We start from the raw sequence: 144,179 nt of genomic DNA on the forward strand, positions 1-144,179 counted from the left end.
CTAGTGCCCTTCCGTCTGGGTGACAAGGCTGGTGGTGGAGGTTGGAATGACGACCGCTGCAGTGTCCGCTGCTGCCCCTGTGGCTGCTGCCACTGTTGCTGCGAGGGTTCCTGATCCATGTCAGGAACTGCACTGTGAAACAACAAAGTTCCATTATCTCCAGGGGTTTTTTCAAGCTGCCATAAGGGAAGCGCAACATTACTGGAAGTGACATCAGAAGATTTCCAGCAGACGTTGCATTGTTTTCCCGGAACTCAGCCACCATGCCAGAGCCGCGTGTTCTCCATCACAAAACGTAAGTTACCGGAGTTAACCACCGGCATGTACTACCAAAGGAAAAGGAAAAGAAGGAAAAAAGGAAAAAAAAAGGAATAGAAAAATCCTGATGTAAAACCAAGAACCCCTAGCCAACTTCACTGTGGCAGTGCTTCAGCACTTCTGGGTCTGGGTCTAGAACAAACCGTAGCAAACCTTACACGGGTTAGATAATTATCCCATATAAGCAAAAGAGAAGTCTTACCAGTCTTCAATGGGCGTGATAGTGTCCCTTTTAAGTTGCTAGGCAGACTGACATTCGCCATTCGGCCATGGCTCCTAGGCGATGGGGCTGCCAATTCTCGAAAGACAGCATTATTACAATTCTTAATAGGATTATAATACCAATTCTTAGGGAATTGGTTGTGGTATAACCACCATGGACCAACGCAAGGGTTTGAATAGGGCAGTTAGCATTCATTGCGTATTAATAAATAACACCATGTACCCTTTTTGGGAAATTTGACCTAAAAATAGGTAAAATTCGTTTTTTTTTAAGTTTTTCATCATATGTGGGTGTGAATATTTCCACAAATACATATGCTTTGACTGTGATATTGCAGCAATGCAAAGTCATGAAGATGTTTGTTGTACAGGGTAAAGCACCAGTTCCTATTGGTTTTTGGTCTTGAGTTATATATGGGCAAAGTTTGGCATAAATTTTATGCGAGGCGTTTTGCAAGCTACTTTGACACAAAATTGCGGCCGAAATATTGTTTTGTCATAGCCGGTAATAATTTTATTGCGTTTAGCAGCAAAAGTTGAGCTAGTATGCCAAATTTCAGCATCATAGCCAGTATAGAACTCTAATGGCTATGTGCCAAAGTTTGCAAAATCCTCTTAGCTGAAGCCGCAGGCTTGGGGGGGGCCTCCAGTGAAAGGTCAACAGTGCCCAATATATTTGAGATCTGGCCCTAAAAATTTACAGAACCTCTTTTCAAACATACATGTACATCCTTATAAATTTTCAGCAAAATCGGAGAACGTCGAGTGGGGACCACTGGTCCACTTGACACGGAATGACCCTAATCTATTTGTATACCTTAACCAGTGGCTAATTTTCTAGTAGATTTCCTGTCCAAATTGAGAGGCGGACCTATCTCTCTGGTGGCAATGTCGTGGCAAAGGGAAAAAATTAAAGTATAACTGCAAGTACTGGAGATGACTTCTCTCGTTACACACAGTCCAGTATTTTGAATACCGTATTTTTCGTTTTATAAGACGCACCCCATATTTGGAGGAAAAAAAAAAAAAAAAAAAAGTGAAAAAAATATCGGATCCGTTGTATAATCTGGTGGTGTCTTACCAAGGAGAGGGGGCAGCAGCGGAGCGTGAGTCACAGAAGGTAGGGGCGGTAGTGGAGTATGGTGATGCTGGCAATGCTACAGAGGGAGGCCCAGATACCCACCGTGGTCTCTGCTCCGTGCGGGCCCGGTGACGCCGCTCTGCTCCGTGTGTGGCCGGTGACGCCGCTCTGCTCCGTGCGGGAGGGGGGGGGGGCGGTGAGTCAGAATAGCCGCTCACCGAGCCGAGCAGCCGCGCACAGAGCCAAGCAGAACAGAGCAGGCGCGCGCAGAGTTGAACAGAATGGTGTCGCCTGATGCACACAACAGCGCCGTACTGACCAGCGCCAGCAGCATCCGCTAAGCTACATTCGGATTTTAAGACATACCCCTCATGTTCCTCACAAATTCTTGGGAGGAAACGTGAGTCTTATAAATCGAAAAAATACGGTATATTTAATTCTTGTCATATTTCCATTCTGTACCCATCCACTTGCACAATGTAAATGACAGTTACTCCTCAGGTATCCTTTTTTTTAGTGTGATTTTCTACATCAATACATATTTTGAAATTTTATCAGGCTTTTTTCCCCTCGAGTTTCTGTGTTATGTCACATCTTCCATTTTAGTTTTTATGTTTCCACTCTGTTCATGATGCAAAAATTATTTGGAGGGTGTGTGAAAGTCTTCCAGACATACACTGTTGCCAAGTCCAATTCTTCTATTAATACTTCTCTTGCCAATCATGCCTTGATAAACTAATATGCGACAATGTGGATTTCTTCTGCTCTCACTTTTCAGGCATTCAATTAATGTGTGAATTTGGTCACTTATTTTTGTGTATCCTCATATTATAGCTCAATTTGCATACATACACCCCGCCAGAGTAGGCAAAACAAAAAGTCATCAAATGAGCTATATGAGCATCTATCAACCAAAGTTGCAAGTACAAGATTTATTTGAAACATTTTCAATATATTTTAACCCAGGGATGTATTAAAATTTACAGAGTTATGAAGGATATTGATACGATTTATATATTCAGATAGACCAGACAGATTAACATTGCAAAATAGACCTGGGAGGAAAAAAAAAAAATCTATATAAAATTATAGCTACATAAAGACTGTCAGCCACATTCATACCCACACACAGGACAAAAAAATAAATAAATAAAAGTGACATCACAAACCATTCTAAGCTGGCATTTTTAATATTTTACCTCTAATTTGCAAGAGGAAATTCCAACAACATGCTTGTTCCAGCTGCATAGAAGTCTGATTAACAGAAACCCCCCCCTTTTAATCTGTAAATGAACTTATACATTAAATATGGAGAGGAAAGTTTGTTCAGTATTTGACTTACAGATTTTTATTAGTGACTAGAGTTATATTAAAATGCAAAATGAGCCAAACACTATACAGTCCCTGAAATGTTCTGTTGCTTATCCATGTTTTGTAAATTAAAGCTTATCACCTGACTTTAAATTCATCCATTGGTTTTATAAATTACTCTTTTGAAAGCGGAAACCCTCCCAAATATGGTTTAGGTTATGAAAACAATATTTCAGCTTTGCAGCAATTTTAATCATTTAATGAACACAGAAAAGTCAGATTGTGGCAAGACAAAAGTGGTGTCGTCCAGAGAAAGTAACGTTAAATTCAAACAAATAATTAACTTCTAATACAAATATATGTTGCATAACATTGGTGAATGAAGTTATGGCGCTATTGGAGCCATATTTAATATTTTGTGTGACTTCCATGAGCTTGAAGGACTGCATCCATGCGGTTCAACAATGATTCATACAATTTATTGATTAAGTCATCAAGAATAGCAATGAATGCAGTTGTACATGCCTCCCAGAGTTAATCTAGATTCTTTGGTTTTGTCTTCCAAGCTTCCTCTTTCATCCTACCCCAAACATGCTCAGTGATGTGCATGTCTGGTGACTGGGCTGGCCAGTCCTTGAGCACCTTTATCTTCTTTGCCAGGAGGAACTTTGTTGTAGAAATGTATGTATAAGATGGAACACCATCCTGCTGCAGAATTTGACCCCTTTTATGATTGGGTCTGTAAGAGGTAGCTAATACTTCTTGATATTTTAGGCTATTGATATTGCCTTCCACCTTGCAAATGTTTTGCACACCCTCATACTTAATCTAACACCAGACCATGATCTTTCCACTACCAAACTTAGCTGTTTTCTGGATCCATACGGGCTCCAGTAGGTCTCCTGCAAGATTTGCAGCGGCTGTGGTGTAATTCAACTGAAGATTCAGAGAAATACACCTTTTGCCATTTTCCAGCGTTCATCTGTTTAACAGGCTGTGGGACTTGACAAATGCCACATGGTTTTTTAATTGCCTTTTATTTAGTGCTGGCTTCTGGGCACTGATTCGACCATGGAGGCCAATTCGAGTCAGAATCCTAAAAACTGTTCTAGTTGACTTGACTACAGGGACTTGAGGTGACCAGGCCTTTTGGAGCTCCGCTGCAGTGGAAGAAGGGCTGGCTTTAGATTTTCTAACCAACAAACGTTCCTCCTGAGCAGTTGTCTTGCGGTGTCTGCCGGAACTGGGCTTGTCAAAAACATCTCCAGTCTCTTCAAATCTTTTTTTAATGCTTTGTACTTGAGGCTGAGACACATTAAAAGGTGCCAGCCACCTCTGCAGTGGATCTGGTCTTTAGCCTCCTGATAATCAAGGCTTTGGTCGCAGGGTGGATTTTTGGCATATCAGAGGGCAAGTTGCAGTTCAAGTGAAGGTCTGGGGTGCTGGGTTTCTTTTTATACACACCCACTAATTAACCATTTAGTGAGCACAGGTGAGGATGTAAACTAGGATTGGGTGCATTATATGACAAGGCGAGAAAACTTTTGACTTGCCAAAATCTGACATGTGTTCATTAAATGATCAATATTTCAGCTTTGCAGCAACTTTATTTTCATAACCTAACCAAATCTGGGAGGGTTTCCGCTTTCAAGAGTAATTTATGAAAACAATGGATGAATTTGAAGTCAGGTTATAAGCTTTTATTTACATAACATGGATAAGTGACAGAACTTTTGTCAGGGACTGTAAAAAGATAATATCAACCAAGAGAAAACAGCATTAGCATTCTCAAAAAAAAAAACCAAAAAAAAAAAAACAGCAAAAATTATTAAAAACAAGAAACACCAATACTTACCTTTTTCCCACTAAAAAGGGTGAGATGCAAGTTGTCCTCCTGGTCTTGGTTTCCACCAACCAATATGTGGATACCGCATTGACTAAATGCACACACAACCGCTCGGCCTCACTGCCGGCACCAGAGAATCCTCGAAGCACGTGCTGTGTGTATATGTGAAGATTTACACTTCTTAAGTCAGAGTGAATGCAGATGTTCGTGATAAGCATGAACAATCCCTTTAATATATGAAATTACATACATTGGAACATATTAGACCAACTATATCCAATGGGCAACAGTCAAACTAGCAGTACATTTCCAGGCCATATTGATCACCTTTCTTGCACAGAAAAGTAATAATCTAAGACAAATTTCTGATTGGACCCAGCATTTACATTATTTATAACACAAAAGTTAAAATATTTTGATGGTGGGGTTGGGCGAGATGGGATTCAAGGAAACTTGAATTGCTCAAATTAGCCAAAGGTTTTATTGAAACCCCACTGCAAAATATTTTTCGGACAAAAAAAAGAGAATTTTGTTTACTTACCGTAAATTCTTTTTCTTATAGTTCCAACATGGGAGACCCAGACCATGGGTGTATAGCTTCTGCCTCCGGAGGACACACAAAGTACTACACTAAAAAGTGTAGCTCCTCCCTCCTAGCATATACACCCCCTGGATGACCAAATCTAGCCAGTTTAGTGCAAAAGCTGAAGGACATCCACCCACAAGTAGAGACAGAGCAAAACCCGGAACAACCGGAACCTCTGACTACAACAGCCGGTGAAAACACACGGAACAAGAAAACTGCCAACAGGCAACAGGGAGGGTGCTGGGTCTCCCATGTCGGAACTATAAGAAAAAGAATTTACGGTAAGTAAACAAAATTCTCTTTTTCTTCATCGTTCCTTATGGGAGACCCAGACCATGGGACGTTCTAAAGCAGTCCATGGGTGGGAATAAACAGAAAACTGAGAAGTAGGCGAAACCTAACTTCACAAGTGGGCGACAGCCGCCTGAAGGATGCGCCTGCCCAAGCTCGCATCTGCCGAAGCATGAGCATGCACTTGGTAGTGCTTCGAAAAGGTATGCAGACTGGACCAAGTGGCAGCCTGACAGACCTGCTGAGCCGTAGCCTGGTGCCTGAAAGCCCAAGAGGCACCGACAGCTCTGGTCGAATGTGCCTTGATCCCCGGCGGGGAAGGCACTTGAGAACACTGGTAGGCATTGGAAATGGCCAACCTAATCCAGCGAGCCAGGGTCGGCTTAGAAGCCGAGAGGCCCTTACGCTGACCAGTGGTCAGCACAAAGAGAGAGGTGCACCGCCTAAGAGCAGCGGTGCGAGACATAGATCCGGAGCGCCCGTACCAGATCCAGAGTATGCAACGCTTTTTCAAAGCGATGAACAGGAGCCGGACAAAAGGAAGGCAGGGAAATATCCTGGTTAAGGTGGAAAGGAGATACCACCTTAGGAAGAAAGTCTGGAGACGGACGAAGAACCACCTTATCTTGGTGAAAAACCAAAAAAGGTGACTCAGAGGAGAGCGCAGCCAAATCAGAGACTCTCCTGAGGGAAGTTATGGCCACTAGAAAGACCACTTTCTGTGAAAGAAGAGACAAAGAAACCTCCCTAAGTGGCTCAAAAGGGGGTTTCTGCAAGGCCGTGAGGACCAGATTAAGGTCCCAGGGATCCAGAGGTCGCCGGTAAGGCAGAATGATGTGAGATGCGCCCTGCATGAAGGTGCGCACCTGAGCCAGCCGGGCGATACGCCGCTGGAACACTGATAGGGCCGAGACCTGTCCCTTGAGGGAATTGAGGGATAGTCCTAGCCGCAGACCAGACTGTAGGAAGGACAGAAGGGTCGGCAGGGCAAAAGGCCAAGGGGCGTGGCCGGAAGAACGACACCAGGACAGGAAAATTCTCCAAGTCCTGTGGTAGATTTTTGCCGAGGAAGACTTCCGAGCCTGAGTCATAGTGGAGATGACTTCGGGAGGAATGCCGGAAGCTGTCAGGATCCAGGACTCAAGAGCCACGCTGTCAATCTGAGAGCCGCAGAATTCTGGCGGAAAAACGGACCTTGTGAGAGAAGGTCTGGACGGTCCGAGAGATGCCACGGCACCTCTACGGACAGACGGAGCAGGTCTGGGTACCAAGCTCGCCTGGGCCAGTCTGGAGCAATGAGTATGACCCGACGACCCGACATTCTGATCTTGCGCAGGACTCTGGGCAAGAGAACCAGAGGGGGAAACACGTAAGACAGACGGAACTGGGACCAATCCTGAACCAGCGCGTCCGCTGCAAAGGCCTGAGGATCGTGGGAGCGAGCCACGTAAACCGGGACCTTGTTGTTGTGCCGGGATGCCATTAGATCCACTTCCGGAGTTCCCCACTTGCGGCAGATGGACCGGAACACTGCCGGATGCAGAGCCCACTCGCCGTTGTCCACGGTTTGACGGCTGAGATAATCTGCCTCCCAGTTTTCTACGCCTGGGATGTGGACTGCGGATATGGTGGACTTGGAGTCCTCCGTCCACTGAAGGATGCGTTGAACCTCCAACATTGCCAGGCGGCTGCGAGTCCCGCCCTGGTGATTGATGTAGGCAACTGCTGTCGCGTTGTCTGACTGAACTCGAATGTGCTTGCCCGCCAACAGGTGGTGAAAGGCTACGAGAGCTAAGAGCACAGCTCTGATTACCAGCACATTGATCGAGAGAGCTGATTCGGACGGAGTCCAAGTGCCCTGTGCTCGGTGGTGGAGAAATACTGCTCCCCAGCCGGTTAGACTGGCATCCGTGGTGAGGGTCACCCAGGACAGGGCCAGAAAGGAGCGTCCCTGAGACAGAGAGGGGCCGAAGCCACCACTGAAGAGAGCTCCTGGTCTGTGGCGACAGAGCCACCAACCTGTGCAAGGAAGAAGGCCGCTTGTCCCAACAGCGGAGAATGTCCAGCTGCAGAGGACGCAGATGGAACTGGGCAAAGGGAACCGCTTCCATTGACGCCACCATCTGACCCAGCACCTGCATGAGGTGCCTGATGGAATGACGGCGGGGCCTCAACAGAGAGCGCACCGCCAGATGGAGGGACTGCTGTTTGACTAAGGGCAGCTTGACAAGTGCCGGCAGAGTCTCGAATTGCATCCCCAGGTACGTGAGTTCTTGGGTCGGGGTCAAAGTGGACTTGGGCAGATTGACAAGCCACCCGAATTGGACAAGAGTGGCGAGAGTGAGCGAGACACTCCGCTGACAGTCTGCGCTGGATGAAGCCTTGACAAGAAGGTCGTCCAGGTAAGGAGTCACTGCCAACCCCTGGAGGTGCAGAACCGCAACCACTGCTGCCATGACCTTGGTAAATACTCGAGGAGCCGTGGCTAACCCGAAGGGGAGAGCCACGAATTGGAAATGTTCCTCTCCGACTGCAAACGTAGCCAACGCTGGTGTGAAACTGCAATTGGCACATGCAGATAGGCATCTCTGATGTCGATGGATGCCAGGAAATCTCCTTGGGTCATTGAGGCAATGACTGATCGCAGAGATTCCATGCGAAAGTGCCACACCTGAACATGCTTGTTGAGAAGCTTGAGATCCAGGATGGGCCGGAAGGAACCGTCCTTTTTGGGGACTAGGAAGAGATTTGAGTAAAAACCTCTGAACCGTTCCCTGGCGGGAACCGGTACAATCACTCCGCTGGCCTGCAAGGATGCCACGGCCTGAGAGAAGGCGGCGGCCTTGGAGCAGGGGGCGGCCTTGGAGCAGGGGGGAGTTGACAGAAAAAATCTGTTTGGCGGGCTGGAAGAAAATTCTATCCTGTAGCCGTGGGAGATGATATCCCGCACCCACTGATCGGAGATGTGTTGAAACCACACGTCGCCAAAGTGGGAGAGCCTGCCACCGACCAAGGACGTTGCTGGCTCGGCCAGATAGTCAAGAGGAGGCTGCCTTGGTGGCAGCAGCTCCTGCGGACTTTTGTGGACGCGGCTTCTTGCGCCAGGAGGGCTTCTGGTCCTTGGCTGAGTTAGTGGACGAGGCCGAGGGCTTAGAGGACGACTAGTTAGAGGAACGAAAGGAACGAAACCTCGACTGGTTCCTGCCCTGGACAGGTTTCCTGGTTTTAGTCTGCGGCAAGGAAGTACTCTTCCCGCCAGTAGCCTCCTTAATTATTTCATCCAGTTGTTCACCGAACAGCCTGGACCCAGCAAATGGGAGCCCAGCAAGGTACTTCTTTGAGGAAGCATCTGCCCTCCACTGTCGAAGGCACAAGATCCTGCGGATAGCGAGGGAATTAGCGGAGGCCACCGCAGTGCGGTGAGAGGCCTCCAGCATGGCAGACATGGCGTAGGCTGAAAAGGCTGAAGCCTGGGAAGTTAAGGCAACCAATTCAGGCATAGAGTCCCTAGTGAGGGAATGCATCTCCTCTAGGGAAGCAGAGATGGCTTTGAGAGCCCACACTGCTGCAAAGGATGGGGAGAACGAGGCCCCTGCCACCTCATAGACAGACTTGGCCAGGAGGTCAACCTGGCGGTCAGTGGGATCCTTAAGTGAGGTGCCATCAGCCACAGATACAACTGTCCGGGCTGAGAGTCTAGACACCGGAGGGTCTACCTTTGGTGAGTGAGCCCACTCCTTGACCACCTCTGGTGGAAAAGGATAACGGTCGTCAGAACCACGCTTTGGAAAGAGTTTGTCAGGACAGGCTCTGGGCTTGGACACAGTGGTTTGAAAACTGGAGTGGTTAAAGAACACACTCCTTGTTCTCTTAGGCAAGGTAAACTGGTGCTTTTCTGCCAGAGAGGGTTGCTCCTCTGATGCTGGCGGATTGAGGTCCAGTACAGAATTAATGGACGCAATCAAGTCACTCACATCTGCGTCACCCTCGGTCAGATCAATGGGGCACATGGAGGTAGCGTCCGAGCCCCCAGTAAAGATATCCTCCTTGTCCTGCGGGTCGACTCGTGAATCGGAGTCGCGGGACGAGGAAGGAGAGGGGTCCCTGCGTCGCCTCTTAGGAGGACGGGGTCTGGGAGCAGATGAAGAATCCTCTGTGAGCTCTGCAAAGCGAGCCGAAGCAGCAGAGGCTCCCTGAGAAGGGGGCTGATGCATGGTCAGCAGAGTCCGGGACAGCTGTCCCATGGAGTCGGCGAAGGACTGGGAGAAATATTTAGAAAACACTTCAACCCAAGCCGGGGGTTCAGCCACCGGGGCCGGAGAAGCCGGAGGGACCACTGGGGAGACTCCAGGCTGAGGCACCACCATGTTAGAGCAGGCATCACAATGAGGGTATGTGCTCGGTTCAGGCAGTACGAGCTTACATGCAGTGCATATTGAGTACAGCCTTGCAGCCTTGCTCCTAGTGTGAGACATGCTGCTGAGGTGGAGGCTCTGCAGTAAAGAATACACTCCTTCAGAATGACCCCCAGAGAGTGTATAATAAAGTCCACAACCAGAGGTTGTGGCTTACCAGACCGTTTTATGTGCCCTCCGGATTCCACAGCTCGGACCCCCAGACAAATTGCAGAGATGCAGCAGCCAGCGCCGATCAGTGTGAGAACGCTGATAAAATGGCGCCGGAGTGAGGAGGGGGGGCGGGACATAGCCCAAGAGCGGGAACCGGAGGGCCAAGGGGATATACAGGGGAGGGAAACATCTCCTCAGAGAGGAGTGTCCTCCCCTGAGCTGAACGGCCGGTGGGCGGCGCCGCACTGTCCCTCTGCATGACTGACATGCAGGGGCAGTGAAAACGAAACTAGGCCGCAGCCGAAGCCGGGGCCTAAATTTTAGAACGCGGCCGGCGCTCAGGCACCCTCGGCGCGGTTCTCTGGTGAAAACCGGAGAACCGGACGGAAATGTCACAAATAGTACAAAACACACTCTCCCCAACATTAAAGTACAAGGGACCCCCCTGACAATAACGTCTCAATACTTAGCTTGTGAGACGCAGGGCCAGGTCCCTGAGGGATGAGTGCTCCATCCGGCAGGGTCCTGAAAGGGCTGCGGATGGAGACCGTGCTGGCTCCCACTTCAAGCCAGAGCCCGAGGGATGGTGAAGGAGCGCGGCATGTAAAGGCTCCAGCCTTGAAATCAACCTTAACAGCACCGCCGACACAGTGGGGTGAGAAGGGACATGCCGGGGGTCCAGGCTTGGACCCGCTTTTCTTCAAACTCTTTAAAATGAAAATCAGATGAGAATGCATGAATGTGGATGTGTGCCTCCTGAACACAAAGCATTGAACTGGCTAGATTTGGTCATCCAGGGGGTGTATATGCTAGGAGGGAGGAGCTACACTTTTTAGTGTAGTACTTTGTGTGTCCTCCGGAGGCAGAAGCTATACACCCATGGTCTGGGTCTCCCATAAGGAACGATGAAGAAAATAGATGTATATAACAAATGTCCTTAAAGACATCCAAATACTTTAAGGTCAACTGCACATCTTGTATAAGTAGTTAGATTGAGTGCAATTGCCTGAATACAATACATCTAACATACACGACAAGTTAAACCGTCTTACGTCTTAAAGCACCTTAATCCCAAACTTATTGCAGAACTTTATTAAAAAGGTGTTGTCTGGGATTATACATGTATATATGCATGTCAGGGTTGCCAACTTGGACTTTATTTGTTCTGGATAGCTTATCAAGAAGTCATGGACAGACTTTCACAGACATCTTGGAAAACCATAATAAATCATTGTGATTTTAAATAATTCAGGTATACAACCCCTAATTCTGATCAGACATCATCATCTGCATTCACTGCAAAATAATGAATTCCAGTCAAATTAATCTATAGGAGCTGCTTCAGCCTCAAATCAAAAGACTAATTTTTTTTCTACGGACAGGGAAATAAAAAAAAAAAAAAAAAAAGTGATGGACGCTTGGCAACCCATGTGTGTGTACAGCAAGTTTTATTTAAGTGTGGAAAAATTCTGCAGAATAAGAATAGTCCTCTAACAAAACACAAATCTATATCTTCAAATATTCTGTGTCGTCAGCCTTTGACTCCAACACATCATCAATTCAAGTATTCGAGCGTGCAGTTTTTGAAGAAACTCAGCAGAGGGTTCCAAACAAGGAGACTGAACCAGTTATTCTGTGGATGTAGGCTTTCACAAATACTTCTGTCTCTTTATATATTTCCACAGACTATCATGGCTATGTGGGGACCAAATCATCACTTCCAGAAGTTTGTACTTCTTTAGACTGAAGATAGCTCTTAACATTTGTTGTTATTGGGGTCATTGACCTGCATCAGAATAAGGGTACCTTCACACTTTAGCGACGCAGCAGCGATCCCACCAGCGATCTGACCTGGTCCGGATCGCTGCTGCGTCGCTACATGGTCGCTGGTGAGCTGTCAAACAGGCAGATCTCACCAGCGACCAGTGACCAGCCCCCAACCAGCAGCGACGTGCAAGCGACGCTGCGCTTGCACGGAGCCGCCGTCTGGAAGCTGCGGACACTGGTAACTAAGGTAAACATCGGGTATGGTTACCCGATGTTTACCTTAGTTACCAGCGCACACCACTTCGCTTAGCAAGTGCAGGGAGCAGGAGCCGGCACTGGCAGCATGAGAGCTGCGGAGGCTGGTAACGAAGGTAAATATCGGGTAACCACCTTGGTTACCCGATGTTTACCTTGGTTACAGCTTACCGCAGGCGGTCAGACGCCGGCTCCTGCTCCCTGGACATTCAGGATTGTTGCTCTCTCACTGTCACACACAGCGATGTGTGCTTATCAGCGGGAGAGCAACAATAAAAAAACGAACCAGGTCTGTGTGTAACGAGCAGCGATCTCACAGCAGGGGCCAGATCGCTGCTCAGTGTCACACACAGCGAGATCGCTAATGAGGTCACAAAAAACGTGACTCAGGGGTACTTCACGCACAGCGAGATCGCTACTAAGAGTTGGAGCCATATCAGATGCCTCCTTGATTGTACTGCCTGATAGAGAAGTATCTGCCTGTATATATAAGCATTGAGGACACAAAGAAACGGCCAAGGTTTAGTAACTTGGATGCAGTGGTTGACCACAGAAACTTAAGTAAACACGATTTCTCTCTTCAAAAATGTAAAGATGTCCAGCAGTGCAATTGCATCAGAACTGGCAGCAACCTGAGGCAGCCAGCTATAACTACTGTTTGGAGAAGTCTGGACACAAGTGATCTTCATGGAAGATTTATAGATAAAAATTATACATTTGACATGGAAACAGGGCAAAGCAACTCACTCAACTATACACAAAAACATATCAACTGAGGTGCAGAAGGATGACAGCATGTGTTCTGAACTGAAGTCAAAATTTGAAATATTTGGCAGTAATAGTAGGCAGTTTGTTTGCAAAGGGCTGAAGAATGGTGCAATGAGTGTTTGCAAGAAACAGTCAAGCATGGCAGAGGTTCAATGTACGTTTGGGGCTGCATCTTCACCTACTACCGTTTTGGTCCTGCGGCGCCATATTGGGACAACTTTTGACTGTCCAGAAGTCAGAAATTACATCATAAGCTGTCAATGCAAGGCTATAAGAGCCAGAACAAGGATCTCATAGGCTTGCACTCAAGGCTGAGGAGCCAGGAGTCGTGGAGTCTGTGTTCATTTTGGTGGAGTCTGAGTCGGTATAAAATGGACAGATTAAGGGTATGTGCGCACGTTGCTTTTTACCTGCTTTTTACCTGCTTTTTTGCTGCTTTTTCTTCTGCGCTGTTTAATGCCAAAATGGATGTGTTCTTCTATTCAAGCAAAGTCTATGGGAATTTGGGTTTCTTGTTCACACTATGTTGTTCAAAATGCTGCCTTTTTGTGGCAGAACTTTGGTCAAAAACTCAGCAGCTTTGCAGTGCAAAACCCAAATGGCAAAAACAATTGACATGTTGCTTCTTTGAAAAGCTGAGTTTTTGACCAAAGTTCTGCCACAAAAAGGCAGCATTTTGAACAACATAGTGTGAACAAGAAACCCAAATTCCCATAGACTTTGCTTGAATAGAAGAACACATCCATTTTGGCATTAAACAGCGCAGAAGAAAAAGCAGCAAAAAAGCAGGTAAAAAGCAACGTGCGCACATACCCTTACTCCTAAAATATATAATAAATTGGGTAAAGTAGGTCAATGCAGAATGTGCTGAATATTTTTTCATAGGAATTTGGGAAAGTTATGAAATGTCCTATAAATGGCTGTTCTTATCCATTCCTTATCTAAGGCTACATTCACACACAGCGTTTTTGCGGCGTTTTTTGAGGATACGTTTTTCAGCTACAAAAGCAGATTTTTTTTAAAAAACTTGCATCATCTGAAAGGTTTTTGAGCTCATAGATAATGTTTTCAATAGCAAAAGCAGATTAGAAAAACACCACACACTGACATGCTCATGCTTTGTGAGGATCCTTTTTTGAGCCCAAAAACGGATCCTCACAAAACAATGTGTCTGAATGTCATATCTTGAAACCCATTGACTTTGCTGGGATACCCAGAGTCACTGCATTTCACTGCAAAAACGGATCCGCAAAAACACTGAATGTATGTAGCCTGAGGATCTAGGCTGTCTTAGCTGAGATAAGCCTGTACTACACTTTAACACCAGTGAAGCTCCTCCTCTACAGGCAAGGGTAAAAAGTAAAACACATTCAGAAAGGAGGAAGGCCTGCAATAGATGTGACCTAATATAAGATACCATACACAGGGTTATTTTCTTTGGATTTATTTAATTACATTTCTTTGTTCTAGATTGGGAAACCGGAGACTGATCAAAACAAATGAATAACGCATACTTATCGCACACATACATACATACATACATACATATCCCTTTTGGAGACTTTCAGATACTCACACACGTTCTTCCCCTAACATGCATATATGTGAGGAACACACCCTTTCACAGGTAATTACTGAATTTCCGCTCTGCCCTCATATCCATTTTTGTACTTCGCATATAAACCCAGTCTGTTGCTGAGCATAGGTTACTTATGAGGTTACTTATGATTAAGGACTCTGTTTTTATTATGAAGTCCGAAACACGTTAAGATTACCTATGACTTGAATCTTCCATCTGCAGTCTTCATATATGCCTTTTCTAATGTATTAATAAAAGGAAAAGGATTTTTTTTTTTTTACCCTATTTTGGAATTGGTGCTGGATCCAAACCTCTCCTCTTTTTCATGGTCTATTATATGCTGGCCAGGACTAGCCAGCTGATCTCGTGCACCCCTGGGATTATGCAGTTTTGGGTGACAGGCGAGCTGAATTTTTTCTTTGCATAAACATGCTCTTATAAGAGCTTCCAATCTAAAAAGACATTTATAACACTTCTATCCAGAAGTTTTCATAGCTGTGACTGAGAAAAATAACCGCAGCACCAAGAAACAAATGCCCAGCACTTCCTGCCAGACAAAGGTGGAGCAAAGAGCATCTCAAACATCACAAGATATTTTGTAAGTGATAAAGTTACTGTAACAATGACAGCAGATATGTTTAAAAGACAGCCCATTATCATTATTTGCATGACCAGCTTTTACAGCTCTTAATGGAGAAATGGCCTGCAAATTTGGTGTTTCTCTGGAAAGAGAAAATATTAGAAAATTAGTGATTGAAGAAAGCCGTTAAACAAAAAGAAAGCTCTTCAAAAAAGAGACTCAAAAGACGTGTCATGTTTCTTAAAATGGAAAACTGCACACATCACAGAGTTAACTATTTTGCCATCAATGTTCGATATGTTTGTGACAACAAAGAAATTATTACCAAGTCACTGGCTGTTAAAGATACTAAAGCTCATCACACCAACCAGTTTCTCCAGACCTTAGTGGAAAAAGTTCTGCAAAATTATGAACTCAAAAAAAGAACAGGCTCTTGCTATTGTAACAGACAATGCTTCAAACAGAAGTACAATTAAACTGATTAATAATGAGTGTAATGAATAAGAGCTAGAAGAAAATTTAGGATTCAGTATGTGTGAGATGGAGCCACAGTGCTGTTCATGTAACTGAGGAACAAACAGATATTACAACAGAAAAGCAAAGTGATACTTTAGGATTAGATGAGCTTGTTGAAACTGTGCAAGTGATGAATATGAAAGCGTTTTGAAGCAGTGTTGTGCACATGCTGCAGCTGGCAATAAGAGATAGTCTCCAAGAGGGACATGCTGGAAATCTGATGGGAAAAGTGAGGAAAGTGGTTATTGCCGCCAGAACCCCTAAAATGGATTTCATCTTGAAGAGACGTGCTGAGAAAGGGGCAATTGTCGATCAAGCCACTCGATGGGGCAGCACTTATTTAATGATTGAGCTATTGCTTGAACTAAAACAGTTTTATAGATATGGCGAACTCTCAGGTAACCTTAAATGAAGGTGAATAGACACAGGTGGCTGAATTGAAGGAATGACTTAATCACCCATTTACCGTGACAAAAAAAAAAAAAAAAATAATTACAAGCTGAGAATTTAACTCCTGGCATTTTCATAAGGGAGTGGAAGAACTTGCTATTTTGCCTGTCTCAAAGAGGTTTAATTGCAGATGGCATTTCTGCTTCAATGAAATGGAGAGACACACAGCTATTGGCAAATAAAATTATTCTGGCAGCTGTTTATGTGGACCCAAGTCATCGTATACTGCTTGATGATCAACAGCTTACTAAAAAGTAAAGAAGCTCTGACTGAGGTAGCAGTTAGGATGAGTGGCCTACAGGATTGCCAGGCTCAAGCAAGACTTGGGTCCTGACAGAGCTATTGCTGCCGTGTCTTCATCCTCATCAGATGAGGCATTTAACTTTGACAAGTATTTGTATGACATGGAGCAGGCAAAGCGTTGCCGCAAGGAAAAAGATTTCACTCCGTCTCCTATTGCAGCAGATTGATCATATTTCAGTAAAATGTTTCACTTGCTCTCAAAGAAATAGAAAAATCCAACAGTTAATCAAAACTGACTGCGCATGAGGCAATTCCTTTATACCCAGAAATTGTTACAGATGTTGCCCATGTGGTTACGGCTTTGCCTCCAGCCCAAGTTAGTGTAGAGAGGTTGTTCTCTAGCGTTAAAATTATTAGGCCAAATTTTAGGTAATCTATGAAGGAAGATCTGATTGAGGCAATTCTACTTCTTACAACAAATTCATAGACTGCACAAATGTTATTTAGTATGTAGGTTTTTGGCCACTTACATAGTGTATTACACACATTATATATATATATATATATATATATATATATATATATATATATATATATATATATATATATATATATATATATATATATATATATATATATGCGCCACACACACATACCATGTAATATAGAATACATACACATAGTGTATTACATATTTACAATTACAGTTTGTGTTCTAAAGTTATATTCCAATAAATATATTTTATGTTCTATCTAAATATCTTGATTATTGCATCATAAAAATGATTAAATGTCCGATGTTCACATTGTAATACAATACATTTCTCACTTAAATATAAGCAATATAGGTGGGAGTCTGAGTCATGGAGTCGGTCCAAGGAAAATTGAGGAGTCCGAGTCGCAGGTTTGGCTTACCAAATCCACAGCCCTGCTTGCACAGAGTGGTGATCTCCAGCTTGCTCCATGAAACATGAACAGCCGGCAAGAGACCAAACAGGAGCAGAGTTAATAAAAGATGACGGAGGGAGAGTATAGGACAGGGGACTTTGTTTAGAAGCACCACTCCACAGCTGAAATTAAAAAAAAAAAAAAAAATGCTGAGTGGTGCTTTCAAAACTCTCCAACATGTAGAAGGAGTTCAGGAAGTGATTATATGGTCCCCAGAGTCCTGATTAAAACAAAACCATATCTGTCTGGGATTACATTAAGAGAAGGATTTGCACAAGCGTACATCAGAACCAGAACAGAAGATCTGGAGTTAATTCTCCATGATTGGGACAACCTATCTGCTGACTAGTTATACATAGAAGAACTGATGCTTTTTTTTTTTAAAAAAAAACAAAACAAAAAAAAACAAGGGGAGGACCAACCAGCAGGATTTTGCTATGTGAGGTGCAGGTAGTGTTATATGGGCAGTAAGTTGCTGAATCCAGACATACCTGTTATAGAAAGATGTGGTTCTTGGTTGATTGACTGATTAAAGATATTTAAAGTTACAGAACAGCACTGCACTTTCATTTATGTATGCAACCTGGGCAGGTCTTTGCATTTACTCCTCTTCCTCCAACATACCCCCTCTTTTCTGTATTTGAACATCATGCCGTGCTGCAATTGCAGTTAGTGGCATGTGCGTATTGCCACAATACTCAGGTCTTCATTAAAATGGCACTAGAGTCAGCGCATGTGTGTGCCATGATATCCAGTATCATTTTATTGAACACAGTTACGAGTATAATTACTTCAACATTATAGCCACTATCTGAAGGGGTTTATTCAGTTGGCAAACTGAGCGTTTGGCTGCAAAAATTCTTACAAATGACCAGATGCTCAAAATTTGATTTAAAATTTTGAGACCACACAAAATAATAAAAATTCATACCAGATCAAAAACTTCCTATATGAATATAACCATCGTCACAGGCGTTTAGTCACTGACACCATTTTCAGGTATCTGACGACATGCATCACTGGATTTTAAAATCTACATTCACTGAAAGCAAAACAAGAAACCCTGCAAACTAAAAATACAGAAAAATATATGGGGTGGTAAGAATGATGGTTAAAAAAAAAAAAAAAAAAAAAAAAATATACACAAATGTATTAAACAAAATAAAAAATTAAAAACATTTCACACATGCACCATTATTTTGTAACAATAAGCATGCAAAAAAGAATGGTCTGGTCAACTCTATTCTTCATATATAATTTTTATGTAATATTACATGGCAGCCTGACATCACGCACACAAAATACAATTGTACATCAGAAAAAAAGGCTGAAAAATCGGAATACAAACAAAACACAGCTTGTAGTTCAGTCCTGTGAAATTTCTGGACAAGACCTTCAAACCACTTGTATCCAGGAATTGAGAGGTTTATTAACATTAAATGCAAGCACTGCATGCAGATCTAAAAACGTGAGCCCTAACAAAAACCTGAAAAGAGATGATTGGTGAAAGTTCTTTAATGTACATGTACCTGACTTAAACAGGTTAAATCCAATATAACAGAAGCATAAGAACAAAAGAAAATTAAAAAGTACAGAAAAATGTATATAAAACAGTAATTATACATGTAATCATAAAGGGCAAGAGTCATTTCGCATCCTAAAAAAAGAAAAAAAAACAAACAAAAAAAGGCCCAATGTGACAATACATACTGTATACACACACACATTTACAACGTGTTACAAACTATAGTGGTGGGCTCACGGAGCCAGGCTCTGCTTTGAGATTTACATGCAGGACTCTCCAGAGTCAATAAGTCACTTTAGAGATCTGCAGGATAGAAAAAACACTGTTGCAAATCTATGTACTTTGCTGAATGCACAAAAACATCATTTGAAAGACCTTTTTAGGGTGTAACACGAAAAGACTAAATGGATAATCTATTCATTGAATACCCCTCTGCTTTTCTTTGATTGCCCAAAAGAACAAAACAAGAAAGTACTGAAATAGCAATGGACAACTACACGGACGTTATTTTTGAGCAATAGGGGGAAAAAAAAAAAAAATAAATAGTCCAAGGCATTGCCGTAAAGGCTAAAAATGAAACATGGTAGAGAAAAAATGTATTCTAAAGAAAGCCACAAGGTTTTAGGCGAGTAACAGTTCAGCACTCGTGTGCATTCACAAGAGGCAAGGGCTAAAACTTAGCAGCAAAAGGGGACAAAGTAAAAACTCAAGAAGCATCATGACTATAGTCTCCTTTATATATAAAAAAAAAAAAAATAATATAAAAAAAAAAGAAGAGGAAGATTAACAGAGAACGTTATATTGGCGGACACATGCGGCTTTTCTGTATATACTTCACCCATGAGTAAAGTTTTGAAAGTTCCGTTTTCCGTGAACTATATAATGAGAAATGTCTAACTCTTCTCCAGTAAAGGTGGGCTCAAACATGTTGGGGAAGGCAGGAGAGACATTCAAGTCACACTGAATATAGAAAGTAAATTTCTTTAACACCTCAAAGGCTGCTTCACACATCTGTTATAATAGGCTCGAATCAAAATGCACAGACTGGCCGTGCGTCTCTGGGACGGAGCGCAACAGCTTTATAGAAATATAAGAAGTTTGTGCGTTGTTATCAGAGTTCGGACTGATAACAGCTTCATGAAACAGCCCTAATTGTGGACATATTTGGGAGGACTGGAATCTAAAAAGGTATGGGCACATGACTGCTTCCTTCCACCAGTGGAGGCGCCAAGATTTTCTGGGAGAAGACACTTCAAGAAAACGTTGGCTGTCTTTCCTGAAGCGGCATCTTTTTTCTAGCTCCCTAGTGGAAAAAGGGAGCATGTTACTTCATTTATCCACTTCAGTCTACAAACCATGAAGCAGTTAGAAGCGACATAAGATTGAACATGTGCACAGGAATGTCATTTTGACATTGTGCACCACAAAGTCCATTTCTTGGAGCTTTTTTCAGACAATATCCACGTCCCTAAGTCACCTTCGAAAAATGTTATACTATAATCAGGATGATTATTCAGTGTTGGTTACATACATTATACACTAGGCTGTCATTCAGAAAGTATACCGGGTAGGTGAAGACCATTACTTTGAAGGATTATACATTGGCACCAACACAATGTTTGTGTGTCATAAGATGGTCACGAGTAAGGAAAACTAAAGAATCTTATACATAGTGCTTTACCTTTCAAATGCTCAAAACAATGAATTTTGGGGGTAAACTTTACAGCTTATACTGACTCTAAAAATCATGATACAGAAAAAGAAAAAAAAAAAAATATATCTTCAAAAAAACAAAAAAACAACACAAGCTGTGCAAAACAAAGCAGAAATCATTTTAAAAAAAAAAGGCATCAGTAACAGAAGTACAGTTTTACATATAAACCAACTTTATAACACCTCTCTTATAGCAGAACAAATTCTAAACATTAGTGTAAGATTTATAGAAATGGCTAGAGAAATCAAAGGAGAAAAAAAAAGGATTTGAAAGAGTAGTTAATTTGCATGTAACAGAACATTGTGTTGAGATTTTTTTTCTTTTATTTTGCATACCAAGATTTATTTTTTATTTTATGGCTAAATTCAAGAAACTTACATGCTTGTCTCAGGCTGTAGATTGAAATTCTGTTTTAGGAGTGTGACAAAAATTGCAAATGGTAACTTGAGTAGTGCCATAGGTCTTAAGAGCCACTTGTTTTAGTTCAAAATTTTACATTTTTTTCTTTAAGGATCGCAGAATTTAAGAAAAAAAAAAAAAAAGGTCACAATAATCATAGCACTTGAAATACAAGTCAAACAGCAGCAAGTGACAAAGAAAAAAAAAAAGAAAAAAAGGAGGGTAGAAAAAAGTAAATAAAAAAAAAAAAAAAAAAAGAAAATTGTGGGAAGCAGTTGCACTTCTCACTCACAAGACAGACATAACACTGGAAATATACTTTCAACGCACTTGAACTTGATGCAGAATTGCCCCACGACCTAAGACACCATGTCCGGGGTAAAGCCAAAAGTTAGGAAAGATTATGTCTTTATTTTTGTATTAATACATTTTTCTCTCATATACACAGCTGCACTAGTGTTGCCATATTCGATGTGGAGTCTCAGGCCACTTATAGCCCATTGACATACCACAGATACTCAACTGAATTGTGCCAAGTTGTTGGCGAAATGTTGGTGCGAACCCCAAGTCAATACTTCACAGTGCAATGTTTTGCTGGGACTCGCAGCACAAGTATCAATTACCTCTACTGCCTTTAACAAAGACGCTGGAAGCTAAAATAATGGACACCTACTTTACGGAAGTTAGACATACCAAACAGTTCTCTGTAGAGTAAGGAATGGGTGCTTAAATACATTTGTCCCGATATTTCTCAATCTGCATGGCTGGTCTTATCTTTGTGTACGACACCTCCTGCTTTAAAAGAATTGTGTTCAAAAACGTAGTTTGCCCAAATCCAAACGTGTCAATTGAGAGTGGTTTGTTCCTTTGTAAGAGACGGGTAAGCAGGTTCTTTAGACAAAATGACTTTTCCCTTTCTTTTGAATGCAACACCAGGGATTGTGGGTTCGCAGGAATATCCGAGCACTTCTGTCATCAGAAAGAAATGAGAGTCTTTCTACAAATTTTACATATATTTAGATCCACAAGTTTGGCAAGGGTGTCCACAATCCCACTTAGGATGTCTTCACCAAATCGTAGACATAAATATGGAAATCGTCATCAAACTTTATGAAGTAAACAGAGGGTTTGGCCTCAACTTGATGAATAACCATGCCAGTCCTTTTTGAGCCATCTTCTTTGGCATATTCCACTTGCTTCCCCACCAAGCTGTCAACAACCTCGCCTGGTTCTCTTTCAGCTGGAGGAGAATCATCTATTGGTAAGAATAAATTAAAAAAAAATATAAAAATTAGTACAACATGATTCTTAGTCTTACCTAAACTTTACAATAATATAAATTAAAAACAGGGGTGCACAACCTTTTCTAGCCCGAGGGCCACAATGTAATATTCAATAATGTCTAAAAGGGGATAAAAAAACCCCCAAAAACCAAACTGATATTACTAATGATGAGCGAGCACCAAGATGCTCAAGTGATATGTCCTCGAGCAGGTCAGACACTCAGACAGGCTTCATCCAATTACAGAGTAGAATGGAAATCAATGGGAAGCGCAAGCATTTTTCTGGTAGAGTCTTCTGTAAAAATGCTAGTTTCCCATTGATTTTCATACTCTGATTTGAGCTGTCAGAGCTGCTTGTTTAGCGTACCAAGCACCAGAGCATCCTAGTGCTCGCCCGTCACTAGTTATTACCTTTTGAGAGGTTTATGGTATGTCAAAAGTATATGCCAAAAATGTCTAAGAAATGAAGGTTTCACTACTAGGACTCCCACATATCTAGACAATTGAGTGCTCTTTTACACCGATGTCACTGTAGAGAAGGAGACCCTGCACACGTCACTTTGTCCATTGAAGTCTACAGGTCTCTGCATTTAATAATTCCCATAAATTTTATTACGAGGCTGCTCTGCCATATGCACTTCTGTAGTGTTTAACAGGGGTCAAGGACCCTAGTCTCTTGATGTATGAGGGATACTAATATTGTCACAAAGTATTTGGGATTACCCATCCAGGTACCACCTCTTCCCTCCGGACACAAACTACTGTATACAGAGGTTTGGAGGGCTTCGTGAGCCGCATGTGACCTCGGGGCTATTTGTTGTGCACCCCTGATCTTCAAAATTATAAAAAGACCAAGATCCATTCTCTTTTCTAGAAAATATATGCCTAGAGCTTGAGAAGGACCAAAATAAAATAAAAAAAATTATATTATATTATAGATATAATTATATATTTGTTGGATTGACTATTGACTCGAAATACACAAAAATTAGACTCTAACGGAACAAAATTTAAACAGACTTTCATTAGTTAAGGAAGAATCAACTGAGACGGCAAGGAAGAGGTTAAAGCAAACAAATATCTATCTATCTATATATATATATTTTTTATTTATTTTTTTTTAGAAAATACCACACGTGTGTAAAAATAAGGGCAAATGTACCCCAAGCAGATTAGGGCCAAGAAGGCTGGAAGTAAAACCATTTACATATTGTAAGGTTGCATACACCTGAAGTGCATCATTTCTTATAATACATGAGTAGTAGTTTATGGCAAGAAAAAAAGGACTTTATATCACAGCAGCAAAGTGTTGTATATGGTGTCCTCCAATGATGTATGTTATATTGTAAGAAATATAAAATGGTCACCCAGCTTATCAACAGATGGGACACAGTTGACTCTGGGTGCATTTCTTAGTGTAGAACAAATACACAAAATATATCTTATAAGAGCCTTAATATTGTATAGAAAAGATTAAATGAACAAATTTAAAATGTATTACCTTTGTTATTCTTTGTCATGGATGAAGAATGTCCTAATAGGTATAACAATATAATTAATATAGAATTGTAAATGAGAACAATGAATAAAAGTGATTGTCATCCAGACATGGTGACATCGGAGACTGAAGGCAGGATGCAGTTTGCAGCTGCTTATTTATTTGCACCACTCATGTATTATACCAGGAATGAAAAGGATATCAAGTGACAAATGAAACGTCGGAAGGAGGAGGAAAAAAAAAAAAAAATTTGGATTATGAAATTTAGAGATTAATAGAAGTGATCTATTCACTTAATTAAAAAGACCCTGATTAATACTCATTATATACACACATACAGTTGAAACCACAATTTACATACACTACATAACCACACATGAATGTTTATCTCACTATCTGACATGAAATCGGAAAAAACATTTCCCGTTTTAGGACAAATTAGGAACCAAAATGATATTTGCCAAATGCCAGAATAAAGAGAGAGCGCATGTTTTAAAGGCATTTTTATTACTTTCGGCAAAGTCAATAGTTTACATACATTTCATTAGTATTTGGTACCACTGTCCTTAAACTGTATGACTTGGGTCACACATTTTGGATATCCTTCCACAAGCTTCTCACAATAGTTGGTAGGAATTTGGGCCCATTCCTCCTGACAGAATTGGTGTAACAGCCATGTTCGTAGGTCGCCTTGCTCACAACCTGCCTTTTCAGCTTTGCCCATAAATTTTCAATAGGATTTAGATCAGGGCTTTCTGATAGCCACTCCAAAACATTGACTGTTATCCTTAAGCCACTTTGTAATCAGTTTGGCAGTATGCTTCGGGTCATTGTTCATTTGGAAGACCCATTTCCGCCCAAGCTTTAAGTTCCTAGCTCATGTCTTGAGATGTTGCTTCAGTATTGCCACAATCTTTCCTCATGCCAACTATTTTGTGAAGATTACCAGTCCCATGCTGCCACCCCCATGTTTCACAGTTTGGATGGTGTTCTTAAGGCTTCAAAGCTTCTCCCTTTTTTCTCCAAACTTATCGATTGTCATTATGGCTAAACAGTTCCATTTTAGTTTCGTCACACCACAGAACAGGTTTCCAAAAATGAAGGTCTTTGTTCCGGTGTAGATTTGCAAACATTAATCTGGCTTTTTTATATATATATCTTTTGGAGTATTGGCTTCTTCCTGGCAGAATGGCCATTCAGCCCATGTTGACCGTATTAATTTCACGGTGGATAAATGACAAGCTTACTTACGCCAATATCTTCACAAGGTCATTTGCTTTTCTTCTTGGGTTGATATGCACATGTCTGATCAAAGCACATTCATCTCTGGTACACAGAACCCATCTCCTTCCTGAGCAGTATGATGGCTGGACATTCCCATCTGGTTTGTATTTGCGTATGATTGTTTGTACAAATGAACAAGGCACCTTCAGGTATTTGGAAATTGCACCTTAAGGATGAACCAGTTTTGTGAAAGTCCAGAATACTTTTCCTGAGATATTGGCAGATTTCTTTTGATTTTCCCATGATGCTACACAAAGCAGTGTGTTTCAGGTGTGCATTAAAATATATCCACAGGTGTGTTTCTAACTCCGATATTGCCAATAAACCTAACAGAAGCTTCCAAAGACATTATATCATCATATGCGCTGTCCCATATTTTGTAAAGGCATAGTACTCTGTGTATATTAACTTTTGACTTGGCAGAAAGTAATAAAAATGCCTTAAAACATTCTCTCATTCTGGCATTTGGCAAATATAAATAATGTTGGTCCTAATTGACCTAAAACAGGAAACGTTTATTCTAGTTTCATGTCAGATAGTGAGAAAAACCGGCATATATGTGTGTCTTTTTAGTGCATGTAAACTTCTAGCTTCAACAGTACTACATATTATAAATAAAAAAAAAAAAAAAAAAAAGCTGTCAAAAGGTGGTAATCCTTTTAACACTAAGGTGCTGTCTACAACACGTGCACTATAGAGTAAATTGCTGGCCTAAGTGGTCATGTGTTGCAGACTGAATTTCACAATTTCACAGCTGCGGTCCTGAAAGGGAACTTTGGGAAGCTGCAATTATGTTAAAGGTCAACTCATTTTTAATACTCATTTTTGTTATTTTCAAGCATCACCTTCCTGTGACCATCGGAGGCATGGTTTAAATTAGCCAAATAGACATGATAGGATGTTTAAATGGCTTTTAAGAGAGTCCTCTAAGCATGTTTTGTGCCCTATAAAGAGACATTAAATTTTTTGCAGGCCAATTTTTTGTATTGGTATTGCCAAAGATAGAGCTGTGCGCATCTTACTCAAGGGCTATTCAAAGCTTTATGAAGACTGTCCTATTATGAGCCTTTTTAAATTCCCACTCGAGAGTGCCAGAATAGTAAAAGTAAAGAAAAAAAAAAAGGTTAATATATTTCTGTACACCCCCAAAAAATTAAACAGAAAAATTACTTACTTGAATCAGGCATAATGCGAAGATCTCCTTCTTTGTAGTCATCTAAAAGTTGATACATGTATAAGACAGGGTCCTTTTCATAGGTTATATAAAACCATGTGTTCATTATGGGTGCTCGTGCCAAAACCATCCCTCTCCATTCATCCTTGGAGCCATCTTCTGTTTCAAACATATGCTCTACAGCTTTACCAATCATTGTGTCTGCTAAATGAGCATCGCTGATCCGTGATGACGCTTTAGTAGAGAAATACAAAAGTCATTTCACAGAGATGTTTTTGTCATAAGACCACAAGTAAAAATATAAAACCAGTTTAGAAATTCTAAAACCTCCATCCAGAAACAGAATATTTCAGTAACATCCCCTTCACCACAATGCTTTCATCAAACGTCTAGCCCTAGTTCTTCCAACTAGGAGACTCACACTCCCATCAGATACACAATACGCAATGCCTGGGAGAAATGAAACTAGTGAAACAATTTACAGTTTAGGCGATACAGGCAACCTCAAACTTTATACCTGCAAGCTAACACTGCTCCCTCTGCACTGTGAGACGTCCAGGCGACCACCTTAGCTATGTGCAAGTCTTCGGACTATAACCCTAATAATTTATGCTGACTTGTTTGTTGCCTTCTGCATAGAAATAGCCTGACACTGGTTAGTTGCATGTTAGCTTATCCATTATACTTTTTGGAGCATGTGTTGAAGGCTCATTACTTGTCAGTCATGACATGATCATAGTTTTATTGAGTCCTTTCCTTTTGGACTTCCCATCCCTTTGGTGATCCTGCCTGGGCTGTCTCACTAGCATGTGGGTTTTCACCCATTTCCCAGCACCATGACATTGTAATTGTAAAAGGATGCAGTTTATAACTTTTTCATATTAAATAAAGTTGTTATATTTTATATTCAGCCTTAAAACGCCTGTCTTCAATTTTTTTTCCTCTGCACAGGATACTACATCATGCCAGGCTAGCTAGTCAGTTGAAGTTGGGGATCCCATCAGTTAGGCTAAGTTCACACATCACTTTTTTCTTAATCAGGCACAATCCGGTTTGTGCCTGATGCAACAGATCAGTCTCAAATTGTGTAAAAACTGATGCGACGGATCCAGTTAAAAAAAATTCTTTTTTTTATGCTGAGAGAGAGACACACAGAGACCCCATCATCACCGCACAAACACCGGCACTACCGCCCCCATCATCCCGCACACACCCCGGCACTACCGCACACCCCTGCACTGCCGCACGCATCATCTCCGCACACGCAGGCACTACTGCACGCATCATCACCGCACACGCAGACATCCCAGCACTACCTCAGTGACGTCACCGCCGACAGCGCGATTCACTTCAGTTGCTGCATGGATCTGACACAGAGCGCTCATGTTCTACTGAGGCTCATTGTCAGCTTCATGTAGCAGTGGGACCTCTGTGGATTATGTCAGACCTGCAGGGGTATTTGGGGATTTTAATAAAATGGTGAAAGAGTGTGTATTTTTGTATTTTATTCCAAATAAAGTATTTTTTGGGTGCATGTGTTTATTTACTTTCACTTACAGGTTAATCATTGGGGGGGGGGGTCTCAGACACCTGCCATGATTAACTCCTTATTACCTCGATTGCCACCGCACCAGGGCCCGACTGAGCCGGGTAGAGTCCCGGGACTGTCACATCTAATGGATGCGGTAATTTCGGGCGGCTGCTGGCTGATATTTTTATCCCCATCCTGAGAATACCAGCCTTCAGCCATGTGGCTTTATCTTGGCTGGTATCAAAATTGGAGGGAACCGCACGTCGTTTTTTTTTAATTATTTATTTTTTTACTGCAAGATATAGACCCGCCCACCGGCGGCTGGTTGCAGTGAAACAGCTGTCACTCAGCTTGGGGGCGTTTGACTGCAACCAATCATAGGCGCCGGTGGGCGGGGAATGCAGTGAATACGAGATTGAATAATGGGAGGCCGGCATTTTCAAAAGAGGAAAAGCCGCCGGACCTTTGTGACAGCCGTGCAGCGCCGCGTCGGTGATCTGTGAGTGAGAGTTTGAGAGACAGAGTGAGTGAGTGATTTTCTGACGAGCAATGAATTTATATCACTTCTGGGCATGCTCAGAAGTAAAAACCGGATACGGTACATGCTTCCGGCGTTTGACGCCTGCCACCGTATCTAGCGCGCATAGACTTTCATTATGCACCATGCCCCACAGTGCCTCATACGGCGCTATGCAGTTTTTTGCCGCTGGCAAAAAACGTTCCTCTCTACGTCCTGTGCAGCCGCAAGAGTGACGATTTTTGCCGCATCCGGCAAAAAACAGATCAAACGCAAGTACATGCGGCACAATCGGGCGCTAATAAAAGTCTATGAGGAAAAACCGCACCTGGTGGCAAAAAAACCCCCCACGGATGCGTTTTTCCCACAAAGCGCCGGATTGTGCCACATAGCAAAAACCTGATGTGTGAACATTCCCTTAAACGGAACCCGTGAGGTCAGATAAAGCTAGTAAACTGCAGATATAAGGTTAATCTGCAGGTTAATAGTGTTAGAAAGGAGCCTGATGCCTGCCCTTCTGTACTAGAAGTGTGGTACCTAGGAGAAATTTTTACTCCTGCTGGGAGTGGGTGAAACAGTCAAACAGGTGTGTCGGTGTGGCTACAGTCACCACTCGCAGCACAGAGCAGTGGCTTGCAACCACTTCCCAGCCCTTTGACTCCAGAGCTGTCAGTGAAAGTGCCAGTGTGCGCTTTCAGCCACCATTCACAGTGCTATGGACAGTGACTGTAGTCAAGCCGGCATGACAAAGCTGGCAGCTCCCGACAAGAATAAAGTTTTCTTTCATGACGTTGTTAACCTGGAAAAAGGACATTTTTGTGTACTCACCGTAAAATGTCTGTCTTTCTTGGAGCCTTTCATTGGGGGGACACAGACAGTGGGTTATATGGTGTCTCCAGGGGAGGCATGACACTGGGTTTGAAAAAAAGTGTTAGCTCCTCCCCCCACATCATATACCCCAGCTAGGCGGGAACTAGCTCAGTTTGTTGTAAAAGCAGTAGGAGAAGGACAACCAAAACCACAAGGGCGGGAGCTGTGTCCCCCAATGAAAGGCTCCAAGAAAGACATTTTACGGTGAGTACACAAAAATGTCCTTTCCTTTCTCGCCTTTTCATTGGGGGACACAGACCGTGGGACGTCCCAAAGCAGTCCCTGGGTGGGAACTGAACTATTAACAGTGTAGAACATCAGACTAAGAGCTGACTAACAACTGCAATTGCAGTGAACACATATCAAACACTGTCAAAAAAACGAGCAGTGGCCACTTCTAAATGGACCACAGTCGCCTGAAGGATTTGTCTTGCAAGAGCAGCATCCGCGGATGCATGCGTATGCACAGTGTAGAATTTTGTAAACGTGTGCACACTGGACCAAGTAGCAGCCTTGCAAGTAGCAGCCAAGTTGGGCCGCCGAAGCCTGATGGCTGATAGAGTGGGCCCGCACAGATTGAGGGGGAACGACGCCTCGTGCTTTGTAAGTTTCACAGATGGCAGTCCTGATCCATCGAGAAATCGTGGATTTGGAAGCCCGGTCGCCCTTTTTGTGTCCTTCTGAGAGGACGAAAAGGGCATCGGACTTGCGCAACGGAGCTGTTCTGGAGATTTAGATCCGCAGAGCCCTGACAAGATCGAGAGTGTGAAGGGCTCTCTCAAAAGGAGTGGATCGGGGCCGGGCAGAATGACGGCAACACAATGTCCTCGTTCAGGTGGAAAGAGGATACGACCTTCAGAAGGAAGGCGGGGGAAGGCCGAAGGACCACCTTATGATGGAATATCAGGTAAGGTGAGCGACAGGACAGAGCTGCCAGTTCGGACACTCACCTGATAGAGGTAATAGCGACTAAAAAGGCAACTTTCCAAGACAGCAGTTGAAGAGAGATTTCTCTCAAGGGTTCGAAAGGAGGAAGTTGAAGAGCTCCGAGAACCAAATTCAGATCCCAGGGATCTAAGGGGCGACGATAAGGGGGGGACCAAATGCGCCACCCCTTGAAGAAAAGGTACAGACCTGAGTACGAGAAGCCAGCTGCTTCTGGAAAAAAAAAAATTGACAAGGCAGAAACTTGTCCTTTAAAGGGTATTGAGAGCAAGACCTGAGTCCATACAGTCTTTGAAAAAGGCAAGAACATTAGGGATTGAAAAGGTAAGGGGCGACCGATTATGACGGTCACACCAGGACAGATAGGTCTTCCAGGTCCTGTGATAAATGCTAGCGGAGGAAGGCTTGCGAGCATTAAGCATGGTATGAACTACCCTGGAAGAAGATGAGACTTTGCTAGAATCAAGAATTCAAGCGCCACACCGTCAAATGCAGCTGTGCTGTATTCTGGTGGAATATTGGACCTTGTGACAGAAGATCCGGGCGGTCGGGAAGACGCCAGGGAGTGTCGCCGAGAAGGTGGAGGAGCTCTGGAAACCAGGCTCTTCTGGGCCAGTCCGGGGCCACGAGGATCACCGGGATTCCCTCCGCTTTGATTTTCTTGATTTCTCTCGGAATGAGAGGGAACGGAAGGAAAACGTATGGCAGGCGAAACTGCGACCACGGGAGGACTAGAGCGTTGGAGCCAAGCGCTAGCGGGTCTCTCGACCGGGATACGAAGGGATGTACTTTGGCGTTTAGCCGAGACGCCATGAGGTCCACATCTGGGAGCCCCCAACGAAGAGTGATCTGATGGAACACCTCGTCGTGGAAGGACCATTCCCCTGCCGCTAGACCTTGCCTGCTGAGAAAGTCTGCGGCCCAGTTGTCTATCCCCGGAATATGGACAGCTGAAATAATGGGAATGTGCATCTCTGCCCAAAGAAGAATCCTGGAGACTTCTTTCATCGCTGCCCTGCTGCGAGTTCCTCCCTGACTGTTGACGTAAGCCACAGCCGTGGCATTGTCTGACTGGATCCGAACCGGGAGGCCCAGAAGCAAGGGGTTGAAAGGTCTGAAGGGCCAGAAATATGGCCCTGATCTCCAGAACGTTGATATGAAGGGATCGCTTGGGGTGAGACCAGCGTCCGTGAGCAGTGTGGTGGAGAAACACCGCCCCCCAGCCTAATAGGCTGGCATCTGTCGTGACTACGTGCCAGTGGACAGGGCGGAAGGTCTTCCCCCTGAGATAGGGATGAGACCTGAGTCCACCAGACGAGGGAGCTGAGGGCAGTCCGAGATAAGCGGACTGACCGGTCTAGAGGCTGGATTCTTGTCCCAAGAGGACAGAAGATCCAATTGCAGAGGGCGCAATTGGAATTGGGCAAACGACACGGCTTCCATGACTGCTACCATCTTGCCTAACACTCTCATCCCACTCCGGAGGGATGTGTAACGGCGGGAGCGGAGGGAGATTGGGCGGCCCGGATCAGGGAAGACCTAGTCTTCTGGAAGAAAAACCCCGGGCCTGAACAGTGTCTATCAGCATACCTAAAAAGGTGATGCGCTGATGAGGAATGAGCGATGACTTGTTGAAGTTGAGAAGCCACCCTAGCCTTGAGAGCCTGTCTGGGCAAATTTGCACGCTTTCTGAGCAAACTTGAAGAGAGCTCCCTTTGATAAGTAGGTCGTCCAAATAGGGAACGACCAGGACGCCTCTGTAAAATGGACATGACGGCTGCCATGACCTTTGTGAAGACCCGAGGCACAGTAGCTAGTCCAAAGGAAAGGGCCCTGAATTGGAAATGACTGTCCTACGGCAAAACGAAGGAACTGTTGATGCGATACACATATGGGAATGTGTAAATAAGCATCTTGAATGTCTATGGAAGCTAGGCATTCTCCCAGTTCCATAGCAGCTAGTACGGCTCACAATGATTCCATTCGAAAGGTCCGAATCCGTACGGACCTGTTTAGCCTTTTGAGGTCCAGGATAGGACGGACAGAGCCATCTTTTTTGGGGACGACAAAGCTTTGAATAGAAACCTTTGCCTCTCTGTTCCAGGTTCACTGGAATGATAACGCTTGCCTTCTGTAAAGAGGATATGGCCTGACATAAGGCCTGGCTTTACGTTGTGGACTTTGGAAGCAGAGAACGGAGAAACCTGTTGGCCGGTAGGGAATGGAAATCGATCTTGTAACCTGAGGTGACGATTTCTCGAACCCAAGAATCGAGAGTATGGTCTAGCCAAATATCCCGAAAAAGCAGAAGCCGCCCTCCAACAGGAGTCGGCTCTGAGGGGTACCCGGCGTCATGCTGAAGGGGCCTTCGTGGTGCGAGGTCCCTTGGATTTAGATTGCCTGGAGTGAGAACGCCAGGAAGAGTCCCTTGAGGGACCGGATCCCCGATCTGAGCGTTGCGACGACGCCTGTGATGGTTTTTGGGGGACGGGCCGAAAGGACTGCCTGCGCCAAGACGACTTTTTTAAAATTTTTGGATACAGGCCGCTTTTGTGGTAGAATGGTACTTTTACCACCCGTCGTCTCAGATATAAGCTTGTCCAGGGATTCTCCAAACAGACGAAGAAACTGGAAGGGGCGTGTGGACAGGGACTTCTTGGAGACACTGTCCGCGTTCCATATCTTTAGCCACAGGACTCTGCGGGCAAAAACAGCGTTGGCTGCAGTTAGGGCTGACAAACTAGCTGCATCTAGGGAGCCGTGAACAAAATAATTAGAGGCTAGAGAGAACAAATCAAGGATCTCAAGAGCCTCTGAAGGAATATTGCAAGAGCGAAGCAACTTGCGCAAGTTCCTACTCCACACAGTCATAGCACTCGCCACCCATGTCAAGGCAAACAGGGGGCGCAGAGAGGAGCCCGAAGCCTGGAAAATAGATGTGACCGCAGCATCAACTGCGCGGTCGGACGAGTCCTTGAGAGACGCGGTGTCTGAGACAGACATAACCGTGTGTTTAGCCAGCCTGGATACTGGTGGATCCACAACGGGGGGTACTGACCAGAGCTTAACCAGTTCCGATGGAAAGGGATAAGCGAATGAAGGAGGATTTTTTATTAAACCTATCAGGGTGATCCCACCGTTTTCGATATGATTTGATGAAAAATCGGATCCTGGGCAAAGGACTTAGAAGGCTTCTTGGCCCGCTTGATTGCCGACTGAGAAGTCGGGTCTGAAGGCTGATCAGAAATTGACAGAGTGATTGACAGCCGAAATTAATGTGTCTTCCATATGTCTAGACTCAGAAGGGACATCTGAACCAGAGTCAGAGTCTTGGGAATCGTGACCACTAAAGGTCACGGAGCCTGAGTCAGACTGATCATCGTCAGTCGGACGAGACGTAACGGTCGCAATGGCGCCTTTTGGAGACAGCCTTTTTACGTACTGGGAACGAGACACCAGACGAAGGCGGGCTCCCCTGGGGGAGCTGAGCCGGGGGGAGGCTGTGAGAGCCTGTGGAAGGCTGGGATATCTGAGCGGCCAGGTCATCTAACCTCTTAGACATTAGAAGAGCCCAGGCAGGAATAACGTCATCAGAGTGGGGTAGTGCCTGGCTAGTGGCCGCAGCCAAATCCACAGACTGCACGATCTCCTGGTCCGGCAGCGGAGGCTGTTGTGACACGGTAGTAGAGGCATCGCAGCCCCGGCATAGTGGATAGCTTCGGCCATTAGAAAACAAGCATCCACAGGTGGTACAAGCATAGTAGAGGTCTGTAGAGGACGCCTGGGAAGCTTTATCATCCTTGCGATTACGCATGTCAGCAACAGTTCCACAAAAAGTACAGTGAGCCTCTAGCAGTATTATAAAGGGACTGCTGTGGGTGAGGAGCTTCTAGCAGTATTATAAATGACTGCTATGCAGAGCCGGTATATACCGAGTAAAGTAGCACACCCTGTCAAACAGTCGGTATATACCTACAGGCACAGTTAGTATATACTGCTAAAAGCTGATATACACCGCCAGCCAGCAGACACATACCGCTAGAAAGACAGCGATATACCACTGAGCAGAGCGGTATATAGTGCTGCAGAATCGCAGAGCCAAGGAGGCGATCTCACCCGTGTCTGCTCCCCACATGTAATGGCGTCCAGTGTTCTCTGGCAGCATGGAGGGGAGAGACGGCCAACTTGAGGGAGCGGCTTCTAGAGCAGTGGAGGGGGCATTGCTAGAATACAGGCTGAAGCCGGGGGCTAAATTAATGATGCTCCCCGGGATCACGGCCTGCATTGCCCCACCGGCGCCTTTCCAGGCGGCGGTTTGGATGCAGGGGACAGATGACTCGTCGTCTCCCTACCTGCTCCTGGCTCCGTCTGAAGACGCGTCGGTGATGGATGCGGGGATCTCAGGGACGCATCTTCGGCTCAAGGCTGAAGCAGGTCCTCGGCTCTGCTAACCCTCTGGAGCTACCTTGGTGTGAGGTGCTTCCAGGGAGCCTGGAGGGGTACGCAGACCCGACCACTTGGGCGCGAAGGAAGACTGACGGCTTGCGCACGCCAGGTTTCCTCTGCCCGTACACGGGGGGGGGGAAACGGGGGTGGCAAGGCACCCTGGTATTGCCCCCATCAAAAATAGAATGAATAAGAAAAGAAAAACAAAATAAAAAAAGTAAAAATAAGCTGGCCTGAGGCACCTCTGGTGGAGCGCAGTCCAGACTTGTCAGCCTCCCTGCTGACACTAGGAAAAAAACTGAGCTAGTTCCCGCCTAGCTGGGGTATATGCTGTGGGGGGAGGATTTAACACTTTTTTCAAACCTAGTGTCACGCCTCCCATGGAGACACCATATAACCCACTGTCTGTGTCCCCCAATGAAAAGGTGAGAAAGGAATATCCCCAATCTGCAGGTTAGTAGCGTTCAACACCACATGTCCTTTCAACACCTATCATTCGGCACATTACTACAGATGTGGTATATGGAGCGGGTCCAGGTGATCAATTCACACCAACTCTATTCACCAGACATTTTACTGCACTTACCAACTCTATCTGGTAGAACTTCGAGAGCAGACACCCTTTCATCTTTGTGAAGCTCAAGTCCATACACACAATCAAATCCATCATATTTTATAAGATAAAGAGAAGGGTTGACCGGTACTTGATCCAAAACAGTCCCTTTCCATTGAGTGATTGGACCACTGCCCTCTTTCCAGCCATGTTGTATCCTGCATCCTACAATATTTCTTCTTGGTTGAGAAATTGGTTTACTTGGTCCCATATTGCTTCGATGTTTCCTAAAAAAATAGAAAAATATATATATTAGTATATGGTACTATAATTCTAAGAGGCAGCATGCAATTTAAAGTTTCTGCCATAGCCAATTTTTGTTTTGTTGCTGCCATTTTTTCTCATCTTCCAAGAGTTTTTATTTCTCCTGTGTAACACAGCCGTTCTATACTGTATATGAAGTACAGCTCCTAAGCCATACATATGTACGTGTAAATGTCAGAAAAATGTTAGGATATGTAAATAAGTCAGTATTATAATGCAGTTGACAATTTTTAGCTTATTCTGAGAACATACCGCTACAACAGCGATGTGATCCAGTTTTATTATAGGATCTTGTATTTGCAAAACTGCAGGAAGGATTCTACACTGAGCTCGGCTAAGCAACAGCAGCAACAAGCTATCAAAAGGAATTATCCACTATATGCACAAATCACCTTTTATATCAAGTAACCCTGGTAATAAGTTAAAAACAAACTCACCTCCTGCAGCGGTTCCATAAACCTGTCACCCCTTTTTTGGGCTATAAGCTGCAGCCACCACCAGTGGGCTCATATACAGCACGTTAGAATGCTGTATATATAAAAGCCCAGACCGCTGTGTAGAACATAAAAAACACTTTATAATACTTACCTAACGGTCGCGCAGCGGTGGATGAGGGCCTAATGGGCATCTCCGTTGTCCGGTGCCGGAGCCGTCTCTTTCGGCCATCTTTGTTCTCCTCTAGCTGCGGTGCATGACCGGTCTGACGTCATCCACACTCGCCGGCATTCCGGTCCTGAGCATGCGCACTTTAATCTGCCCTGAGCAGGGCAGATCAAAGTATTGTAGTGCGCCTGCGCAGGACCGGAGAGTGTGTATGACGTAACCGCGTCATGCACCCAGGCTTCAGAAAGAGGACGAAGATGGCCAAAAGGGGAGACGCCCATTAGGCACTCACTCACACTCAAAGTGTTTATGTAGTCACAGCGGCCTGGGCTCTTATATACAGTATTCTAACATGCTGTATACAAGAGCCCGGTGGCTGTGGCCGCAGCTTATAGTCCAAAAAAAAAAAAAAAAGTGGTGACCGATTCCCTTTAATGGTGCTGAGGAATTAGAATGTAGCGCCCCCTAGTGGGCAAAAATCACACGTGTCATCTGTATATGACAGATGACACCCTATCCTCTCTAATCAGCTTGTGAAGCGACTGGGGCAGATTAACCTTTTAAATGCCAATCGAAATAGTAGCATATAGGTGGATAAAATAGGGAGATGACTTGTTCAATACTATCAACGTCTCCCAATTATAGGCACAGATAGATGCCATGGAATATAAGCAGTCTAACAGGCTGTGTCACTACAGAACTGGCATGTCTCAGGCACTGCAGTATACAAGTACTGCAGTGCATGACACCAGGGATCAAAGTAAAAAATATTCATGTTCCACAGTGTGACAAAAGTAAAATGGTTAGGGGTGGGGGGGGGGGGGGGGGGGGGGGAATAAAAAAAAAAAAAAAAAAAAAATGTAACATTTATAGAAAATAGCTGTAGTACCCGGCGTTGCACGGGATAGTAACTGTCTCTCTGTCTCTCTCGAGTCTGTGTGTCGCTGTCAGTCTGTCTGTCTCGCTCTCCCTGTGTCTGTCCCTATGTGTGTGTCTGTCTGCTTCTCTTTGCCCGGGCGGTCTCTTTCCAGGTCTCTCTTTGGCAGTCTAGCTCTCGCTTTCCAGGGCTGTCTGTGTGTCTGTCTGCATCTCTCTCTATCAGTCTCTCCACCGACATCATATTATCTGACACATAATCTTATACTAAGGCTATGTGCGCACTAGAAATGTGAAGTTTCTCAAGAAAATTTCTTGAGAAACTTCTGGGAGTGAAAGATTTCCGGACCTCCGAAAAAAATCCGCACCAAATCCGCATGCGGATTTGACGCAGATTTGCCGTGGATTAGCCGCGGAATTGCCGCGATTTGCCCGCGGGTGGTTCCCTGCGGATTTTTGCAGGCTGTACTGCCGAAATCCGCAGGGTACCTGCGGAAATAATGGACATGTTCATTTTCTCAAGAAAGTTTCGAGAAATTCTTCAAGGAAATTTCTTGAGAAACATCCGCACCAGTGCGCACAGCTTTTTTTTTTTACCATAGAATTTGCTGGGAAATGTCTGCACAAAGATTGCAGACATTTCTCAAGAAATTTCCGCGGCAAATCCGCGGGTAAAACTGTCTAGTGCGCACAAAGCCTTACAGTTTTTTTGTTCCTATAGCAACCACTGACAGTTGCTATTTATAGCTTGCAGCTCTCACCTCCAGTTTAATAGAGGCAGGACTTTTAGAGAGTAAGTGTAAGGCTATGTGCCCACGGGGAAAGTGTCCTGCGGATATATCCGCACAACATTCCGCAGGAGCTCCCACACCACAACTTTTGTCTGTTTCCATGCTGTGGAATGTCGTGTGGATATGCTGCGGGCATTCTGCATTGAGGATACAGTACCATGGCTTCGGCACTGCATCCTCAATGCAGAACAAGTGCTGCCGTGATCGGGGAAGTTTATACTTACCTCAATCATGCAGCACCTCGCTTTCCGGCGGCCGGGTCACTGTCAGGCAGCGTCTGGTTTCACTGTGCTGGAGGTGGGCGGGCCTGAACTAGCTCCGGCTGTCACATGACCGGAGCTCGTGCAAGCTCCGCCCACCTCTTCCTTCCTGTACCTGGCTGGATCCACCGCGCTGCTGCCGCTACACCGCACGGAGAGGTGACTCGGGTCTCTATCAAGGCAGGTAAGTATATGGGACCCTGCGGAGAAATCCGCTACAATAATTGACATGCTGCAGATTTTTCCGCACGGAAATCCGCACGATTTCCGCTGCGGAAAAATCCGCAGTGTGGGCACAGCATTTCCCAAATGCCATAGAAATGGCTGGGGAGTAGCTGTGCTGCAGATTTTCGGAAAATCTGCGGCTTTTCCGCGAGAAATCCGCGGCAAAATCCGCAGCGTGGGCACATAGCCTTAGGCTATGTGCCCACGCTGCGGATTTTGCCGCGGATTTCTCACGGAAAAGCCGTGGATTTTCGGAAAATCCACAACACAGGCTATGTGCCCACGCTGCGGATTTTGCCGCGGATTTCTCGAGGAAAAGCCGCGGATTTTCCGAAAATCTGCAGCACAGCTACTCCCCAGCCATTTCTATGGCATTTGGGAAATGCTGTGCCCACACTGCGGATTTTTCCGCAGCGGAAATCGTGCGGATTTCCGTGCGGAAAAATCTGCAGCATGTCAATTATTGTAGTGGATTTCTCCGCAGGGTCCCATATACTTACTTGCCTTGATAGAGACCCGAGTCACCTCTCCGTCCGGTGTAGCGGCAGCAGCGCGGTGGATCCAGCCAGGTACAGGAAGGAAGAGGTGGGCGGAGCTTGCACGAGCTCCGGTCATGTGACAGCCGGAGCTCGTTCAGGCCCGCCCACCTCCAGCACAATGAAACCAGACGCTCACGCTGCCTGACAGTGACCCGGCCGCCGGAAAGCGAGGTGCTGCATGATGGAGGGAAGTATAAACTTCCCCGATCACGGCAGCACTTGTTCTGCATTGAGGATGCAGTGCCGAAGCCATGGCACTGTATCCTCAATGCAGAATGCCCGCAGCATATCCGCATGACATTCCGCAGCATGGAAACAGACAGAAGTTGTGGTGCTGTTTCCTGGGAGCACCTGCGGAATGTCATGCGGATATATCCGCTGGACACTTTCCCCGTGGGCACATAGACTGTTTGGGCGGGAAAATGTAACCCTGCGCTTTAGGCTATGACATTCCCTGAGTCACATGGCTTGTCTGTGCAAAATTTCGTGATTGTAAATGTGCCGGTGTGGATTCCTTTAGCACACACACACACACACACACACACACACACACACACACACACACACACACACACACACACACACACACACACACACACACCTCTTTATATATTAGATGTTGAAGTAACTGGCATGGCTATGTCAAACCCGAACTAAAAAATGATCATGTTCTTTATTCCGTATAGATAACACCATTAAAAAAAAAAAAAAACCATGCGACACTTTGTAAAATATTGTTTTTAGTGTGCTATAGTAGCAAAGGATAAACACACCGGATTTAAATCTGGTATCACAATAATAAGTACTGACACACATACCGTGTTTTTCCAAGAAAGAGACAGGGGCTTATATTTTTAGTTTACAAAAAGGGGCTAGGGCTCATTTTTGGGGGAGGCCTTTTATTTTTTTTTTTTCCCTTCCATGAACAACAATTACACATTTATGCTACAATTTACCTTGAAGGTGTATGGCCAGCTTTAGGGTTTGTAACCTTAACCCTAACTTTCATTCCCAAATTGATGGTGCAGCGTCAGTGTCTCTTATGGTAACCCTTACTGGCACGCTCATAACACTGTGTGGCAGTGGCACTCTTCTCTATGTGGCCAGGAGGGGGCAGAAGGCGGGAGTCTGGAGCAGACTCTGGAACGGTGAGTGTGACGTCACATGTGGCTGGATGAGCGGGAGCGAGTAGTGCCAGCCAGGAGGAGGGATCCAAGAGCAGCCCACACCATAGCACAGTAGTGGCCGAGATGACCCAAGAGGCAGCAGTCGGCAGGCAAGACTTGGGAATGGCAACCAAGCAAACAATATAGCGCAGTAGTGGCCAGGAGGCGGGAACCAAGTGGCAATACTTAGGAGGCGGGACTCTGGAGCAGGTGAGCAGATTTTACCCTACCATGGTGGGAGGAAGCGGCAGTACAATTTGGGAGCTACATTATGCCTATTCCAGAGCCTCCAGTGTTTGGTTATGTCTCCACTATGTTAGTGAGATACCATAACGTCACGTGACACTATAGCGCTTGAGGCGCTGACTAACCAGGGCTTATTTTTGGATTAGGGCTTATATTTAAAGTGTACTTAAAAATTTAAGATAACGATTATTTTTGGGAGAGGACTTCTTTTTGGAAAACAGGGTATATTATAGTCCTGGCCAACAGTGATAGCACCCTTTAAAATTGTTAAAATAAAGATACATTTCTCCCACAAAATTATTGTAATCACACACGTTACGTTATTACACATTTTCTTTATGGGTATTGGAACAAGAAAAAAAAAATTAAAAATAATGGCAAATTAGAAATTAATTTCACATAAAACTCCTTGGATGTGGACGGCAGAGAAATATTGATGAAATGTTCCAACGCAGGATAGTCCTGATGATGGATAAGCAGCCCCAATCAAGTGTCAAAGGAAATTTAGGCTGTCCTACAGGCGCAGGGGTGCATCAGTGTCTGCACAAACTATCAGTCGACATTTGAAGGAAATTAAACACTACAGCTGGAGACAAAGGAGGACCCCACTACTGACACAGACATAAGGTAGACTACAGCTTGCCAAAATGTAAATGAGTAAGCTAAAATCCTTCTGGGAATTGTCTTGTGGACAAAGGAGACCAAGATTGTATTTTTAGTAAAAAGCTCTTTCTACTATTAACAGAATGAGGCCTACAAAAAAAAGAACACAGTACCTACAGTGAAAAATGGTGGAGGTTCACAGTTTTTTTTTTGAGGCAGCTTTTCTGTCTCTGGCACTGGATGTCTTGACTGTGTACAAGGAATCATGAAATCTAAAGATTACCAAAATGATTTTGGCTCGCAGCTCGCCAGAGTCAGAAGTCTGGGTTTGCATCCTAAGTCCAACAGAACAATGACCCCAAACATACTTCAAGAAGCATCTAGAAATAGATGGAAACAAAAGTGCTGGAGAGTTCAGAAAATGCCAGCAGTGAGTCCAGATCTAAATCCCATTAAACACCTGTGGAGAGATCTTAAAATTGCTGTTGGGAGAAGGCACCTTCACATATTAAGAGACCTGGAGCAGTTTGCAAGAAATTAAAATAAAAGTGGTCCAAAATTCCAGTTGAGAGGAGTAAGAAGCTTGTTCATGATTATAGTAAGCAAATGATTGAAATAAATAACTAAAAGGGTGCGCAACTAAAATATTAAGTTGAATTGCCAACAATTTTATCCGCCATAATTTTGGAGTGGTGTGTAAAATTATGTCTAATTGGCCTTTTTTCCTACATCTTTTTAGTGTTGCTCCAATACATACAAACGAAACACATGTATAACAAAACATGTGTAATAGCAAAAAAATTTGAACAGGGTGCCCCAACCTTTCGGCCATGACTGTATAATATAATTGAGAAATATTATATATAAATAATTTTCTATTGTGCATCTGGAGATGTGAAAAAGGTAAATCAAAGGTTTATCATAAAATCATAAAATAGTAGGGGGGGGGGATAAATAAATAAAAATCTTCCACTCTTCTCACTTCAAATAGGAATAAAAAAATATATATATGTATATCTATACAGATACACACAGTACAGACCAAAAGTTTGGACACACCTTCTCATTCTAAGTCTTCTTTATTTTCATGATTCTGAAAATTGTAGATTCACATTGAAGGCATCAAAACTATGAATTAACACACGTGAAATGAAATACTTAAAAAAGGGTGAAACAACTGAAAATATATGTCTTATATTCTAGGTTCTTCAAAGTAGCCACCTTTTGCTTGGATTACTGCTTTGCACACTCTTGGCATTCTCTTGATGAGCTTCACTCTCCTTCTTAGTCAAATAGTAATGAAAATAAAGAAAACTCTTTGAATGAGGTGTGTCCAAACTTTTGGTCTGTACTGTACATACATACACCCCTGTTTTAAGTGAGAAGAGTGAAAGATTTTTTCAAATTTTTTCCCCCTACCATTTTATGGTATATAACAACTTTTGATTATTTTTTTTCACATCTACAGATGCACAATGGAAATTTTTTGAAAAATATATATTTCCTTGATATAAATCTGGTATCAGGGTAATCATACTGACCGGAAAAGTAAAGCAGCCTTATCACTAATACCGCACAAAAAAACCTTGTAAAAATTAATTATTGTACTGCTTTTTATTTCTTCAGTCCATGCTCTCCGCCGAGCACTTATGTCGGGGATTACATGTAAATCCCAAAAACACAATTAAGACAAAACCCCCCGATGGAACCACTCACTCTAATGAGGCAGATGGAGACACTTTGGACTTCATCTGGTCGCTGTTCCAGTGGTGTCCATGTTTTTAGCGCACAAGTGTGGATGACCACAGTTCTGTTGACGCCTAAATAGATGGAAACCATCGTAAGAGAGGCCAAACTAAGTCCAAAGTGTCTCCCTCTGCCTCATCAGGTGTTCCCACGATCCAGGTTTGCTGAGTTTTTGATGCTGTAGAAGCTCTGCGCCTTAGTTTTTTCCATTATGTTTGTGTACACTTTGACGGTGCAATTTTGGTTTTCGTTTGATGTGCCATACTTTAAACAAAGTTGGTTTGTTTTTTTAAACTTACTGTTATTGACAGAATTGGGTGCGGATTACATTTATTTTTGATCCATTTCCTACGTGGAAATGCACTAAAATGCATGTTTGTTTTTACCTGCAGATTTTCCAGCATCTAATACAAATCTATGAGGAATTCCGTATAATAAAAAAAAAAAAAAAAAAAAAATCTTGAAAAACTTTACATACCAGCAAGATAGATTGACATGCTGCGGCTTGGAAAAGCACAGTGGACATGAGATTTCTATAAATCCCATACACTTTACTTGTACAGTATAAGGCTGCGGTATGATGCAGAGAAAACACGTAGCATCAAAACTTGATTAAGGGTATGTGCGCACGTTGCTTTTTACCTGCTTTTTCTTCTGCGCTGTTTAATGCCAAAATGGATGTGTTCTTCTATTCAAGCAAAGTCTATGGGAATTTGGGTTTCTTGTTCACACTATGTTGTTCAAAATGCTGCCTTTTTGTGGCAGAACTTTGGTCAAAAACTCAGCTTTGCAGTGCAAAACCCAAATGGCAAAAACAATTGACATGTTGCTTCTTTGAAAAGCTGAGTTTTTGACCAAAGTTCTGCCTCAAAAAGGCAGCATTTTGAACAACATAGTGTGAACAAGAAACCCAAATTCCCATAGACTTTGCTTGAATAGAAGAACACATCCATTTTGGCATTAAACAGCGCAGAAGAAAAAGCAGCAAAAAAGCAGGTAAAAAGCAGGTAAAAAGCAACGTGCGCACATAGCCTAAGGGTGAGTTTTAGGGTATGTGCCCAAGGGACAATGTACCCCCACGGATTTTGCCGCGGAAAACCTGCGGATTTATCTGGATTTTCTAGATAAACCAGCAGGTTTCATCAAGTACAGACTCCCCATGTTATCCTATGGGACATTGGGAGTGTCTGTGTCCATGCTGCGGTATGTGCGGCTGTGGAATATGCTGCGGATGTCAATTATTCCTGTGGAAATACCAGCGGATTTCCCGCCTCTCCACTATGGAGATAGAGGCCGGAACGTCCACAGGTAAGCCACACGAATGTTTGCAGGTTTTCCGCAGATATTTCACTGGAATCCCGCAGCAATGGATAGCTGCGGATTCTGGGGAGCTGCTGCGGGAAACCTGCGGACGTAGAGGGGAAGGGGGTGGGGGGGGGGGGGGCAAAAAGAATGCAATACCAGCCTTATTATGAAAGTGATCACAAATATGTACTCCAAAATGTTACCAATAAAGAACCCTAACTTATCCCGCACAAACCAAGCTTCACCTCAGGTCCGTAATTAGAAATATAGGGGGTTTTCAAATTACTGGAGAAGGGGGGTGGGGGAGAAAAAAAAAAAAAAAAAAAAACAATACTTCTGGAAAAAGAGACATGGCTCACCCCCTCAAATATACCGTATTTTTAGGACCATAAGACGCACTTTTTCCCCCAAATGTTGGGGGAAAGTGGGGGTGCGTCTTATGGTCTGAATGTGGCTGTGGGGAATGTGGGTGCTGCGGGTCATCAGGGGCATGAGCAGGCTGTAGCAGCCTGCCGTGACCACGTGGACCCGCTCATTTAATATGCACGCCCATCATCTCTCAGCGCTGAAGCAGGCACTGACAGGTGGGCGGGATGATGGGTGGGGGTTTAACAGCCGGCCCGCATGATCACCCCTGGCAACTACGGCCTGGGAGTGATCATGTGCGGCTGTATTCACTGCTCCCCGTGCATCATCATCAGCGCAGGGGGCAGTGAATCAGTGTACAGTACTCACCGTTCCCCTGCAGCATCGCTCTTCCTCCAGTCTGTGTCAGCGGCAGCGCCGCTGAGTGGAGCCATCCCAGTTACCCTGCTGCATCGCAATCATCTTCTGTGTCTGTGCCAGCGGCTTGGTGGAGACTAGCGGGGCGCACAGCGATGACGTCATCGCTGTGCGCACGTGTCCACACGCAGCCGCCGGCACAGACAGAGGAGATGATTGCGATGCAGCAGGGTAACGGGGACGGCTCCACTCAGCGGCGCTGCCGCTGACACAGGCAAGGCAATAATTTCACTCAAACATCCTTGCAGAAAAAATTATGTCACTTATTAGGTTGCATTAGTTAAGCTGTAAACCTAAAGCTTTTGAAGTAAGAAAAATTCAAAAAAAAAAAAAATCCACACTTTTATACTCACTTGTGAGAGGTCCTTTTCTTCATCATATTTGCAGAAACGCCTGCATGTGCTGGCAGATAAGAAAAACACAGTTGAAGTTTTAAGAAATGTAAAATAAATAAGTACATTTGCAATTATCCATCAGTTCATCCTGGAACAAAACAGATCGTTAGTTTATTGCTTTTCTTTGTGTGCAACTAGCAACTCTCAAAGTTAAAAGGGTGTTTGTAAAATACAAAATAAAAAAAAAAAAAAAAAAAAAATGTATATTATATACAGTGGGTACGGAAAGTATTCAGACCCCTTTACATTTTTCACTGTTTAATTGCAGCCATTTAGTAAATTCAAAAAAGTTCATTTTTTTTCTCATTGATGTACACTCTGCACCCCATCTTGTCAGGACCCCCCCCCCCACCCCCTGAAATGTAGAGCGTTTTGCAAATTTATTAAACAAGAAAAACTGAAATATCACATGGTCATAAGTATTCAGACCCTTTGCTCAGACACTTATATTTAAGTCACATGCTGTCCATTTCCTTGAGATCCTCCTTGAGATGGTTCTCCTCCTTCACTGGAGTTCAGCTGTATTTAATTAAACTGATATGACTTAATTTGGAAAGGCCCACACCTGTCTATATAAGACCTCACAGCTGACAGTGCATGTCACACCAAATGAGAATCATGAGGTCAAAAGGAACTGCCCAAGGAGCTCAGACAGAATTGTGGCAAGGCACAGATCTGGCCAAGGTTACAAAAGAATTTCTGCAGTACTTAAGGTACTAAGAGCACAGTGGCCTCCATAATCTTTAAATGGAAGACGTTTCGGACCACCAGAACTCTTCCTAGACCTGGCTGTCCAGCTAAACTGAGCAATCATGGGAGAAGAGCCTTGGTGAGAGAGGTAACAAAGAGCCCCAAGATCCCTGTGGATGAGCTCCAGAGATGCAGTAGGGAGATGGTAGAAAGTTTCACAAAGTCAACTATCAATGCAGCCCTCCACCAGTCGGGCCTTTATGGCAGAGTGGCCAGACAGAAGACTCTCCCCAGTGCAAGACATATATAAACGCACACATGAAGGACTACCAGAGTACGAGAAATAAGATTCTCTGGTGTGATGAGACAAAGATAGAACTTTTTGGTGATAAATCTAAGCTGTGTGTGTAGAGAAAATCAGGCACTGCTGATCAACTGCCCAATACAATTCCAACAGTGAAACATGGTGGTGGTGGCAATAACATGCTATGGGGGTGTTTTTCAGCTACAGGGACAGGACAACTGGTTGCAATTGAAGGAAAGATGAATGTGGCTAAGTACAGAGATATCCTGGAAGAAAACCTCTTCCAGAGTGCTCTGGACCTCACACGTGGCCAAAGGTTCACCTTCCAACAAGACAATGACCCTAAGCACACAGCTAAAAACAACAAAAGGAGTGGCTTCAGAACAACTGAGCATTCTTGACTGGCCCAGCCAGAGCCCTGACCTAAACCCAAATGAGCATCCCTGGAGAGACCTGAAAATGGCTGTCCACCAACCTTCACCATCTAACCTGACTGAACTGGAGAGAATCTGCAAGGCAGAATGGCAAGGCAGAATGGCAGAGGATCCCCAAATCAAGGTCTGAAAAACTTGTTGCATCATTCCCAAGACTCATGGCTGTACTAGCTCAAAAGTGTGCTTCTACTCAATGCAAAAATAAAAAGAAATTAACAGATCACCAGAAAGCAGGGATACGGATGCGGTGCTTGGAAATCTGAACCGGCAAGCATGACCAGTCCATGTGCTTGAAACGCGTACCTGCGTGTCTACACATGGTTCCATGAAACCGTTTCATGTTTTTGTTTTTTCATTAAAATTTTAATTGCATTACATTTGACGGATGCTGGATTTTTCCACCAATTCTGCTTCTACTCAATAATGAGCAAAGTGTCTGAATAATTATGACCATGTGAGATTTCAGTTTGATTTTTTTTGTTTAATAAATTTGCAAAAATTTCTACATTTCTGGGTCAAGATAGGGTGCACAATACATTAAGCAAAAAAATATATATTTTTTTTAATTTACCAGTTGGCTGCAATGAAACAGTGAAAAAATTAAAGGGGTCTGAATACTTTCCGTACCCACTGTATACACATACATATCTAAAATAGATGTCATCAGCAAGGAAATGGCCAAACATAACCAAAGCAAGTAGATTAATACTGAACTAAATGTGCAATATGTAAAACATAATAAAAATATAAAAAAAAAAAAAAAAGAAAAGAAAAAACACATTATTTAAAAGAGGTTGCCCACACTAGGACAACCCATTTGAATCTCATTAAAATAAAAGCTTATCACCACCTGTGCTGACAACGGTCCAGCGGTGCCTCCGATCGCTCTCCTGAGGCTGATGTGAGGTTGTTGTGACGTCATGCCCAACCACGGTCTTCTTTCCTCTCCCAGTCTTAAAACGTATAGGTAATTAACAGGAAATGAGCGGCCAGCTGCAGTTCTCACTTCAGGTTAATTACTTCTACCTTTGAAGCAGAAACAGTGAGGCCGGTAGCTATTAGGCGCAGACCGCGTATGATGTCACAACCTCACGTCAGCCTCAGGAGAGCAAGCTTTTTTTGTTTTAATGAGGCAAACATGGGGTAAGAGAAGGAGATGACCAAGTAGATTGGACATGTACACAAATATATATATGTGTGTGTGGGTGTTATTTTTAATAAGGCAATGGGGGTTGATTTTAATTAGTGTTATTAATATTGCCCTTGAGGCTGCGATGGCATGTGGCGATGCATTGCTAGATATTGCAAAAATCAGTCTCCTGTGAAATAAACGCTGGCTTTCATAAGAGTATCGAAATTACAGGCCCAGGTGTCTTCAGCAGATCATGGGCGCGGCAAAGGGCAGGTGGAATTGAGTGCCCCTATTCCAGTGCGAGTTACAAAAATGAAGTCAGCCGTCATGTACGGTAATGGGAGAGATGCGGGCTTGAATCATAAAAAGAGGTTAATCCCTTTTATGGGAGGAGTGCAGTTTACCTTATGGTAAATTATATTTTAAAATTTTGATAGATGGGAATTCTATGAACGCAGTGATTCTAAATATGCCTATTGCTTTCAATTTCTTAACGTGGTGGTTTGAAACTAATATTTTAAGCCTCGGACAGGCGAGAGAGCACACTGTCAGTGCGTATTGTTAGGAGAGAACCTGAAAAGCAGGAAAAGCAGAGTGCAGCCTCGCAGAGATGCCACAAAAATGTTCACGTGCATTCCCTTTAGATGCAACTTAGATTGGCAGAGGCATTTAAAAGGGGGTAAAACAGAAGACACTGGAGATCACGCACTGAGACTCCATTCAAATGGGTAAAAAAAAGTGGTGGACTCAGCGGAGGATAGTTAGTAACTTCTTGATACCAGCATATCCATTTAATATGCTTCCCTATGTTAAGATTTATGTTCTTTATGGAGTACATTGTTCTCTAGAAATAACTGCAAAGCCTTGTAGTTGAGCTTCAAAAAAGGCACAAATGTTAAATAAGGGCCCTTTCGCCAAGCTTTAATAGTTGGAAAAGCCAATTATTACACCCAGCTGCCTTGTAGGACTTAGAACGTTCTAATACTACTACAGCTTCAAGGGAAGCCAAGGAGTGGGCTACCAAAACCGAATCTAGTCATCTGTTATGGTGCTCCAGGTAGCACTTGTAATCTTCAAACTTTTACCTGCATCAGCTCTTGATCGCTGAGCTGCGGCCTTTCCAAATGGAGTCTTCATTCATCTGTGTATGCAAGGGCAGCAACGCTGCCGAACTAGGGTGAAAATGAGTCACTCCAAGTCTGATGATGTAGTTCCAGTCTACATGAAAATGATACCCTTTCTCTCCACCTCGCACGCAAAGAGATTTTCCACCGTGAAGTGCCACCAAAAGGCAGGTTGTCTGCAAAACAAAACCAACATTTTCATAAGTTGACTGAATAGTGGGGGGCGGTGAGAAAAAAAAACAAACAAAAAAAAACCCCTCAAAACTTTAGGAAGAGTGAGGACATAATGGGACAACTAGCCACTTATTCAAGTAGGGTGCTATTATAAGTGTATTTCACCTTGATAGGTCTTTAGCGTGAACATTGTTCTGCCAGATAAAAATGGGATTAAATACCATACATATACAGTTAGGTCCAGAAATATTTGGACAGTGACACAATTTTCGTGAGTTGGGCTCTGCATGCCACCACATTGGATTTGAAATGAAACCTCTACAACAGAATTCAAGTGCAGATTGTAACGTTTAATTTGAAGGTTTGAACAAAAATATCTGATAGAAATTGTAGGAATTGTACACATTTCTTTACAAACACTTCACATTTTAGGAGGTCAAAAGTAATTGGACAAATAAACCAAACCCAAACAAAATATTTTTATTTTCAATATTTTGTTGCGAATCCTTTGGAGGCAATCACTGCCTTAAGTCTGGAACCCATGGACATCACCAAACGCTGGGTTTCCTCCTTCTTAATCCTTTGCCAGGCCTTTACAGCCGCAGCCTTCAGGTCTTGCTTGTTTGTGGGTCTTTCCGTCTTAAGTCTGGATTTGAGCAAGTGAAATGCATGCTCAATTGGGTTAAGATCTGGTGATGGACTTGGAAATTGCAGAATGTTCCACTTTTTTGCACTCATGAACTGCTGGGTAGCTTTGGCTGTATGCTTGGGGTCATTGTCCATCTGTACTATGAAGCGCCGTCCGATCAACTTTGCAGCATTTGGCTGAATCTGGGCTGAAAGTATATCCCGGTACACTTCAGAATTCATCCGGCTACTCTTGTCTGCTGTTATGTCATCAATAAACACAAGTGACCCAGTGCCATTGAAAGCCATGCATGCCCATGCCATCACGTTGCCTCCACCATGTTTTACAGAGGATGTGGTGTGCCTTGGATCATGTGCCGTTCCCTTTCTTCTCCAAACTTTTTTCTTCCCATCATTCTGGTACAGGTTGATCTTTGTCTCATCTGTCCATAGAATACTTTTCCAGAACTGAGCTGGCTTCATGAGGTGTTTTTCAGCAAATTTAACTCTGGCCTGTCTATTTTTGAAATTGATGAATGGTTTGCATCTAGATGTGAACCCTTTGTATTTACTTTCATGGAGTCTTCTCTTTACTGTTGACTTAAGAGACAGATACACCTACTTCACTGAGAGTGTTCTGGACTTCAGTTAATGTTGTGAACGGGTTCTTCTTCACCAAAGAAAGTATGCGGCGATCATCCACCACTGTTGTCATCCGTACACGCCCAGGCCTTTTTGAGTTCCCAAGCTCACCAGTCAATTCCTTTTTCTCAGAATGTACCCGACTGTTGATTTTGCTACTCCAAGCATGTCTGCTATCTCTCTGATGGATTTTTTCTTTTTTTTCAGCCTCAGGATGTTCTGCTTCACCTCAATTGAGAGTTCCCTAGACCGCATGTTGTCTGGTCACAGCAACAACTTCCAAATGCAAAACCACACACCTGTAATCAACCCCAGACCTTTTAACTACTTCATTGATTACAGGTTAACGAGGGAGACGCCTTCAGAGTTAATTGCAGCCCTTAGAGTCCCTTGTCCAATTACTTTTGGTCCCTTGAAAAAGAGGAGGCTATGCATTACAGAGCTATGATTCCTAAACCCTTTCTCCGATTTGGATGTGAAAACTCTCATATTGCAGCTGGGAGTGTCCACTTTCAGCCCATATTATATATACAAAAACATGTTCAGAAATACAATTATATATATATATAATATGGACTGAAAGTGCACACTCCCAGCTGCAATATGAGAGTTTTCACATCCAAATCGGAGAAAGGGTTTAGGAATCATAGCTCTGTAATGCATAGCCTCCTCTTTTTCAAGGGACCAAAAGTAATTGGACAAGGGACTCTAAGGGCTGCAATTAACTCTGAAGGCGTCTCCCTCGTTAACCTGTAATCAATGAAGTAGTTAAAAGGTCTGGGGTTGATTACAGGTGTGTGGTTTTGCATTTGGAAGTTGTTGCTGTGACCAGACAACATGCGGTCTAGGGAACTCTCAATTGAGGTGAAGCAGAACATCCTGAGGCTGAAAAAAAAGAAAAAAAATCCATCAGAGAGATAGCAGACATGCTTGGAGTAGCAAAATCAACAGTCGGGTACATTCTGAGAAAAAAGGAATTGACTGGTGAGCTTGGGAACTCAAAAAGGCCTGGGCGTCCACGGGTGACAACAGTGGTGGATGATCGCCGCATACTTTCTTTGGTGAAGAAGAACCCGTTCACAACATTAACTGAAGTCCAGAACACTCTCAGTGAAGTAGGTGTATCTGTCTCTAAGTCAACAGTAAAGAGAAGACTCCATGAAAGTAAATACAAAGGGTTTACATCTAGATGCAAACCATTCAATTCCAAAAATAGACAGGCCAGAGTTAAATTTGCTGAAAAACACCTCATGAAGCCAGCTCAGTTCTGGAAAAGTATTCTATGGACAGATGAGACAAAGATCAACCTGTACCAGAATGATGGGAAGAAAAAAGTTTGGAGAAGAAAGGGAACGGCACATGATCCAAGGCACACCACATCCTCTGTAAAACATGGTGGAGGCAACGTGATGGCATGGGCATGCATGGCTTTCAATGGCACTGGGTCACTTGTGTTTATTGATGACATAACAGCAGACAAGAGTAGCCGGATGAATTCTGAAGTGTACCGGGATATACTTTCAGCCCAGATTCAGCCAAATGCTGCAAAGTTGATCGGACGGCGCTTCATAGTACAGATGGACAATGACCCCAAGCATACAGCCAAAGCTACCCAGGAGTTCATGAGTGCAAAAAAGTGGAACATTCTGCAATGGCCAAGTCAATCACCAGATCTTAACCCAATTGAGCATGCATTTCACTTGCTCAAATCCAGACTTAAGACGGAAAGACCCACAAACAAGCAAGACGTGAAGGCTGCGGCTGTAAAGGCCTGGCAAAGCATTAAGAAGGAGGAAACCCAGCGTTTGGTGATGTCCATGGGTTCCAGACTTAAGGCAGTGATTGCCTCCAAAGGATTCGCAACAAAATATTGAAATTAAAAATATTTTGTTTGGGTTTGGTTTATTTGTCCAATTACTTTTGACCTCCTAAAATGTGGAGTGTTTGTAAAGAAATGTGTACAATTCCTACAATTTCTATCAGATATTTTTGTTCAAACCTTCAAATTAAACGTTACAATCTGCACTTGAATTCTGTTGTAGAGGTTTCATTTCAAATCCAATGTGGTGGCATGCAGAGCCCAACTCGCGAAAATTGTGTCACTGTCCAAATATTTCTGGACCTAACTATGTATGTATGTATGTATGTATGTATGTATGTATGTATGTATGTATGTATGTATGTATGTATGTATGTATGTATGTATGTATGTATGTGCTTTCGTTTGGGATTTTCTCTCATTCCTCAAGGCAAAACTGCTACAGCTCGTTCGATTTAGATTGCTAGCCATCAGCGAAAACAATCTTCAAGTCTAACCACAGATTCTCAAATTAAGGTCTGGGCTTTTATTGGGCCACCCCAATTCATTTACACATTTCTCCTTAAACCATGCAAGTGTTGCTTTAGCAGCATGATTTGGGTCATTATCTTGTTGAAAGGTGAACCTCTGTCCCAGTCTCAAATCACTGACAAAACAGGTTTTGCGCAAGAATATCCCTGTGTTTCACATCATTCATCTTCCCCTCGACTTGGACCATTTTCCCTGTCCTCCCTGCCAAAAAAAAAAAACATCCCCACTGCATGATGATGCCACCACCACCATGTTTCACTGTGGGGATGGTGTTCTTGGGGTCCAGAGATGTGTTTGTTTGGCAGTTGGCACCAGACATTGCATTTACCTTGCTGGCCAAAAACTTAAATTTTGGTCTCATCTGACCACAGCACCTTCCTCCGTACATTTGGGGAGTCTCTCAGACGTCTTTTGGCAAAATCAAAATGAGCTTCCCAATTTTTGTCTAAGTAAAGGCTTTTTTCAGGCCACTCTTCCAGAAAAGGGCAGCTCTATGGAGTGTATGGCTTAGGCTGAAGTCACTACAGTATGACTCACAGAAGCATCACATCCCGCTGACAGCTCTCATGACCAGAGTGTGTTAGCTGCAAAGAAAAACGCAAAGCTTTCGTACTTTGTTCAGGAGAGCAGATGGCCAGTCTGGGCAATGCGCGAGTCATACATTAGCGTGCCTCCAAACTTAGTGGTTTTATGGGCAGAAACTCCAGTCTCTGCTTGGGAACTCTGCAGCTTTTTTTTTTTTTTTAGAGGTTCTTTGTTCTCTGTGCGGCCTCACTGATTAATGCCCTCATTGCCCGGTCTGAGTTTTGGTAGGCGGCCCTCTCTTCGCAGATTTGTTAGGATACCACGTTTTTTCCCCATTTGATAGGATGGTGCTTCGGGAGATTAGATTAGGATTATTTTTTTTATTTATAAAAAGAACTTAACCATGACTCGTACTTAACTCCGTCTCTGACTAGTTTGGAGATCTCCTTGGTGTTTGGTTAGTGGCGCTTCTGCGCAGCCTCTGTGGCCTTTCAGAAAAGGTGTGTGTAAACTGACAGACCATGGGACACAGATTGCACACAGGTAGACTGTCACTAAGCATGTGACTTATGTTAACTGCCTGCACCAGAAATTTATAGGGGCTTCATAGCAAAAGGGGTGAATACATATGCAAATGGCAATTCTATTCCATAAATTAAAAGGTTTGCCTTCACTTCTTGCTCTGCTTGAGATTGGGGGGAAGAGTTATAGGGTTTAGAGAAAATCATCACAACATTCAATATTATTTTAGAACAAATGGCATGGTTAATGCTACCTTAAAGATATATTTTGGGGGGAGGGGGGAGGAATCAGTCTAGTTAACGTAAACTAAATTTTTTTTCCCCATAATGGTTGTTACAGCTGGTTCCAAATCCAAGTCACCATATGCCAACATGTACCAAAATAAAGGCATGAAAGCCCCTCCTTCCCATCTGCATCCCAGCTTCTATCTTTAACCACTTCTCTTGGCCTCTCACAGCTCTCATCCTCTGAGACACATGTAGATGGTAACACACTTGACCTGGTCTTTGTCCGCCTCTGCTCAGTCTCTCACTTTGAAAATTCACCTCTTCTCTGACCACAACATCCTCTCCTTCAAGCTCACAAACCCTCACCCAGCAGAGTCCCACCTAATCACACATTCAGAAACCTACAGGTCATCGACTCTCAGACACTTACAGACTCTACACTCATCACTGTCCCTCATCTCTCTTTTTCCTGTCCTGATCTGGCTGTAAATCACTACAATCACACAATCAGAAGAACCCTAGACCAAGTAGCGCACCTCACCCTCAGAACGTCCAAACACAGAGTAAAACAGCCATGGCTCACATTGAAAACTCGATTTCTCCAGTGATGCTCTAAGAGTCCTGAATGCCTATGGAGGAAAACCCGCACACCAGAAAACATGAATTTGTAGTGGTTGAAGTTAAGAACCTACAACACTGCCCTTCACCTCGCCAAACAGACCTACATCACCACCCTGATCTCACTATCAAACAATCCAAAAAAGCTCGACAGCTTTCACTCCCTTCCCCAAGCACAGACCTTCATGCCGATGACCTGGCCTCGTATTTCACAGAGAAAAATAGAAAACATTTTGCCAAGAGATCAGCTCCCAGCCACCAAGCTTCACGATTCCCATCCCTCCCCACATCCCATCCAGCTCACTTTCCACATTTGACCCAGTCACAGAGGAAGAAGTCTCTAGACTCCTCTCTTCTCATTCTACCACTTGCACCACTGATCCCTTCCCCTCACACCTACTCCAGTCACTCTACGGTCGTCACTACTTAACTAAACTCTTCAATCTCTCTCTTCTGGTAGCGTCCCCACCTCCCTCACTTTTTTTATTTTAATTTTTTTTTTTTTTAAATAAAACACCACCTTCTCTTGACCCATCGTGGGCAGACTACAGACAAGTCTCCAATCTCCTCTTCATCTCCAAACTCTGAGTGTCTGGTCTATTCCCACCTCACACGCCACCTATCCGCTCACTTTTTTAGATCCTTTACAGTCTGGCTTCCGCCCCCTACACTCAACAGAAACTGTCCTCGTCAAAGTAACCAATGACCCATTGACAGCAAAACGTAATGGAGACCACTGTTTATTCTTCTTGACCTCTCTGCAGCCTTCAACACGGATTCTCCTTCTCTCTATGTTCCATTCAGTTGGCCTAAAGGACACCATGCGCTCCTGGTTCTCTTCCAATCTTTCTGCATATCAATTGCTGGCTCCACATCTTCTCTTCCTCTCACTGTTAGGGTCTCTCAAGGTTCAGTCCTCAGCCCTCTTTTCCCTCTACACTGCCCCAATTGGACACACCATTAGTAGATTTGGCTTCCAGTACCATTTTTATGCTGATAAAACTATACACCTCATCCCCGGCGTACTACAGAACACTAGTGACTGACTGCAGTTTGCAACATCAGGTCTGCTCTCTGAAACTTAACTCTTACAAAACAACTTCTATTCCCTTCGTCTAACCTTCCTAAACCAGACATGTCCCTCTCTGTGTGGGCATCACGATAACTCCTAGGCAGCAGGCTCGCTGTCGGGGTGTTACTTGACACTGATCTCTCCTTCACCTCCTATATACAATCTTTTGCACCTCAAGAACTTTTCTAGAATCCGCCCCTTTCTCACCATTGAAACTACAAAAACCCCTCACCGTGGCCCTGATCAACTCCCGCCTTGACTACTGTAACTCTCTATTAATTGGTCTCCCCCTAACTAGACTCTCTACTCTACAGTCCATCCTTAATGCACCAGCCAGTGTCACCTATCTGGCTAACTGCTACTAGGATGCTTCTTCTCTACATTAGTCATTGCACTGGCTGCCCATTTATCACAGGATCAAAATCAAATTGCATGTTCTCACCCACAAAGCTCTCCACAGTGCGGCACCTACCCCTACATCTCCACCCTCCTCGTTCCTTACGCTCTGCAAATGACTTCCGACTAACATCCACACTAATCCGGACCTCCCACTCCCAGATCAAACACTTCTCCAGAGCTGCACCAATCCTCTGAAACGCTCTACACCAAGAGGCTAAGACGAATCACAACTTAGCTTCAGACGCTCCCTGAAAACACATTTTTAGGGTGGCCTATCACACTCCCTAACCAAATTAAATTCACATAGACCCTCCACGACCTATCAGAACATAACTCCATGTCAAACTCCACCGCACCCAAATGCTTCTCAAGGTTCTGGCTGACTAGTAAAGGCATCCTTTATTAATAATAATTGTATTCATTTATATAGCGCTATTAATTCCACAGCGCTTTACATACATTGGCAATACTGTCCCTGTAAGACTGCAGTGCTAACCTTCCCCCATTTCCTTGAGATGGCTGGATTGTCAATGTGAATAAGAACTTGCACCTTGTTTCCCCCCCCATATCTCATTGTAGAGTGTAAGCTCTCACGAGCAGGGTTGCCTTTTTATTTTCTTCATACTCTAATTATTGTATTTTGTATAACTGCTACTTGTTTATATATGATCCTCCTGAATTATAAAGCGCAGTGGAATATGTTGGCGCTATAGAAAGATTATTATTATTATTATGTGAAAAATGGGAGTTGCTCAGATATCCCATACGCAAAATAAAGAGATCATATTTTGTTTTAATGAGAAACCCTATACAGTGGAATATTGGATATATTTTTCTTTTTTTGCCATTGGGGAATATGGATTATTCTAAATCATTTACAACTACCAGTACCATCTGTGATAACTATTATGACAATGTTACAGCAGTACAAACAGATCCCCAAACTCACAGCTACAGAAGTACTGAGAACGCATAAAGCTATGACATATATTCATATCAATATGAATCTAATTTCCATTTCAAAATCCAAAATTTTATTTAAATAAATGAGTAAAACAATTGTCCACAGCAAAAAGATAAAAGATAATGTGGCTGCAGAAGGATAAACAACCCGATTCTTTGAGGTTTACAACCCCCTCCTAAGGATCACAAACTAGTCTAATTTTCCCTGGAGATCAGCAGTTTCAAGGTCAGAGTAAGGCTGGAGTCACACTTGGGAGAGACTCGCACGAGTCTCACATCACATCACCCAGCATGGCCACACACTCTGACAGGAGCGGGTCAGCTGCATGTATTTCTATGCAGCTGAGGTGCTCCTGTCAGGAGAGCTGCAAGCCATGTCGGGTGATGTGATGCAAGACTTGCACGAGTCTCTCACAAGTGTGACTCTGGCCTAACAGTTTGTCCAAGCAAGTCTGTGAATTTTACACCTTTGGCAACTACGGTAAGTATCCTGCAACCAAATTTCTAACCCGTTCTATTGTTTGACCTAAGAAACTGTCAAAGTGTAGCTAGTACTAGTGATGGGCGAGCCCCCAGATACTCAGGATCGGAAGGTCCAACCAATCGGAAGAAAAAAAAAAAATAAATAATTGACTATGGAAATTGCAATTATCAGATAATTACACAAACAAAAAGAACAAGTAATTATTAGCAGTGAACAAAAAATAATAAATAAAAAAAAACCCAAAAAAACCACTATACAAAAATATTTTTTTTTCTTTTTACCTAAGGCTTTGGATTCCGGTTTCTTTTCCCCTAGACTGACCTGTACCATTCCTTTCCTGTAGAGAAAATATTTGCACGTCAAAAACTCACTTAGCCCAGGGATTCTGTTCTCAGTTTGGGATGCGGGAGGCAGGAAAGTGGTATCTCTCACTGAAAGGCCTCCAAGCTATGTCAGGCTATGTGCCCACGTTGCGTTCTGTCCCTGCAGAAATTTCTGCAGCGATTTGAACAGCACACGTGCGCTTCAAGTCGCTGCAGAAACACTGCGTACTGAAAAGCCAATTTCATGCGCTCTGGATGCAGCCCCTCCCATAGACAGAGCAGGGGCTGCATCCAAAGTGCACGGAATAAGTGACATGTTGCATTTTAGAACGCAGCGATTTGGCAGCATGCAAATCGCTGCGTTCTAAAACGCAACGTACGCATAGATAATGCACAATCTTTATAGATTGTGCTGGGGACGCAGGACGCATGCAGTTACGCTGCGGTGCCGATCGCAGCATAACTGCATGCAATACGCAAATCGGATTAAAGGGTGTGTGTGTGTAAGAGAACCCGAAAAAAACAAAAACAAAACAACAACACCGCAGCATGCTGCAAATTCTAGAGTTTCTTGTGCAAGTCTCTCCAATGCAAGTCTGAGTGCGAGAAGAGAAAAAAAAAAAAAAACGGTCATGGAGGAATTAAATAGATTCTAAGAAGCCCGCAAGGGCACCCTCTATACCTGAAGAAAGACAGGCACAATCTCCAAGAGCAGGTTTCCCTATCGTAAAAACTATTAATCTGTGGCATAATTTACTTCAGGAGTGGATCACAGCAGGAACTCGTATATGATTTAAGAAGAAAACAATTATGTAAAATGTGGAGAGTTGTTTTACTAAGGCTACATGCGCACGCTGCATCTTTTTGTGTTCAAACTGCAACCAAACTGCAGCCAAAACTGCACCTCGTCAGAGAGCCTGGAAATGTCACAAAAAACGCATGTAATTTCAGGTGCGTTTTTGCTGCGTTTTCGGTGCGTTTCACACCATGCGTTTTTGTGACAAATGTTGACAAAAACGCAGGAAGAATGAACATGCTGCATTTTTTTTGTCACAAACCTTTGACAAATAAAACGCTTACAAATAAACTGCAATGTGCGCATAGAAAATCTGACTTCTCACACTTTGCTGGGAAGTCAAATGTCAGAAAGTTCTGACAAAACTGCAGCCAAAAGCAGCGTGCGCATGTAGCCTAAATGTTTATTGTAATGGATTGACACCTGAGATGAAGTGGAAAAGATTAGCTTTTATGTAGTGGACTGAATCATGTAGTTTGATTGTACATATACCCCATTTCCTTACAGGGAAACATTCACCAGTTTTTTCACTTTTAGGCTATGTGCGCACTGGGAAATGGAATTTTCTTGAGAAAATTCCGCATGCACCCGCGGCAAACCGCACCCGAAAACCGCATGCGGTTTGCCGCGGTTTTACCGCGGTTTTGCCGCGTGCGGGTTGGGATGTGCTTTATTGCATTCAATGCAATAAAGCACATTGAAAAAAAAAAAAAAAAGTCATTTAATTCTGAGATCGTAGATAGATAGACAGAAGAATAGATCGAGGGATAGATAGATAGATAGATAGATAGATAGACAGACAGACAGACAGACAGAGGGATAGACAGACAGATAGAGGACAGATCGCTACATTTCCCACGGTCGGCAGTGAGTTCACATTACCGGCCGTGGGAAATGACCGGTAATTACCTCTGCTGTCTGCTGCTTTAATTCAGCGCTGTGTCTGTCAGTCGCGGCTGGATGTAAGCAGCGCAGGACCTGCGGATTACGCCGGAGCTTTGGTGCGGGAGGGGTTAATAAAATGGTGAACGAGGCTTGTTTGTTTTATTTAAAATAAAGGATTTTTCGGTGTCTGTTTTTTTCACTTTACTTGCGGGTTGATCATGTCAGCTGTCACATAGACGCTGCCATGATCAAGCCTGGAGTTAATGGGGGTGATCCACCACCATTAACCCCTTGTATTACCTTGCTGCCACTGCTACACGGCAGCAAGAAGAGCTGGGGACACGCCGGTGCTGCCGCATAATGCATGCGACAGTGTTGGGGCAGCTGCGGCTGATATTCTCGGCTGTGGGAGGGGGAGTGAGGCGGGGGACATTAACCCTGCCCTTCTCCCTCCCCAGCCTGAGAATACCGGGCCGCCGCTGTGTGCCTACCTCGGCTGGACGGTAAATATACAGCGGAGCCCACGTTCTTTGTTTTCTATATTTCCGTTTTCTTTCTATGTGTGATCTATGTCTGTGATGTCTGTGTGTGTGTGATCTCTGTGTGTTTACTCTCTGCACGGCTTCCTCTTCCTGTAATGACATCACTTCCCTGCAAAACCGCAAGCAAGCGATGTACATTACCGGAGGTAAACCGCGAAATACCGCAGGGAATAACGCAGGAAAACGCAGTGAACCGCACAGAATTTGCTTCCTGCGTTATTCCCTGCGGGATTTCACGATTAACATTGGAGTCAATGGAGTGAAATCCCACAGCGACGTGCGGAAAAGAATTGACATGCAATTATTTTTACTGCGGGAATCCCGCAGCAAAACATGCAGCTGTCAAATTCCGCCTAGTGCGCACAGGATTTTTTTTGCCCATAGGTTTTGCTGGTGATTCACTGCAGAGATGTTATGAACATTTTCTGCAGCGAAACATGCAGCAAAACCGCAAAACATCCGCGGCAAAATCCGGTAAGTGCGCACATAGCCTTAAACTAAAGTATCACCTTCTGCAGGTCCTGGGCTGCATTCTATGAAGGTGCACCTTGTTCCCTGACTCCCCTTGCAGACCCCAAAAATAACTTTATAAAACATGACCGTTAGGTATGCTAATGACCTGTGTGGCTCAGATGGGCGTGCTCTTTCAGCTCCTGTCCCCCCTGCCACTGTTTGCCGTCCTCCTTTCTTCATTGACGTGATGACTCCTCAGTCATCATCCACATTGCTCTTTCAAATCTCGCGCCTGTGCACTCCCGTCCGCAGAGCAGAAAACATAGCTACCCTCGCGCACCGGTGAGCTATTTGCGCAGGCGCGAGATTATGATTGGCGCTGTGCATGGTGTCACTGCGTCATCCTCGTACCCGACCTAATCCTCGTGCCTGCGCATTTAGCTCACCGGCATGCGAAGACAGCTATGTTTTCTGCTCTGCCTGCGATATGGCAGAGCGAACTGCGCCTGCGCGAGCGGACATGACTAATGGGGGGCGTGATACCATGGAAATATGCAGACGTCCATAGGGCAAGGCGCCGCCCCTGTGACCACATTCCCTGCTATTTACATACGAAATATGAAGGTAATAAAACGTTTATTACTTTCATATTATACAATTTTATAACACAGATGGGTAGAGAAGTGTAATTAGGGCACACATGCGTCTGCTGGTAGGTCAGAACGCATATTCTAGGTGACAGGTTCCCTTTAACAAAGATACTCTTGTGACATCTCGTGAAAGCCTGTACAGTTCTGAGAAGAATGGTGCTTATTTTGTTTCTCTATTTTTTCTAGCCTGAGTTATCAGGAGAGATGTAAAGGCAGGCAACACCGAAATTTGCACTGTCCAAACATTGAAAATTTGAAAAAAAAAAAAAAATAATCTAGAATATTTTTTCTTTACATTTTGCATTCTCTGACACTTGCCAAATAACAAAATCTCAAAAGAATTAGAAATAGAGAGGTAAAAAAAAAAAAAAAAAAATATCATTGGTTCACGTGACATGGAATGACCCTATGCCTCGAAAAGAATTTCAGAATCAGAGATCCACTGAAGCATTCAAGAATTATAACCTCATAAAAATGACACTGGTCAGAATCGCAATAAAAATGGCCTGTCATAAGGACTAAGCCAATTTTGTCCCTAAAGGGGGTTAAAAGGGGTCTTATTTCAAAAACAGGGTCACTTGTGGGGGAGCTTCACTGCTTAGACACCTCAGGGGCTCTCTAAAATGAGACATGGTATCCAGTATCTATTCCAGACAATTCTGCACCCTAAAATTTTAATAGTGCTTCTTCCCGTCCGAGCCCTGCCATGCACACAAACAGATTTCAACCAAATGTGTGTTATCGGCGTACTCAGGAGAAATTGTAAAACAAATTGCTTGGTGGTGAAAATGCAAGCGTTTATTGCTAAAGTAACATTTTTGTGGGAAAAGTAAAAATTCTTCTTCCACATTGCTTTAGTTCCTGCGAAGGACCTAAAGGGTTAACTTCTTTTATGTGGTTTTGAGCAGTTTGAGGGGTGCAGTTTTTATAACGGTATCACGTTGGGGCATTTCCTGTAATGTAGATCGAGATCACAGCAGAGGGAGATTACTCCCCATCTCTGTGGAGCTCACAGCATATGATGTGTGCTGCACTTTCCCCATCACCCGCTGGGGCAAGTACCAGTGCCGGGCAGCGGTGATTGCATCATAACTGATCCTGGCGTGCTGCTCCCCACCCTGCCACTCACCACACCCCTCTCCCACCTCTGCTCACCTTGGGCCTCCGCTCCTAGAAGCTCCTCAATACTGTAATCGCTGATGGGAGGAACAGACACCAAGCTAACAGGACAGGCTGCCAGGGGCGGAGGTCTTAAGGAAGTGCAGGCAGCTGGGTGCGGTGATTGCAGTGCGACATCTGAAGTGCAGTGCCACTCAGGCTGCAGATCACCCCTCCTTGCCACATGTCACCATTTTCGATCCTGCTCGGCAGCACAGGACAGAGGGGCACTATGCAGCTGACACTTTAGACATTCAGATCACTTTGCGGTCACCAACAAAATGGCTCCCCACTGTGATCCTAAACTTCATTCTCTTATCCTTTAGGAAACACCCAGAACCCACTTTTACTGCAGCTGTAATGTGAGCTAGTTGTACAGTAGGATTTCAGCAGCTGCTCCCCCTATTGTTTTACAACACGTTCCCTTGAAAGATGGGGCTTGTCAAAAAGCCGATAAGATCTTACTCCTTAACAGATGTACCAATCTGAACGATTATAATGTGTAATATGCAAAAACCCCAATTAGCCATTACAAAATGAACACAATTAAATCCATTGGTATGGAGATAAAGTGTGAAAACACCACCCCAAAACAATACAATAAATACCAGGAGAAACATTTTTTTTTGTTTATTAACATCACAGTAGATACAGATCATTTTATTCAAACTGATTAAAAAAAAAAAAAAAAAAAAATTATCTGTCAATGCCCTGCTGCATGCATCTTCTGGTCACAACCCATCTACCACCCCGACGGGCCAATTCTTGAGGAGGAGGCAGATCTGCTCATCTGAGGCTGACTTTGAACTCCAGTCCGCAAACCTGAAGCAACGTTTTTCGTAACGTGGATATAGCAACCGCTCTATCAAGCGTGGGTACCTGAGGGCTAAGAATACCCCTAGGACAACTACTGAGATATGTTCCTAAAACTGATGGACCGGATCCTAACGTCAGGTTTATAGGAACATATCACGAGTGGGAGACAATGAGACGTATTCTTAGGCCAGAGTCACACTTGCTAGTAACTTGCATCGAATCACCTGGCACGGCCACACATTCTCCTGACAGGAGCGGGTCGGTTGCATGTATCTCTATGCAGCCGAGATGCTCCCCTCTGGAGAGTGTCCGGCCGTGCCGGGTGATGCGATGCGAGACTCGCGCGAGTTACTAGCAAGTGTGACTCTGGCCATAAGAAGCATTGGCCAGTACTTATGACTGACCCTATTCTGGCCAAAAGTTTGAGACATACCCCCACTCATGATGGCTAGATGTGCCAAAATGTAAATGACATTTTCACATGTAGCCATCATGTCCATCCCATCTCCAATCCTTTTGGAACGAGGTCCCCTACATGGTTGCTTTCAATGCGGTCACTGTTTAGCCTGCACCAACGTCCTTCACTGTACCACTTTCTACTTAACAAGTGGTTTATTTTATTATTTAATTAAATATCTTCACCTGCCATGAAACTCAAAACAGCACAGCATCAGATGAAAGAATGAAATATAATCTTTAATTACTTACTGAATATCTGTGTTTTTGGACCTGTCTTGCATGCCATTTATGTATATCTATTTATGTAAGGACTTTTATATGAGTGTTTTTAAAGTTTACATAATATGGCATCATTTGTCCATATGCATCTTTCTAATGGCATGGATGACTATCCTCTACCATCATACATGGACTGTTTTACCTTCCTTACCCCCATCTATTCATTCCCATCACTGTGCGCATGCCGCTCTTCCTGTATGCTGGTGCCTGGCCTGTCTCACACGGCCTGCGCATGCTTCGGAGCCTGGGTGACGTGTCCCCGCTCCCGCGCATGCCTGGTGCCGATTGACGGTCTGGTTGCCCGCCCACCCACCCATTCACCGGGTCTTTGCGACGTGCGGACGCGCCACCTACAGTGCTGGCTAAAAGTATTGGCACCCCTGCAATTCTGTCAAATAATACTCAGTTTCCTTTTCAATTCTTTGGTATTTTCCTCATTTAATTTGTCTTCAATGAAAAATATAATATATATATATATATATATATATATATATATATATAATTGTCATAAAGCCAAATTGGATATAATTCCACCCCAAACAAAAAAAAAGGGGTGGAAAAAAGTATTGCCACCGTTTGAAATGTGATGTGATGCTTCTCTAATTTGTGTAATTAACAGCACCTGTAACTTACCTGTGGCACCTAACAGGTTTTGGCAATAACTAAATCACACTTGCAGCCAGTTGACATGGATTAAAGTTGACTCAACCTCTGTCCTGTGTCCTTGTGTGTACCACATTGAGCATGGAGAAAAGAAAGAAGACCAAAGAACTGTCTGAGGACTTGAGAATCCAAATTGTGAGGAAGCATGAGCAATCTAAAGGCTACAAGTCCATCTCCAAAGACCTGAAAGTTCCTGTGTCTACGGTGCACATTGTCATCAAGAAGTGTAAAGCCCATGGCACTGTGGCTAACCTCCATAGATGTGGAAGGAAAAGAAAAATTGACGAGAGATTTTAACGCAAGATTGTACAGATGGTGGATAAAGAACCTCGACTAACATCCAAACAAGTTCAAGGTGCCCTGCAGTCCGAGGGTACAACAGTGTCAGGCCGTACTATCCGTCGGCGTCTGAATGAAAAGGGACTGTATGGTAGGATACCCAGGAAGACCCCACTTCTTACCCCGAGACATAAAAAAGCCAGGCTGGAGTTTGCCAAAACTTACCTGAGAGAGCCTAAAACATTTTGGAAGAATGTTCTCTGGTCAGATGAGACAAAAGTAGAGCTTTTTGTGAAAGAAAAGCCATACAGGAAAATTTAAAAAAAAAAAAAAAAAAAAAAAAAAAAAAAAAAAAAAAGGCATTCAAAGAAAAGAACACGGTCCCTACAGTCAAACATGGCGGAGGTTCCCTGATGTTTTGGGGTTGCTTTGCTGCCTCCGGCACTGGACTGCTTGACCGTGTGCATGGCATTATGAAGTCTGAAGACTACCAACAAATTTTGCAGCATAATGTAGGAGGGCCCAGTGTGAGAAAGCTGAGTCTTCCTCAGAGGTCATGGGTCTTCCAGCAGGACAATGACCCAAAAACACTTCAAAAAGCACTAGAAAATGGTTTGCTAGAAAGCGCTGGAGACTACTAAAGTGGCCAGCAATGAGTCCAGACCTGAATCAGATAGAACACCTGTGGAGAGATCTCAAAATGGCAGTTTGGAGAAGGCACCCTTCAAATCTCAGGGACCTGGAGCAGTTTGCCAAAGAAGAATGGTCTAAAATTCCAGCAGAGCATTGTAAGAAACTCCTTGATGGTTACCGGAAGCGGTTGTTCGCAGATATTTTGCCTAAAGGTTGTGCAACCAAGTATTAGGCTAAAGGGTGCCAATACTTTTGTCTGGTCCATTTTTGGCGTTTTGTATGAAATGATCAATGATTTGATTTTTGTTTCATTCTCTTTTGTTTTTCATTGCAAGCAAAATAAATGAAGATAATAATACCAAAGAATTTGTGATTGCAATAATTTTCAAGAAGAAACTGAGTATTATCTGAGAGAATTGCAGGGGTGCCAATACTTTTGGCTAGCACTGTATAGTGACAGGAGGAACTAATGATTTGGTTCCACAATTCCTGGGGGACTATAAAAACACACACTGTGTATCGATTTTGTATCTCGCCCTGATTAATCAACAACCACGGTGGTGAACGACTCCTTGCTGATAAAAAACGTACGTAGGGGCCTCTGACCGGCGTTGACAGCGTTCTCTACACATTACAGTTTGCTCTACATGGGTATGTAACCATTTATTTGGGCTTTAATGTTGCACTCCTGCCTATAATTTAACCTTGTAGTCACTTGTTCAATATATTGGCATGGGTCCTTGATACCTATTTTGGTGTACTTAACCCTGTAGTGACACTTATGATTTTTGCTGTCACACCTGTCTTATCTGAGTATGTTTTTAATATCACTTTCTCAAACTTATTTTTACCATATACTCCCGTTTGTCCTGGTATTTCCGGATATAATCTAGTGCAAGAAATTTGAGGACATAAACGTGGTTTATTGATTACAATAATAAGGTGTTATCCCTAAACAAGTGGCTGCAGCCTCTAGTTACGTATTTTAACTCAAATTCTTAAAGGGGTTGTCCGGCTTCTTTGACATTTTTTTTTTTTATTTCCCTATTGGGCTACATTGGGGCAGGTAAGTAGATAGAGACCACTTACCTGCCCTGCTGTCAGCCCCTCTCCCCCGGCTCAGAGTGGTCATGTGACCGCTCCTGCCGCGATTTTGCTGCTTCCGGTCATTTCATGTCAACATGGGCAGGGCCATGTTGACATGCAAATGTGGAACAGCATGTCACCTCACTGCTGGGTGTCTACAGTGTGATGAGCCCTGCCCCCTTCCCTGCACCCTCCCACACATTCCCCCGCACCTCTTACTCTCCAGTAACCTCCCCCTGCACTGCTGTGGGGTCCGTGACCCGGGGGGCGGGGCCTGGCGCCGGCTGCCGTGGTGTCAGCGCCAGCACCGGGCCCCCTGCTCAGGATCACACATTCAAATGTACCGGCATCACAGATACCGATGCCGGTACATTTGAAAGTGCTGATGAGAAGCAGCGCAACGCTGCTTCTCATCACTGTCCCTCCGGCTGTCTGTGCTCTCTTCAGCACAGCGGTGACGTCACTACTGAGCTGAAGAGAGCACAGACAGTGCACGAACGTGCAGGAGCAGCGGGGACCGAGGACAGGTGAGTATGTACCCCACAGGTGTTCCCGATGGGGATGGGGGGGGTTGCAGAGCCGTATGTGTGCGGTGCAGAGCCGTATGTGTGCGGTGCAGAGCCATATGTGTGCGTGTGCGGTACAGAGCCATATGTGTGCGTGTGCGGTACAGAGCCATATGTGTGCGTGTGCGGTACAGAGCCATATGTGTGCGTGTGCGGTACAGAGCCATATGTGTGCGTGTGCGGTACAGAGCCATATGTGTGCGTGTGCGGTACAGAGCCATATGTGTGCGGTACAGAGCCATATGTGTGCGGTGCAGAGCCATATGTGTGCGGTGCAGAGCCATATGTGTGCGGTGCAGAGCCATATGTGTGCGGTGCAGAGCCATATGTGTGCGGTGCAGAGCCATATGTGTGCGGTGCAGAGCCATATGTGTGCGGTGCAGAGCCATATGTGTGCGGTGCAGAGCCATATGTGTGCGGTGCAGAGCCATATGTGTGCGGTGCAGAGCCATATGTGTGCGGTGCAGAGCCATATGTGTGCGGTGCAGAGCCATATGTGTGCGGTGCAGAGCCATATGTGTGCGGTGCAGAGCCATATGTGTGCGGTGCAGAGCCATATGTGTGCGGTGCAGAGCCATATGTGTGCGGTGCAGAGCCATATGTGTGCGGTGCAGAGCCATATGTGTGCGGTGCAGAGCCATATGTGTGCGGTGCAGAGCCATATGTGTGCGGTGCAGAGCCATATGTGTGCGGTGCAGAGCCATATGTGTGCGGTGCAGAGCCATATGTGTGCGGTGCAGAGCCATATGTGTGCGGTGCAGAGCCATATGTGTGCGGTGCAGAGCCATATGTGTGCGGTGCAGAGCCATATGTGGGGCTGTTATTTGCAATGCTGTAGTGATACCAGGTCAGGTGCTGGGGAAGAATACTGACAGGGAATGTGTGTGCAGGGTGCGGGCAGAGGGTGGGGCTGGACACTGAGGCCTGGCGGTGCCAGCTCTGACTGAGGTTTTGCACAGGAAATTGTCATGTTTGCTAGATCTGAATGTAAACAAGGAGCTGCCGAGAATAAAGGGATAATTCAAGAGGAACAAAAGTTAGAAAACAAAAAATAATGTAGGTGTGATTTATATGACAATACAGCACAGATGAGCTTAACAAAAATTTTTGAGTTTATGTCGGACAACTCCTTTAGGCTATGTTCGCACGTTGCGTTTTTTTCCGCGTTTCTGCAGCGTTTTTAGCAGCAGCGTTTTTGCGCTAAAACGCATGCGTTTTTGATTGCCAGCAAAGTCTATGGGAAAAGCAGAAATCCTGTCTGCACTTTGCTTTTTTTTCTGCAGCGTTTAATTTGCATATTTGTGGTCAAAAACCATGCTGAAAAAGAAGCAGCATGTCAGTTGTTTTTGCCATTTCTGCAGCGTTTCCTTAACATTGGAGTCAATGAGAAATGGCAAAACGCAACCAAAATCACAATTCCTGCGTTTTTCATGCTTTTTACCTGCTTTTCCACTGCGTTTTTGGCTCCAAAAACGCATGCTTTTCTGGACAAAATTTAATGGGTTCTAATGTTCCTTTACACACACACAATAACCGAAAATTTAAAATGTTATAAAATTAGAAACTTCACCTATTTTTCTGATAAAATGTGCATAACCACTATTTTATCATTAAAAATGATAATTTCCCATATAGTTTTAATAAAAGTTAATTTTTATACTTTTTTTCTCTTTTTTCATTCTTTTTGACCAATTCAACTTTATTTCTCAGTGTCTTGATCTCAAAAACGCATCTGCAGAAACGCAGGTGAAAACGCAGGTAAAAAGCGCTAAAAGCGCACTAAAAACGCGGTAAAAACGCATGCGTTTTTAGCGCTAAAAAATGGCCAAAAGCCATTTGGTCAAAAACCAAGGGAAGGAAAACGTGCAGAATACACTGCAGGTACTCCGACGCAACGTGCGCACATAGCCTTAAACCTATACCCGAGAAAAATGTGCCCATTGACATATGCCTGAAGTTATTCATGGCACAATTAAAATGATAAAATATGGGAGCGGCAGACATCACGAACCAAATATTGCAACCTAGTATTGTCAGAAGAAACACAATGCCCAGTACAACATCTGGCAATCTTTAAGACGTCACACACACTTTAAAAGGCTCTTCTCAAACACAGAAATAAATCGGCTTTAGAAATCTTATGACTGCAAACCCTAAGCACACCTTGCCGAAGACAAATTCATGTAATAATGGAATTCTTTTTCGTTCCACAGGAGTAAGCGCTCATTGGAATTTTCTTGTTTATATAATGTTATTGCAACACATCACTAACCAAGCATGGAAAAATATAAAGCAAGAAAGGGAAGAATGAGGAGGAAAAGAGGCATGCCTAAAAGGGTTTCACAACGCTCCACATCCAGAAGAATGATTCACCTGTAGTGGCATGGATTGTGTGCTACTGGACAGGAGGACATGTCACAACTATCCAGAAAACCACACTGGACACTGCAAATTAAACATGGCACTGAAAATAAAAAGGGTAGTTTCAATTTCAAATGGTTCTCAAAACAGAGGCATTATCAATACCACCCTAAAAAGTGTAGGAAGGGCATACCAGACAGTACAATGCTCATTAACAGAAATGGATGCATAAGAAGTACCAGCTTCACAATGCAGTGGTATCCAGGTCTCACGAAAATAGCAACGAAAGTGCAGATCTTAGGCTATACGCACACGTCGGGGTTTTTTTGCGTTTTAAACTGCACTGTGTCAATGATGAACTGTATGCTTTTGCTTCCCAGCAAAGTTTGAGAAATCAGAATTTACATGCGCACGTTGCAGTTGTCATTTTTTTTTTTTTTTTTTTTAAATCTTTCACAAAAAAGAAAATATATATTTAATAAAAAATAGATAGATGGACTGAGAGATATACATATACATATATACACACACATATACACATATATATATATATATATATGTGTATATATGTATATGTATATCTCTCAGTCCATCTATCTCTATATCTATATACACACACACTTCTTGCATTTTTGTCACCCATTGAAATAAATGAGGTGTCAACATCCAAGAAAAACGTTAGCTGTGTGTTCGACCTGCGTTTTTCTTGACAAAAACGCAGTGCACGCACATTGTTCCAGGATAAATTTATTCTCTGTCTCTCCCCAAGCGCTTCATACTCACCGATCACTGGTGCAGCTGTCACACTGCTCGCGCTGCTTCTCCCACTGCCGAAGATGCTTATTAGGCTCATACGTATTCACTACTTCTCCCGACCATCGGCGTCAGTGATTGGTCAGACGTGCCCGCACGCTGAGTGACAGCTGTCTAACTGCAACCAATTACAGACGCTGGTGGGCGGGTCTATATCGTACAGTAAAATAAAAAAAAAAAAAAGCGTGCGGTTCCCCCAATTTTGATACCCAACCAAGATAAAGCCCCACATGCTTCACCTGCGTCCAAAACGCATTGTACAGCACAAGCATAGTGGATGAGATTTCTAGAAATACTGTGCCCACTGTGCTTGTTTTTCCTGCAGCATACACTAACCTGCGGTGCAACTTTCCGAGCGCAGCATGTAAATTGTTTGCTGCGGAGTCACAAGTGTCCTCCATAGGGACAACACAAATTAGACCGCAGCCGCCCGAACGCGGATCTTGGGCACGAGCAGCTGCAGTCTCCTGCGGAGGAGTCTCGCGGCCTCGCAGGTCAGGACCCGCTGAGTCCAGGACACAGCGAGTCCTGATCATTGCATGTACCCTTACACTTATTTCAGTCATGTCACCAGCTAAGGCCTCTTTTACACATCAGTTTTTTGCCATCAGTCGCAATCCATCATTTTGTGAAAAAAGCGGATCAAGCACTGGATCAGTTTTTTTTACTCATTGACTTCTATTAGCGACAGATGGCCTCACGTTACAGCCGTTGTACGACGGATCAGTCATAAAATGTTTGTCCGACCGACAGAGCCGACGTCCACATGTTTTTGTCTGCGTTGAAAAAACGGACAGCGTCAGAGCCATCGGCATCAGTCGTTTGTTATATCTACATATAGAGATATTTCCATTATAAGGCCAGTTTCACACGTCAGTGAAAAACAAACAGTGACGTTTTTCACTGGCGTGTAAAACACGCACATGTCCCTGCGTGTGCCGTGATTCACGGCACACGTGGGTTGTCTAAGTGCAATCCGGGCTCCGTTCTCCATGGTCCGTGATTGCACTTAGAAAACAACTCACCTGCTCCCGCTGTCCATGGTGCTGATCGCTCCCGCGGTGCAGCATCCGGCCGCCGCTGCCCCCCGCAGCAGCTGCTTCCGGGTCGGCTGTGTCGCGCATAATGAATATGCGCGACAATAATGAGCCGGCTCAGAAGCAGCAGGGAGGACGGGCTGCAGAGGACATTGCTGGACGCCGGGTGAGTAAAAATGATTTTTATTTTAAAAGCACGTTTTTTTCTGGCACGTGTTTCACGGACCACACCACTGCGTGGTCCGTGGAACATCACTGATGCCAGAAAAAAATGGACATGTCTCCGTGCAGCAATCACGCACACGCAGGTACGCTGCACGGAGACACGTGCAGTGAAAAATCACTGACGTGTGAGCAGACCCATTCATTATAATGGGTCTGCGTATGTCAGTGATTCTGGTACGTTTAAAAAAAAAAAAAAAAAAAAAAAAAAAAAAAAAGCAAAAAGCACAAACGTACCAGAATCACTGACGTGTGAAAGGGGCCTAAGAGAGGGGTCAAAAATTGTTTTTGAAAAAGAAACCACAATATTTAATAAAAAAAATATACTTTATTACATTAAGCTAAAATCACCCACAGACAAATACATTTAGTATCTCCACTGGGTTCATCCACATATAAAGGCAGATAAGTATTAGTACACAAATAGCGTTTCCTTCCACCAATCTCCTAATTCACCCAAGATGTTAACTCCTCCCTCGATGACCATAGATCCAGTATTTTAAAGAGATAAGGGAAACGGAAATTAATTTAAATACAATGCGCATTGTATTTAAATTAACAGTTCAGTTGATGGGTTGCGCCAAATGTGGTGTCTCTGTCCTGTTGGGAGTGACCTATTGGGCATTCCACTGTGTGCATAGACTAAAGAGGGTACTTCTGTATTTCTCCTGGCTCTGATCAGTTCCCACTGTTGATATTGACGTTTGAATAGCAGGCACTGAGGAAAATCAATAGGGGTTTCCAGAGGTAGCCTTCATATATCAGTTGTATTTATTGTTTCAGGTACTGCAAACCGGGTAAGTTGTTGGAGCTGGGCATTGAGACGACATTTGATTTTGTCTCTATAGTCAGCTCCTTAACGGGATTGGCAGTTGGTTATATACATGTCTGGATAAGAGAAATATTGCAATTATCAGTATTAATTCATTACAAATAACAAATACGTCTTCTATCATATACTTACGTCTGCTATCATATACTATCTCAATTTCCGTTTCCCGTGTCTCTTTGAAATACTGAATCTATGGTCATCGAGGGAGGAGTTAACATCTTGGGTGAATTAGGAGATTGGTGCAAGGAAACGCTATTTGTGTACTAATACTTCTGCCTTGATATGTGGATGAACCCAGTGGAGATACTAAATGTATTTATGTCTATGGGTGATTTTAGATTAATGTAATAAAGTATATTTTTTTTTATTAAATATTGGGGTTTCTTTTTCAAAAACACTTGTTATAATGGAAGCCTATGTGCACAGGATCTGTCGCAATCCGTCAAATGATTAATTCCAGCTCCAGGTTTTTTTTTTCTTTCAACAGAGCATGCTCAGATGAGATAATATTTCTGATCAGAAAAGAAAAAGTGGTACGACGGATCCGTTGCATCAGTCACAAAATGGATTGTAACTGATGGCAAAAAAACCGGTGTGTGAAAAAGAGGCCTTAGGCTACATGCGCACGCTGCTTTTTTGTCAGCAGAACTTTCTGACATTTGACTTCCCAGCAAAGTCTATGAGAAGTCAGATTTGTCATGCGCACATTGCAGTTTGTCAGCGGTTTTTTTTGTCAAAAGTTTGTGACAAAAAAAAAAATGCAGCATGTTCATTCTTCCTGCGTTTTTGTCAACATTTGTCACCCATTGAAATCAATGAGGGCATCAAAAACGCAGGAAAAAATGCATGCTAATCAAAAGTGATGCATTTTACCTGCGTTTTTGGTACCACAAACGCAGGTGATGTGTCAGGAAGTGAGGTCAGGCAAGTGGAAACCCCATTGTTCCATGCTAAATAGTGTAGGAGCAATACTTTGGAGTGCAGCAGAAGACATGACATGGTATCAACGTATGCAGATTAATGTAAGGAAGCTGATTGAATTGGTAAGTATATTTCCAAAATTTCCACTGATAGTCCCGTCCTCCACGTGTTCCCCGAAGTACCGCTGTTCCCAGCGTGCACGCACAGGGGAGATGATGTGGAGGACGTGACCATCAGCGGCGGCAGCAGCGAGAGGGGAAAATCAATGTTTTCAGCTGCCAGAGCCACCAAATGAGGTGAGCCGCGCGATCAGATGAGCTGTCACTGAGGTTACTCGTGGCCACCGCTGGATTCAGCGGTGGCCGCGGGTAACCTCAGTGACATCATCAGCTGATCGCGCGGCTGTCTTCATTTGCTGCGTGGAGGTGACAGGAGCGGAGGTGTCTGCTGCTGCTCCGGTCACCTCCATGCAGCAGAGCTGGAAGAGACGCTGGACCATCCTGGATTACATCGGACATGGAGGGCTTTGTCGGGCTTATTAAATGGGAGAACAAGGGAATTTGTTAGTGTTTTTTATTTCTAATAAAGGATTTTTTCAAGTGTGTGTTTATTTACTGTAACTTACAGATTAATCATGGAAGGTATCTCGGGGAGACGCCTGACGTGATTAATCTAGGATTTAGTGGCAGCTAGGGGCTCCCAATAACTCATTACCCCGATTTGCCAACGCACCAGGGAAAATCAGGAAGAGCCGGGTACTGTCCCAGAACAGCCGCATCTAATGGATGTGGCCATTCTGGGCGGCTGCTGACTGATATTGTTAGGCTGGGGGGCTCCCCATAACGTGGAGCTCCCCATCCGGAGAATACCAGCCTTCAGCCGTATGGCTTTATCTGGCTGGTATTAAAATTGGGGGGGACCGCACGCCTTTTTTTTATTTATTTATATGCGCCATAGTGACACGCCCACCGGCTGCTGTGATTGGGTGCAGTGAGACACCTGTCACTCAAAGGAGGGGGGGGGGCGTGTCTCACTGCAACCAATCATAGGCGCCGGTGGGCGGGGGAAGCAGGGAAAATGTGATGGAATAATGAGCAGCCGGCATTTTCAAAAGAGAAGCCGCCAGAGCAGTGTGACAACCGTGCAGCACCGCGCCCGTGATTGATGAGTATAAAGGAGGGAGGGAGAGACTGACCGACCGAGAGACTATTTACACACAGTCTGGGCATGCCCAAAAACGAAACCGGCGCCGGCTTCCGGCATATGATCCGGCGTCCATAGGCTATCATTATAAAACACCCCACCAGATCCGTATTTTTGCCGGGTACAAAAACGTTCCCCTCAACGTTCCATCCGGCCGCCGGACAAGCAAATTTTGCCGGATCAAGACAAGCATTATGGGCTTGTTTGAACTGAAAAATACATGAAACAATTGTTGACAAAACTGCAGCCAAAAACGCACCAAAAAAGCACCTACATTTTTTGTGACATTTCCAGGTTCTCTCTGACAAGGTGCAGTTTTGGCTGCAGTATGTGAACACGAAAAAGAAGCAGCGTGCGCATGTAGCCTAAGGAGGTATATAAGGATGTATTCATACATGCTACAGTCTTCGGATTTGGGATATTTAAACGGTGCAAGAGTTTCTTAAAGGGAACCTGTCAGCAGAAATGTCCCCTAAAACCTAACAGATTCCCCCTCTGCAGCTCCTGGGCTGCATTCTAGAAAGGTCCCTGTTATGATTGTGCCCACTTTCTGACCAAAAAAAAAAGTGTTTATAAAGTTGTACCTTTTTGGCTTCGGATTCGGTAAATCTGACACGGGGGCGGGCTGCCTGATGGCCGTTATTCTGCCCCCTGGTCCTGTATGCCGCCCCCATCGCTGATTTCCATACTTCTGGACGCCGCCCACTGCTCCAGCCATCCCCACGCATGCCCAGTGCCAGTCTCACGGGACTGAGCAGTGTGACCGCTGGTGACGTGTGCGCAGACAAGTGATTATGGACGGGACTGTGACTGTTCTCAGCAAGTACCCGCCCATAATCTCGTGAGCACGCAAACCTCTCCAGCGTCACACTGTGCTCAGTGTAGATGCTAGACTGTATGGGCTGCTTCCAGGGATGACGTCCCTTTGTCACGTGATAGGGGCGTGTTCAAAATACTATCACGTGACAAAGGGACGTCATCCCTGGAAGCAGCCCATACAGTCTAGCACTACACTGAGCACAGTGTGACCGCTGGAGAGGTTTGCGCGCTCACGAGATTATGGGCGGGTACTTGCTGATAACAGTCACAGTCCCGTCCATAATCACTTGTCTGCGCACACGGACTGGCACTGGGCATGCGCGGGGATGGCTGGAGCAGTGGGCGGCGTCCAGAAGTATGGAAATCAGCGATGGGGGCGGCATACAGGACCAGGGGGCAGAATAACGGCCATCAGGCAGCCCGCCCCCGTGTCAGATTTACCGAATCCGAAGCCAAAAAGGTACAACTTTATAAACACTTTTTTTTGGTCAGAAAGTGGGCACAATAATAACAGGGACCTTTCTAGAATGCAGCCCAGGAGCTGCAGAGGGGGAATGTTAGGTTTTAGGGGACATTTCTGCTGACAGGTTCCCTTTAAAGAACAAGTATGTATAGAGAAAGCAACCATGATAACCCCCTTTTAAATCTTACAGTATTGGAGTGATCTGGCTTATTTTGCTTTTTGTTTGTCTTTTTTTCTTCATTCCACTATTGAGTTACATAAGAGCATGTAGATAGATAGCAACTACCTACCTGCCCTGATGTCAGCCCCTCTCCCCAGACTCAAAGCGGTCATGTGTACAAACAGGGGGACCCACACGCTGTTGGGGTGGGGGGGTTCACAGTCCCCAGCCCACTATGATGTATGGGGCTGGTTAACTGTCTCCCCCTAACCTCTCTCTCTGCACTATGTGACGAGTGCAGCGTCCTGAGCTCCTGGCTGTTGACTACTGTGGGGAGCAGAGACCAGGGACGTCATCTGACACCAGCAGTCAGCTCAGCACTGATGTCTCATCGCTGGAACACTGCTCAGCTATAAGGATATGTGCCCACGGGGAAAGTGTCCTGTGGGTATAGCCGCAGGTGCTCCCAGAAAAGCGCAGCACAACTGTTTCAATGCTGCGGTTTTATTGCGGAATGTCCTGCGAATATACTGCGGGCATTCTGCATTGAGGATACAGTACCATGGCTTCGGCACTGCATCCTCAATGCAGAACAAGTGCTGGAGTGATCAGGAGTTCATACTTACCTCCATCACGCAGCACTTCACTCTGCGACCATGTCTATCTGCACATTGCCGGAGAAGGTGGGCGGCCCTGCACTAGCTCTGGCTGTGACATGACCGGAGCTCGTGCAGGCCCCGCCCACCTCCTCCTTCCTGCTCCTAGCTTTCCTGCACCGGAGGAAGTGACTCCAGTGTCTGCTATCAAGGCAGGCAAGTATGGGACCCTGCAGAGACATCTGCAGGAATAATTAACATGCTGCAGATTTTTCCGCAGGAAAATCCGCATTATTTCTGATGTGGAAAATAAAACGCAGCATGGGCACAGCAGTTCCAAAATGCCATAGAAATGGCTGGGGACTCGCTGTACTGCGGATTTTGGAAAAATCCGTGGAATTTCCGTGAAAAAAACTGCACCCAAAAACTGCGCAAAAAACGCAGTGTGCGCACATAACCTTATGCAGCGTATTTGGTGTCCAAAATACACATTTTACAGTACTAACAATCAATGTCTGACATTTCATATGCTGCAGGGAAAAATAGTGTATTTTGAGGCCTGCTGCATTTTTCCACAAGACGCAGCATGTCATTTCTTTCAGGGCTTTCACACGTGAATGGGTGAAAAATGGAAGTACAAACACAACAAAAACATGTTTTGTATGGACTGCTTTTCCTGGCTTTTGGTGCAATAATAAAAAACAAAAAAAAAAAAAAAACAAAAAACCCACACACTGGTGAACGTGTCCTTTGTAAAAGCCCTCATTCACATTAGATACGATTGTTCAGGCAACAGCCATCTCTTCAGACTCCCTGATAGAATCAGCCAGCTTCTTCTGGACAATCGACTTCTCCCTACAGAACAGAAGCATTGGCTGGTAAAATTCCAGCAAAATCTCATGTAGTCCCTTTAATATGAGAGCTTTGGCCAGAGACTACCTTGACCGAGCATGGTAGAATATGGTACCATCAATGAGATGATTTGTGCTACAAGTTTTTATTTTGTTTATATACACATTACTCAGAAAAAGTCAGGGATAATTGGATATTGGGTGATATTTCAGAACCATCCTAAGGCTATGTGCGCACTAGAAATGTGAAGTTTCTCAAGAAAATTTCTTGAGAAACTTCTGCCAGTGAAAGATTTCCGGACCTGCGGAAAAAATCCGCACCAAATCCGCATGCGGTTTTGCCGCAGGTTTGTCCCTGCAATAAATAATAAAGATAATCGATAGACAGATAATGGATAGAGGGATAGATAGATAGATAGATGAATAGATAGATAGATAGATGAGAAAAACCTATATAATGTTCCACCTCCCTGCATTTTCTAAGCTGGCACCCTTTAGTGACTTTCATGTGGCACTAAAGGGTGCTTAGCCTTGTATTTAGCCATAAAATAAATAATTAAAAAAAAACGACGTGAGGTCCCCCCATTTTTTGTAGCCAGCTAGGGTAAAGCAGACGGCTGCAGCCTGCAGACCACCGCTGGCAGCTTCACCTTGGCTGATAATCCAAAACAGTGGGCACCCCACACTGTTATTTTAAATTATATAAATAATTTAAAAACAAAAAACGTGCGGTCCCCCCCATATTGGATCACCAGCCAAGGTAAAGCGGACAGCTGGGGTCTGATATTCTCAGACTAGGGAGGTCCACTGTTATTGGACACTCCCCAGCCTAAAAATAGCAGGCCGCAGCCGCCCCAGAAGTGGCGCATCCATTAGATGCGCCAATCCTGGCGCTTTGCCCCAGCTCATCCCGCGCCCTGGTGCGTTGGCAAACGGGGTAATATATGGGGTTGATGCCAGATGTGTAATGTCACCTGGCATCAAGCCCTGGGGTTGGTGAGGTCAGGCGTCTATCAGATACCCGACATCACCAACCCAGTCAGTAATAATTAAAAAAAATAGACAAAAAAAAAAAAGTTTTATTTGAAAAAACACTCCCCAAAACATTCCCTCTTTAACCAATTTATTGAAAAGAGCACAATCAATTCCACGTCCGGCATAATCCAATAAGGGGGGGGGGGGGGGGGGGCACAGCGATCCATACCATAGTCGCTGTCCCAGTCAATGAAGAACAGAATGTTCCCCATTGGCTGGGAGAGCAATGCAGTGACCTGAGCTAACATCAATAGGTCAGCTCAGGTCACTGCAGGGGATGACGAGTGCTGCCATCAGGAGCATAGATGAGATCATTACCTTCTGTGATCATCTCCTGTACTGATGACGTCAGCGCTGTCACTGACTTCTATGCCCGCCGCGTTGTCAGACGTATCGCGAGAGCCCGTGACGTCACCGCTAGTGACGGTCTCGGGCCGCTCGCGAGACGGGCATAGACAGCGCTGACGTCAGGAGGCAGGAGATCGTCACAGCAGGTAATGATCTCACCTCCTGACAGCAGCGATAGTCATCCCCGCGGCTCCCAGCACTGCAGGATGTCAGTGTCTGCCTGCGCTGCCGCGTGACAGGCTGCTGACACTGCGGGCAGACACTGACACCCTGCAGTGCAGGCAGCCGCGAGGCCGGAGCAGGACACAGACTGCATGGGCACCTGGAGGTCGCACGGAAGTGCTTCTATGCGGCGTCCAGGGAGTGTGACGTGTGTTTACTCTGCTCCGCTTCCTCTTCCTGGCATAATGACATCGCTTCCTGCAAAACCGCAGGCAGCGATGAGCATTACCGCAGGTAATTCGCGGCTATTCCGGTGGTATACCGCACATCATTGCTACCTGCGGAATACCCCCGGAATACCGCAGGTACCTGCGGAAATTAATGGACATGCACATTTTCTCAAGAAAGTTTCTTGAGAAAAATCCGCACAGTGCGCACAACTATTTTTTTTTCTCATTGAATTTCATGGGAAATGTCTGCACAAAGATTGCAGACATTTCTCAAGAAATTTCCAGGGCAAATCCGCGGGAAAAACGCACTAGTGCGCACATAGCCTAAAAATGCACTCAAACCTTTTCAGGCGAACTTTGTGACTTGTTTAAAGTGCACCAATTACCCAGATTTTCGTATATAACCTAATGCCAGTGCTATACTGGCACTTTCATGCTGATACTATACATACCTGTAGTGGTCAGCTCGGATGTAGGTTTTGAAACACAGGCAAGTTTGTAAAACCAGCAGTTCTTGAGTGGCAGCAGCTGGCGATCAGCTGATAGCTGGGGTGTGAATTCATAGTGATTCCCGCCCCCGCCTGTCCATCCTCCCCCTGTTAGTAAAACTTTTCTATAATAGAATTAGCATAAATAAGTGACTAGAAGGACCTGTGCTGATGTCATACCCATGTGACTAGAAGGGGAGGGGGTTGCAGCTGACAGCTGATCACAAGAAACATTTTTCTGTTGGCTGAGGCCCTGCCCCTTCTGGTCACGTGGGTATGACATCATCACAGGTCCTTCTAGTCAGTAAAATGATTCTATAATAGAATTAGCATAAATAACGGGGCTGAATCACTATGAATACTTAACCCAGCTATCAAGCTGATCAGCAGCTGCTGCCATTCAAAAAGCTGCTCATTTTGCAAACTTTACTTGGATTTCAAAACCTATACATCCTAGCAGACAACTAAACAGGTATGTACAGAATCAGCCTGATCGCGCCAGTATAACACTGGCTTTAGGTTATATAGGAAAAACCTGGCGATTGGTGTACTTTAAACCTTTGAATACACATGTCCAACGTTTCAGTACTTTTTGCACAACCTGCTGGTCTATAACAAGGCGCTCAACGGCAAAATTCACAACGGGTGTTTGCTTCGTGAATCGTCCAATAAATGTTGGGGGTTCAATTAGAATTGGTATTTAAAAAACAGGCATAATAAGTTCCATAATTGGAGGAGTTTAAAATAAAAAAAATCCTGTGCTGAGATAGTCTTATAAACATGTCCCTGCTATGTACTGTGTAATGGCCGTCTCTGACCGTACAGGAACATGGTCTGATCATACTACAGCTCCTGGTCTGGGGAGGATGCAAAAGAGTATACATAAATTACAACATTGGATCATAAAAGTTTTGGGGGGGTTTTTTTTGTTTTTTTTATCAAAAAAAAAAAAACCCAAATCTAGTAATGTATATATAACTTTTCCACTTCCTCCCAGCCCTGGAGATGTCGTATAATCAAACCACGTCCCTGCACAGTCAGACATGGCCATTACGCAATACACAGTAGGGGCACATTTATAAGATCAAAGCACAGGAATTTGTTTTTTTTTTTTTTATTAAAAAAAAATAAAAAAATAATCTTATTGTGGAAAGTTATTATTATTCCAAGATTTATTGAATTAAAAACTTTAAAAATTAAATTTGTTTGTGGGAAAAACCCCTTCAACGTCTCCAACATCGTTGGTTATTTCTGCTCAGCGTGAATTAACTTTTGGCTGGAGTCACACTTGTGATTAACTCGCACGAGTGCAATGCGAGAAAATCTCGCATTGCACTCGGACCAATGATAACCAATGAGGCACGCTGCGTTGTGAGTTTCACGTGCGAGTCACTCCAATGAAAGTCTGTGGGTGAGTGAAAAGAAACGGATGTCACACGGACCATCCTAGTGACATGCATTTTTCTGAATACATTTATCGCATGTTGCAGAAAACACTGGAAATGAGTGAGGTCTGTCGATGTCGGTCAATCTCCGTCAGTCGGTCGGTCTCTCTCCTCTCTCTGTCGGTCTCTCCCACCTCCCCTCTTTTACTCACCAATCCCTGATCGCCAGCGCGGCGCTGCACAGCTGTCACAAAGCTCCGGCGGCATTTTCCCCTTTTGAAGAAGCCGGACGCTCATTATTCAATCTGGTATTCCCCGCCCACCGGCGCCTATGATTGATTGAAGTGAGAGAGCTGTCACTCAACGTGTGGGCGTGTGACTGCAACCAATCACAGCTGCCGGTGGGCGGGTCTATATCGTGCAGAAAAAAAAAAAAAAAACCACACCCTCTTTCAAGACTTATTCAAGTCCCCAAATATCCCTCCAGGTCCGACAATCCACAGAGGTCCCACGACACTCTTGGCTCAGCTGCATCAGAAGCTGACAGAGCGGCCAGACCACGACCGCTCTGTGAGCTCCCCGCAGCGACTGAAGTGAGTCGCGCTATCAGCGATGACGTCACTCAGGTTACCCGCGGCCACAGATCTCAGCGGGAGGACTTCTGCTGTGGTCGCGGGTAACCTCAGTGACGGCACCGCTGATCGTGCAGATCACTGTCACTCAGGGGATTTGCGGTCACCGGTGAGTCCTTCACCGGTGACCGAAAATCAGGCCATGACAGACCGCAGGATGACAATGAAGTCTGGTGAAGTTCATCCGACTTCATTCTGATCCCGCGGCTCCGTCTGTGTCTGCTGTCAGCGGCCATGTAGCAGAGCTGAATGGCAGATGACCTAGTTGATAATAAAAACGGATCCCATACGGATCACACATGGACTACAATCATGAGGGGAAAAAAAAATTAATCGCAGTGTGCAAAGCAACAGCAATGCAACACTCGGACAGAGCTCATGCTACTTTCTAGCATGAGACTCTGTCCAATTTTAAACTCGCAAGTGTGAATCCAGCCTTTATTAGTGAACAAAACTGAGGCCCACAGGACCCTCGGCCAACTAAGATTGCACATCTCAGCACAGGAAACAAATTTAAACCCATTTAAATTGTGGAACTTATTTCCAAGATCTATTGATAGCAATATACAGTTCTGGCCAAAAGTATTGGCACCCCTGCAATTCTGTCAGATAATACTCAGTTTCTTCTTAAAAATGATTGCAATCACAAATTCTTTGTTATTATTATCTTCATTTATTTTGCTTGCGATGAAAAACACGAGAGAATGAAACAAAAATCAAATCATTGATCATTTCACACAAAACTCCAAAAATGGGCCAGACAAAAGTATTGGCACCCTAAGCCTAATACTTGGTTGCACAACCTTTAGCCAAAATAACTGCGAACCGCTTCCGGTAACCATCAATGAGTTTCTTACCATGCTCTGCTGGAATTTTAGACTATTCTTCTTTGGCAAACTGCTCCGGCTTCCTGAGATTTGAAGGGTGCCTTCTCCAAACTGCCATTTTGAGATCTCTCCACAGGTGTTCTATGGGATTCAGGTCTGGACTCATTGCCGGCCACTTTAGTAGTCTCCAGTGCTTTTTATCAAACCATTTTCTAGTGCTTTTTGAAGTGTGTTTTGGGTCATTGTCCTGCCGATAGCTGGGTCTCCCTCAGAGGTCATGGGTCTTTATCACACTGGGCCCTACATTATGCTGCAAAATTTGTTGGTAGTCTTCAGACTTCATAATGCATGCACACGGTCAAGCAGTCCAGTGCCAGAAGCAGCAAACATCAGGGAACCTCCCCCATGTTTGACTGTAGGGACAGTGTTCTTTTCTTTGAATGCCTCTTTTTTTTTCTCCTGTAAACTCTATGTTGATGGCTTTTCCCAAAAAGCTCTCCTTTTGTGTCATCTGACCAGAGAACATTCTTCCAAAACATTTTAGGCTCTCTCAGGTAAGTTTTGGCAAACTCCAGCCTGACTTTATGTCTCGGGGTAAGAAGTGGGGTCTTCCTGGGTATCCTACCATACAGTCCCTTTTCATTCAGACGCCGACGGATAGTACGGGTTGACACTGTTGTACCCTCGGACTGCAGTGTAGCTTGAACTTGTTTGGATGTTAGTCGAGGTTCTTTATCCACCATCTGTACAATCTTGCGTTGAAATCTCTCGTCAATTTTTCTTTTCCTTCCACATCTAGGGAGGTTAGCCACAGTGCCATGGGCTTTACACTTCTTGATGACAATGTGCACCGTAGACACAGGAACTTTCAGGTCTTTGGAGATGGACTTGTAGCCTTGAGATTGCTCATGCTTCCTCACAATTTGGATTCTCAAGTCCTCAGACAGTTCTTTGGTCTTCTTTCTTTTCTCCATGCTCAATGTGGTGCACACAAGGACACAGGACAGAGGTTGAGTCAACTTTAATCCATGTCAACTGGCATACAAGTGTGATTTAGTTATTGCCAACACCTGTTAGGTGCCACAGGTAAGTTACAGGTGCTGTTCATTACACAAATTAGAGAAGCATCACATGATTTTTCAAACAGTGCCAATACTTTTGTCCACCCCCTTTATGTTTGGTGTGGAATTATATCTAATTTGGCTTTATGACTTTTTTTTTTCCATTGAAGACAAATTAAATGAAGATAATACCAAAGAATTTGTGACAGCAATCATTTTCAAGAAGAAACCGAGTATTATCTGACAGAGTTGCAGGGGTGCCAATAATTTTGGCCAGCACTGTGTATCTGTACGTGTATACACACACACACACACACACACACACACACACACAATTACAGAACGAACATGTCAACTTAATATACCGTATTTTTCGGACCATAAGACGCACTTTTTTCCCCCAAATGTTGGGGGAAAGTTGGGGGTGCGTCTTATGGTCTGACTATAGGGCTGCGGCCGGGAACGAGAGTGCTGCGGTGGAGCGGGTCATCGGGGGCATGAGCAGGCAGTAGCAGCGCCTGCCGTGACCACGTGGGCCCGCTCATTACATATGCATGCCCATCCTCCCGCCCATCTCTCAGCGCTGAAGCCGGCACTGACAGGTGGGCGGGAGGATGAGCGGTGACGCGCGCATAGTAAAGAGCCGGTCCGCATGATCACCCCTGGCAATTACAGCCTGGCGTGATCATGTGTGGCTGTATTCACTGCCCCCCACGCGTCATCATCAGCACGGGGTGCAGTGAAGCAGTACACTCACCCGTCCCCGTGTGTGGATCCGTCCCCCTGCTGCACGCGATGTCTTCCTGTCTGTGCCGGTCAGCTGATCTGTGCTGATCAGCTGATCGGCACAGACAGGAAGACATCGCGTGCTGCAGGGGGACGGCTCCACACACACAGATAATTGCCGCTGAGAGGAAGATGATGGGTGCTGCAGGGAGTGAGGAAAAGGTGAGTGTAAACGTTTATTTTTTTTCTCTGTGCTATAGGATACAGGCCATATACCAGGATGGTATATGAGCACGATGGGGGCATATAGCAGGATGGGGGGGGGGGGGTATATGAACACATGGGAGGGGGGGGTATATGAGCACGATGGGAGGGGGGGTATATGAGCACAATATGGGGCAGGGTATATGAGCACGATATGGGGCAGGGTATATGAGCACGATATGGGGCAGGGTATATGAGCACGATATGGGGCAGGGTATATGAGCACGATATGGGGCAGGGTATATGAGCACGATATGGGGCAGGGTATATGAGCACGATATGGGGCAGGGTATATGAGCACGATATGGGGCAGGGTATATGAGCACGATATGGGGCAGGGTATATGAGCACGATATGGGGCAGGGTATATGAGCACGATATGGGGCAGGGTATATGAGCACGATATGGGGCAGGGTATATGAGCACGATATGGGGCAGGGTATATGAGCACGATATGGGGCAGGGTATATGAGCACGATATGGGGCAGGGTATATGAGCACGATATGGGGCAGGGTATATGAGCACGATATGGGGCAGGGTATATGAGCACGATATGGGGCAGGGTATATGAGCACGATATGGGGCAGGGTATATGAGCACGATATGGGGCAGGGTATATGAGCACGATATGGGGCAGGGTATATGAGCACGATATGGGGCAGGGTATATGAGCACGATATGGGGCAGGGTATATGAGCACGATATGGGGCAGGGTATATGAGCACGATATGGGGCAGGGTATATGAGCACGATATGGGGCAGGGTATATGAGCACGATATGGGGCAGGGTATAGGAGCACGATGGGGGGAGGGTATAGGAGCACGATGGGGGGAGGGTATAGGAGCACGATGGGGGGAGGGTATAGGAGCACGATGGGGGGAGGGTATAGGAGCACGATGGGGGGAGGGTATAGGAGCACGATGGGGGGAGGGTATAGGAGCACGATGGGGGGAGGGTATAGGAGCACGATGGGGGGAGGGTATAGGAGCACGATGGGGGGAGGGTATATGAGCACGATGGGGGGAGGGTATATGAGCACGATGGGGGGAGGGTATATGAGCACGATGGGGGGAGGGTATATGAGCACGATGGGGGGAGGGTATATGAGCACGATGGGGGGAGGGTATATGAGCACGATGGGAGGGTATATGAGCACAATGGATGGGGGAAATATCAATAGGATGGATGGAGGGTATATCATTAGGATGGGGGTATATGAACAGGATGAGGGAATATGAGCAGGATACTGGTATATGAGCAGGATGGGGGTTTATAGCAGGATCATATACAAGGCAGGAGGATCATTACCAGGATGGGGTACCTTAGTAGAGAATTTGGGGACATTACCCCCATAACAGTGTCAGCAGCAGATCCTCGCTTCATAACAGTGTGTCATGACCACATTTTTTTGCTCAAATTTTTATTTTCCTATTTTCCTCCTCTAAAACCAGGGTGCGTCTTATAGTCCGAAAAATACGGTACTTATGAAAGGTATCCTCAGCATGGTTTGCAAAGCAAGGAAGTATGTCTCAGGTCATACAAGACCTTAGGACTTGCGGTAATGTCAGAGTGAACCATTTACAAAGTTAAGTCCAGACATTATCAGTATATTTTACAATCATGTCCCACTGGTGGTTCTATACATAACGTGAAAACTATAAAAAAAAAAATTCTGACAGGGTAAAAGCCCCATTACACAGACTAAGGTTTGCCAAACCTGCTGGCATTGACAGGTCCAGCAGACAGTCTAATGCAGGGGTCTCAAACTCGGCTGGGTGTATGGGCCGCACAGAAGAAAAAAAATAATTTGGGGGGCCGCATCCTTTGCGGGACAAAGTGACATTTTTATTGGTACTATATATATTTTTTTACACACCTTTGGATGACTGATTTTCAACATTTTTCACTTATTATAACAAATGTGCACATTCTTTGGTTAAATATAAAAAAAAAAAAAAAATTGATTGTAAAAAAAAAAAAAAAGTCATGCCTTATTTTGTTTTTTTTTTTACATTTTATCCCTTTCTTGTAACTAATAGTGTTACAATTATCACTATATAGAAATTTTGGCCAACATCTTTTAGTAATGTTCCCCATTCTATAGTAATGTGCCCACCTTGTCCCCATCCTATAGTAATGACCCCAGCCTTGTCCCTATTCTAATGTCCCCATCCAATAGTATTATGCCCATCCTTGTAATGTCCCCATCTTTTAGTAATGTGCCCACCTTGTCCCCATCCTATAGACATGTGCCCACCTTGTCCCCATCCTATAGACATGTGCCCACCTTGTCCCTATTCTATAGGTCATGTCCCCATCCTGTAGTAATGGGGGGGGGAGGGTTTGTAGTGGCGGCGGGTGAAAGGGGGCGCTATAATTTACCGATCGCTCTCGGCTTCCTTCCACCCACAGACGCCGGAGTGAAGGTGAGGGGGCGGTCTCCGGCCCCAGATCCACAGTGATTGGACAGATCGGTCACAAGGCCAGTCTCTCCAATCAGAGCTGGGGCGGGTGAAACTGAGGTCACCCAGCTCCAGCCAATGATCGGTGCTACAGCTGCACTGATCAGGGCTGGATTTCAATGTTACAGCCATTTTCAATCCTTCAGGTTCCCTCCTCCCCGAATCTAAGGTATTTGCTATTGGCAATGCAAACGGCGATCGCAGCCATCGGGGCCACGATCTCGCCATGACGTACTGGGTATGTCATGGGTCAGGGAGCCATGATATACTCAGTACGTCATAGGTCGCTAAGGGGTTAATGTGCCGTCCTTCACATACACAAAAAATAAAAAGACACCTTTCTTCTCACCTGTCCCGAGTTCCTTCGGCTCCTCACCTCTGCTTCTCGCTGTCTGCAGGCCGTGCCCCGGTGACTATCGCGGCCGGTGCAGGGACCGCAGCCCCTGGCAGCGATTTATGTCAGATCAGATGGTTGTTTTGCCGGCGCTGTGCGCGCACAGTCCTTGCCTCTGAGAGAGCAGCGCCAGCAATACAACCATCTAACAAAGTGCTGCGGCCCCTGCACCGGCCGCGATAGTGACCAGGGGCAGGGGCCTGGGGCCGCACGAAGCAGCCTGACGGGCCACTTGCGGCCCGCGTGTTTGAGACCCCTGGTCTAATGTGTATGAGGCCAGACAGTGTCGAGGAAGATCTGTATCTGGTATGTCGGATTTCGGACTACCAATCCTTTTGTTTTGGCAGCTGATCTCAGAACACAGTAGAGTTCAATAGAGCAAACACTTCTGTGGACAGTGGAGTGAGATACTGTAGCTGTCGGGTCAAACCATCACACGTCCGATAGATATCTAGAGTGTATGGGGGGGCTTAAAAGGGAATCTGTCATCAGTTTTTTGCTATGTAATCTGAAGACAGAGGCTGACAAACTTCAATGGTGTGTGATTTAGTGGAAAACCATAGAAAAACCCCCATAAAAAAACAAAAAAAAAAAAAAAAAAAAACACAAACACTTCATATCATTAAAGAGATCAAAGACAGCAAAAACCACAACAACAGAAATGGTAAATGCAGGGTGTATAATAAATGCTAGGTGGGAGAAGGGAGTAAGCTGGCCCTATTGAAGCCCTACTCAAACTCTCCCTATCTAGCAATGGAGGGTGTGACGCCCTAGGGTTATGGCCAGGGATATGGAGTCAGTAAGCCAAACCTTCGACTCAGACTCCTCAATTTCCCTTGCACTGACTCCACGACTCCCACATATATTGCTTATATTTAAGTGAAAAATGTATTGTAGTACAATGTGAACATCAGACATTTAATCATTTTTATGATAAAATATATCTAAGGATCTTGATTATTGTATGTTCTATTTATTGGATGACAACTTTAGAACACAAAAAACTGTAATAAAGTGTAAATAAATAAATAAATATATATATATTAGTGTTATATATAACACTATGTAATACACTAAGTGGCAAAAAACAGTTTTCAACAAAAGCATACTAAAACAACATTTGTGCAGTCTATGAATTTGTTCTAAGAAATAGAATTGCCTCCATCAGATCCTCCTTCATAGAGGACCTCAAATCTGACCTAATAATGTTAAGGCTAGAGAACAACCTCTCTACACTAACTTGGGTTGGAGGCAAAGCCGTAACCACATGGGCAACATCTGTAAGGCTAGGGCCCCACTTTGCATTCACCTACTTGCAGTTCTAAACGCACGTTTTGGGCTTAATTGATTTGACCAAAAGTTGCCTTTTTCAGAAATTTAGCACTAAAAACACATGCGTATTTACCGCGTTTTAGATGCGTTTTCAGCGCTTTTTACCTGCTTTTCCACCTGCGTTTTGATAGATGCTTTTTGAACATCATGACACTGCTAAATAAAGTTTAAATACTCAAACTCAATGAAAAAAAATTGGAAAAAAAGAAACAAATCATATTTTTGTGAAAAATAATGAAAATGGATTAATTTAATGAAATTATAGCGGTAATATGATAATTAGAAAATAGCAATAATTTATTAAAATTCTTATTTTTAATTGTCGGACTATGTGTGTGTGTAAAGGGACTTATGAAATCATTATTTTGATGTCCAAAAAGCATGTTTTCTGCACTGGAAAAGCGGGTAAAACGCGGGAATTTGCTGGAATCTTGGTTTTTGCCATTTCTCATAGACTTCAATGTTAGCAAAACGCACCCAAAATGGCAAAGACAATTGACATGCTGCTTCTTTGAATGCAAGGTTTTTGCCACAAAATATGCAAATTAAACGCAGCGTTTTAAAAAACGCAAAGTGGGGTCTAGAAATTCCCATTTCCCATAGACTTTGCTGGGAAATCAAAACGCATGCCTTTTGGCATGAAAAAGGTGCTTCTCAAAACGGACCTAAAAAGCACCAAAAACACAGGAGGAAATGAAAAGTGGGGCCCTAGCCTAAGGCTATGTGCGCACTTTGCTTTTTTACCTGCTTTTCCAACTGCGTTTTCATGCCAAAATGCTTGCATTATGCTTTTCAAGCAAAGTCAATGGGACATTGAGCTTACTTGTGCGTACTTTGCTGTTCAATACGCTGCGTTTAATTTGCATAAATTTGGGCAAAAACTCAGCGTTTAAAGAAGCAACACGTCAATTGTTTTTGCCATTTTGGCAGCGTTTCCCATCCATTCAATTTAATACAAAACCGCAGACTTTCTAAAAGCACCGGACAAGCACTAAAAAAAAAAAAAATCATGAAAACCGCAAGGTGCGCATAGGCTACTTTTTTTGCGTTTTACATGCATTTTTAAAGCCAAAAGCATTGTCCTTTCTGCCAGAGGATGCTTTTTAAACTGCAACTATCTCAACACAAAGCACATAGCCTAACAATTTCCAGGCATAAAGGAATTGCCTCATGCAGTCAGTTTTGATGAACGGTTGAATTTTTCTATTTCTTTGAGAGCAAGTGAAAAATTTTGCTGAAATCTGGTCAATCTGCTGCTATAGGAGACGGAGTGAAATCTTTTTCCTTGCGGCAACGCTTTGCCTGCTCCATGTCATCCAAATACTTGTCAAAGTTAAACTCCTCATCTGATGAGGATGAAGATGCGGCAGCAGTAGCACTGTCGGGACCCAAGTCCTCTTGCGCCTGGCAGTCTTGTAGCCACTCATCCTAACTGCTACCTCAGTCAGACCTTCTTTTCCTTTAGTAAGCTGTTGATCATCAAGCAGTATACGATGACTTGGGTCCACATAAACAGCTGCCAGAAGAATTTTATTTTCCAATAGCTGTCTCTCTCCATTTTATTGAAACAGAAATGCCATCTGCGATTAAACCTCCTCTTTGGGAGGCAAAATAGCAAGTTCTTCCACTCCCTTATGAAAATGCCAGGAGTTAAATCCTCAGCTTCTAAATTTTTAGTCAAGGTAAATGGGCGATTAAGCAATTCCTTCAATTTAGCCACCTGTGTCCATTGACGTTCATTTAAGGTTACTTGAGGGTTCACCATATCTATAAGAAATGATTTTAGTTCAAGCAATCGCTCAGTCATTAAATAAGTGCTGCCTCACAGAGTGGCTTGATCAACAATTGCCCCTTTCCCAGCACGTCTTTTCAAGATGGAATCAATTTTAGGGGTTCTGGCGGCAATAACCAACTTACTCACTTTTCCAAATCAGATTTCCAGCATGTCCGCTCAGTTTCACACATCCGGCTTTTCGCCGGTTTGGCGGATGTGGCGCACGCCAGTACAGTACGATACAGTACAGTGGCAGCGCCACAACTTCCAGGTTACATGCTCCGGTTACATGAAAGCATGTGACCGTCGTTTGTCGCACTGCCACTGTACTGTATACACACACTGTACTGGAGTGCGCCGCATCCGCAAAACCGGCGAAAAACCGGATGTGTGAAACCGGGGACATAATCATCATCCTTGTTGCATTTTCAAATCTCGCGCCTGTGCAGTTATGTCGGCTCGCGGAGGTGCAGTTCGCTCTGCCATATCGCGGGCAGATCAGAAAACATAGCTGCATGCGCCGATGAGCTAAATGTGCAGGCGCGAGATTATGGTCGGGTACGAGGATGACGCTGGCGAGGTCATGCACAGCGCCGACCATAATCTCGCGCATTTAGCTCACCAGCGCGAACAAGGGCAGCTATGTTTTCTGCTCTTCCCGCGATATGGCAGAGCGCACTGCACCTTCTCGAGCCAACCGAACTGCACAGGCACGAGATTTGAAAATGCAACAAGGATGATGAGGGAGGCATCATCACGTCAATCAAGAAAGGAGCACGCCTATCTGAGCCACACAGTTAAATAGCATACGTAATGGTTATGTTTTATACAGTTATTTTTGGGGTCCGGAAAGGGAGTCAGGGCACAAGGTGCACCTTCATAGAATGCAGCCCAGGAGCTGCAGAAGATGACACTTAGTTTAATAGTGAAAAATCTGGTGACAAGTTCCCTTTAATTTGAGGGTTTTATTGTCCAGATTAAACTAGTCCGACTACACACCCTCTGATTAGGAGCTGTCTATAGACTTTGTATACAGAGTGCCTGGTGTTGGAGAGCTTTCTGAGCTCTGCTGCTTTGCTAAATATAGCAATCATTGAAGGGAGGAAGGGGTAGAAACAAATCCAGTACTGATGTCCATAAAAAAAAAAAAAAAAAAAAAAAAAAAAGATGCACCCAGTAAACCAAATGATACATAGTTAGCTACAAGAATCTCCTTATCTACATCAAGATGCTCTTTGATGAAGTAGCAAAAACCTGCTGACAGATTCCATTTTTAAGTCCTCGTTCACAACACACAGACCTACAGATAACTAGAAAGGCTTGCATGATATTTTTTGACATTGGCACAAAAAGTTACGTGTAAGCCCTGGGTCGGCCAAACATACTTGTGTATTGGCACTAGCAAGCAAGAATAGGCTTTGCTGAAATCCATCCGTGAGTCCTCATTTGCTTGACATAAGTCAGTGAACATTCGAAGTGACTAAGGCATCTTGGATTCCCCACCAATTTCACTTAAATTCAACCATTTGAAATTAGTTTTCTGGGATAATATTTTAGGTTTGTAGCGGTGTAAAATAAAAAGCAGAGCTGTGTCTCTCCCTCCTTGGCTCCAGTGACGTCTCTCCACCGCTGCTCTAGTCCCCCCCAGCTGCAGAAGTCACATGCGCTTGTTGATGTGACGTTATCATTACAAGATTGAAGCACTGGAGCTTTCAAGGGCAAGTCACAGCTGTTCATTTAATAAACCTACATGCCATTGGTTAACCGGACAACCCATAAAACCCCTTAGTGACCACCAATACGACTTAAAACTGAAGAAGGCTATGTGCAGAAGGTGCATTTTGTCATGCACTTTGAGAAATCTACATGTCTATCCTGAAGTCATAAGAAAAAAAAAAAATATATCTCTATATCTCTCATTTGAATATGTTAAAAACATTGCAGAATTACTGCCACAAAGTGACATGCCAGGTTTGAATTATTTGACCTGGTCACTCGGACAGGCTCGACTTGTGTACCGACGATAATGGAAGTCAATTAGCATTTTCCAACAGATGTTCCCCCATTGACTTCCATTATTCTCAGTACACTAGTGGAGTGTCAAGCTGATGGCTGTGTACATTAAAGATGGTTAGTGAAACCCCCATGACTGTACATTATCTTGAGATGTCGAAGAAACAAGCATCATGGAATGGATTTTTAGCAAAACCCAGTAATCGCTCCATTTTTGATCATTTACATCAACAAATCTTTGGGGAACTAAAAGTTTATAATGGATACGGTTTCTAAAATTAAAAAGCATAGGGAGAGGGAGGAGACATAGAATGTGACTCCATATTGCTTGTCACTTATAAAATTATCCCTTCTTATTGATTGGGCCTGCTGTCAGAAAAAAAAAGTTTACTATCAGTTTCTCACCGGAAGAATGAAAGGTGTCAATATGGCTGAACATCCTGCAGTCACTTTACAGAACAGGAAATTCAGTTAAAGAGAACCAACCATCAGGATTAAAGTAAAGCCAGTGTTATACTGGTTGTAGGATGCTGAATGTAAGCATACCTTTTGTTCTGAGATTGGAGGTTTTATTTCAGAAATGTGTGCAAGTAACGTTACAGCAATGTGCCTGCCTGGCCTTCCTTCCACTGTCGCCGTCACAGACCAATTCTGGCACCTGCTCATTCGCATTTATCAGTATTGCAGCACACTCTTCACCAAATGGCATCAAAGTCAGCACCTTCGCATAGTGCCATCTTTGTGAATACTCTGTCTTTTCATTGGACTGATGGATGCACAATGCCAGCGCGGCACATGCACCCTCACATCTTCAGCTCTCGTTGTGGCCATGGGAGTGCACGCGATCACAACCGAAGTGGAGACTGGCCCCAAAAAAAAAAAAATCAACTCACTGGTCTCCTGTAAAGTGTGCCTCTTGTCTTCTGGGTGCGGTCTGCGATCGTGTGCGGGGAACGGATCTTGAGGGGTGGCCAGTGTCCACTTCTGTTGTGACCACGCGTACTCCCGCGGTAACGAGAGCCGAGGATGCGAGGGCGCTTGCGCCACCCTCGCATCACTCATTAGTCCAATGAAGGCAGAGTCTTCACAACGATGGTCCTGGAGGTGCCGCCTATGCATAGGCGGCGACTCAATCTTAGTGATGAGTTTGCTGTAATACTGATAAATGCTAATGAGCATGGGCTGGAATAAAAGTCTATGAAGGCGACAGGGGGAAGGCAGGGGCGGGGATAGATAGCAAGACCTGACCTTCCATTTTCACGCCCCTGTTGCACCTGTCAAACAGCAGTGCATTGCGGAAACTTTACTTGCACACATTCCTGTAATAAATCATCTAATCTCAGGCTGAAGGTATGCCTAATGCCTGGATTTAGCATCCTAGTATTAGTATAGCACTGGCATTACGTTAGACATGAAAATCCTGCTGGTTGGTTCTCTTTAAATCTTAGTACATAAAACAGATTCAACTGCTGCACTAATTTCGGGTCAATATCTCAAACACAAAAAAAAAAAAAAAAAGCAGCAAACAGAAAGTGCACATCAAGCTAGCAACCGTAAGAGCACATCCAACAATACTCGCTGCTATTATAGTAACCAACCTGTCCAATTACCACCACATAAATACAGCAGTAACACAATGTAACAAAGCCATCAATCTGACTCAAGCAGATTAAACTTTAAAACACAGGAAGTTACCATAATGGACAAAACCAAATTAATACTTAGTCAATGAGACCTTAATGGATATGGATTTGTAATATATGAGAACTTAGTTAATCGTTACAACCCCAAGTTAGATTCAATTCTCAAGGTGTGCCTTGAGCAGGACACCACCCTGCAGTCTCCTTACTTCCTTACTGATGGGGGAGAGTACTGCTCCCTGAGTAACAGTTCTAATCTAACTTTACCTGCTACTGTGACACTAATGTTCTGAAGTCTATTCTCAGTATATTTACATATGACAATGCCACAGAACAACCACAAGGCTCTGAGAAAAATTGAAGGAGTGAATAGAACTGTTCTGGATAATGCATATAGTGGAGCTTGGAATTTAGATTTTTTTTAGGACCGATAGCTGCTGTCCTGTTAGTTAACTGCTCTATAGAAATCAATGGTCTGGAGAAAGCCGACTGGCATCTCAGGATTTCTCCTCTCCTGAAGCTTAATTACTGTGCATACTTCATGAGGCTCCGGTGGTCGATCTCTTTGGCAACAAGCTGTACACTATGCAAGATAAAAGCTTTCATAGCCTGAGAATGACCGCAGATAGAATAAGCAAGTCAAATACAATTTTTAATATTTTAATGCCAACTAAAGCAATTTAAATAACATGAAAATAAGGTTGGATGTGGTTTACTGAAAAAGCCTGTTGCAAAAAATACAACACAATAATTACTTAATACTTTAAATAAGAACCTCTAGAGAACTAGGATATTACTTAAAACTGTATTAATTATTTTTAAAAAGGATTTTTCCCTACTAGGACATTTCTGGATATCAAAAGATCCTTATAGAGAGTGGTATTCCTATAGATATGACATACCGTATTTTTCGCTTTATAAGACGCACCCCCAAATTTGGTGAAGGAAAAGAGATTTTTTTTTTTAATGTTAAATGGGGTCCATCTTATAATGCCAGTGTCCGTCTAACAAATCATATAGGGTATATGTCCCTCATCGCCCCCCCATCCTAAAATTAGCCCCCTTAATCTGGATATGGCCCCCTATGGATGGCACACGTTCCCCTGTGTTCGATATCGCCCCCATGCTGCTGCCCATTGTAAAATAAAACACTCTTTCCTTACCTCCTCCAGCGCTGATCTCCCTCCGGGCTTCTGTTCCTCCACTTCCTGGATCTTGGTGTCGATCATGTGATCGGCACAGCAGAGGGACTTCATCTCTGCGTGCCTGATCACAGTGGAAGCAGGAGATCGGGGAGACATGCTGGAGGTGGCAAGTAAAGCTTTCTTTTATTTTAGGATGAGCAGCAGCATGGGGGCCATATGTAACACAGGGGGGGGCATGTGCCAGCACAGTGGGACGCAGGCTCATATAATATGCATCGCTGTCCCAGCCCGTCACTGCGGTGCGGTGAGAGTGAGTGAGTGAGTGAGTAAGTGAGAGAAACCTTAGGACGCAGTCGCACTTGCAAGTAACTCGCGCAAGAATCGAGTCGCATCACCCAGCACAACCTGCTGCTCTATGGACATGAGAGTGCTGCTGCATAGAAATACATGCAGCTCCATGCTCCTGTCCAGAGAGCGGCAGGCTGTGCCGGGTGATGCGACTCGATACACGCAAGTGTGACTCCGGTCTTAAAAGGGAAACAAACTTTATCCCATTAATCCGAGGGTGAAGCACTAAGTTTCGACCAATGCCCGAAGTGTTTGCTTCTCAGTTGCACCTGTGATACCACATAGACAGTGCTGCAGGCAATGAGCTCAGCCCCCTGTGCCATCCACATCACTACTGCATCTAAAGACTGGGGCAATGGTTGTGACAGAGCTGGACCCAGAGAGCAAGTAAAGCTCTATTATGTTTGTATATTTATTTATAGGTTAGCTTATGGACTAACAAATGGGGCAATCCCTTTACCTACCATTATTTAGAGGGAACCTGTCAGTGCAGTATGCACCCAGAACCATGAGCAGTTCTGGGTGCATATTTCTATTCCCTGCCTAACTGTCCCTTTATCTAGCAGCATAAATAAAGAGATATTTAGAAAACGTATTTCTAAAGATCCTTTATGATATGCTAATGAGCGCAGGGACTAGTCCCAAGGGCATTAGTTCCTGCGCTCATTCCACCCTCTTAGCATGGTAGCATGCTCAAAGGGGCGTGCCAACATGCTATTGAATGCAGAATCACCAGCGGTGACACACGAACCTATGTCCACTAATCTGAATGCCCGGCACTTCCGGTCATGCACAGTATGAAGACCGTTTTATGCGTCCCGGCTTAAGACGTCTAGTGTGCATGACTGGAAGTGCCTGGACCCCTGATCAGCAGTCACAGGTACGTGCATCACCACTGGTGATGCTGCATTGAATAGCATGTTACCACACCCCTGTGGGCATGCTACCATGTTAAAAGGGCAGAATGAGCGCAGGAACTAACGCCCTTGCGACTAGTCCCTGCTTTTATTAGCATATCATAAAAGATCTTTAAAGAAGTTGTCCAGTTACCAAAACTGATTTTTTTTTTCTGATAAATCTTGCTAATATGTGCCCCTCAACACATCTATTATGTTTTTTCAGCAAAATTACCTTTCATTGTGCACTAGCAGCACATGCTCATTGCTGGCTCCAGCTCTGATGGGGTTAATCTCTCCTCTGACTTCCTGTGTTCAGTTCCTACAAGTCCCAGAATTCTTTGTGGCTCTAGGGCGGTGTCTAGCTTATGTAACACACCCACTGTGTCTAATACACCCACTCTGCTCCCACCCAAACCCTCCTCCCTGCCTCTTCCCAGTGGATGTGCACTGAGATCAATTACACAGAGACAGCAGCAGCTCTACACAGCCAGGGAAAGAAAGTGTGCGCGCGTATATACAGTATTTGTATGTGTGTGTATATACAGTGTGTGTGCGTATATATCTTTTTCTATATTTTTGGTTCCCAGCCGGGTACAAATAGGCAGCTGGGGGTTGGGGGCAGCCCGTACCTGCCTGCTGTACCCGGCTAGCATACAAAAATATGGCGAAGCCCATGTCATTTTTTTTTTTCTTTTTGGGTAAAAAAACTGCATAGTCCTGGATGGAGGATGCTGAGCCTTGTAGTCCTGCACCTGCTGTCTGCTCTCCTGCATACACTAGTGAATGGAGGATGCTGAGCCTTGTAGTTCTGCAGCTGCTGTCTGCTCTCCTGCATACACTAGTGAATGGATGATGCTGAGCCTTGTAGTTCTGCAGCTGCTGTCTGCTCTCCTGCATACAATGAACATTTTGAATAAGGAAATGACATCAGACCTTTTTTTTTTTTTCATCAACAATCTTTAATGGCATTGTGCACCGATTAAAAACGCAGTGAACAAAAACGCAGCAAAAAAAATCGCACCAAATCGCAGCAAAAACGTGACATGCAGCACCGCAGGTGACAGAGCAGAGCAAGTTGGTGACATGCTGTGCCCTGACACATAGTGTGCTGCATGTCACTGTATCCACTCTGGGACTTGTTGTGCAAGTGAACGGATGATACATGTCACTAACTGTCTCCACTGTGGTACTTGTTCTGCAGGTGAGAGTGTATACAGTTGGTACTATGCAGCAGACATCACAGAGTGGAGACAGATAGTGACATTTAGCATCCGGTCACCTGCACAAGTCCCAGAGTGGATACAGTTAGTGACATGTAGCATCCGGTCACCTGCACAACAAGTCCCAGAGGGGAGACAGATAGTGACATGCAGCACACTATGTGTCAGAGCAGATCATGTCACTGTCTCCACTCAGGGACTTGTTGTGCAGGTGACCGGATGCTACATGTCACTGCCTCCACTCTGGGACTTGTTGTGCAGGTGACCGGATGATACATGTCACTAACTGCACCACTCTGATTTCTGCTGCATAAAATAAATGAAAAATATGATATGTACTTGACTGGACTTTTTAATTATACCTGTGTATGAAAATATTAACTGTTTTAATCAATGTCAACTAAAAAAAAAAATATTATTAGATAAACAGATAACATTATTAACAGTTAAAGGGGTATTCCCATGTCCAAGATCCACTACTACTATGTAGTAGATGTAATAATAAGAATATTAGCAAATATATCGCATTATAAATGTAGTGTAGCTCTCGTGATAAGCCATGTCACTTACCTCATGGGCAGGGGCATTCCAACGGCCTAGGCATCAATGGCAACGAACAGTATCAACTTTCACTATATGATTGGTTGTAACCATGGATACCTTAGAGTTAATCACTTCCACATCAGGTAAGATACATGGCTAATCACGAGATGTATACTACGTTTCAAATTGCATATATTTGCTAATATTATTATTATAACACCTCATACATATTGAGATAGGATCTTGGTGATGGGAATACCCCAAAACTAAAACAAAGGAAAACAGAAATGCTGGACAAGCCAATAGTCACTTAATTTGACTACGTACTTGTCTGTCCTCACAGCACTCACAATACACCAAGTGAGTATTTGACGTTACAGTAATGAACCTGTTATGCTACTGCAAGTCTTCTTTTTTCTAAGTTTCATCCACATTATGAATACACTATATCTGGCCACAAACTACATTTTGATAGAGCGTGGACCGCTAAAGTGAAGTGACCACATGATTGCATGTATGCAAATTGCATATTTTTAATAACACCCTCTCCTCTCCCAACAACGGAAAATCCTCTGAGCAACCAGAGCACGCAATGTGAGGATTTTTAAGTCTGCAGTAACATAGTGGAACATAGTACCAGGTGACTTGGATTTCAAGACCACACAACCACTTTAACTACAAACATTACCATGCTCTATCCAGGACTGTATGCTGGAGGGAGAGGCAGGGGGAGCAGAACTACAAGGCTCAGCATCCTCCATTCACTAGTGTATGCATGAGAGCAGACAGCAGCTGCAGAACTACAAGGCTCAGCATCCTCCATTCACTAGTGTATGCAGGAGAGCAGACAGCAGCTGCAGAACTACAAGGCTCAGCATCCTCCATTCACTAGTGTAAGCAGGAGAGAAGACAGCAGCTGCAGAACTACAAAGCTCAGCATACTCCATCCCGGACTGTATGCAGTTTTTTGCCAAAAAAAAAAATAAAAAAATGACGTGGGCTTCGCCATATTTTGTATGCTAGCCGGGTACAGCAGGCAGGTACGGGCTGCCCCCAACCCCCAGCTGCCTATTTGTACCCGGCTGGGAACCAAAAATATAGAGAAGCCCTTTTTTTTTTTTTTAATTATTTCATGAATTTCATGAAATAATTTAAAAAAAAAAAAAATGACGTGAGCTTCGCCTAATTTTGGTGTCCAGCCGGGTACAACTAGGCAGCTGGGGATTGGAATCCACAGTGAAGGGTGCCCAAGCTTTCTGGGCACCCCCACTGCGAATTGCAGTCCGCAGCCACCCCAGAAAATGGCGCTTTCATAGAAGCGCCATCTTCTGGCGCTGTATCCAACTCTTCCAGCTGCCCTGATGCCGGGTGGCTAGCCGGGTAATAATGGAGTTAGGGATAGCTGTATATTATCAGCTAGCCCTAAGCCCGAAATTCATGGTGTCACGCCAATATTAGACATGGCCACCATGAATTTCTAGTAATGATAAAAAAAAAAAAAAAAAAAAAAAAACACACAACACAGAGAAAAATATTTTTATTAGAAATAAAACACAACACAATTAGTGACTCCATCTTTATTGAAATAAACCCCCCTCCGCAGTAATCCTGGGTTAGGGTCCCGCGCCGTCCAATCCGGATCCAATATCATCTGATCGGTTTGCTGGAAGGCAAAGCGATCAGATGATTGTCAGGATCAAGTGCTTGAATCACATCACACATCAGCTGATTGTGTATAAAAGCCGGTTATACAATCAGCTGATGCATCAGTGCAAAAAAAAAAAATAAATAAATAAATACTAACGTCTGTGATGATTACCGGCAGCTCCTGCAGCGATCGATTGGACAGGAGTATGATCCTGTCCCATCGCTGCAGGAGCTGCCGGTAATCAGCTGATGAAGTCCCCTGACAGCAGGATCAGCTGATAGCCGGCCGGGCGCGAAAAAGCCGGCGAGACTACGATCAGCTGATGCGTCAGGTGACTGCATCAGGTGATCCACCGCCAGGTCCTGCAAGCTTCGTGCGTGCCCCGGGGAGACTGCACACAGCCGAAGCGGCGGGACCGAGACAGGGGCTGGAAGCAGGCATGGCACCGGGACCCTGCAGACAGGTGAGTATGACATACACACACACACACACACTGTATATATACACACACACACGCACACTGTATATACGCACACTGTATGCACACACTGTATATACGCACACACACACTGTGCACACACACACTGTATATACGCACACTGTATATACGCACACACACACTGTATATACGCACACACACACTGTATATACGCACACACACACTGTATATACGCACACTGTATATACGCACACACACACTGTATATACGCACACACACACTGTATATACGCACACACACACACTGTATATACGCACACACACACACTGTATATACGCACACACACACACACTGTATATACACACACACACTGTATATACACACACACACTGTATATACACACACACACTGTATATACACACACACACTGTATATACACACACACACTGTATATACGCACACACACTGTATATACGCACACACACTGTATATACGCACACACACTGTATATACGCACACACACTGTATATACGCACACACACACACTGTATATACGCACACACACACTGTATATACGCACACACACACACTGTATATACGCACACACACACACTGTATATACGCACACACACACTGTATATACGCACACACACACACTGTATATACGCACACACACACACTGTATATACGCACACACACACACACTGTATATACGCACACACACACTGTATATACGCACACACACACTGTATATACGCACACACACACACTGTATATACGCACACACACACTGTATATACGCACACACACACTGTATATACGCACACACACACTGTATATACGCACACACACTGTATATACGCACACACACTGTATATACGCACACACACTGTATATACGCACACACACTGTATATACGCACACACACACACTGTATATACGCACACACACACACTGTATATACGCACACACACACACACTGTATATACGCACACACACACACACTGTATATACGCACACTGTATATACGCACACACACACTGTATATACGCACACTGTATATACGCACACACACACACTGTATATACGCACACACACACACTGTATATACGCACACACACACACACACTGTATATACGCACACACTGTATATACGCGCACACACACACTGTATATACGCACACACACACAGTATACGCACACACACACACACTGTATACGCACACACACACACTGTATACGCACACACACACACTGTATACACACACACACACACTGTATACACGCACACACACACACTGTATATACGCACACACACACACTGTATATACGCACACACACACACTGTATATACGCACACACACACACTGTATATACGCACACACACTGTATATACGCACACACACACACTGTATATACGCACACACACACACACACACACACTGTATATACGCACACACACACTGTATATACACACACACACACACTGTATATACACACACACACACTGTATATACACACACACACTGTATATACACACACACACACTGTATATACACACACATACACACTCACTCCGCGTCCTGTCACCTGTGCTGCTGGTGGGAGTATATTATCACACTGCCGACACCGCCCGCTCTCCTGACAGCTGAGCACAGCGGGCGGGTGGACAGTGTGATCACATACTTGCGTGACAGGGGGGATTTCAGTGGAGGAAACCCCTCCTGTACTCCACACTGGAGCCCATACCTCCCACAGCTGAGTAAACGCGCGCTCTGCCTTCACCGCTCCACACACAGGCGACCTCCGGATCCTCCCCTCGATGCTGGGCTGTGACGTCAGGTAGTCACCGCCCACAGCCCAGTCAATCACTGTGAGTGGCGCCGGCATCCTGTGACGTACCCGTCCAGTTTGAGAGCCCGGAAATGCCGGGACGTCAGAGGATGCAGGCGGCCACAGCTCCAGGGGGTCATGTGACTGGCACTGAGCGTGCAGGATAGCGCCGCTCAGTGCCAGAACTGGAAACAGAAGCCAATGCAGAAGATGCAGACAATGGTAAGTGAGAATCATTGGGGGGAAAAAAAAAAAAAAAAAAATGGGTGAACCACCCCTTTAATTTAATCGTATGAACGTATACCTTACCATGATATAAAAATAAACGATTGATTTTTATCCTTTTGATATTTTTCAAAGTCTAATATCAAGATTTTCTATATATGCCATAGCATTATCATTTACAGTATAGAAATCATTCTTGTCACCATGGTAGGATCTCAGGGGCCACTCAACAATGTGCTAGATAGTTTGACGATCTTTAGAAATGCTTTTTCTAAACATCTCTTTATTTATGCTTACTAGATAGAGGGACAGTTAGGGCTGCTTCTCACTTGCGAGTTTCTCGCAGTAGAGCAATGCGAGAAAAACTCGCATTGGAATCGGACACATGTTAGTGAATGATTCAGCTCTCATCTGCGATTTTTTTCTCAGTCCAAATCGGACTGAGAAAAAAAAAAAAAATCGCAGCATGCTGCTTTTTTGCGAGTTTCTCGCACCATTTGTCCCAATGATTTCCTATGGAAGGGGATTAAAAGTAGGATCACACACGCGCACCAGCGTTCACATTTGCGAGTGTGGCAGTAACTTCACTCATTAAATATTCAACAAATGAATGTGACATCACATTCCCAAAGGTAAATTAAATGACACATGTGTAATAGCTTTTATATAATTAAGATGTTGCATGAAACTAGCATCGCAAACGCGACACACACGCGAGCACAAAGCATCACAGTTGCATTGCACTCACACCTAACGTGAACTAAAATCAGCCGAGTATTTTTCAGCCCAGTCGGACCGATTTTACTCGCATAGATGTGTTTCCAGCCTAAGGCAGGTATTAGCAGTATGTACCCAGAACTGGTTGTGGTTCTGGGTACATACTGCACCTCACAGGTTCACTTTAAGGAGGCCTGTAATAATGTTGGTCTCTCAATTACGTATAGCAAACAATCTACATTATTTTTAATTGAAGCCATAGATTATGGTTTTGATTACAATCCCTCATCTATACAAGTATTTGGACCCAATACGGTTGTGATAAAATCTACGATTAGACACCACACCATGCAGAGTGATGTACCATAAGAACATTGACAAGATGTTATATGCATACACCACCAGGACTAAATTATAAATATGGAGCTTCCAGAAATCATTAGTACTAAAAGACAACCACAGAACCCAGTACAGTGGAACCTTGGTTAACGAGAACAATCCGTTCCGGGAGTGCGCTTGTAAAGCAAGTTGCTCATCTAGCATAGCAAAAATAGAATTATTCTTATCGGTAATTCAGTTTCTAAGAACCCTCCACGACAGCACAACAGGAGGATGACTCCCCGCCCTAATAGGGACAGGAAACACAGAGGTTAAAAGGCCCCTCCCCGCCCTCCTCTCCAATGTCGTTTTCAAGTACCACACCGGTATGATTGCTCAAGTGTTGTTTGTTTATTTACATTTGTCCAACAAGCATAAGTACGTGAAGTAGGGAGGGAAATCCATGCTGTCGTGGAGGGTTCTTAGAAACCAAATTAACGGTAAGAATAATTCTATTATCTCCAATCACCCTCCACGACAGCACAACAGGAGGAATACCAACAAAATCCTTGGGAGGGGGGCTAGAAACAACAGCTTTCAATACTTTGACCGAAAGCCAAGTCTTTGTTAGCGGTCAGATCAATGGAGAGGAGGGCGGGGAGGAGCCTTTTAACCTCTTTGTGCTTCCCGTTCCTATTAGGGCGGGGAGTCATCCTCCTGTTGTACTGTCGTGGAGGGTTATTGAAGAAATTTCCCATAGGAAATAATGGAAGCTCAGACAATTTGTTCAACGTCCCATCCAGGTCCCCTATTGTGCCATTCCACACATGCACAAACACACATTATGCTCACCTTACCTTCTGTTCCCTCGACTGCCTTCTAGTTCTTGTAGTCCTCCAGTACAGGATGTGTATCGGACAACCAGGGCTGTGGAGTCTGTATAAAATGGACCGGCTCCGAAAATATATATAATAAATTCGGTACAATAATTCAATGCAGAATGTGCTAAATATTTTTTCATAGTTATTTGGGAAAGTTATGAAATGTCCTATAAATGGCTGTTCTATTCCTGATCTAAGGCTACATTCACACACCGCGTTTTTTTGAGGATATGTTTTTCAGCTGCAAAAGCAGATCAGATTTTCAAAAACCGCATCACCGGAAAGGTTTTTGAGCTCATAGATAATGTTTTCAATAGCAAAAGCAGATTAGAAAAACACCACAAACTGACATGCCCATTCTTTGTGAGGATCCGTTTTTGAGCCCAAAAACGGATCCTCACAAAACTATGTGTCTGAATGTCCTATCTTGAAACCCATTGCCTTTGCTGGGATGCCCAGAGTCACTGCATTTCACTGAATTATTTTGCCATTAATGTTCGATATGTTTGTGACAAAGAAATTGTTAACAAGACACTGGCAGTAAAAGATACTAAAGCTCATCACATCAGCCAGTTTCTCCAGGCCTTAGTGGAAAAAGTTCTGCAAGATTATGAACTCAAAAAAGAACAGGTTCTTGCTATTGTAATGGACAATGCTTCAAACATAAGTACAATTTAACTGATGAAAGAGTAATGAACAACAGCTAGAAGAAAATTTAGGATTCAGTATGTTTGTGATGAAAGGCCACAGTGCTGTTCATGTAACTGAGGAGCAAACAGATATTACAACAGAAGAACAGCAAAATGATACTTTAGCGTTAGATGATCTTGCTGAAGCTGCTTCAAAACACTTTCATATTCATCACATGCACTGTGTTGTGCACACGCTGCAGCTGGCAATAAGAGTCTGCAAGAGGGACATGCTTGAAATCTGATTGGAAAAGTGAGGAAATTGATTATTTCCGCTAGAACCCCTATAATTGATTCCATCTTGAAGAGACGTGCTGGGAAAGAGGCAATTGTCGATCAAGCCACTCAGTAGGGCAGCACTTATTTAATGATTGAGCGATTGCTTGAACTAAAACCATTTCTTATAGATATGGCGAACCCTCAAGTAACCCTAAATGAAGTTCAATGGACACAGGTGGCTGAATTGAAGGAATTGCTTAATCACGCATTTACCCAGACTGAAAAATTACAAGCTGAGGATTTAACTCCTGGCATTTTCATAAGGGAGTGGAAGAACTTGCTATTTTGCCTGTCTCAAAGAGGAGGTTTAATCGCAGTTGGCATTTCTGCTTCAATGACATGGAGAGAGAGACAGCTATTGGAAAATAAAATTCTTCTGGCAGCTGTTAATGTGGACCCAAGTCATCGTATACTGCTTGATGATCAACAAGCTAAAGGAAAAGAAGCTCTGACTGAGGTATCAGTTAGGATGAGTGGCTACAGGACTGACAGGCGCAAGAGGACTTGGGTACCGACCGTGCTACCGCTGCCGCATCTTCATCCTCATCAGATGAGGAGTTTAACTTTGACAAGTATTTGGATGACATGGAGCAGGCAAAGCGTTGCCGCAAGGAAAAAGATTTCACTGCGTCTCCTATAGCAGCAGATTGACCAGATTTCAGCAAAATTTTTCACTTGCTCTCAAAGAAATAGAAAAATTCAACCGTTCATCAAAACTGACTGCATGAGGCAATTCCTTTATACCTGGAAATTGTTACAGATGTTGCCCATGTGGTTATGGCTTTGCCTCCAACCCAAGTTAGTGTAGAGAGGCTGTTCTCTAGCCTTAAAATTATTAGGTCAGATTTGAGGTCATCTATGAAGGAGGATCTGTTGGAGGCAAGTTAGGTTTAGAAATATTTGGACAGTGACACAAGTTTTGTTATTTTAGCTGTTTACAAAAACATGTTCAGAAATACAATTATATATATATATATATATATATATATATATATATATATATATATATATATATATATATATAATATGGGCTGAAAGTGCACACTCCCAGCTGCAATATGAGAGTTTTCACATCCAAATCGGAGAAAGGGTTTAGGAATCATAGGTCTGTAATGCATAGCCTCCTCTTTTTCAAGGGACCAAAAGTAATTGGACAAGGGACTCTAAGGGCTGCAATTAACTCTGAAGGCGTCTCCCTCGTTAACCTGTAATCAATGAAGTAGTTAAAAGGTCTGGGGTTGATTACAGGTGTGTGGTTTTGCATTTGGAAGTTGTTGCTGTGACCAGACAACATGCGGTCTAAGTAACTCTCAATTGAGGTGAAGCAGAACATCCTGAGGCTGAAAAAAAAAGAAACAATCCATCAGAGAGATAGCAGACATGCTTGGAGTAGCAAAATCAACAGTCGGGTACATTCTGAGAAAAAAGGAATTGACTGGTGAGCTTGGGAAGTCAAAAAGGCCTGGGCGTCCACGGATGACAACAGTGGTGGATGATCGCCGCATACTTTCTTTGGTGAAGAAGAACCCGTTCACAACATCAACTGAAGTCCAGAACACTCAGTGAAGTAGGTGTATCTGTCTCTAAGTCAACAGTAAAGAGAAGACTCCATGAAAGTAAATACAAAGGGTTCACATCTAGATGCAAACCATTCATCAATTCCAAAAATAGACAGGCCAGAGTTAAATTTGCTGAAAAACACCTCATGAAGCCAGCTCAGTTCTGGAAAAGTATTCTATGGACAGATGAGACAAAGATCAACCTGTACCAGAATGATGGGAAGAAAAAAGTTTGGAGAAGAAAGGGAACGGCACATGATCCAAGGCACACCACATCCTCTGTAAAACATGGTGGAGGCAACGTGATGGCATGGACATGCATGGCTTTCAATGGCACTGGGTCACTTGTGCTTATTGATGACATAACAGCAGACAAGAGTAGCCGGATGAATTCTGAAGTGTACCGGGATATACTTTCAGCCCAGATTCAGCCAAATGCCGCAAAGTTGATTGGATGGCGCTTCATAGTACAGATGGACAATGACCCCAAGCATACAGCCAAAGCTACCCAGGAGTTCATGAGTGCAAAAAAGTGGAACATTCGGCAATGGCCAAGTCCATCACCAGATCTTAACCCAATTGAGCATGCATTTCACTTGCTCAAATCCAGACTTAAGATGGAAAGACCCACAAACAAGCAAGACCTGAAGGCTGTGGCTGTAAAGGCCTGGCAAAGCATTAAGAAGGAGGAAACCCAGCGTTTGGTGATGTCCATGGGTTCCAGACTTAAGGCAGTGATTGCCTCCAAAGGATTCGCAACAAAATATTGAAAATAAAAATATTTTGTTTGGGTTTGGTTTATTTGTCCAATTACTTTTGACCTCCTAAAATGTGGAGTGTTTGTAAAGAAATGTGTGCAATTCCTACAATTTCTATCAGATATTTTTGTTCAAACCTTCAAATTAAACGTTACAATCTGCACTTGAATTCTGTTGTCGAGGTTTCATTTCAAATTCAATGTTTTATGTTCTAAGGATCTTGATTATTGTATCATAAAAATGATTAAATGTCTGATGTTCACATTGTACTACAATACATTTTTTACTTAAATATAACCAATATATGTGGGACTCAGTCGGAGTCGTGGAGGGAAATTGAGAAGTTGAAAGTCGCAGGTTTGGCTTACCGGCTCCACAGCCCTGCAGGTAACCATCGCGGCCGATGCCAAAGCTTCCGCTGCCAGCGCGCTGATGTCAAAGGCATGAGCCGCTTACCTCTGATTGGTCAGCACGCTGCCTTTGAGAAGAGTCTGACAGCAGAAGTTCCTCCATCGTCACAATGGTTATCAGATACACATCCTGTACTGGTGGACTACAAGAACCAGAAGGTCGGCAAGGGAACGGAAGGTAAGCATATGTGCGTGCACGTGTGGACTGCAAGAGTGGGTCAGAGAGCGGTGAAAGTACGGAAGCGTGTGCGGTATATGCTCGTACAGCAAAGATTGCTCGTAAACTGAGCTACAAATTTACAGCAAGCTTTCCTTGTATAGCGAAATACTCGCACACCAAGTTCCTCGTAAACCGAGGTTCCGCTGTACTTAGAAGTAGTGTCCAAACAGAATTCAGAAGCTAGTCTAAAGCTAGATGTACAACATCTCTCACCACAAAAGTAATAAAAAAAATAAATAAATATATAAATAGCTGTTCCATAGACTCTCTGCCTGGTTAAGACTAACAGGGAAGTTCTAGTTACAAAGTGTTCAATAAACAAAATTTGCAGGAATTGGGGGCCACATCAGTATTCCATGACTGCCAGTGAGGGTCCCTGCAAACTGCCTCCTGCCTGCCAAAATCCTTGAGCTCCTCTTTTGACAGGCACAAATTTCATTGTTGTGTAGTGACAAACACGAAACATCGTGCTGAGCCGGCTACAGAGCCTGAGAGGAGATGCTGGCAGGTAGCATACAGTTGCCAGGTCTCCTGTTCAGTGGACACCAAATATTGATGAGTGCTACATAATGATAGGCAGCATAGTGGGTCAGGGGTCCAGAGTTAAATTCCTCCCAAATGAAAGGATCTACAAGGAGTTTGTATGTTTTCACCGTGTTTATTTGGGTTTCCTTCTCCTTGCCAAAGACATACTGATAGGGAATTTAGATTGAGAGCCCGAATAAGGACAGTGATCATCAGGTCTTCAAAGCGCTTTGGCATTAATGGCGCTCTAGAAGTAAAATACATAAATCGATATTCATCTCTACAGCACTAGACTATAAACTATTGTCTGATATCCCACAGTCATATTGCCATTAATCTGTCTCTAACATCCTTGCTAATATATTTGTTAACAAGTAAATAACAGATGAAAGGTAATTTTGCTTCGGACAAAACATTTAGTTTGTAGTCTTATATATTCTGTAGCTCACAAAATAGTTCTAATTAAAATAATTCTATTTGTAAAGTTGCTGTATTGTTACTTAAACCCTAGACAACCCCCTTAGAGCACAAGTGTCATGTCGTCAGGTGCGTACCTGAGGAATACCACCATTTCTGGCCATTGTATAACTTGTATTGTGCATTGTTCACTCCTATCCAGACCCCCCCCCCTCCAACCCCTGTAAATTATAAACGCAGACATTTTCACAAAAGTAATCTAGACAAAGTGGAATATAGAGCAAGTGGAATCTGTGGATTCACAAAGCCAACATGATGCAGATGCAACCATTCATCAATATGTGAATATTGATGTACTTGCACTTTGTGGCTACAACTATGAAAACCATATTGGTCAGAGCAGCTTTATGGTGAAAATGGTCACTAGTGTCAAGAAGCTTTGTATAAATCAAAAGTACAAATGAGTGAGAAATGTAACATCTTAGCAGAGACACTTGCTTTATTCTACAAATATGAGCCGCTTTTATTCCTTGCCACTGCCTCCTAAACTCACTCACTCACTCACGGCGAAGAGGGAAAAAAAAACAAAAAAAAACCCCAAACACATACATAGCCTAGTTTTTTTTAAATCAAGATGGAATCTTATAATGAGGTGTCACATTATACCCCAAATTGCAGTGGTGCTTAAAAATGTTTGAACCCTTCATATTCCTGGACAAATTTGATCTATTTGATCCATCAGAGTGCACAAGTTCTAAAAGTAGATAAGGAGCAAAATCAGACACATGAATCAATGACTTTTAATAAACAGGAAAAATGATGTAATATCTCATATCTATGTGTGGCAAAAGTATGTGAACCTTTGATTTCATTATCTGGTGTGACCTCCATGGGCTGTATATTTCCATTTCTGATAATGGATTAGTCCTGCACATCTGCTTGGAGGAATTTTAGCAGATTCCTCTAGACAAAACAGCATCATCTCTGTCATGGGTCACCCATAAACTGTCAGGACTTTAGCCTCCTGGCCATTCCAAAATGAACCTAATGATTCTTTTGGAAGATGACGTATGTGCTTTTGTTGATATGATTCAGAATTTATATATAGATAGGTATCTATATCTCTATCTCGGTCCTGACTCAGATGAAGCAGAAGAGACCCAAACCTTGATACTACTACCACTGTTTGGCTATGTTCACACAGTGCATCTTTTATTGAGTCTTTGAGATCACAAAGATGCACCTAAATGCATGCATTTCCTTCTCCCAGCAAAGTCTATGAGATTTCTATTTTGCTGTCCACACAGTGCAGCTTGTGTTTGCATCTTGGCTGCGTTTTTGAAAATGCAGAATGTAAAATTTTTTTTTAATTTTTCCAGCGTTTGAGTCCATCCAGTCAAGAGATTTGACTAAAAAAAAAAAAAAAAAAAAAAAAAAAAGTGGGCAAAATACGGTAAAAATGCGTCCAAAACGCATGCATTTTTGCTGTGGGTGCACTTTTTGGGAACAAAAACGCATGTTTGTGGTTAGAAAAGATGCACTGTGTGAACATAGCCTAAACAGATTGAAATTTAAACCAAAAAGCTCTACTTTGGAGACAAGCATCCATAAAACATGAATCCAAAAGCCTTCAGACTGGTGCAGGTGATCTTTAACAAAGCTGCTGACATACTGCTCTCTGAAGAATATTGGGGTATCTTTCTTGCAATCCAGTCATGCACACCAGTGTTCATCAGTGTCCTCCGGATTCTGGACTCAAACCCCTTATGCACTGGGGGATTTTTAGTTTTTGCGCTTCTGGTTTTTCCTCCTTTTACTCTAAGGGCCATAACTATCTTAGGTGACTTGGATTTTTGGCAAGCGGGAAAAAAAAAAAAAATTCCAAAGTGTGTCAAAATAAGAAAAAAAAAAAAAATTAAAAAAAAATTCTGCAGGTTTTTTTGTTTTTTTTTAATTTAGTGTTAATTTTACCATAAAACTGACCTCGCAGTACATCTCATGGATACCAAACATGTATAATTTTTGCTTAAGTGGTATACGAAAAAAAAATAATAAGAATAATAAATAATGCTAATAAAATTTGAATAAATAAAATCTTTCTTTGTGTCACATTTTTTCGCGAGCCGTAACATTTTCAATTTTTGGGATGTCGGGCTATGTGAAGGCTTTTTTTTTTTTTTTTTAGAGACCCAAGGCGATGGTTTCCTTGATGTTATTTTGCGGTATATACAATGTTTCGATCGCCCGTTATAGAAAGATGACTGACTCACTGAGTTACTGGCTGTCATGACAACACATCGGCATCCCGCGATCGCGGGAGGGCAGATGAGGACTCAAAATTGTACGCCCTGTGGTGGTGCATGTTAAACACCACTGTCAGAGATTGACAGCAGCATTTAACAAGTTAGCAGTAGGCGGAGCACCACTCCAACCTGTGGCTATTAAAAAGCAGCTATTATCAGCAAGGAAAGATGCGGGCTCGGCCTGCAATCCCGCATCAACGGCATGGAGACGACCCATGACCTACAGAAAATATCACCGGTCATCTAGGTGTTTAAATAGCCAACGAGAGAGACCTTTAAGCTGGTGTCACACACCGCGACAACGACGTCGCTGCTACGTCACCATTTTCTGTGACGTTGCAGCGACGTCCCGTCGCTGTCGCTGTGTGTGACATCCAGCAACGACCTGGCCCCTGCTGTGAGGTCGCCGGTCGTTGCTGAATGTCCAGCTTCATTTTTTGGTCGTCACTCTCCCGCTGTGACACACACATCGCTGTGTGTGACAGCGAGAGAGCGACGAAATGAAGCGAGCAGGGAGCAGGAGCCGGCGTCTGGCAGCTGTGGTAAGCTGTAACCAGCGTAAACATCGGGTAATCAAGGGAAGACCTTTCCCTGGTTACCCGATATTTACCTTCGTTACCAGCCTCCGCTCTTGCTGCCAGTGCCGGCTCCTGCTCTGTGCACATGTGGCTGCAGTACACATCGGGTAATTAACCCAATGTATACTGTAGCAAGGAGAGCAAGGAGCCAGCGCTAAGCAGTGCGCGCGGCTCCTTGCTCTCTGCACTGTGACATGTAGCTGCAGCACACATCGGGTCAATTAACCCGATGTGTACTGTACCTAGGAGAGCAAGGAGCCAGCGCTAAGCGCGGCTCCCTGCTCTCTGCACATGTAGCACAGCGACGTTATGATCGCTGCTGCGTCGCTGTGTTTGACAGCTAAGCAGCGATCATAACAGCGATCATAACAGCGACTTACAAGGTCGCTGTTACGTCACCGAAAATGGTGACGTAACAGCGACGTCGTTGTCGCTGTCGCTTAGTGTGAACCCAGCTTTAGTTGCTTAGAGGTTACATTAGGGGTACTTCACACACAGCGAGATCGCTACTGAGTCACGTTTTTTGTGACGCAGCAGTGACCTCATTAGCGATCTCGCTGTGTGTGACACTGAGCAGCGATCTGGCCCCTGCTGTGAGATCGCTGCTCGTTACACACAGCCCTGGTTCGTTTTTTTATTGTTGCTCTCCCGCTGATAAGCACACATCGCTGTGTGTGACAGCGAGAGAGCAACAATCCTGAATGTGCAGGGAGCAGGAGCCGGCGTCTGACAGCCTGCGGTAAGCTATAACCAAGGTGGTTACCCGATATTTACCTTCGTTACCAGCCTCCGCAGCTCTCACGCTGCCAGTGCCGGCTCCTGCTCCCTGCACACGCTAAGCTAAGCGGTGTGCGCTGGTAACCATACCCGATGTTTACCTTAGTTACCAGTGTCCGCAGCTTCCAGACGCCGGCTCCGTACAAGCGCAGCGTCGCTTGCACGTCGCTGCTGGCTGGGGGCTGGTCACTGGTGAGATCTGCCCGTTTGACAGCTCACCAACAACCATGTAGCGACGCAGCAGCGATCCTGACCAGGTCAGATCGCTGGTGGGAATCGCTGCTGCGTCGCTAAAGTGTGACGGTACCCTTAGCCTCTTTTGTGATCTGGCAGACAATTATTTGCCTAGCACTTGGAGTGATCTTTGTTGGTAGACTGTGGTGGGTGGGGGCGAGTACAAACACTATGGATCGTTTGTAACCTTTTCCAACCTCATGAGCATCAACAACTCTTTCAAAAGATAAAAGAATATAGATATGAGAGCATGGGATCACAGCTAATTCTTTTTGTGAGGTAAACCATTTCCCTTCCTGTTTTTAAGTAATGTTTTACCCAAAAGAAAGATTCATTAGCAATCCGATGCTGTAATGTCTATATACCCTGTTATGTCCCCCCCTGTCCAGTAGATATCAGCTCATATTCCATTACGGTCAGACACGGCCATTACACAGTATACACCAGGGGCACATATATAAAGATACAAATCTTATTACAGGATTTTTTTTTTTTTTAAACATCCAATTGTGGAATTGATTATTCCAAGATCTATTGATTAAAATGAACTTTGTTCATGGGAAAACCCCTTTACATGTCACAGAATTTGCAGGATTCTGCCAATATTAAGGGTACGTTCCCACGATCAGGATTAGCAGCACGTTTTCCCTGCGTCCAAAATGCTGCATTGTACAGTGGATTTAATTTATAGAAATCTCCTGCCCTCTGTGCTTTTAGATGCTCCGTAAACGGATCTGCCGCGCAACTTCCCGAGCACCAGCATGTCAATTTATTCTTGCAGAGACACTAGTGCCCTGAGCGGGAGAACACAGCGTAACTATGCTGCATCAGTAATTGAGCGTGTGCAGAGATAATGCGTTCTCCCACCCAGGACGGTAGCATGCCCGGAAGAGAAAGTACCCTGCGTCCACAACGCCCCCTCATCCGGATAATGTGCACGTATCCTAACATACAGTAGTGGAAGGGGGTTGCTACTCTGATAAACTTATCGGACACCCATAGATCTTACCTAGTGTATTTATCAACAGGAAGCTTCAACAAGCACAAGACGATGGAACCCACTTATGGTCTCCAACTTAATTTAGATATTTAACAAGATAGATGATACCATCCTACCATTACCACATACTCAACTGCTCTATAGTAAGATAGAGACAACGGATGGCTCTTTTGTTGTGAGCCGTAATAAACGGTGCCAGAAAGTTTGACAACTTATAAAAGACTATTCCCCAGCCTGGACACAGCTGACACCCAACCACTGTTTACAGACAATTCACCACAATCTATAGAGCAACCTGCAGCCTTCACAAGGTCACATGGAATTAATAACCAGAAGACTGTACAGCGATGACACAGGCGGCATTACATGATGGGAAAGGGCATTCATTCATCACCAAAATATGATGCATCACTGCAGCTCACCAGTCCCAGGGACCCGCCTACCATCCCAGGAATGTGCATGCATTCTCTCCCCCCGCCCCCCTCCTCCCAGGGCCAGAGATATGCAACCCCCCCAGTGATGTGCATGCACTCTCCCCCCCAACCCCACCTCCTCCCAGGCCCAGAGATGTGCACCCCACCAGTCCCAGTGATGTGCATGCACTCGCTCCCCCCCTCCTGCCCATAGGGATGTGCACCCCCTGTCCCAGTGATGTGATTGCACTCTCTCCCCTTGCCCCGTCCTCCCAGGCCCAGAGATGTGCACCCCCCAGTGATGTACATGCACTCTCTCTCCCCCCCGCCCATAGGGATGTGCACCCCCAGTGATGTGCATGCACTCGCTCCCCCCTCCTGCCCATAGGGATATGCACCTCCAGTCGCAGTGATGTGAATGCACTCTCTCCCCTTGACCCCTCCTACAAGGCCCAGAGATGTGCACCCCGCATGCACTCTCTCCCCCCCTGCCCATAGGGATGTGCATGCACTCTCTCCCCTTGCCCCCTCCTCCCAGGCCCAGAGATGTGCACCCCCCAGTGATGTGCATGCACTCTCTCCCCCCCCCCCCTGTCCACAGGGATGTGCACCCCCCCAATGATGTGCATGTACTTCTCTTCCCCCAATCCCAGGGATGTGCACCTCCCCTGGCACTGAGGCCTGTTCACACCTGGCATTCCATAGCTGGCACTGCACTGGGCTCTTACCCTGGGAATGCCACCTCGCCTGATGCATCCACAGCCCCGTGGGCAGCAGGCATTGCTAGCAGTCGGTGTCAGCCATGTTGTATGCCGCTCCAGTATTTACAAACCTGCAGCAGCCAGCAATTCAGCCTTGGAGAAGGAGACGAGAGGGGGGAGGGGGCGGAAAGCAGCAGACAAAGGAAGCCAAAGCCCGAGACACAGACAAGGCTCCCAGCAAGGCTGCCCGTATCCCCGCCTCATGTGTCTGCTGCCTCCCACATACGAGCCGCGGTAATGACATCACACAGCGAGGATTCCTCCGGGAAACAATAGCTGTCTGACGTCATACACGCTCCAGCCACTGTGACGTCACTAACTCACGGGGAACACAAGGGGGCGTCGCTGCGCGCCAGGGGAGTGCTGCGTGCTGCAGGCAGGTGATGGAGACAAAGGCCCGGCGCCCACAAAACAGCCCTTACCTTCACCGGAGTGTTCCCTGCAGGTGCCCCCGGTACGGCCCCCTCCTCCTTTGTCAGATGCCGGGATTTTGTGGCAGAGCAGCTCCCGCCTCACTGTCCTTTCCTCTGAACTTCCAAGCCCTCCACTCAGACACTCCAGTTCTCGTTTTCTAGCCCCCCTCCCCCTTTCACACACTGCCAGATTTAGAGCTGGCTGCCTGTATACACTGCTGTGCAAGGACCAGGCCTCGCCTTCCTGCCAAATAATGATCCCATCAGAGCTGGCCCCTCCTCTCTGTGTTGGTGCAGGAGCGAGCTAGGCGCACGCGCACTGGGAGCCCGCTCTCCGCCGCGGTACGACTTAAATGCGCATGTGCGGCTGCTTTTTAGCGCGGCCACGGAGCGTGTAACAGACGGGGTAGCCTACTAGGCGCTGTGTTATCCGAGGTCACGTGCTGCGGCTGTTACAGTCTGTGGTGATATGTGTCAGCTGGCGGGACTCACTACAGGAGAAATGGCGGAGACGAGTGGCTGCTGTCATTATACTGTTGCTCATACAGCCCTGTGAATGGAAGGCTTCTCTGCTCCCGGGAAAGTGACGTTCATTTATCAGTATCCAGACAGTTGACAGTGGTACATTCTGCCGCCATGTTTTTAGAATAGGTTTTAACCCCTTCACTCCTCAGTGATTTTCCGTTTTTGTTTTTTTTCCTCCACTTCTTCCTAGAGCTATATGTTTTTTATTTTTCCATCAATCTTGCAGGATAAGGGCTTATTTTTTGTGGAACGAGTTGTACTTTTGAATGAAACCATTAGTTTTACCAAATAGTGTACTGGAAAACGGGAAAAAATTCCAAGTATGCAGAAGTTGCAAAAAAAAAGTGCAAATGCACAATAGTTTCATTCACCACGTTCACTATACACTGGAGAGCAGAATTAGCGAATAACACTCAATGTATTAAATGTTAAGGTCATTGTGTAGTCCTATGTGATTATATCCTAACATGAGTAAACTAGCAGCGTTTGAAGCTTATTCCATAAATTGAATTTATTCCAAAGCACATAAAAATGTAAATGAGATAAAAAAAAAAAAAACACTGATCAAAATTAGAGAACACTTTCAGATACCTGTTAATCTAGTGCTTGGTGCTAATTTCCTTAATTATCTGACAAACCTTATACAGTCATGGCCAAAAGTTTTGAGCATGACACCAAAATTATATTTTCACATGATCTGTTGCCCTCTGGTTTTTAATTGTGTTTGTCTGATGTTTACATCACATACAGAAATATAATTGCAATCATATTATGAGTACCAGAGAGAGAGGGGAGCCAGCACGATCTGAAAATGGCATGCATCATATAAAAAGTGCAAATTCACAGATTTATTCCAACTGTACTGTAATATAAATGAGATTTCTAGCAAATAATTGATCAATTCTTTGAGCCACCCCTGCCAACGTCATGGCAAATCTCAATAGGGGGGTCCTACTCTATATTCTGTATTTCATGTCCCATGCGGCCTCCTAGATAAAGTTAAAAGCAGAACCATAATGGAGCACACATACCTGTAACCTGTATATATAACCGCTTCTATGTTGCAAAAGAGGCAATTGTGGATAGAGGCCAGCCCAGGTCCCAGCATGTGGAGCAAGCTCTACACATACCAGGACTATATCAGAACTGACCCTCCCAGTGCCAGATAGCAACCATTGATAAAGGCGGACCAGATCCACGTATTGTGCTTAATTAGCAATGCCTGTGGAAAGGGTGAGGCAACTGAATGTGTACAGCTACCAACAGGAAGAATATATTGCAAACCAAGATCAGGCGTGCATAGCATGGTGGTGACCAGCCACCAGACATTTGTAGCATAACTACAACCAAACAGAGAGAGGGGAGCCAGCACGATCTGAAAATGGCATGCATCATCCTGTTGGTAGCTGTTCAGATTCAGTTACCTCACCCCTTTCCACAGGCAATGCTAATTAAGCACCATTCTTGGATCTGGTCCGCCTTTATCAATGGTTGCTGTTTGGCACTGGGAGGATCAGTTCTGATATAGTCCTGGTATGTGTAGAGCTTGCTCCACATGCTGGGACCTGGGCTGGTCTCTATCCACAATTGCCTTTTTTGCAACATGGAAGCGGCTATATACAGGTTACAGGTATGTGTGCTCCATTATGGTTCTGCTTTTAACTTTGTCTAGGAGGCCGCATGGCACATGAAATACAGAATATAGAGTAGGACCCCCTCTATTGAGATTTGCCGTGACGTTGGCAGGGGTGGCTCAAAGAATTGATCAATTATTTGCTAAAAATCTCAACTTTTTTATTATAGTACAGTTGGAATAAATCTGTGAATTTTCACTTTTTATATGATGCATGCCAATTTCAGATCGTGCTGGCTCCTTTTTTTCTCTGTTATGACTGTAGTTATGCTACAATTCTGGTGACTGACCATCACCATACTATGCACGCATGATTTTGGTTTGCAATGTATTCCTCCTGTTGGTAGCTGTTCAGATTCAGTTACCTCACCCCTTTCCACAGGCAATGCTAATTAAGCACCATTCTTGGATCTTGTCCGCCTTTATCAATGGTTGCTGTTTGGCACTGGGAGGATCAGTTCTGATATAGTCCTGGTATGTGTAGGGCTTGCTCCACATGCTGGGACCTGGGCTGGTCTCTACAAATACAATTAGATATATTCCAGGGGTCAATTTTATCTCAAAAATATATTAACCCCAAATTTCTAAAAAATTCTCCTTTATTATATCAAAGCTAAAAAAGACTCATAGACAAAAATACATACAATGTCTCAACTGGAATCAGCCAATACAGGGGTAGATACATAACAATAATTCATCCTTCAATCACAGATCAATATACATTTCTCCTCCTAAACAATTCCTCAGAGGGAAAAATTGCAATTTTTCAAGGATTTACATATGCTTCATACCGTTGATCATATTAGATATATTTTTCTTTAAACCAACCATTAAACTCACTGTTACACAGTGGTTTAGGAACTGAAAACAGAGACAAAAAGATATTTCGTCTCTATATCTAGTTCCAACCCCTATCCAGTTTTAGAGACCATATACCCACAATGATAGAAATGTCATCCCTGATAGCTCCTTTTGATGTATTTTATGACCGCTATTCAACATCCAGATCAAATCCACAGCTGGTCAATTTAACAGAGGAAAAAACAGGGATAACTTTAAAAATAGGCACATTCTGGAATACCCATAGATTATTCCTAACAGAACCAACACCCAACAATTAGTGTACACTCATCTACTGAACTGTTATTTTAGATACCATGCACCTTATAGAATGCCAAAAGGTCATTCACTGCAGAACAGAGGCCCAATACTGGCTCAATGCCATCATCTGAACTGTTAGAAAAAGGATTTTTTCAGCAAAGCAACAAACACATATATGCCAAAGATTACACAGAATAAGTCCAATGACCATAATATATTCCTTGATAAAATTCTTGATAGATGAAATATTAATCACATATGCCCTTGAAAACAATATTCCTCTTCATAAAGATAGTCGATTGATGTCCCAAACAATTCGAAAAGGGGGTTCATCTGAGAAAATGACTTTACCCCAGTCCTCAGCAGTCCACTCCGTGTACCTTTTGCAGAATATCAGTCGGTCCCTGATGTTTTTTCTGGAGAGAAGTGGCTTCTTTGCTGCCCTCCTTGAAACCAGGCCTTGCTCAAGCAGTCTCCGCCTCACAGTGCGTGCAGAAGCACTCACACCAGCCTGCTGCCATTGCTGAGCTAGCTCGGCACTGCTGGTAGTCCAATTCTGCAGCTGAAACAGTTTTAAGATACGGTCCTGGCGTTTGCTGGTCCTTCTTGGGCGCCCTGGAGGCTTTTTGGCAACAATGGAAGCTCTCTCCTTGAAGTTCTTGATGATGTGATAGATTGTTGACTGAGGTGCAATCTTTGTAGCTGCGATACTCTTCCCTGTTAGGCCATTTTTGTGCAGAGCAATGATGGCTGCACGTGTTTCTTTAGAGATAACCATGGTTAACTGAAGAGAAACAATAATACCAAGCACCAGCCTCCTTTTAAAGTGTCCAGTGGTGTCATTCTTACTTAATCATGACTGATTGATCGCCAGCCCTGTCCTCATCAACACCCACACCTGTGTTAATGGAACAATCACTAAAACAATGTTAGCTGCTCCTTTTAAGGCAGGAATGCAATGATGTTGAAATGTGTTTTGGGGGTTACAGTTCATTTTCTTAGCCAATATTGACTTTCCAAGTAATTGCTGTTAAGCTGATCACTCTTTATGACATTCTGGAGTATATGCAAATTGCCATTAGAAAAACTTAAGCAGTAGACTTTGTAAAAATTAATATTTGTAGCATTCGCAAAACTTTTGGCCATGACTGTATAGTCAGGAGCCTAACTTTCCAGTTTCCATGGACTTTGCAAAAATGGTGTGTCGTTCCAAAGTGACTGAAACCCTCCGGCAGCAGATTGTCCAGATGAAGGCCAAAGGGAAGACCCTATCAGCCATAGCAAGAGAAGTTGGTTGTGCCAAGTCTGTGATTTTGAGAATATTGCTTCTTTAGAACATCACAAACTCTTTCACGTCCCCAAAGAAGGCTGGTTGCCCTCACAAGAGAGGACAGGATAATGCGGAGAATCTCCATTGGTAATTGTTGCAACGCTGCAGCTGGAATTGCTTGCCAGTTCAGCACTGAACAGGGTAAGCATCTGTCTCATCAGAGAGTGTCACAACATTTAAAGGGAAGGTGTCGTCAAAAAAAAAAAAGATTCCAATAACTGAAAAAATGTAAAGTAATAATGGTTTAATGTTTAGTTTAAATATTATTTTTTTTTAATTGAGCAAAATAAAAAAAAAAATGAAAAAGTTTGATATTTTCCACTGTTAAACACTAGGGGGAGCAGCTACTGAAATCCTACTGAATTTCCACTGTAGAGAAAGCTCAGATTACAGCCTGCAGTAAAGTGGGCGGAGTCTGCTCTCCTGTGTGTGTGGTGGCACGCCTCCCTCTCCTAATCTGAGTGTTTACAACAGATAACAGAGAATGACATGTAAGGACACAATGCACAGCCATTTTGTTGGTGGCCAGAAATGTCTAAAGTGTCACCAAGGACAGCAGGAGTATCACACAGGACAGGATTAGATACATGGCCCTGCAGACAGTATCACACAGGATAGGATTAGATACACAGCTCTGCAGACAGTATCACACAGGATAGGATTAGATACACAGCTCAGAAGACAGTATCACACAATAGGGTTAGATACAAAGCCCTGCAGACAGTATCACACAGGAGGATTAGTTACACAGCTCAGCAGACAGTATCACACAACATAGGATTAGATACACAGCTCTGCAGACAGTATCACACAGGAGATTAGATACACAGCTATGCAAACAGTATCACACAGGATAGGATTAGATGCACAACCCTGCAGACAGTATCACCGGTACACACACAGGTACTCACATGCAGTGGTGCGCACACACACACACACACACACACACACCCCACCCCTGATGGGGACCTTGTGCGCCACCCACTCACACACACACACATCACCCCTGATGGGGACCTTCTGCCACACACACACAATCCCCCCTGATGGGGACCTTGTGACACTGACACACACACACACACACATCACCCCTGATGGGGACCTTGTGACACACACACACACACACACCACCCCTGATGGGGACCTTTTGACACTGACACACACACACACACACACACACACACACACATATCACCCCTGATGGGGACCTTATGACACACACACACACAATCACCCCTGATGGGGACCCTGTGACACACACACACACACCACCCCTGATGGGGACCTTGTGACACACACACACACACACACATCACCCCTGATGGGGACCTTGTGACACACACACACACACACCACCCCTGATGGGGACCTTGTAACACACACACACACACACACACACCACCCCTGATGGGGACCTTGTGACACACACACACACATCACCCCTGATGGGGACCTTGTGACACACACACACACAGCAGAGCACAGAGCCGGGTGAGCTGCGGCGGCGGCCAGAGCCGGGTGAGTTGCGGCGGCGGACAGAGCCGGGTGAGCTGCGGCGGATAGAGAGGGAGCTTGGGAGAACGGAGGGAGGTGTCATTGGAGACGGTAACAGCGGGGGGGGAGGGGCGGCGTCAGTAGTTGGGGCAGAGCAGGGGCTGGGGAGAGCGGAGGGATGGGGTGTCATCGGAGACTGTAACAAGGGGAGGGGACTCGGGGAGGGGCGGCGGCCCGTACTCACACATTTCGGCGGGTGACAGGGGTAAAGTGGAGCAAACAGCACACGCTGTGAGCTCCACAATAATGGCGCTGAACTCCTTCCTCTTGTGTTCTGGACAGCCCAGGGGGCGCGTCCACGTCACAGCAGACGCCCACTGTAACGTATGGCAAGGGGTCGGAGCCCGACTATCAGAGTCTATGCACAGGGGCTGCCATAAAGGAAGGAGTTACTGTCGTTACACACACGGCAAATCCAGCATGGCAGCCCCCAGTGCCTCCAGTAAAATAAGAATTACATAAAAACTAAATAAACTGCGATTTTCATTTTGTATTAGAAATACTTGATTTCATAATCACTATTTTTAATACAAAAATAAAAAACCGCGATACCTTCCCTTTAAGAGCATTTGAATTGAAAGCCCACTCTGCACTGATTGACCAAACCTCTCATTAGCAGAAAGAATCATAAGGCTAGCCTCACCTTTGGTGTGGAGCATGTTGTGTGGACAGAGAAGAAGTGGTCCAGTTCATTTTAGTGATGAAGGCAAGTTTAATTTATTTGGGTTTGATGGGAAACATTATGTTAGTTGACAAACTGGGGAACGACTGAACCCAAAGTGTGTTAAGAAGTCAGTGAAAGGTGGTGTAGGAAGTGTCATGGTTTGGGGATTGTTTTCTGAAGCTGGAGCTGGACCTCTCATTCAGCTACATGGCAGAGTGAATGCAAGTGTGTGTCAGAACCTTCTTTAACAATATATGGTTCCTTATTTGTGTTCATTACTCAATCAGCCAGCAATTTTCATGCAGGACAATGCTTCCTGTCACACAGCAAAATGGGTAAAGTAGTTCCTTGAAACAAAAAACATTGAAACAATGAAATGGTCAGAGCAGAGTCCCGATCTAAACTCAATAGAAAACCTCTGGAAAATTCTTGGTGACAAAGTTATGCCCAAGAAACACATAACAGTTAAAGAACTGTGGAAGAGACTGGAAGAAGAGTGGACCAAAATCACATCATAGCAGTGTGAGAGACTAGTGATGTCTTGTAGCCGCAGATGTGCTAAAGTCATTCAAAGCAAATGTCTGTACTACTGATTGGTGACTGTTGTTACCTTCAGAAAATGTAGATATAATCTTTCTCTGTGTTATTATTATTATTTTTTATTATTATTATTTATTTATAGAGCACCATTGATTCCTTGGTGCTGTACATGAGAAGGGGGGTTACATACAGAATACATATACAAGTTTAAATAGACAGACTAGTACAGAGGCAAGAGGGCCCTGCCCTTGCGGGCTTACATTCTAAAGGATTTTGGGGAGGAGACAGTAAGTGGGGTGTAGGTTGGGCGGCAGCTCCGCACGGTGGTGGGGCGGCAGCTCCGCACGGTGGTGGGGCGGCAGCTCCGCACGGTGGTGGGGCGGCAGCTCCGCACGGTAATGGGGCGGCAGCTCCGCATGGTGGTGGGGCGGCAGCTCCGCACGTTGGTGGGGCAGCAGCTCCGCACGTTGGTGGGGCAGTGGGGTCATTGAAGACTATAGGCATTTCTGAACAGATGAGTTTTTAGGTTCCGTTTGAAGTTTGCAAGTGTAGTAGATAGTCTGACATGTTGAGGCAGCGAGTTCCAGGAGACTGGGGATGCTCGGGAGAAGTCTTGGAGTCGGTTGCGTGAGGAGCGAATGAGAGAGGAGGAGAGCAGGAGATCTTGGGAGGACCGGAGATTACGTTTTGGAGTGTAGCGAGAGATTAGTTCAGAGATATACGGCGGAGACAGATTATGGATGGCTTTGAAGGTTAGTGTTAGTAGTTTGAATTGGATACGATGGAAGATTGGGAGCCAATGGAGGGATTTGCAGAGAGGAGAGGCAGGGTGGTATTGAGGAGAGAGGTGGATCATTCGGGCAGCAGAATTAAGGATGGACTGGAGAGGGGCGAGCGAGTAAGCAGGGAGACCACAGAGGAGGATGTTGCAGTAGTCAAGGCGGGAGATTATGAGAGCATGCTCTAGCATTTTTGTAGATTGAGAATTGAGTAAAGGACGGATTCTGGAAATATTTTTGAGTATTTACAGTCATTGCGGTTCTCTAATTATGATCATAACTAGAGCTGGTCGAATTTGCAGAAAACCAGGACCGGCGGGTCCCTGCTCATTGTTTTTAAAAATACCCGGTTCCGGTTCGGAATCTGCTACACATATAAGTCTATGGGAACAAGAATCCGGAGATTAAAATGTTAGTTAAGGGATGGAGGGAAAGGAGCGCGCGCGGTGTACTCACCGAAGCTCTGTGTCATGGCGGCAAGCTGCTTCCAGGTCGCACATTCACTTCTGGGGCTGCATGAACTAAAAATAAAGGTAGATGCTAGAATGCATGGGCTCCTTTCAGGTATGCTGTAATTTATCATGTGATGTGGGGCATGTTCAAAATGCAGCCCGGTTTAGAATGAACATTGGGAGGAGCGCGATGTGCCCTCCTCTGCCCAACCTGAGCCGCCTGCTTAATCCTTCATGCAGCAGGAGCTCATGATGAACTACGGCCATGATGTGCCCCCCTCTACAAAGCGTAAGCCGCCTGCTTAATCCTTCAAGCAGCAGAAGCACAGGATGAACTGCGCCCATGATGTGCCCCCCCTCTACAAAGCCTGAGCTGCCTGATTCATCCTTCAGACAGCAGACAGCTTAGGATGAACTGCGCTCACGATGTGCCCCCCTCTGCCCAGTCTGAGCCGCCTGCTTCATCCTTCATGCAGCAGGCAGCTGAGGATGAACTGCGCCCATGATGTGCCCCCTCTGCCCAGCCTGAGCCGACTGCTTCATCCTTCAGGCAGCTCAGGATAAACTGCGCCCACGATGTATCCACTCTGCCCAGCTTGAGCGGCCTGCTTCATCCGTCATGCAGCAGGCAGCGCATGATGAACTGCGCCCACAATGTGCCCCCCACTGCCCAGCCTGAGCCGCCTACTTTATCCTTCATGCAGCAGATAACTCAGGATGACAACCACTCACACGCTATCACACAGGCTGGGGGCACGTCTCACTGCAACCAATTACAGATGCCAGGCCGGCCAGTGGGCGGGGAAAGCTGTGCTTATGCGATGAGCAATGGTGAGGAGCAGCGTATGTGTAGCCCCATTACCTTCAGGTTGCCTCAGGGTCTCCAGGGACTTCACGTGCTGGGAATCTCCCAACAACAGGCAGGTCAGGTTAACTTCAATGGGAATCGTGACGCCACTCTTGGTAATTGCGGTCAGGGGGTGACCGCCACTGCAGTTGAGGGAGCACCTGGGGCTGATGGTAGATGCAGTCAGTTGTTGTGGCCTCCCGAGAGTGAGGCTGGCCCCAGGGCCCAGTGTAAGTGTGTAGTACCACAGGTCGCAGAAGAACTCACACAGGCAGCAATGTCTTTCAGGGTTTTTACTCACTTTTCTGATGGTAACGTGAGGCAACCCAGGCGATGCTATGATGAACCAGGTGGAACCAGGTATCCCTCCGGCTGATGTAGGGGTGACTGCTGACTCACCTTCCTAGCCCTTCTTGTTTGGGGTGACTCCTACTTGTAGTACTGCTGGAATCACCCAGGTACATCCAGCACCCTCACCAGCAGGTTTAGCAGGCCAAGTAAATGGGTTCCTGATCTAGGGACCTGTTTCCCCGTACGGGCTTGGTATACCGGAAGTCTCCTTACTCAGCCACCTCTTCACTAGGTGGATTTCAGGCAGCACCACTGGGTAGCCGCTCTCCCCACCAGCAGCCACTACAGGTGCAGGGTCTGACGGTGTCCTGCTCCTCTGCTCTACACCTCGACACGGCTCCTCCACTCCTACTCCTCTGGCTGCCACTGCACACTCTCTTGCTTCCAGTCCTACTACCCACCACTAGCTTGGACCCAGGACTCTGTGCCTGGCTCCCCTGCATCTCCTTCACCTTCTTCTCTGCTTCCTGCACTGGTCTCCAACACTCGGGCCTCATGCATGCGCATTGGGGCGCGGGCGCGCTCACTCACCTCTTCTTAAAGGGCCAGCCTCCCGGGAACAGGATATGGCTGTTACTCTTACAGGGTATATAAGACTTCCTTTTCCGTGTGGGCGGTGCCTGTTCAACGTGTTCCTGTAGCCAGGTGTTCAGGTCCCTCTGTCTTGTGTACCCAGATTAACCTTGTCTCCTCCGCAGTGCCCGCCTGCCGTCCCGACTGTGTCCAGCTTGACGATTTCTCAGGAGGTGTCCCGGTGACTGTCTGCTGCGGATCCCGCCATCTTCCATCAGCTTGAACCCCTCACCGATCCTGGATTCCACCTGGATTCTTCAGCCTGCACATCCCGCTGGATCGGATCCCGCCTGCTGTTACTATTCGTCACCTGTACCCGGTTCCAGTCATCCGTCCTGCCTACGGTTCCCGTTGGACTTTTAGTCATCTCCCGTACAGACTTCTGTAGGACCCGTACTCCGTATCCCTAGTGTTCCGGCTACCGGAAGAGGCAGCCCCTTGGAAATGGACAATCCTATACACAGAATGTATATCCTCTGGCATTGACACAGAGTGTACTAAGACACTGGCTTTTATTAACCTCTGTCTGACCCGCAGCCCCCCACCTCTGCTGACATCATGTAAGGGAGGGGGTTTTCCCCTCTTCCAAAATTATGGAATCCTCATGGTCCTTATATCTCCGTGTGGGAGCATCCCATGCGGACAATATTACCATCATATTTTATTTTAGGATTTTAGCAGAAGGTGGATACCACACATCTGCCATGTTCTGGGGGGCTGATATTAATTTGTATCTCTTCTGTATGTCCTACGATGAAGCTTAAATATGTGAGATGTGCATTATGGAATTTCGAGATCAGCGGTATGCCCGCCATATCTGGGGGCATATGTATCTCGCAATCTTAATACTTCCCCAACGGCGACAATACGGCTGCCCTAGCCTTTTGATCAGCAAAGCTATATTCCTGCAGAAAACGTGTACTCCACCCCTGTGTGTACAGATTGTAGTCGGAGCATCTCTGGCTACGCAGGGGGTCTTTGAAGAGCTGGGAAGAGATGTTATAAGATAATTGAAAGGTACCTGTTACATCTCCTGACAAGGAAATCGTTTCCTGGCTGTTAATTTGGTAGGGTTTTGGAGGGAGGCTGGGAATCACCCCTGATCCATAGACCATGAAAACATATCTGCTTATATTTTCATGACACCTCCCCCTTCTTGACTGTGCCATGGAGGCAGGACCTCTCGGTACTCCTCCAGGCGCAGCTCCGCAGTCTGCCCTTGCCGGGATAACCCGTCAGGATTGCCAAGCTCGCTGCCTTTCTTATGACGAACGGCGAAGTCGTATTACTGGAGCGCGAGGCTCCAACGCAGACACCTTCCATTGGTCCCGGACACGGTGTGTAGCCATCTGAGGGGGTTGTGGTCTGTCACCACAGTGAAAGAGTGCCCGTACAAGTAGGGCTGCATACGCTGCAGGGCCCACACGATTGCCAGGCATTCCTTTTCCATAGTGGAGTAGGCTCCTGGCCTCCCGGATCGACCTGGCTGAGCACAGCACCGAGGCCAAACTCGCTAGCGTCGGTCTGCACCAAAAACGGCTGCATGAAGTCGACCGCTTGGAGTACAGGGGCACTGGAAGGGCGGTCTTTAACCCTCGAAAGGCCACCTCGCAGTCGTTTGTCCAGTCGACTGCATGGGGTAGCCTCTTTCTGGTGAGGTCTGTCAGGGGCTTTGCAAGGCTACTATAGTTTGGTACGAACCGCCTATAGTACCCTGCGGTACCCAAGAAGGACATCACCTGCTTCTTGGTCCTGGGGGTGGGCCAGGACGCGATGGCGTCCACTTTGTCAGGCTCTGGCTTGAGAGTGCCCCCGCCTACCCAGTGCCCCAAATAGTGGACCTCGCTCATGCCCAGCTCGCACATCCCTGGCTTGATGGTCAAGCCTGCTTGATGGATACGCCCGAGCACCTGTTGTAGATGCCCGAGGTGATCCAGGTTGGTCTGAAGACGGCAATGTCATCCAGGTATGCCACGGCGTACCCCTCCAGTCCCTCAAGCAGCTGATTGACCATCCGCTGGAAATTAGCAGGATTATTTTTCATGCCGAAGGGTATGACGGTGGACTCATACAGCCCAAAGGGGGTGATAAAGGCTGATCTCTCCTGAGCCACTGGGCTCAGGGGAATCTGCCAGTATCCCCGACTCAAGTCCATGATGGACAAGTACCTCGATCCGGCTAGCCGCTCAAGCAGGTCATCGATGCGCGGCATGTGGTGCGCACCGGTGACTGTTATGGCGTTGAGCCCCCTGTAGTCCTCGCAGAACCGGATGGTCAGGTCCTTCTTTGGCACTAGCACTACCGGGGAGGTCCACGCACTCTTTGACCTCTGGATCACCCCCAGTGTCAGCATCTCGTCGATCTTCTGGCGCATGACATGCTGTACTTCCAGTGAGATCCGATATGCGGCCCGCCTGAGTGGGGGGTGATCCCCGGTGCCCACATGGTGGCTGCTAACTCTGTCCTTCTGGGCATGTTGGTGAACATGCCCAGGAAGGTTTGCAGTACCTCCCGCAGCTGGGACCGCTGACTGCTGGACAGCAGGTCACTTACCCTTGCATCCTCCATGGACCCACTCGCCTTGGACTGGGCGAGCATATCCAGGAGGGGGTCTTCCTCCCCGTCTTCGGGCAGGTTGCAGACCGGTAGAGCGTAGGCCTCACGTCTTGATGCGCCTTCATCATATTGACGTGGAAGGCCTTCCGCCTGCCCCGGGCATGGTCGAGGGTGACCACGTAGGTGACTGGGTTGAGCTGATGGTGTATGACATATGGACCCTCCCAGGCTGCCTGAAGCTTATCTTTTGGCACTGGGACCAGGACCCACACCTTCTGACCTACCTGGTAGGTCCGCTGCCGGGCGTTTTGGTCGTACCATCGCTTCTGGTCAGCCTGGGCCTGCGCCATGTTGTCATGCACCAGCTGCGACAAGGCCTGCATTTTGTCACGGAGCCGCATGACATACTCCACAACAGACACCTCTGGGGGGTTCAATTCCTCTTCCCAAGATTCCCTTACCAGACCGAGGGGTCCCCGGACTCGTCTGCCATACAGGAGCTCAAAGGGGGAGAATCCCGTTGAGGCCTGTGGGACCTCTCGGTAAGCAAATAGCAGGTGTGGGAGGTACCCTTCCCAGTCGCATCCCTGAGACTCAACCAGCATCTTCACCATTTGCTTAAGAGTGCCATTAAATCGTTCGCACAAACCATTGGTCTGTGGGTGATACACACTGGACACCAGATGCTGCACCTACATTTTCTTACAGAGGGCCTCCATTAAATGGGACATGAACTGAGTCCCCTGGTCGGTAAGCATCTCCCTGGGAAATCCTACTCTGGAGAGGCCCTTATCGGCCCTAGTGGAGGACAGAGCCACTGCCTACGGATACCGGGTAGCATAGTCTACCACACTTAGGACAAAACGTTTTCCAGAGCTGCTGGGGACGGCCAGAGGCCCAACAATGTCCACAGCGATCCTCTGGAAAGGTTCCTCTATCACTGGCAGAGGGATCAGGGGAGCTTTGGGAGCAGGCCACAACTTCCCCACTCTCTGACACTTGATACCGGAGCGGCAGTAGTTGGCAACATCTGTCCCCATCTTGGGCCAATAGAAATGGTGAGACAGCCGGGCTTTGGTCTTGCTGACCCCAAAGTGTCCAGCGAGGGGGATCTCATGGGCCACCTGCAACATCTCATCCGTAAAGCAGTAGGGCACAACCAGCTGTCTTTCATTCAGCCCCTCCTGTTGTGAGTTACAGGGAACAGTCTACCGGTACAACCTCCCCTAGTCCCAGATTACCCTCTCCTTATCGGTCGCGGAGACGGGCTTTTCCGCAAGGTCCCCCAACGTCTCTAGGCTGACATCCGAGTGCAGAGCCGCCTGGAACTCCTGGCTGGAGGCAGCCAAAAGTGACGTTAGGGTCCCAACCTGGCTGGAACCCTCTGTGACCCCCTCGGAGTCCGCACCTGGTTCTGTTATCCCCCTGTGTGGAGAGGGTCCAGAAGGCAGCGCGCTACCTGCCTTCTGGGCACTCTGACTGCGGGTGACAGCGCCGATGTAGGCTGTCTCCCCGGGGGGTAACAACTCTTCCCCATAAGCCTGACCGGCTCTGGGTGCTACTTGCTCCTGATCCCGTAGTACCTTAGGAGCAGTGCCAATCCTGGGGCAGCTACCACCGGCCGTGTCACCGTCCGCTGTGACACTAGTCAGCTGCATTTGACCACCTTTCTCGTGGTTCTCATGTCTGCCATCTCTGTCAGCACAGACACTACCTTGGGGACGGCCTCAGCCACGTCACCCTGCAGCGTGGCATGGCTGAGTTCCCCTGTACAAACCTCCACTTTATTACCATGCACAACATTTGTAATCACGTTTTGGATATCCACATTCGAGTCACATGACTTAAAAGCGCTTGCATCACATGACTTATCAACAACATTTGTATCACATGACTTATCAACAACATTTGCATCACATGACTTATTGGATTGGAGAGGGTCATCAGGGACAAATTATGCAACCAATCGTCCCAGATCAGTCCCCAATAAAACATTTGCTGGTAGATTTTCGGACACCCCCACTTCCCTCCACTCTCTCCCAGCACCCCAGTCGAGGGAAACCCGAGCCATTGGGAAAGATTGGCGAACACCCCCAACCCCAGTGACAGTCAGGAGTTTTCCCGGGATAAAGTTTTCAGGAGGCACCAGTTCGGGGCGGATCAGGGTTCGGTCGGCTCCAGTGTCCTTGAGCCCCACAGTGAGGGTGCCGCCCACGGTGACAGAGTGTAGGTTGTCACAGGCCCTACCACTCGCCTCCCCCACCAAAAATACAGCTGCATTAGGCCCTTGGGCCTTGGATGTGGGGTTCCTCTTCTGCCTCTCTGGGCAAGCGGAGCTGAGGTGTTCAGGCTGGTTGCAGGAAAAACACCTGTGTGGGTCAGAGGTGGGTCGGGCACTAGCAGATGGGACAGAACCTCCAGGAGGTCGGCTGGCAGGGGCAGGAGTGGTAGTAGTCATCTTACCCCCTTTCCAGATGGCGGTGGAAGGCTTCCGCACCCCCGATGCACGGTTGGCCTCATAGGTGTCAGCAATCTGTGCTGCTGTATTCGCATCCTTTGGTTCCCGGTCCATCACGAACTGTCGCACGTCCGCAGGACACAGGTGTAGGAATTGGTCCTTTACCATCAGTTCTGTTATCTGCTCACCAGTGGTGGCGGACAGTCCTTGGGCCCATTGGTTAAAGTTGGTCCGGAGCCCATCCACAACGTCTCTGTTGCTGTTGTGTGGTCCACGCTGGAGGGTCCGGAACTTTTTGCGGTACATCTCTGGAGTCAGCTGATACTTCCGTATTAGGGCCTGCTATATGGCCTCATAGTCTCCACTCTGCTCTTGAGGGAGACTGGCAAACGCATCCAGGGCCTTGCCTTGCAGCCCTGGGGTTAAGTATCGTGCCCATTGTGCTGAGGGCAACTGGTACTGCAAGCAAGTCTTTTCAAATCCCATCAGAAAGGTGTCCAAATCCTTGTCCTTTTCCATCACAGGAAAGTGCTCCGGTCGGAGCTTAAAGCTGCTGGCATTATTGGACTCACCGTTCAGTGAGGAAGGTGTCTGCTGCTGGGCTTGGAGGACCTTCAACTCATGGTCTCTCTGGACTTGACGCTCGGCTCTCTCAGCCTCTCGCTCTGCTCTCTCAGCCTCGGCCTGGTGCTCAGCTCTCTCAGCCTCTCGCTGGGCCTGGCGCTCAGCAAACTCACGCTCTGCTTGGCATTCTTGTAGCACAAACTGTAGCCGTGCTCGAGAGTCACATTCTCCCACTTGCTGCAGAATCATCGGCAAGTAAGAGTCCCTTCCACTCCGGGAGCTGGGGTTGCTGCCAGACCCCTCGGAATCCGACAGTTCTGCGAACCGTCCTGGAGCTAGGTCCGTGGCAAGGTCTCCTGGTGCTTCGCTGGTCCCATGCTCTTGGGCCTCATCGCGCTGGTCTTTGAGATCATCCTCCACCAAGGCACAGATTAGCATCTCTTTGGTCTTGTTGGACCCATCGAGGCCTCGCTCCTCACACATTTGGATCAAAACAGCTTTCTCATGCTTCTTATAAGCAGCTGCCATTCTAGCAGTCACTTGCCAAATAAAAGATAGGATAGAAAAACAAGAGAGGGGAGGGGGTTACTGCTACATGTACAGTTATTGTTCCAGGTATATTTAAACATTGAGTTCGATCCTCAAAACTTTTGCAAGTTTTTAGTGAAAGGGATGATTGCTCAAACCAGATCACTTATGCTCTATATCCCACCGCTTGCCACCAATTTGTCATGAACAGCCGGGGGGGTCACACCAGAATCCCACCTGCTGTTCACTGATTTGTCAAGAACACGACTACTCTCTAGTGCCCCCTTAGTGTCAGGTCAATTTCGGAACTGCCGGACAATAAGTAAATGAGGCTGCTGAGCTAATAATGCCAAATATTGGAGGTCTCACAGCAAGGGTAAATGTATATATCACCGATTCCCGCTAATACCTCGGTACCCTTAATGATAGCACCCCAATAATTCTACACCACAATAATTCTGCTGCTACCACCGAAACTTGTACAGAAAGTTTGGACACCCGTTACAGATAGAATAAGGCCCTTCGGGTTTTGGATTCATAAATATAGAGCATGAGGAAAGAAACTATTACATTTTATATATTTAATCCGAAAATAGGCAGTGTTTATAAAAATATACAAGAATTTACAAGAGGGAACAATACAAGTACAGTATACAATTACATAAAAATAAAAGGGAACAAAAATGAAAGATTACTACACCTGGTCACGGATTATGGCTCAGATATAAGGGGAGAGGAAACCCCTTGGAAATGGACAATCCTATACACAGAATATATATACTCTGGCATTGACACAGAGTGTACTAAGAAACTGGCTTTTATTAACCTCTGTCCGACCCGCAGCCCCCACCTCTGCTGACATCATGTAAGGGAGGGGGTTTTCCCCTCTTCCAAAATTATGGAATCCTCATGGTCTTTATATCTCCGTGTGGAAGCATCCCACACGGACGATATTACCGTCGTATTTTATTTATTATTTCTTATTATTCATTTATTTAGCAGAAGGTGGATACCGCACAAGGGGGATCTGGCATGTTCTGGGGGGCAGATATTAATTTGTATCTCTTCCGTATGTCCTACGATTAAGCTTAAATATGTGAGATGTGCGTTATGGAATTTCGAGATCAGCGGTATGCCCGCCATATCTGGGGGAAATATGTATCTCACAATATTAATACTTCCCCAACGGAGGCAATACAGCTGCCCTAGCCTTTTGATCAGCAAAGCTATATTCCTGCAGGAAACTTGTACTCTGCCCCTGTGTATACAGATTGTAGTTGGAGCATCTCTGGCTATGCAGGGGGTCTTTAAAGAGCTGGGAAGAGGTGTTGTAAGATAATTGAAAGGTACCTGTTACATCTCCTGACAAGGAAATCGTTTCCTGGCTGTTAATTCGGTAGGGCTCTGGAGGGAGGGGGGGAATCACCCCGATCCAGAGACCATGAAAACATATCTGCTTATTATATTTTCATGACAATCAGTGATTTTTTTATATAGGGAAAAATAAAATACAAAACTTCTTCTGTCCATTACAATGCTAATCATGGACAGAACACTAACTGCACACTGATGCCATCTGTCATTTGTCCATGACCTTTAGACTTGTATGAGGGGCTGCTGATAAGTCTTTGGCTTTCTGATCTTTTTTTGTTTCTATGGTAACGAATGTTACATCACATGAAAACCTTATGTGTTTAATATACAGTATGTTTTCAAAATTTCGTGTTTGTTGCTTATGGCAACAGTGTTCATTGCTTGCGGGAAAACAAAATGGTGGAGTCTAATGCAATATTCTCAGCAACTGAGAGCAGAGGAGTAATAAAATTCTTGTTTCTGCAAGGAAAGTCCGCAAATGATATTCATCGTGATATGTCACAGACATTGGAGGATAAATGCCCTTCATATTCCACAGTTAAGAACTGGGTTGCCAAATTTAAAACAGGCCACTTCAGCACCAATGATGAGGACCGTCCTGGATGACCGAGAGTTGTTGTTTTTCCGGAGATCATCGATGCTGTGCACAACTTCATCCTGGAGAATCAACAAATTTCAGCTAAAGCAATAGGAGAGACATCATGGAGATTTTCCATGAACGTGTCATTATCCATGAACATTTGCACATGAAGAACCTATCTGCAAAGTGGGTCCCCAAATGTTTGACAACAGATCAGAGAAACATGCGATTGAAAACTTCCCGGTGCATTTGTCAGTGTTTCCAGACTGATAAAAACTATGGATGAGACCTGGATTTATTTGTATGACCCTGAAAGCAAGAAGCAGTCAAAAGAGTGGAGGAACAGTGGTTCTCCTCGTCTAAAGAAGTTCAGAGTGCAAAACTCAGCAACTAAGGTGATGGCGTCTGTGTTCTGGGATAAGGAGGGCATGCTGCTAGTGGACTACCTTCAAAAGGGTTCCACCATCAATGTAAGGTATTACGTTGAACTTTTGGACCAATTGAAGGCAGCTCTGGAGGCCAAAAGGCACAGCAAGCTGACCAAACGAATCTTGTTCCTGCAAGGCAATGCCTCCGCTCACACATGAACAAGTGACCGCTGCAAAACTGGCAGAGTTGGGCTTACAGCTGGTAGATCACCCACCTTATTCACCAGATCTAGCTTCCTCCAACTATCATCTATTTCCAAATCTGAAGAAACACCTCAAGGGTACCAAATTTCACACCATTTGTGATGCCACGGCTGCTAAAGATGACTGGTTTGAGGCACAACCAAAATCCTTCTTTTTGCTAGGCTAACAGAACTTGGAATACCGATGTAAGAAGTGTGTTAACATCAGTGGAGAGTATGTGGAATAAATGTAAAGTTTCATCATCCTATCTCTTTTCTTTCTGGGTAAAGCCAAAGACTTATCAGCAGCCGCTCATACTGGCATTTTTGATCCACAATGCTGGTAAAAAATGGATGTCTCTATGATTTTTGCATAGATTTGTGGTCTGCAAAAGAACATGGACACTTTGTGCTTATTGTGTCACTACTAGAGATGAGTGATGTTCGAATCGAACCGTTCGCCAATTTCAAATTCAAGTGATTTTGAGCTGTGTTTGAGTCGTTTGACGAACTCGAACGATTTGCTTCAAGTTTGGCCGTTCGAGTTACCGTTCGATAACGGTTCGATCACCAAAAGCGTGGCTTTTCACAGTAAGGCTATCTGCGCACGTTGCGTATCTGCATGCGTCCTGCATCCCCAGCACAATCCCTCTCTCTTTCCTACTCACCGATCACGAGTGAGGCGCTGCACGGCTGTCACAAAGATACGGCGGCTTTTCCTCTTTTGAAAATTGCTGCCGCTCATTATTCAATCTGGTATTCCCTGCTTTCCCCGCCCACCAGCGCCCATGATTGGTTGCAGTCAGACACACCCCCACCATGAGTGACAGCTGTCTCACTGCAACCAATCACAGCCGCCGGCGGGCGGGTCTATATCGTGCAGTAAAATAAATAAATAAATAACTAATAATAAAAAAAAAATGTGGTTCCCCCCAATTTTGATACCAGCCAAGAGAAAGCCACACGGCTGGAGGCTGGTATTGTCAGGATGGAGAGCGCCACGTTATGCGGAGCCCACCATCCTAACAATATCAGCCAGCAGCCGCCCGGAATTGCCGCACCCATTAGATGCGACAGTCCCTGGACTCTACCCGGCTCAACCCGAATTGCCCTGGTGCGGTGGCAATCGGGGTAATAAGATTAGGTTAATCATGACAGGTGTCTCCCCGAGATACCTTCCATGATAAACCTGTAAGTGAAAGTAAATAAACACATACACCAAAAAAATTCTTTATTTGGAATAAAAGACAACCCCCCCCTCATTTACCACTTTATTTATCCCAAACACCCATCCAGGTCCAAAGTAATCCACACAACACTTTCAGCTCTGTTACATGAAGCTGACAGGGAGCGCCGTAGAACACGGCAGCTCTGTGACAGCTCCACGCAGCAACTGAAGTGAGCCACGCTGTCACCGGAGACTTTACCCAGGTAGTGGCTGCGTGTGTGCGAGGCTAATGATGGGGCGGTAGTGCATGTGCGGGGATGATGATGCGTGCGGTAGTGCCTGCGTCTGTGCGAGGATGATGATGAGTGCGGTACTGCTTGTGTGTGCGAGGATGATGATGATGAGTGCGGTAGTGCTTGTGTGTGCGGTGATGATGGGGAGTGCCGTAGTGCCTCTCTTCTCTCTCTCTCTCTCTTCTCTCTCTCTTCTCTCTCTCTCTTTTTTCTTTCTCTCCTCTCTCCCTTTTCTCTCTCTGTTCTCTCTCTTTCTCTCTTCTCTCTCTCTTTCTTTCTCTCTCTCTTCTCTCTCTCTTCTTTCTCTCTCTCTCTCTCTCCTCTCTCTTCTCTCTCTCTCTACTCTCTCTCTCTTCTCTCTCATCTTTGTAGCTGAATAATCTACTTCTGGATTCTCTACTGCAATACAGAGGTCAAGATTACCAAATCTTCCTATGCTTTTCATTATAGGAAGTGGCTCAATGGGTAGAGCTACTGCCAAAGAAGAATTTGTTCACGAGTTCAAGTCCCAGCCATCCCAATGAAGAATTTAATTTATTTATAATTTTAATTATTATTTATTTATAATTTAATTTAATTATGCACTGAGTGGAGGAGCCGGACATCAGCTGTGAGCCTCGGGCCACACCTCTAAAATCGAAGAAGTTCACGGAATGAGGCTGCATTGCTCTCTCCTTTCTCTCCTCTCTCTCTTTCTCTCTTCTCTCTCTCTTCTCTCCCTTCTCTCTCTCTTTTCTCTCTCTCTTCTCTCTCTCTCCTCTCTCTCCCACTCATCTCACTCTCTCCTCTCTCTCTCTATTCTCTCTCACTCTCTCACTCACTCATCGCTCTCTCTCTCTCATCTTTGTAGCTGAATAATCTACTTCTGGATTCTCTACTGCAATACAGAGGTCAAGATAACCAAATCTTCCTATGCTTTTCATTACAGGCAGTGGCTCAATGGGTAGAGCTACTGCCTAAGGACAATTAGTTAACGAGTTTGAGTCCCAGCTGTCCCGGTAAAGAATTTAAATTATTATTTAATTATATTTGAATTTAATTATGCAATGAGTGGAGGAGCCGGACATCAGCTGTGAGCCACTGGCCACACCTCTAAAATCGGAGCAGTTCACGGAATGAGGCTGCATCTCTCTCTTCTCTCTCTCTCCTCCCTCTCCTCTCTCCTCTCTCCTCTCTCCTCTCTTCTCTCTCTCTTCTCTCTCCTCTCTCCTCTCTCTCCTCTCTCCTCCCTCCTCTCACTCTCCCCTCCCTCTCACTCTCCTCTCTCCTCTCTCTTCTCTCCTCCCTCCTCTCTCGCCTCTCTTTCTCTCCTCTCTTTCTCTCCTCTCTCTCCTCTCTCTCTCCTCTCTATCCTCTCTCCTCTCTCTCTCTCTCTCTCTCTCTCTCTCCTCTCTCTCCCCTCTCTCCCCTCTTTCTTCTCTCTCCCCTCTCTCTTCTCTCTCCCCTCTCACCCCTCTCTACCCTCTCTCCCCTCTCTCTTCTCTCTGTCTCTCCTCTTCTCTCTCTCTTCTCTCTCTTCTCTCTCACCTCTCTCTTCCTCTCCTCTCTCTCTCTCACTCATCTCACTCTCTCACTCACTCATCGCTCTCTCTCTCATCTTTGTAGCTGAATAATCTACTTCTGGATTCGCTACTGCAATACAGAGGTCAAAATTACCAAATCTTCCTATGCTTTTCATTACAGGCAGTGGCTCAATGGGTAGAGCGGCTGCCTAAGGAGAATTTGTTCAAGAGTTTGAGTCCCGGCCATCCTGGAGAAGAATTTACTTTATTTATAATTTTAAATTATAATTATTATTTATAATTATAATTTAATTTAATTATGCACTGAGTGGAGGAGCCGGACATCAGCTGTGAGCCGCGGGCCACACCTCTAAAATCGAAGCAGTTCACGGAATGGGGCTGCATTGCTCTCTCCTTTCTCTCCTCTCTCTCTCTCTATTCTCTCTCCTCTCTCTCTCTCTATTCTCTCTCTCTCCCTCTCCTCTCTCTCTCACTTATCTCACTCTCTCATTGCTCTCTCTCTCTCATCTTTGTAGCTGAATAATCTACTTCTGGATTCTCTACCACAATACAGAGGTCAAGATAACCGAATCCTCCTATGCTTTTCATTACAGGCATTGGCTCAATGGGTAGAGCTACTGCCTAAGGAGAATTTGTTCACGGGTTCGAGTCCCAGCCATCCCGATGAATAAATTAATTTATTTATAATTTTAATTATAATTTATTATTCATTTAATTTAATTATGCACTGAGTGGAGGAGCCGGACATCAGCTGTGAGCCGCGGGCCACACCTCTAAAATCGAAGCAGTTCACGGAATGAGGCTGCATTGCTCTCTCCTTTCTCTCCTCTCTCTCTCTCCTCTCTCTTCTCTCTGCTCTCTCTTCTCTCTCACCTCTCTCTCTCTCCCTTTCCTCTCTCTCTCTCACTTATCTCACTCTCTCACTCACTCATCGCTCTCTCTCTCATCTTTGTAGCTGAATAATCTACTTCTGGATTCTCTACTGCAACACAGAGGTCAAGATAACCAAATCTTCCTATGCTTTTCATTACAGGCAGTGGCTCAATGGATAGAGCTAATACCTAAGGAGAATTAGTTCACGAGTTCGAGTCCTGGTAAAGGATTATTATTATTTATTTATAATTATATTTGAATTTAAATATGCACTGAGTGGAGGAGCCGGACATCAGCTGTGAGCCACACCTCTAAAATCGGAGCAGTTCACGGAATGAGGCTGCATTTCTCTCTCCTCTCTTCTCTCTCTCTCCCTTTCTCTCTCTCTCTTCCTTTCTCTCTCTCTCTCTTCCTTTCTCTCTCTCTCTTCCTTTCTCTCTCTCTCTCTTCCTTTCTCTCATTCTCTGTCTTCCTTTCTCTCTCTCTCTTCCTTTCTCTCTCTTCCTTCCTTTCTCTCTCTTCCTTTCTCTCTCTCTCTTCCTTTCTCTCTCTCTCTTCCTTTCTCTCATTCTCTCTCTTCCTTCCTCTCTCTCTTCCTTTCTCTCATTCTCTCTCTTCCTTTCTCTCTCTCTCTCTTCCTTTCTCTCATTCTCTCTCTTCCTTTCTCTCTCTTCCTTTTTCTCTCTCTCTCTTCCTTTCTCTCTCTTCCTTTCTCTCTCTCTTCCTTTCTCTCTCTCTCTCTTCCTTTCTCTCATTCTCTCTCTTCCTTTCTCTCTCTCTTCCTTTCTCTCTCTCTCTTCCTTTCTCTTATTCTCTCTCTTCCTTTCTCTCTCTCTCTTCCTTTCTCTCATTCTCTCTCTTCCTTTCTCTCTCTTCCTTTCTCTCTCTCTCTTCCTTTCTCTCTCTCTTCCTTTCTCTCTCTCTTCCTTTCTCTCTCTCTTCCTTTCTCTCTCTCTCTTCCTTTCTCTCTCTTCCTTTCTCTCTCTCTCTTCCTTTCTCTCTCTCTCTTCCTTTCTCTCTCTTCCTTTCTCTCTCTCTTCCTTTCTCTCTCTCTCTTTCTCAGACCTGGCGATGATCAGCTGATGCGGTCACCTGACGAGATCAGCTGACACTATAAGTCGAGCGGTGAGGCCGGCTTTTTACCGCCCGGTTGGCTAAACTATCAGCTGATGCTGTCGGACAGGAGTCTGCACAGAAGTGTGTATTTTTTTGGTATTTTTTTGCACTGATGCCTCAGCTGATTGTATAAAAGCTGTTTATACAATTAGCTGCTCTGTCATATGATTCAGGCCCTGGAACCTGACACATCATCTGATCGCTTTGCCTTCCAGCAAACCGATCAGATGATATTGGATCCAGATTGGATAGTGTGGGACCCTTGACCCAGGATTACTGCGGAGTGGGATTCTCTATTTCAATAAAGATGGAGTCACTAATTGTATTGTGTTTTCTTTCTAATAAAAATATTTTTCTGTGTGTTGTGTTTTTTTTTATCTGTTCTAGAAATTCATGGTGGCCATTTCTAATATTGGCGTGAGACCATGAATTTCGGGCTTAGGGCCAGTTGATAATATACAGCTAGCCCTAACCCCATTATTACCCAGCGAGCCACCCATCACCAGGGCAGCTGGAAGAGTTGGATACAGCGCCAGAAGATGGCGCTTCTATGAAAGCGCCATTTTCTGGGGCGGCTGCGGACTGCAATTCGCAACAGGGGTGCCCAGAAAGCTTGGGCACCCTGCGCTGAAGATTTCAAGCCCCAGCTGCCTAGTTGTACCTGGCTGGACACAAAAATTGGGTGAAGCCCACGTCATTTTGTTTTTAATTATTTCATGAAATTCGTGAAATAATTAAAAAAAAAGGGCTTTCCTATATTTTTGGTTCCCAGCCAGGTACAAATAGGCAGCTGGGGGTTGGGTGCAGCCCGTAGCTGCCTGCTGTACCTGGCTAGCATACAAAAATATGGCGAAGCCCACGTAATATTTTTGGGGGCAAAAAACTCCTGCATACAGTCCTGGATGGAGTATGCTGAGCCTTGTAGTTCTGCAGCTGCGGTCTGCTGTCTGTCTGTATGGAGGAGAGCAGACAGCAGCTGCAGAATTACAAGGCTCAGCATCCTCCATCCAGGACTGTATGCTGGAGGAAGAGGCAGGGGGAGCAGAACTGCAAGGCTCAGCATACTTCATCCACTAGTGTATGCAGGAGAGCAGAAAGCAGCTGCAGAACTACAAGGCTCAGCATGCTGCATCCAGGACTGTATGCTGGAGGGAGAGACAGGGGGAGCAGAACTACAAGGCTCAGCATGCTCCATTCACTAGTGTATGCAGGAGAGCAGACAGCAGCTGGAGAACTACAAAGCTCAGCATACTCCATCAAGGACTAAAAAAAGGGGGGGGGAGCCAGCACTGCTTATGAATGGCATGCAACAATGAAGAAATAAAAAGTGTAATATTCACAAATTCATTCCTACTGTAACAATTCAATGAGATTTTTTGCAAATGATTGATCAATGATTTGAGCCCCCCTGCCCCGTCACGGCAAATCTCTATAGGGGAGTCCCTAACGCTATATTATAAATTATTATGTACCATAAGGTCTCATATAATGAGCAGGACCATATGAAAACACCACTTACCTGAGACATGTCTGAACCGCTCCCATGCTGCCAGGACTGACAACCGCGAATAAAGGCAGCCCAGGTGCCAGTGTGTGTGGCGGAACCACACACACCAGCACACTGTCAGGACTGGCCCTCACAGTGCCAGACCAGCAAACATGGATGAGGGCGGAACAAGGTTCAGGCAGGTGGTGTTTAAATAATGATGCCTTGGAGCAGGAGGCGGTGGCTGTGTGTGAACATGCACCAAACTGAATTTTGATGGCGACAGAAGGAATTTGCAAACCACACTGGGCGTGCACGGCATGGTGGCGGTCAACCACCTGACCAGTAAACGAAAAAAGGGGGGGGGGGAGCCAGCACTGCTTATGAATGGCATGTAACAATGAAGAAATAAAAAGTGTAATATTCACAAATTCATTCCTATTGTAACAATTCAATGAGATTTTTTGCAAATGATTGATCAATGATTTGAGCCCCCCTGCCCCGTCACGGCAAATCTCTATAGGGGGGTCCCTAACGCTATATTATAAATTATTATGTACCATAAGGTCTCATATAATGAGCAGGACCATATGAAAACACCACTTACCTGAGACATGTCTGAACCGCTCCCATGCTGCCAGGACTGACAACCGCGAATAAAGGCAGCCCAGGTGCCAGTGTGTGTGGCGGAACCACACACACCAGCACAATGTCAGGACTGGCCCTCACAGTGCCAGACCAGCAAACATGGATGAGGGCGGAACAAGGTTTGTTTTACTAGCTAGTATTAAGCTAGAGCTTCTTAATGTCAGGCAAGTTTGACCCGGCCATGAATAATCTCCAATAAAGGGTTCAAAAAAAGACACCACAAAGAGAAAAAATACTTTAATAGAAATAAATGCACAGACACACTTAGAGACTCCATGTTTATTACTCCCTCTCACCCCTCCACGATCCTGGTCTTCGGTCTTCTGTCTCCTTCAACCCATTCAGCTCTGCTATATCAGACAGCACTGCATGGGAGGAAGACGCTGCTCCACCGTGCAGTCTAATCACTCAGTGAGTGAGCAGAGGCTGCGGGTTGTAAGCGGTGACGTCACCGCTGCCACCGTTGAAATAGTAATCTGACAGGCGGGTTACTATAGCAACGGTGATCTCCGATCACCTGATTCCAGTTGCCGCTATTCACTGGCTGTGGCATCCAGTCCTTGCATGTGGGCTGACTCTGTAAAGAGCGCCGACATGCAGGAACAGAGAGCCAAGCATGTGCCCAAGCATCTCGCCGATACACGGAGATGCTCAAACGAGAACCGCGTACTGGAGAAATGCACTGACAGGACCTAGCATAACGTCTAGCCATGTGACCAGTCTGTAGCCAATGAGATAATACACACGTGACTGGTCACATGCTATGACGATGTCACGGAAGGTCCTATTATCAGTGCTGGTTACCGAGAGGACGCAGCGATTACAGAGTCTGCAGCTGTAAGTGTAATGACAATGTTTATTAACTGTATGTGTACATGTATAATGTGTTTGTATGTTTTTGTGTTTGCCTGCCATTGTTTTCAATGGGGTTCAAAGGTGTTCATCAAACGTTCGCCTAACATTTGCCGAACACACCTGCCGTTCGACGAACCGAACTGAACTCGAACACTAGGGGGGTGGCTCATCTCTAGTCACTACGTCATCCACTATACTTGTACCTTTTATGGAAAAAAATTAGTTATTTCAAAGGGAAACTAGAAATGACAAGTCTATTAAAAACTTTTGGGAACAATAGATTTTTAAGCGTCCATACTTAGGTACTGCTGTCAAGTAGCTAACATTATTAGAATGAAAGTGAGTGTGAATACAGTAACACAGGGAACACGTCGTGATAAATGAGAAGCTTGAACTTGGCAAATTGATTTATTTTCTAAGGACCATTAGATAATAATATGCAGATATTCTTTTTAAATCAACTGTCTTTACTGTAAGGTTACGCTCATGGAAACCAAATAAACTGCTTAATTTAATATTATCCAATCCTATTTTCACTGAATGAAAAAGAAAATTGGATAATATACCGATTACTATTATTTATCTTTATTTATAGTCTGTATTATTACTATTGTAATGAGTAGGAGAGGGCGAATTTAATAAAATTGTGCAGGGCTGAAGTGGAGAACTAGCAGAGTTTATTTTGTCATTTGTAGTTCATTTCAACTATTTTGAATATCAATTCATAGTGGTTGATGGTGCTAATGTATGTTTTAGAAGCAATTCAATTAGGGCCCCTTTCACATGTCAGTGATTCTGGTACGTTTGTGCTTTTTTTTAAACGTACCAGAATCACTGACAATCTAATGAATGGGTCTGCTCACACGTCAGTGATTTTTCATTGCACGTGTCTCCGTGCGTCGTACCCGCGTGTGCGTGATTGCTGCACGGAGACATGTCCATTTTTTTCTGGCATCACTGATGTCCCACGGACCACGCAGTGGTGTGGTCCGTGAAACACGTGCCAGAAAAAAACGTGCTTTTAAAATAAAAAACATTTTAACTCACCCGGCGTCCAGCGATGTCCTCTGCAGCCCGTTCTCCCTGTTGCTTCTGAGCCGGCTGATTACTGTCGCGCATATTCATTATGCGCGACACAGCCGACCCGGAAGCAGCTCCTGCAGGGGTCACCGCCGGCCGGATGCTGCATCGCAGGAGCGATCAGCACCATGGACAGCGGGAGCGGGCGCAGGTGAGTGAATCTCTAAGTGCAATCACGGACCATGGAGAACGGAGCCCGGATTGCACTTAGACAACCCACGTGTGCCGTGATTTTCGGCACACGCAGGGACATGTGCGTGTTTTACACGCCAGTGAAAAACGTCTGTGTTTTTCACTGACGTGTGAAACGGGCCTAAAGGGAATTTCCCAAGAACAAAATTAACTTTAATGTTCATTTTAATCAATAGATGTTGGAATAATACGGTTATAATTTCCACAATTGGATGTGTTTAAAAAAATATTCCTGTGCTGAGATAATTTTATATCTGTGTCCCTCCTATGTACTCTTTAATGGCGGTGTCTGACCGTACAGGGATATGGTCTGGTCATACCACAGCTCTTGTGATGGGAGGAAGTAAAAAAGTATACAGACAATACAACATGATTCTTTTTGTGAGGTAAAACATTTCCTTACCTGTTTTTAAAAAATGTTTTACCTCAAAGAAAGAATCATTTGTAATCCCATGCTGTAATATCTGTATATTTTTTTAAATTCCCTCTCTACTCAGAATATGTGGTATGATCAGA

The 144,179-nt window shown here is 44.9% G+C and overlaps 1 protein-coding gene and 1 pseudogene across 4 annotated transcripts; both read right to left on the reverse strand.

Annotated features, from left to right (window-relative positions):
• Positions 1–18,579: 18,579 nt before the first annotated feature.
• On the reverse strand, positions 18,580–115,688 carry SPIN1 (spindlin 1). 4 transcript variants are annotated; one of them, XM_075318833.1, is made up of 6 exons: positions 115,420–115,688; positions 48,576–48,790; positions 44,889–44,937; positions 35,102–35,355; positions 26,207–26,440; positions 18,580–22,222 (listed from the first exon to the last, which is right to left on the reverse strand). In XM_075318833.1, the coding sequence occupies exons 2-6, from the start codon at positions 48,625–48,627 to the stop codon at positions 22,023–22,025; spliced, it is 789 nt and encodes a 262-aa protein (XP_075174948.1). In that variant the 5' UTR covers positions 48,628–48,790; positions 115,420–115,688; the 3' UTR covers positions 18,580–22,022. The 4 variants fall into 4 exon arrangements, with proteins under 4 accessions (XP_075174948.1, XP_075174927.1, XP_075174940.1 ...); XM_075318812.1 differs by having other exon boundaries at positions 44,889–45,018; XM_075318825.1 differs by lacking the exon at positions 115,420–115,688 and adding an exon at positions 115,069–115,254 and having other exon boundaries at positions 44,889–45,018.
• A 12,620-nt stretch (positions 115,689–128,308) lies between these two features.
• LOC142315873 (uncharacterized) lies at positions 128,309–131,865 on the reverse strand (annotated as a pseudogene).
• Between the last annotated feature and the right edge of the window lie 12,314 nt (positions 131,866–144,179).

The sequence above is a fragment of the Anomaloglossus baeobatrachus genome, chromosome 1 (genome assembly GCF_048569485.1).
Source record: "Anomaloglossus baeobatrachus isolate aAnoBae1 chromosome 1, aAnoBae1.hap1, whole genome shotgun sequence".
Classification (NCBI taxonomy): Eukaryota; Metazoa; Chordata; class Amphibia; order Anura; family Aromobatidae; genus Anomaloglossus; species Anomaloglossus baeobatrachus.

Coding starts and splice junctions, on each gene's coding strand:
- SPIN1 (XM_075318812.1), bottom strand. CDS start 44,995: ATGTACTTATTTATTTTACATTTCTTAAAACTTCAACTGTGTTTTTCT. Junction 35,356..44,888: donor AAGAAAAGGACCTCTCACAA/GTGAGTATAAAA, acceptor CTATTTTTTTAG/GAAACATCGAAGCAATATGG. Junction 22,223..26,206: donor TCGCATTATGCCTGATTCAA/GTAAGTAATTTT, acceptor TCTTACCAATAG/ATGATTCTCCTCCAGCTGAA.